We start from the raw sequence: 125,927 nt of genomic DNA, 5'->3' as shown, positions 1-125,927 counted from the left end.
TTAGAATAGATAAAGGAGAAGAGAAGAGCATAGGAGAAGAGAGGAAGATAGAAGAGTAGTGGGCTATAATTTTGAGATAGTGGGTTTACAACATTAAAAGGTAAAACATGGCAGATTAATGAGACTTAACATGCAATATAAATTTTGATTATAATGAATCATTAACGTTGGAAAATGGCCAGTCAATGACAGTAATCTTGTAAAATTTAAATATCAAATATAAAACCTAGGTCGAGATTTGTGTGTGTGCAGCGTAGTGCGGCAAGACAACATATATATGTGTGGTATAGATTAGCCCAAGGACCTCTCTCTATTCTACCACTGGAAGATACCTATTCTAGTTGGTAAAGGTATATATTAGTAAACTCTTCCTCTTCTTCCGATGATGTGGAGGATTCAATTCAAATGACAAGAACCAAAAAATCTCCACATTATTCAAATTTAAAGATAAGGATGAGTAGAAGGAGAAAAAAAAAATTTTGGGTTTCCAAAAGATGTTATAAAATTGATGATAAATATATTTTAGTTTGAGTTGTACTTAGAGAAAATGTAAAATAATAAACACTATTCACTAAACATCTCTTGAAACATTAAACTTCTATGGGTTGGTATGAATATTCATGCACCATATTTTGTTTTTCATGAGTGCTCTAGAAAGTTTCACCTCAAAAACTCTTGTAGGAAGCAACCCCACTTCCACATCTATATAGCTGAATTCCATCAAATGTGTATTTGTAACTATACACACTAATCTAAGAAAGGCTAGTAGGGATTATTAAGGTATACACTCGAACTCTCAAACATTGTAATCACATTATTTGGTATGCCAGAGGGATGCGAAAAAAATAAAAATAAAAATAAAAATACCGCTCAAACAAAGTGCTTTAATTATGGCCTAATATTCAAACCTAATTCATAGGATTTCCAATCATATAAGTTGGGTTAATATTATTAGTAGTCTATGACAAAGGCTTAATACTCATCCCTTTGATGTTCTTTTACTAGCTTTTTTGTTCGCCCCTTAGAAAATTTGATAAATTATCTCTAACCTCACAAAGATTAGAGTAATAAATCCATGTGAAATAAAAAATTTTACAATTTTTTATTTTAGGCTAATATGCCTTCCCTATAATAGATTCCTCAACCAATCGACCTCAGCAACCATTTTTGGAAGAGCTAGAACTCAACCTCCATGAGCAGGGTGATTTTGGTGTTTCTCCCTAGGTCCCAATCCAAGCGTTTTGTATTTAAAATCAACAACAAAATTGAAGTATGAAAATAGATTACTAGCAATACGAAAATGTAGTGGGAGAGAAGGATCTGTGACCATCATCTTAATCTCACTTTTTTTTTTTTTATCATTTGCCTCGTATCTTCCCTTTCTTTTTATAAAAAAAGTGCGATGCATCCCATCTTGTCACGTATCTCTTTTTTGTTCTCTCTTTTTTTTTTTAAAGAAAAATAATGGTTTCTCTTTTTCTGTTCTTTTCTTTCTTCAAAAAAGATATTATGTAGATGTCATTTACAAGTACCCCAATAGAGTCTAGTGCATCCTAGTGGTACCATGTGCTCAAGAATATACCCTCATTCATTGATTTCCTTTAAAAGTCTAACTCGTATGTAAACTATTTCATATTTCATTCATACTTATAAAATAGGACTGTTTGTATTATGGACCAAATTACAAACCAAACTCATTCCAATTGATTCAATTCCTCTTTCATTTCATGTATTTCCCTTATTGTCTCATACCTCAAGCAAGTCACCCCTAAATAGTTTTATTTTGAAGATTCCAAGAAGAACAATACCAGCTAAGGTAAAAAGATATCCACTAGAACTTGGTGGAACATCAATTGAGGATGGCCTTTGCAAAAAAAAGGTTGCAAGATCAACAAATGGAGAAGGAACATCAAAGGTAGGGTTTGTAGCAGTTGAAGAGGATGGATTAGCCTAAGGTCTATCAAGAACCGCCACAAATGGGACTAGAGAATAAACTTGAGGTCAAGGCTTATTAGCTCAAGGTCTTCTGGCTAGAGAGGGTTCCATAGTAGATTCCTGCTTAACTTTTTCTCCACTAGGTCTACAAATCAACAACAACCTAGAAGAGGAGGCTCAAAAGATATAGATAAGCAAGGAAGTTCGATAACAAAAATAGAAAAAGTAAAGATAAGTACTATCAGTTCAGAAAATAAAAGCAGTTCTAGTATTAAAGCACTAGGATACGCAGAAAGATCAAGGAAGAGAGGATAATGAACTTTAGCTATGACCAATGGCCTAAGAGTACTACGGGCTGAATAAACTTGAGTTTGGTGAGGAAGATGACAAAAGAAGGAATGCACTGCTTGCCTAAGAGTTCTATGGGCTGAATATTCATGATTGAGGTGCCGCTGGGAGACAGCGAGAAAAGCAGCAGCAGTGCTGCGTGAGCGTGTGCGTGAGGGAGAGGGAGGGTGACGGAGGAGCAGCAGCAGCGCTGCGTGAGGGAGAAACAGGGGTGGTGCGGCTGCTGTTCTTGGTGGCCGTGGATGCTAGAGGGGTGTAGTTGCGGCTGCGAGAAGAAGAGATGGAGAGGGAGTGGGTGACGGCCGGGAAGGTGCCAAGGGAAAGGGAGAGAGTAGAGATTGCGGCCGTGAAGATGATGATGGAGGCCCCCTTTTTTATAGAAGTTTTTTTTTCAAAAAAAAAAAAAACCCTAGTGAAAATATGGAGTAGCCGCCCTCCTTCGCGTGGCCATGGGCTTCCCCTTTTCCTTTTTCTTTTTCTTTTTCTTTTTCTTTTTCTTTATTCTTTTATATATAATAATAATAATAATAATAGTACTAATAATAATAATAATAGCTAATGTGTTATATTCGCACAAAATGGGGTGTCTACATAAACATACTTATCCCTCCACCAATTATGAATCAAGGAAATGACGTCAGGCATAAAATATAGCTTCTTAGATATAGATCTCAGTGAGCGGTGGAAAGAGCTCTCTAATGAGGCTCTGGAAGACAAATGAGAAAATTGGGAGAGCACTATGTTTTTTATCTTTTGAGCCTTTATGATAACTCCCTAACCTCAGGAGATAGATACCCTCTGGCTAGAAGGAATGTTAGAAGGAGGAGCCGCAACAAAATAATGGTGAGATGTCGAAGACTCCCCTTTTGCTTTTGTCATAAGGAAAGGAAGAGAGATGAAGGAAGCTCAAATAAAGAACGACAGACTAACAAGACACAAAGGAGAAGACTAAGAGAAAAAAAATGACTTATACAGGCACTTCGTCGAATAGTTTATCGACACAACCTGAAATAAAGAAAGGACTTGAAGAGTGGCCAAAGACTAAAATGAACAAGAAGAATTGGGAACCATGAATGAAGGCACAAGGTCACCAAAGATGGACTCGAAGTTGGAGGTGGTGTACTGGTACCACGAACCAAATATTTGAATTGAGAAATTGAGGGGAAAATCAAGAATAAACTAAGGGTTTATATACCTAAAGGAGAAAGACCAAACAATTGACGCAAGTTGCATGTGGCAAAGAGAATAAGCATGGGGAACCCAAACCTCGACGTACATTCCTCACATGTGTGCGTAGGCCTTGACATCCCAAAAGGCACGTGAACGACCATAAGAATTCTTGGGGTTTTCCCCATCAAAAGCCACTATTTGGATATAATCATGTGTAACTCATCAAGGAAATCTACCATGAACCAACAACATACACTTGATTGTGGCATCTCTCAGGAAATAAATGCATTAGGACAAAAACACTTATGAAGACACCATTCCCAACTTTCATTCAGCATAGATCAACAAGGCATGTAAAGACTACTGTGCCAAGCCCTTTAGCTTGGAGCATGTTTAAGGTTTGGAGCTTAAGGAGGCGCATCATAAAAGGGGAAGTGAAAGAAATAAGATATGTAATTAAAACTTATTTGTTTGGTATACAAGAATGGAGCTAAATGGAATGGAATTACACCTTATAATTTTATATTTTGGTCATGTAATTTTCCATTCCATTCCTCCATACGAGACATTAGGTTAGTGTCTCTATTCTTCTTGTGCCTCCTTCCTATAACCCTTTTTCGGCTTGAGCATAAAAGAGTTCTTTTGAAGCATGCTTTGGTCAGCACCCCATATTTTTGCCTCTGTAGGGAGCCTTAATTTAGGAGGCCTATGCCCAATCCAAAAACCACCATTACCAAAATTTTGTTGCAACACAAGCTTACAAGAATATTTTGCAACATATTTAAAGGAAAACATAATTAATTTTCTCTCCAAAACCTCTGGTTGAAACCCAAATACAAGTTTCCCAATATTTATTCTATTTTATAAAATACAAATTATAATCATTCCATATCTGCCCTATTTGTTGAAATAATATGATTTTCAATATTGTCATGTCTTAAAATGATATTAATTTTTTTGTCATCTATTACATGGGAGTATAACAACTATTCTATTCTTATCACATTCCATTTTACAAGTGAAATGCAGTGCTAGTAATTACAATTTGGTAGGGCCTTTTGCATAGTTTCCATGGCATTTAATAAAAAAAAATATACTTGCATCCATAGATTGTGTACTGTCTTCACCCTCAATTGTTTCATTTTCTTTCTATAGATTTAAAATATTGAAGGGCCAATGTCAATTTATAAATTCAACTAACCATTAAAATGGATTAATTATTTGGCTATAAGGAAACGAAATTGAGTTGATTCCTCGATAATGAATTCAAAATGCATCATACTAAACAAGAAAAATAAAAATAGAACATTTTCTATGATTTGGTTTAGGTAAACATCATATTTCAGTGAGGCAGGGCAACTTATAATTTTTTTCCCATAGTCAAACAGCATAAATAGAACAAGGATGAAAACAAAAAACAATTAAACGGACGAGCAAAGGGAAGAGAGAGATGGAGAGGATTGCTTATTAAAATATTAAGGATTTTGAAAATTTCTCAGTAATGTTAATAAATTTGCTTCATGCATTTCCAGAACCTAGCATACAACTCCGGTCAGCCTCATCTCATCTATATGAAAGGTTTTGAAGGCAACTCCTGTGAGGGCAAAATTTGTTTTAAAATTTTGATTATAGTACTTGTGCCTACAAAATAAGAACTTTGTTTTTAAGCTTTTAGTTTTTTTTTTTTTCCTTCCAGTCTTTGGTATCTGTTATGTTTTGAATCATTTGTTTGTGAAATAAGCGTTGGAATGAAATGTGGCAAGACTTATTCTAGCCCATCAACTGGCACTCCATTTTTACCAGTGATTCTTCATATTGTTTCAAACAATGATTTAATTCGTGAATCAGTTTCATTCCATTTATTAGCAGAACCAAAACTTCAACTAGAAAAACTCCAAATCTACCCAAAATCACAACGTGCACCCGCGAGCACATGCACGCAACAATTTTTTTTTTTTTTCCAATTAGATTAACTAGGCATAATTGCTTTATGTGAATAAACTTACAATCCAATTTATCCAACAGGACAAAGCACCTCCTTCAAAACCATGGGACAAGAATTTTCTGGATTTCAATACATTTCATAGCCATTGGAACACATTGAAGCTTTTTCCTCCCATTTTCAAATTGCTCATAACTGAAATTGTAAAGATCCGCAGAGAGCCAAATTCGGGTAGCTATCTGCCATGACAGAGAGTAAGTATAAACTGCAGATTTGGGAGCACTTTGGATCACCTTACCGACATGGAAAGAAGAGTGAGCTAGTTCAGTCATAGGGAATAGCCGGAGGAAGAACAAAAAGAATCAAGTTGAGCCTGTCGCCCCAGGGAAGAGTTCCGATATTTTATTGAAAACATCCATAACCTGACATGAAAAATAACCATGTAATGAATATACTACAAATTCTTTCAAAAATCATTTCCCCTTTAGTTCTAACTGATACAATGTCTAGGGGGGTGGGTGGGCGTGGGGGGCATGTATTCATAGAAATCTGCCTGCCCTGCCATACATTTGCATTACTCTAGAGATATAATGTGAACAATAAAATAGCATGTCTCAAACCACTTAGAATCTCCAAAAAAAAAAAAAAAAGGGTTATGGTTTCCAATCTTAAAAAAGCAACAGAGATTTTTTCATAGAAAATAATTAGAAACTTATTAATCAATTCAAGAAGGATAAGCAAATAAATACATAGAAGGGAACAGAAACTTTTAGCAAGGCATTCCACTAGTAAACCATAAGAAAGAAAATACAAAACAAATAAAGAGGAAAAAAGTTTTTTTCCGCAAGTGATGAAACTTAGCTGATACCAATCTAGACTGGGCATACCTCCTTGTCATTTTGATACTTTGCAATACTTAAGGGGTTCTGTGAACACTGCAAAAGTATAATGTCCCAAATTTCAAAGTGAATACAGTATCAATAACAACAATAATTATTTAAATAATTAAAACAGTGCATACATCCATGATCGCTGCCTGAACTCTAGGGTTTTGAAATGCAATGGCAACATCTGGATTTGCCATAATTTTTGAAATAACTTCTTCAGGTGTAAGCCCAATTTGATCTGCAAATAATAATAATAATAATAATAATTATACTGAAAACAAAATTGAAAAACTAAAAAATACACCATCTCTATGTTCAGCTTGGAGTTCAAACCATGAATTTGAATTTGAGTAGATATTGACAAAATTGAATACAAATTTGTTCTAAGCTTTGTGCAAATTCATACAAATCCATATAAGGCCTGCTCTGCTGTGGATTTGGATTAATTCGGGCTTTTTGTAATTTGATCCATATGGGTTCGTACAAAACTCAATACAATTTTGTATTAATATTTTGTTTAAATCCACATAAATCTAAGGTCCAAACCAGGATAATGAGATGACTCCAGTTAGGCTTAAAACTGACGACAAGACACTAGACTTTCCACTGTAGAAAACCAACAAAATAAGATAACTTCGAAGGATCCATTAAGTCTAATCTACCATAACTTTACAAATTCTAGATAAATAAAAATCTCAATTCAATGATGTGATGTAGCACAGTATACCCACCTTACGTCATTCCATAACTTTCAACAGCAGCACTAAAATAAAGCAGAGAACTATTATCAATTTGATTACAGAAAGAAATATGCAATATGGTCTCTAATTGTATATTTGGACCTAAAGTGGTGCACCTACAATATTAAGTGCTGGTCCTTGCAAAGACTAGAAGAGAAGTAATTTAGTAATTTCATGTAAAAGAAGAAATGCTGAGGGCTCCATACAAGATCAAAAAGCTCATCAAGAAAAAAAAGTGGCGGCCTAAACACACCAAAAACTTGATTTCAGCACCAGGAAAAGTAACCACAAAACACAGCCCACAACAGTTGCCCACAAGAATTTTTGAACATAGAAAGTGGCCTTAAAAGTTATGATGACGTTATACTGTATTTGGGCATGAAATATTACAAATCAAATGCTATTCAAAAAGTACTAAAAAAATGCTTAATTCATTACTTTGGAAGTAGGATCAATTATCAACTCAATGAGAGATTTTAAAGAGATTTGAACAACTGATCTCTTGATACTACTATATCTTGAGATTCAAGAGCTACAGCAGCATTTCACCTACTAAAAAAAGGCTTAATTCATTACTTAAGTAGGATCAATTATCAACTCAATGAGAGATTTTAAAGAGATTACTATATCTTGAGATTCTAAGAGCTACAGCAGCATTTCACCTACTTCTATGCCACCATATACTCAATAATTTTTAATTTCACAGATGGTGGACTACTTTGCTGCATCTATGGAAATGCATATTGGCCAAGTTACCAGGCCCCCTTGATTACTCATGTATCTAGGTAAATAGGCCATATTAAATACATTAACTGTAACAAATATCATGCATTCATAAAGCTCCATGTAAAGCCTATAAATCAATGCTTTAAAAGGCGAAGGCGTAAGGTGAGGTGTTTTACCCTCCTTGAGGTGAGGCGTAAGCAATTTGGGACTATATTTTTTTAAATTATTAATAAATAAAATCAATTTATATATAGTAAAAAAAATGAGAAAAAATTAGAATAATATCATATAAGCCAATTTTAGATAACAAACAAATAAAAAATAAGAATGAGCCAAATTACCAAACAAAATAGAAAAAGCCAAATTAAAGCATCATCCAAAAGAATAGACAAAAAAAATAAAATAAAATAAAAGCATCATCCACTAATTTCTAAGAAAATTGTTGACTGGTGTGACTCATGAAGCTGAATCAATTTTATTTGTTGCTATTCTTTAGGAGTTGAATAAGTTTTATTTGTTGCTATTCCTTAGGAGCTAAATAAGTTTTATTTGTTGCTATTCTTTAGTATTATAACCATTTCTTCATGCTGATTTTTAGGCTCTTAGCTGTTATGCTCAACATGTAGCAAATTTTTCTGCAATTCAGTCGTCAATATGCTGTATAAATAGATAGTTTGTTGCTCAATAAAAATCAGCATTCTGCAATCTCTAAATTAGCTTCTCTCATTATCCTTAGTCTTTGGTTTCTAAAATATCCAACAGATTGGTATCAAAGCCATAGTCTTGAGGGACCTGTGAGATTAAGAGAGCTCAAACACAACAACCTATTTAGAATGAATTCAGAAAGTTCATTCACTGCAATTGCACCTCCAGTGTATGATGGAACAAATTATTAGATGTGGGCTGTTAGAATGGAAGCCTATCTTGATGCTAATGATCTATGGGAAGCTGCTGAACAAGTATATGAAGTTCCAGCCCTGCCAAACAATCCAACTCTTGCACAAATCAAAAATCAAAAGGAGATGAAGCAAAGAAAATCAAAAGCAAGAACAACCTTGTTTGCAGCAGTCTCATCCACCATTTTTACCAGAATAATGACACTAAAAACAGCCAAGGAAATTTGGGATTTTTTGAAGCAAGAATACGAAGGAAATCAAAGGGTCAAAGGGATGCAAGTGCTGAATTTGATCAGAGAATTTGAGATGCAAAAGATGAAAGAATCAGAAACAGTCAAGGAATATTTTGACGGACTTCTTGGCATTGTCAACAAGGTAAGACTCCTTGGTACTGATTTTTCTGATTCTAGAATTGTTCAAAAGGTCCTAGTCACAATTCCTGAAAAGTTTGAGGTACAATTTCATCTTTGGAAAACTCAAAAGATCTGTCAAGCATTACCTTGGCAAAATTGTTGAATGCACTGCAAGCACAAGAACAAAGGAGACTTATGAGGCAAGAAGGATCTATGGAGGGTTCTTTTCAAGCAAAATCATCGAACAACAATGGTGGCAAAAACAAAAACAAAAAAAATACATAACAAAAACAAGCCTAGAGATTATGCAAGCAACAACAAAAATAGCCAAAGCAGCAACACTTGAGTCTTTCCACCTTGCTCCCACAGCAAAAAAAAAAACCAATCATCAACAAAATGAGTGTTGGTGGAGACCAGATGTAAGATGTCACAAGTGTGGTCGGTTAGGGCACATGAAAAGGATATGCAAGACTCAACAGCAACAAGGAGAAGCCAAAGCTGCTGAGGATCAACCATAAGAGGAGCAGTTGTATGTGGTATCATGCTTTGCCACCAACAAACTCCACAAAAAGTTGACTTATAGATAGTGCTTGTACAAACCACATGACTTATGATCGAGAGCTCTTCAGAGAGATTGACAAAACTGCTATTTCTAAAGTCAAAATTGAAAATGGAGCACACATTGCAGCAAAAGGAAAAGGAACAGTAGCGATTGAAGGCCACACAGGTCTGAAATTAATTTCTGATGTTTTTATATGTTCCTAAAATTAATCAAAATCTTTTGAGTGTTACTCAGTTGTTGGAAAAAGGCTATCAGGTGCGGTTTGAAGACATAAACTGTGTGATTAAAGATACAAAAGGCATAGAGGTGTTCAAAGTTCAAATGAAAGGCAAAAGCTTTGCCTTGGATTTGATGAAAGAGGAGCAGACTATTGTACACAAAGAAGATAGCAACACAATGCTTTGGCACAAGAGATTGGGGCATTTCCATCATGCCGCTCTACTTTTCATGAAGAAGAACAATCTGGTGAAAGGATTGCCTGGATTAGAGGAGGAGTCTCCTAAATGTGCTGCCTGTCAGTATGGGAAACAAACCAGGCTTCCTTTTCAACAAAACAAGGCTTGGAGGGCTACACAGAGGCTGCAATTGATACACACAGATGTTGGAGGACCAATGAAAACACCATCATTGAATGGCAGTAAGTATTATATTGCTTTCATTGATGATTACTCTAGAATGTACTGGAATAATTTTATGAAGCTTAAATCTGAGATTGCTGACATCTTCGGGAAGTTTAAAGCTTGGGTTGAAACTCAAAGCAGATGCAAAATGCAGGTGATCAAGTCTGATAATGGAACTGAATATACCGCTGAAAAATTTAACAAGCTTTCTGAAGATGCAAGCATCAAACATCAGTTGACAGCACCTTACACTCCTCAACCAAATGGTGTTGTGGAGAGGGAAAATCGAACAATTATGGAGATGACAAGGTTCTTGCTTCATGACAAAGGGGTGCCAAATAAATTTTGGGTCGAGGCTGTAAATACAGCAGTTTTTCTACTAAACAAATTGCCAACAAAATATTTATTGAAAAAACTCCATTTGAAGCATGGTATGGCTATAAATCAAAGTTGCTTAATGTGAAGACATTGGGTTGCCTATGTTTCTCTTACATCCCTCAAGTTAAGCGAGACAAATTGGACAAAAAACCAGAATCTGGGATTTTTGTAGGCTATAGCTCAATTTCAAAGGCCTACAGGATCTACATACCACAAAGCAACAAAGTAATTGTTAGCAGGGATGTACAAATCCTTGAGTTAGATAACTGGTGTTGGGAGAATGACAAGAAGCTTGAAGTTCAGGAGGAGAATAATGATATGGATGATGAACCTGTTAGAGGAACCAGATCACTCTCTGACATTTATCAAAGGTGTAATGTTGCTATAATAGAGCCTGCAGGGTATGAAGAAGCTGCAACTAATCAGAAGTGGATAGCTGCAATGAAGGAGGAACTAAAGATGATTGAAAAGAACCAGACATGGGAGTTGGTAGACAGACCTAAACACAAGAAAGCTATAGGAGTCAAGTGGGTTAATAGGACCAAGTTCAATCCTGATGGTTCTGAAAACAAGCACAAGGAAAGACTTGTTGTCAAGGAATATGCCCAGATGTTTGGGGTAGATTTTTCTGAAACTTTTGCCCTAGTTGCCAGGTTGGATACCAAAAGGACGTTGCTGGCTCTTGCTGCACAAAAAGGCTGGGTTATACACCAAATGGATGTCAAGTCAGCCTTTTTGAATGGATACATGGAGGAAGAAATTTTTGTAGAGCAACCTGAAGGGTTTGTTTTTCAAGGACACGAGGAGAAGGTATATCGACTGAAAAAAGCCCTATATGGTTTAAAACAGACACCAAGGTCTTGGTGTAGCAAAATTGATGCACACTTAGTGAACTTAGGCTTTGAAAAAAGTCAGAGCGAATCTACTTTATATATCAAGAAGACTAATGATGAAATACTTGTGGTATCTCTGTATGTTGATGATCTACTCATTACAAGAAGTAGCAAGGAGCTGATTGACAAGTTTAAAGAAGAAATGAAAGATGTCTTTGTAATGACAGACCTTGAGAGGATGACATTCTTCCTTGGTATGCAGGTACATCAAAAGCAAAATGAACTATTTCTATGCCAACATAAATATGCAAAGGAAGTCCTCAAGAAATTCAACATGGAAGAGTGCACCAACTGCAACTCCAATGAATCAAAAGGAGAAGTTTTGCAAAGAAGATGGAGCTGAAAAGGTGGATGAAAGGTTGTACATGAGCCTAATAGGCTGCCTAATGTATTTAACTGCAACCAGGCCAGATATCATGCACGTAGTAAGTTTGCTATCAAGGTATATGCACTGTGCTAGTGAAATTCATTTTCAAGCAGCAAAAAGAATTCTTAGATATGTTAAGGGCATAATTGATTATTGAATAAATAAGATTCAGTGAAGTTAAAAACTTCAGTATCCATGGTTATTCTGATAGTGTGTGGGCTGGATGTGATGATGATATGAGAAGCACCTCAGGTTACTGTTTTATCTTTGGTTCTGGAACTTTTTCATGGTGTTCTAAGAAGCAAGAAGTCATAGCTCAATCCACAGCCGAAGCAGAATATGTAGCTGCTGCTGCTGTGGTGAATCAAGCCCTTTAGATCAGGAAACTTATGACAGATTTGCATATGGAACAGCAAGAAGGCACACAATTATTTGTGGACAACCAAGCTGCAATTTCAATTGCTAATAATCCAGTGTTCCATGACAAAACAAAACACTTCAAAATAAAATTTTATCTTCTAAGAGAGGTACAAAGGGAAGGAGAAGTGCAGCTGATCTACTGCAAAAATAGAAAATCAAAGTACTGACATCCTAACAAAGGCACTTCCGAAGATTAGATATGAATTCTTGAGGCAGAAGCTTGGTGTATGCAGCTCCATAGTCAAGGAGGAGTGTTGACTGGTGTGACTCATGAAGCTGAATCAGTTTTATTTGTTGCTATTCTTTAGGAGCTGAATCAATTTTATTTGTTGCTATTCTTTAGGAGCTGAATAAGTTTTATTTGTTGCTATTCTTTAGGAATATAACCATTTCTTCATGCTGATTTTTAGGCTCTTAGATGTTATGCTCAACATGTAGTAGATTTTTCTACAATTCAGTTTTAACAGATTTTTCTGCAATTCAATTTTAGCAGATTTTTCTACAATTCAGTTGTCAATATGCTGTATAAATAGATAGTTTGTTGCTCAATAAAAATCAGCCTTCTGCAGTCTCTAAATCAGCTTCTCTCATTATCCTTAGTCTTTGGTTTCTAAAATATCCAACAAATATAAAACTAAATGAACAAAGTTCAGAGGCAGATCAAATTGGAGGGGTCCACGACTCGTCAGAGAGAGACAAGAAGCTTGGAGGAATCGTCAAAGAGGGAGAAGGAGCTGGAGGAAAGCTATGAAAGCTTCGTCGAGTGGTCGGAGAAAGAGAAGGAGCTAGAGGAAAACTATGGAAGCTTCGTCAACTCGTTGGAGAGGGAGAAGGAGCTGGAATAAAGCTACGGAAGCTTCGTCGGCTCATCAGAGAAGACTGGAGGTTTCATTGAGAGATCTGAAGCTTCGTCGAGAGGAATCGTCAACAGAGGAGAAGACTGGAGGCTTCGAAGAGAGAGCAGAGGCTATCGTCGAGGAGAAGACTCGCTAGAGGCTTCGTCGAGGCATCGTTCAAAGAGCGGAAGAGGCGACGCTTCGTGGGAGAGAGGGAGGAAAGGTTTTAAATGCATTCGAGGTTCTGTCCTTTTTAATTTATGTTTTACAGAAAGAAGCCCAAAAGGCGTACACCTTGACATTTGAGGTGTAAAAATGCGAGCCTTTACATTTGAGGCGTATGACTTCTCCCCTAAGGCATACGCCTTTTTAGAATTACGAATTTCCACTTGTGCCTTAGGGCATTTTAGGCCCAAATCACCCCAAGGTGCGCTCAATAATGCCTTTTAAAATACTGCTATAAATAGCTATATACCGAAGTCATTGTCTCCAAGTGGAACCAAAATTTCGAAAGTGTTCATATTTCTTCTCCACTTCTCTCCATCTATTTTGAATTCTTTGTTTTCAACAAAGTGGTATCAAAGCTAAAGTGTGTATATAGTGTTTGAGTCCCTATACTCACCAAAGATAATTTTGATAATTATTTTGAATGAAAGCCTTGCTTGGATCTCAACATGTTAGAGAGAATGTTGAAAAAGGATGTGTAGAACCATGACATGAGGGTGCCCTAATCAAGCACATATGGATGCCTTAAAAATTCAAGAAAGAAGATTGAAAGGCTCTCATCCTTATATATCAAGATATGGAGTCACATTGCAAAAGTTGGTCGTGCAACTTCTTCCAAAGAAGCATGGGAGAGGCTACAAAACTCACAAAAAGGGGTCAACAAAGTGGTGAAAATTTGTCTCCAAACACTTAGGGTGAGTTTGAAACAATATACATGAAAAAATTGAATTAGTTTAAAATTACTTTCAAGAGTTTTAGGTATTGTTAACTAATTGAAATGATAAAGTGAAGATATAAAAAATTCTTGGAAAACTAATTACTTTTGGGTATTGTTAACTAACTGAGAAGATACCGTGAAGATATAAGAAAATGTTCAAATGATGGAAAAAATCCTCTGGCCCTTCGACCCCCAAAAGAGAAAAAAGTCATGACAGAATAGGTTACAGACACGATCATGGTGAGTTTTTGGGTGAGGGACAATATTTTCCCCTTGCTACACCCATGTGTGTGTTTTTTTTTCTTTTTTCTTTTTTTAATATGTACTTACAAAGTTGTTGTAATGGACTTGTGCCATCTATTTTAAATTTATTTCATTATGATATGATAATTTGATGCTGCAATTGCTATGTGAGTGGATTGGTATTATTTGATCTTCTTTATAAGGTCACCACCATCACATTCAACACCCTAGACAAATCCCAACATTTGAATGCCAATGAACCTCAAATTGAGTGTCACTTTCTTCATTGATGTCACTTAAACGAAATATTTCCATATATAACTTGTTTCATCGTTCCTACAAAATATTTCCATATTAGCTTCTAAGTTTCATCGTACACCTTCAGCTTGATATACATTGTTGGCCTACAGCCTAACACATTCAGCTTCTAGTAAAGGCGTATTCTAACATGGTATTAGAGCCATGATCGTTAGGAGGTCGTGTGTTCTGTTTTGTTGCCCACATTTGATGTAAGTTTCTTAAACAATTATTGAGTTCCCAATATAGGTGTTATTCATTGTTCGTTTATCTCTCAAAATGTTATTGGGCTGCACATGCCGAGGAGGGTTAAGACTTGATATACATTGTTTGCCCATAACCTAAGAGCTTAAGCCTTTAAGTAAAGTGGTAGTTTAACAATATTCAACATAAAGTTTTTTTTTTTTTTTTTAAATACTATTCAACCTAATAATTCCTCTTTTTCTAGTTAGGCATGTGAATGACGAATGTTATTGAGGTCAAAACACAGAGATACCAGTGGAGAAATATATTTAAAAAATAAAAATAAAAACAAACTCCTTGTTTTTAGAAAATATATAGTATCATTGCAACATCATAGATCTTTGAATGCTGACTATAATTGCAGAGAGTAGTGACTCATTTTAGGTTGGAAAGATGGTGAGATGGGAAAACTTTGGGGCAAGGTACACTATTAAGAAAAAGAAAGTCTCTATCCACTAGCTGAACCCTCTTATATTTCTCGCGACACTGGTACTTTTTCCTTCCAATCTTTGACTACATTTCCTAACCAAGGCCTTTTAAGAATGAAAGAAACGATTACTTCATCGCTACATAAGACTGTATCAGAGAAAGGGGAATAGAAGCATGTCCAACTCATCACCCATCCCTCAAGTAATGACCAACACTAATTATCATTCCCAGGGGAAATAGAAGCATGTCCAACTCATCACCCATCCCTCAAGTAAAAACCAACACTAATTATCATTCCTAGGGACACATAGAGCTCCTAAATAATGTTGTCAAACAAATTACAAAATACTACAATCAAACTTCAAGAAAAAAAAACTAAAAGAAAGAAAAAATACTGCAAAAATTATTAATCACTCATGAAACTGGTTTGCTAACTAGGGTGGTTAGTTTCCATGCAAGTTAAACAGTATACTTCTGCCAAAAATGCTAAACTGCATCAACTGGATGAACTAAACTCATTATATCATTCTGATCCGTGTAACCACTCTACCAACTACACAATCGGGCACAAAATCAACACACAATGCCATTACTGCTACCAATCATCCTAATTCACCACAAAAGATCATATTAAAGCAATAGTACTACTTTCTAACATAAAACTTACATGTCAACACTGTTGAATTAATTTTTGTGTGAATCAATCTAGTATTGGACAAATACCAGATTTCTTTCAGGTTGACAGTGAAAGGAACTGTTTTGAGATAATATAACATATAAAAAAACAAAACAAAAATTTAAAGTAAACGATGAAAGGCAAAGGATAAGCTTCATTCACAGGAAATTTTTACAAATCATTTACACATGGCCAACAAGACAAGATATAGCTGGACCAGACAGAATATTCTGGTCCACTCCACCAGATAGCACTGATGCTGAGTGATCTATTACTTAATGACCAGGCTAACACAATATCAGTTTTAATGGGGAAAGAAGCAGCAAAGCAATAAACAATACAACTGTGTGTGTTTGTGTAATGCCTAGTTCAGAAGGCTCCCATGTTATCCGGAGTATGGGGAGGGAAAGATGTTCACAGTTGTACCTACATGATTGGAGAGACTATTTCCATGATTTGAACCTCGGACCTTCAGGTTTGGATGTAATATCCTTGCCATTGAGTCGAGGCTCACCCACGAATAAACAATACCACTATGTAACAAATAACTCAGTTTTTTAAGCATTTCAAAGCTGAAAGACTCGTGACATGAAAGAAAGGTATGAACGATGAACATATTTTACTGGTCCCCACTGTCAAAGATATCAATCAAAGATAAAGCAACAAGAAAACTGTCTTTTCAAACTTACCAAACTGCTGCTTGACCTCCGGACTGTTAAGATCAAAATTTTTCAAAGTATCCATCATACGGTTGTCCCAATCACCGTTTCCACTCATACTGGTTCTGAAAAAAAATTCATGAAGTAGGTAAAAAATAATTAATCTCACAATAGAATGCCCACTTGTGTAATCCATACTTAGATAAAAGGATAACCAATACAACAGCATCCTGCCAGACCTATAGTGTGATTGAAAAAAACTAGTAAGCAAGGAAATTCTAAAGCAAAAGTGAATTGGCTCAGAAACACAGATACCATTCTACATTTTTTATGTAGATACTGTAATTGGAAATTAGTATTACAATAACCTAGTGGGCACAAAATTGCTCGTCTGTCCTCATAATGGATCACTCCACACCATAAAAGCACACAGTTTTTGTTTTTCACTAAACAAAGAATTTTAAGAGAGAAGAAAGAGATACAACATTCAGAACAGGGCATCCAAAAAAAAAAACCCCACAAAATAACACCAACAAAGCAGTGCATTCCAGTCATGTTGTGTTGACTTTTTGAGTCTATCTCCTGTTTTGATTATGACAAACCACAGTATCTCATCTATGTGCTAAGTGTATGAGCAAGTTTACTTTTCTAAGCACAGATGACATATGAGAAATGGAAACCGCGAAGCACTTAAACAAGCACATCATTCAGCGCAATCGATGATATTACAAAGGAGTAGACCATGAAGTTCTTTTGTTTTTCTTTCAAGTTGTATTGTAATTGTAATAAATTTTTTTATGGTCTGTAATAATCTGCGTATCATGCATAATAGGTTTAAATGCTCAAAAGACCATAGACTAACCATAGGTAACCAAACCTGACTTCGGTCAACCAATGCCAGATTGTTTGCCTTAATTTAAAAGCCTAGGGCGTAAACTGACTCTTGGTCCCCAAGCACCTCATGATAAATCCCCTTTAACTCACAAATCATATCTATGCAAATAGGGGTAAAATCTAAGCAAAAACAGGACTCATCTTGAAGTTTGAAAGGGCTTCAGCTGACCGAACTCAACGTGTTCAAAAAGCCTCGATCGACCGAAATGATCAGAAGTCAACTTGTTGACTTCGCTCGGTCGACTGTTCAGTTTTTGAACGTATCTTCCACAATCGACCGAACTGGCAAGTGTTTGACCCCCAACAACTTAGTCGACCGAACTTCTAGTTTATTTGTGATTGAGTCGACTGAACCATATGAATAGCAGACTGAATTTAAGATATAGTTGACCGAACCTCGAACGTTTTCAAAATCACCTTGAATACGGTCGACCATATTCATAATTCAAAATCTTCACGATCAACTAAACTTGACAATTGGGCCAACCGAACCATAAATACGGTCGACCTAAACTCTCGGGTTGCCATATTTTTAACCACTGTACTAAGCACTAAACGGGGGTTAACTTTTAACTAAACTTTTTCAAAATCCCCAATAGGTCCCCAACGGTCAAAATTTGAGGGATATCTATATATATCCACTCATTTGCCTTGATTAGCAACGAGATTAGCAAAAGTAATTAGGAAAAATTCTCTCAAATCTTTTATACATCTTTTGCTATATACTCAATATTCCAAGCATATTTTTCATACTCTCTTACATGCTTATTAGAAAATATCATTTTGAAATAGAGAGTTCGTTTTTCTAGTTCTCCTCACTTGCAAATCAATTGCAAGGTGTAGGAAGATTTGATTGTTTTATTGTGTGCATATTTCAAATCATTTCCTTGGCATTACTCTCTTATATTCATACATATTTGAAAAACCTTTTGGGAGTTTTTGCTTAATTGTTTATTCCCATAAGATTTCGTATATAAATATTTGATTAGAAATAACTTGTTTTTAGCTTCCTAGTCTTTGCATTCAAATTGCAAAACTTGAGAGCATGCATATTTTATTTAATAAATCTTTTGCAAGCTTAAACCCTAAGTATCTGTTGTGATTATATTTGATAAAATATTTGGGTGATACTTGATTAGGGTTTTGAGGTAACCTTAAATATTCACTCGTTGAATATATATTATCTTGAATTAAATTTTCAAGATCTCACTTGAGCATAAATACTATTATCTGTGAGTGCATCGATTATTGTTTGTGCGTATTGGTACATATTTGCTTAGTTGAGAAGCAATTGAAATTGTACACAAAATTGTATTAATTATCTGTTGTATTCCAGGCGTGACCTGAGGGGGTGTTGATCTAGCTCGTAAAGATCGGTTGTAAAGGTTGAGGTCAGCCCTGGTAATTTGACTTGGTATTGTAAACGGTGTCGATCCACCCGATAAGCGAGCATTAGTGGAATCCTCAGGCTTACGAGCTAAGGCGGGGATATAGGCAGTATTGGCTGAACCCCGATAACATATCGTGTATCTACTATTAATTTCTAGAACTTTATATTTCTGCACATGTATGCTATATTCGATATAGTGTGAATGTTACGCTTGATTTAATTTCCGCATATTACTTTTATCTAAGCAATTGGTATATGCTTAGAAAGACCCTAGGTTGAGGATTACTGATATCTGGTTTAACCTAGGCAAAAGTTTTAAAATTCCAATTCACCTCCCCCCCTCTTGGGAATACACCAATTCCAACATGTTGTATGTCGATTAAAAAGATGCCTATAAAATAGCCATTTGCAAAGCACAAAAGCAACGCAAGAAAAACCACTCTGCTCGAAACAAAGCATGAAAAGTAGCAAAACTCTCGAAAAGTCTAGCAATTTGCTCCAACAAAATGCACCAAATAATTGCCAATACAACTCCAAAGAGATTTCCTCCCTTTCTACTTCCGAAAACCCTAAAATGAACACTAAAAAGGTCATTTAAAGGACAACAGAGCCAATTCTCAACAAAAACCCCAAACATATTCTTGCACGTACTCCATGAAAAAGAACAATGTAGGAATAAAATGGAAGTCTCCCCAATAATATAACAGAAAATATATAGGGGTGGAATTTAGCTTCCCTTTCTAGTTCGGTTTTAAAATTTGTTTCCAATTCTAACTCTGGACTTGGGAGAGGGAGGATTAGGCCTGATCTTAGTGGACCATCTAGAACAGTTGCAAAATGTGTCATCAAAGAAAAAGGGGGAATGGGCCCAGTCCAGCTCAAAAGGCTGATCCGCCTCCCCAAGGATTAAAGGAAATGGGCTCATTAAATCAGAGCCCAACGAGAACTAGAATAAAGGAAGGTGAGGGAAGTTAGGGCTGGAAATTGACCGAGTCCGAACTTGCTTTAACTGTAGCCAGTTCGAAAGAAGGCAGATGCTGTGTAAATTCTTAGAAGAACATACAAAGTAAGGATAATAATAGTCTTTTTGAACATTCTATATCAAAGTTGTGGGGGGAGGGGGTGAGGATGTTATAACCAAAGGGGCTGTGGAGCACATAGGCAAAGTTTACTTGAAGGGCAACAGAAAGAAGGAAAAAAAAAAAAAATTAGATCTTTACAACAGAAAGATGTCGGTATCCATCTGGAAGATGATTTGTCCAGCAGCAAGGGAGCAGAGAGTGGTTTTGATTATGCATCTTCATCTCCATGACTATTTGATATTTGAGAGAGCAAATGGAGAAGGGAATGGTGATGATGAGTGCTCAGATTCAAAAGAAGATCTAAGCAGTTTCAGTGATTCTTGAAAATGGCTTGTCAATTAATCAGTTGAGAGCTGATCTAGGTATGGAAGGAGAAGATAACTGGGAAGAACATTCAAAGGGACTTTTTGCAGATGAAAATGAGGAAATGTTACAACAGAACAAAAATTCCTCACATGAAATTCATCATATCAGGGAAGAGAGTTCTCTATTGTTCTCTAACACTAGGTAAGGGAGGTACCGTTAAAAAATACTCAGACCAGACAAATAGATTTGACTGAAGAGGGGTCTTTGTCCCTTGTTCCTGAGCCTACTAATGATAAGGTCAACATTGTTGCTATTCCTTCCGATGCTGGGAGGGGTAATGATGAAGAGGTAGCAGTTCCTTTGGGTAACCTGAATTCTTCATTACCTGAAAAAGGTATTCTTTCCCCCTCCTGTTCAGTCCTTTTCTTTTGATGCCTCATGTCCCAAGTAGGGATTTGCTGGGGGTAGTGCCTCTGTTTTTCGCTTAAGGGCTAGTGACAGAGTCTTTAGAAACTGAAATGAGCTCCTAAATGACATGGGTTTGAAATTGGTGAGTCCTGCTAGAGTTGAGGTAAGGTTGGGGATGAGTTCAAAAACTTACAAGAGGAAAAAGAAGGTGCAGAAAGAGTTAAAGAACACGGCTTCTTCCATAAAATTTGGGGGCAAAAAAGGGTAACGGGAAGGGACGTAACGTATAAGATTAAGAACACTGTGAATTGGAATCTTAGGGGATTTTAGGAAGAGGTGTTGGATTAGGGAGGTCTTTCTTAGGAATTCTCCCAATATTGTATTGATCCAAGAGACTAAGCTTGACTTAGTTGATGGGGAGGTTGTTAGAGGGATTTGGGATGGGCATTGTAAGGATTGGGTTTTCCCTCTCGGGGGTCAGCGGGTGGCATTCTTGTGTTGTGGATACTCATTCTATTAGCAAAGCAGATAGGCTAGTGGGTTTTTTTTTTTTCCTCTCTCTATCTTGTTAGAAGTGAGCGATCCAAGTCAATGATGGGTTTCCTTCATGTAAGGTCCTTCTAGGCCTACTCTCAGGGGCTCTATTCGGATGAACTTTGTTCTGGTTTTGGCTTTTGCTCCCTAGGTGGATCATGGGTGTTGATTTTAATGTAGTAAGGTTTCCTCGAGGGAAGAAAGAGGGAGGTAGGGCTACTACAACCATGGTCTTAAATTTCTACGAAATTATCAAAATTTTTCTTGAAATTTCCGCTTCCTTTGCCCTCGAAATCAAAATAGCAATGGATTTCTGCCTAACATAATTTTTGTCGAAATTTCAACGAATCATCTTAAATTTATCAAGATCTCAAAAATTTTAGCAAAGCTTCTCGAAATTTTAACTATAGAATGAAATTTCCTTAGAATTCAAATGTGAGACTTAGATGCAAAGTGAAATTTCTCTCTTAATCTTTTTTTTTTTTTTTTTAAATTGAATCAAAAGATTAGTAAAAGGGCATTCAAATTGAATAAAAGATTAAACCGTCACCATTAATGTCTACATTATCTTTGTTTGTATAATAAAAAATATTTAATTGATTTATAAATTTCATTCACATTAACCTAATATTTTTAATACATATATTATATTACAACTATAGCACCTCATACACAACATAGGTGTATTTAATTTATAATGCATTCGTCCTAAAACTTACATTATTACATCTATTAAGAATTTCTAAAATTTCCTAAAAGAATTTCATGCTTTACTACTAATTTCCACCGTTCTTCCCAAATCAAAATAGAAATTAACATCGAAATTGAAATTCCCATCGAATTCTATGTACTTTGGGAGCTTCAAATTTTAGTTGAAATCGAAATTTAAGACCTTGACTGAAACTATGCAAAAGTTCGATTTGTTTATAAGGGAGTGTGGTTTCAGGGATCTTACTTTGGGTAATGGTAATTTTTCATGGTCGACGGGTAAAGCTAGGGCAGTGGCTAGTAGAACTGACAGGTTCTTGTTTTCCTGGGAGTGGGAAGATGAGTTCCCTAATCTCTCACAAGATGTTTTACCTAGAGCCACCTTTAATCACTTTCCTATCTTATTGGAATCAAAGAAGGTTTCTTGGAATCCTACTCCCTTAAGGTTTGAAAACATGTGGTTGGATCATGGTTCTTTCCAGCCTCTAGTAAGGAATTCTTGGAGTGAGGAACGGGAAAGGGGTTGGGAAGGGCTTTTATTTATGAAGAAATTGAAGAGGTTGAAATAAAAATTGCAAGAGTGGAATAGGGCAGTGTTTGGAGATAGTAGGTTTACAAAGACTAGTATTTTAGGAAAGTTGGATGAGCTAGAATGCTAGATAGAAAGGGAGAAGTTTCCTTCGTCAAGGGAGGAGTCAAGAAGGGTTTCATAGAAGAATGAATTGGAAGAGGTGACTTTTAAGGAAATTAGAAGCTGGAAGCAGACGACGAAGTTTAAATGGATAAGAGATGTTGATTGTAATTCTAGATTTTTTTCATAGGACAGCTTGTGGGAAAATGAGGAAGAATTTGATTAGAGAGTTGGAGGTGGATAGGGGGTTTACTATCTCAGATACTAGCAGGATTACCTCTAAGATCACTGATTTTTAACTTGCTCATGAGGAGGATGAGAGCAGACCAATGGTGGAAGGTTTAGAGTGGGATCCTTTGTCTGATGTTAAGACAGCTTGGTTAGAGAGACCTTTCAAGGAAGAGGAAGTCAGGTATCTTGTCTTTGGGATGGAGAGGGGTAAAGCTCTTGGGCTGCATGGTTTCGATTGGACTTTTTTTCAAGATTGTTAGATGGTAGTTAACGATGACTTGCTGAAGGTTTTGAATTAATTTTACTGGAATGGGATTTTGAGTAATAGTATTAATTCTACCATTATAACTTTGGCGGCAAAGAAAAGTAGGTCAATTAAGATTTCTGATTATAAACCTATTAGTCTAGTATCCAGTGTTTATGAAATAATCACTAAACTACAAGCTAAAAGGTTCTTGATAAGATTATGATTATGGCCCAAAGTTTTTTTCCCCCGCCCGCGGGGGGGGGGGGGGGGGGGGGGGGGGGGGGGGGGGGGGGGGGGGGGGAAGGAGGAACAGATTGTGGATGCCATTTTTATTGCAAATGAAGTCATTGAGAACATTTGGAGGAGAAAGAAGGGGCTCACTTTTTAGCTGGATTTTGAAAAAAAAGCATATGATAGGGTGAGTTGGAACAATTTGGATAAGATTTTTATGAGGAAGGGGTTTGGAGAGAGATGGCATAATTGGATGAAAGGTCGCATGTCTAATTTGAATTATTCAGTGTTAGTGAACAACGAGCCTAAATCTTGGTTTAGGGCTATGAAGGGGACTAGAAAGGGGGATCCTCTTTCCCCGTTTTAGTAGCCGATGTTTTGAGTAGGATGGATAGGACTATGCATAGAGGTTTAGTGAAAGGATTGGGAGTGGGGAGGGAAGGGGTAATGGTTTCACACCTTTAGTTTGCTAATGATACTATCTTTTTCCTAGAAGGTCATAGGACTTCTTTTGAGAATATTTTGGGGCTTCTCCACATTTTTGAAAGGGTTTCAAGGCTTAAAATTAATATGAGGAAGAGTGATATCACAATACTTAATGTGCCCACTGAACATGCCACAGAATTATCCTTATAGGTAGGGTGCATTGTGTCAGAGTGGCTGTTACCCAATTTAAGGTTCCTTTTTTTTTGGGGGTGGGACGAGGGGTAACCCTAGATCTAATAGAATTTTGAATCCGGTGTCGAGAGAGTGTTTAAGCATTTAGATGGGTGGAAGGGAGCTTTTTTTTCTTTGGGAGTCAGGATTAACCTCATTCAGGCTTGTCTTTTTAATATCTCATTGTATTTTCTTTCTACTTTCAAAATTCTTGCGAGAGTTGCTAGCCACATTGAGAGAATTATGAGATATTATCTGCAAGTAGAGGGCTTTAGGTACCATTTGGTGAGATGGGAGATGGTTTGTAGGTCTAAATGGGAAAGTAATTTGTATCGTATAAATTTGATTTCCAAAACATGACTCACTTGGCCTAATGGCTTAGGTGGTTCTCGTTTGAGGATTCTTCCTTGTGCATAAAGTTGTTAAAAGCAAGTTTGGACTTGATGAGAATGGGTGGGTTACTAATTTAGGTTCTAGATGTTCTTCGAGCTTCATTGAAAGCTATTTCTCATATTTATCTCACTTTACTATTCATAGCAAAATTTTGCTAGATAGGGATTGTAATATTTGTTTTTGGAAAGATCGAATGTTGTTTTGACCAACTCTTTTCCTCGCCTCTTTCATCTGAGCTCAAAGTAGAATGATTCCATTTCTTCTTTTGTTACTAGGTGGTCCTTTACCTTCTTGGGATTTTCACTCTTGGAGATCCTTGAATGATAGGGAAGAAAAGAATTATCCTCCTTGTTAATATTATTGAATAATTGTCGGGTATCTTTGAGAGCTGATAGTCAATCCTTGTCTTTGGATTCCTCAGGATTTTATTCTTGCAAATCTTTTTGTAAGTTCCTGAGTGGCACCAATTTTTCCTTTCTCTAAAATTTTTTATACGCCCAACGCGCCCCCCCCCCCCCCCCTCCTTTTCCAAATGATCAAGGCTTTTCTCTGGTTGGTTGTGCTTAATAGGATCAACACTAATAACTTGATGCAGATTAGGAGGCCTTTAGAGGCTCTTCTTCCAGATATGTTTGTGCTTTGTTCTAACTGCCCAGAATGTGCTTTGCATCTTTTTTCTGCATTGTGATTTTGCTTGGGGGGTTTGGAACAATCCATTCAATTATTTTGGAGAAAGTTGGGTTTGTCCAGAGACAATGGAGTTATTTGCAATTTCTTTTTGTCAATTTTTGTAGGAAAAAGGAAGGAACAGTGACATGGAACTGTGCTTTATTCGCAGTATTTTGGGGTTTGTGGAGGGACTGTAATTTACATATATTCTCAGGGAAGAAATTATCATTTCTGTTGGTGCAGGATTAGATTCATTATTTGGCTTCTCTGGTGTGTGGGTTATGGAAACGTAAAGGGGATGTGCTTTTTGGATAGCACAATTGGCATTCCTTGTTGACTAATTAGGGCATGCTGATTTTCGGGTATTGTTTTTTGTGCATTTTAGTTTTTATTTTTTGTTTTCTCTGGGGTATCCCAGACTTTGTTAAGGAGATGTCTCCCCTTGTGTTTGTACTTAATCTATCAATGAATTTCTTTTGCTATTGAAAAAAAAAAATGCATATGGTTACAGAGATTTATTTGGCATTCTCTGATGCAAATCACTTGTATTGATTTTGTTTAGGGAACCTTAGCTTTCCAAATAAAGGTATGTAAAAGGATAGGATAGCATTAGGCGCATGAGTCAACAAGGAAAGACTTGAATGAAAAGTTCATAGTGGGATCCAAAACCCAATTTCTTCTATCCCTCCAAAATGATGTACAAAAAAATACATACATACATACATACATACATACATACAAACATGCATACATACACATACATACATACATACATACATATTGATTGGATAGAAAAATACACTCTAATAAAAGCAAAATGAGAAAAGGATATGAAAAAAAAGAAGAACAAGATGTCCTCTAACAAAAGAAAATAGAAAAAGAAAGCTACATCATCTTAACAAAGCACACCAATCTTTGGTGATATCTTGAAAACAAGACGCCTTATAACAGCAAGTGCTGTAAGCCCAAAGAGAAGCCAAGTAATGAATTCTCTTCCAAATGAAACCCACTAAAAAACTCTTTCCATAAAAAAATTCTAGCATTCTTTCCACCCAAATTCCCCACAACACAGTACAAAGAGCACATATCCACAAAGGAAGTAACTAACAGATCTTGGCATACTTCCCTTCTCCAAACCAGCCAAGGAAACGACCAAACAGATCATCCACTAATTTTGGGCATACCCACATTTCACCAAGCACCTTTAAAAGAAACTTGACAAACTACAAGCAAAAGAACACTGAATAAACAAGTCGTTGGTATTAATTTTCTCAATGATTGCAGTCCACTTGAAGGCTTTTATCTTTGAAGGAACTTTACATTTCCAAATCAAAGAGTAGAGGGCAAAAGGAATGGCAATGGAATGAGAAACGAAAGAGACGCAAGAAAATTTCCAGAAGTCTAAACCCCAAACCCATTTGTTACTCCCCAAGTAGAAATGAAAAACTAATCTACCACATCAATCAAAAGGGCAAGCTTGTTAGTCTTTCTCTCTCCCATCCAAAATGAAATCCCAAAAACATACGAGAGGAAGTAAGACCAGGATACCATGAAAAGGAGATAAGCCAAAAGGAGGAGGATAGATGAGAACCAAAGGAGCCCATCCAATCCAATAATCCTCCCAAAAAAAAAAAAAATTTCCAATAATCCTCCCAAAGCGATTTCTCACCCCATTACCAACCCTATTCCAAAAATTATGGGGGGAAAATGGATCATAAATCTGAAGCATGAATATCCAAGGGGACTCAAATAAATTTACTAAAAATTACTCTATGCCAAAGAGAACTAAGATTTAAAGGTAAGATGGCCACACCCTAAAAGATGGTCCCTATCTAGTTCACCATTTGGACCTACTACAGGCCAAATGACGGTCCCATCTCACTCACCTACTCCCGTCCACAAGAAATCCTACACCCATTTCTCTATCTTTAAGCAACTCTCACAAGAATTTTAAAAAGGGGCAAGTAACACGAGAATAGAAGAAAGACAAACATGAATTAAAGTAATACAGCACCTAAGCATGAAAAAAAACCCATTTGCATCCATCTAGCCTCCTAATAACTATCTCAAAAACTAGGTCAAAAAAGAATCAGCAAAAGGGTTACAGCCTAAGGGGACACTTAAATAAATAACACACCAACTCAGAACAGCACAATGTGCTAAACAAGCAAAAAGACTTGAGCTAATCCCCCACAATGCGACTCTTAGAGAAGTTAATCCTTAGCCTCAACATTTTTTCAAAACCTTGCAAAATGGTTAACATATTGGGAAAACTACCCATATCCTCCAAAAGGAAAAAATGGTGCCATCTGCAACCTGCAGATGCAATATGGGCAGGTTCTCATGGCTGACCTTAATCCCTTCCACCAAACCCCTATCAGTCCCTCTATCAACAATTTACTTAATGTATTTACCACAATCGTGAAAAGGAATTAGGATAGAAAATCGCCCAGTGTCAGGCCCCCTAGAAGCTCAAAACCAAGGTCTAGCCTCACAACTTGCTCCATCTTGCCCGAAAACCTTTTTCGTCCATCACACTATCCAAGAAACATCAACTGGCCCGATCATAAGCTTTTTCAAATCCAATTTCGAAACTAGATCCCTCTTATTTGTACTAACAGCATGTTCAACAACCTTCTTTGCTACCAGTGCTGCAACTAAAATCTACCTATCCCCCATGGACGTGCTTTGACGAGGATAATATCCAATATCCAACAAGACACTACCCAATCTTTTAGATAAAACTTTATTTAGGACCTTGTACACTACCAGACTAATAGGCCTGAAATCCTTGACTCTAGTAGCACAATCCTTTTTAGGAAACAAGGTGCACGGGTCAAATTATTGCTCCTCCCCACAACCCTGTTAAAAAAATCAGGAAAATAAAATCTAATATCTTCATTCAAAAAACCACAACCATCCTTAAAAAATGCTGTCATAAGCTCATGCTGCCCAGGGGCCTTATCTCTATCCATTTCAAAACACTCCACATATAATCTCCTCCTCAACTGTTCTTCCTAGCCACTCCACTTTCTTGTAACCCTCAATCATAACCCTAACCTCATCCTTCTTTGAGAAAAGGTTCCTATAAAAATCAGTAATCATACCTGCAATGCATTCACGGACCCTCGTAAACACAACTCTTATCATCCTGCTCCAAGTATTGCTCTAAATTTTCTCCTCCTCCTACCACTCACCACCTTGGTGAAAGAGTCACATTAGAAGCTCTCTTTTTAACACAATTCATTCAAGATTCAGTCCCCACCCCCTTCCCTCAAAAGAACCAGGTCAAACTCATTAGACAACCGAACCCTCCTACCAGCTAATTCTTCCAAAACAAGCCCCTCCTCAGCTAACCAAGAATACCTAGTTTGTGTCTTTTTTCCTTGATTGCACATCACCAAAAACCACCACATTCCGAATTTAAAAATTTTCTTTCATAAACTCCAATCACATCATAAAGTGAAAACCTTTCAAACTTTCCACAAGACACTCACCCACGACTCCCTAGCCAACCTCTGAAAGCCAAGATGCGTCAACCACATTTTTCCAAAACGAAATAGAGCTGCACCCACTTCATAGGGTTAGATTCAAGCACTAAGGAAGCACTTCTTGAGTTAGATTCTGAACCCTCTCAAATGTAGTGAATAGAACTACGTCAATCCTAGCATCTATTGACCTATCACCAGCCACAAACTAGGTGAACTGAACATTAGAAAGAGAAATATCCCTAAATCACAATCCCTAACGAAAGAATCAAAACCCTTCAAGCTGGGAGTGATCATAGAACCTCTCAATGTTTCATTAGTGGATCTAATAACATTGAAAACTCCCCCACAAACACCAATTTGGAAAACACAAATCATAAACCACTGCTAACTCATCCCTTAAAACCCCTCAACCGTGGACAATTGGGCCATAAACCAACGTAAACACCACTATCCTTACCCTCCTTATATCTAAAAATACAAATAAAAGGAGCCAAATGGAACATCTAGTCTACAAAAAAAAAAAAACCTAGTGTCTCAAATAATCAAAATACCCTCCCCCCTTAGATGCTAACACCTAGATGCTAACACCACCCAATCTGTAAACCAAGAGTCCCAAATACTCCTAAGCCCAAACAAGAAATCCATCTACCAGCTCTAACTTAGAATCCTGTAAGGAGAAATATTTCCTATATTCTCCTTAATCTTACAACATTTAATCAAGCTCCTGAAATCAACTTCTTCATCCTAATACCTTACTAATACTTCCTACCTTAATAGTTGATAATAAAAGCCAATTTTTGCAATTCCTTTACTAGTATTTTTTTTCCCTTTCATTAAATTCGAAGAGAAAAATCAACCTTCAAAGTCTAATATAGAGGATTGACTACCTTGCACCCCATATCCAACAACACCTATGGGTCCCGATTGTCCCTCTCATCCCCCAATAGATCTTAGGTCATTGTCCTCCCTTAAGAATATATTTCTCCTTGGCATAGCACAATCTTTTTCAATTGTGACATCAACACCTGTAGGAAAAATGCCTTGGGTCAAAATTAATAATCACATTCTGGCTTGCACAATAAAAAAAAGGTAAGCAAAAAAAAAAAAAATCTCTCTAGCTATCCTCCCTCTCTCACACACATGTTGTTCCTCCCTTTCTCTCTCATTAAGCTTTTTATAGTTCAGTTAGTATTAGATGAAGGGAAGACTTTCACTCTGAGATTGGACAAGGTGGAGGGATCTCCCTTTTTGTTTGTGTCAAGAAAAACTTCTCCTGCAGCAAGTGGATAAAACTCTCAAAAGAGGCAGGCCTGTGGTTTGCATATGGACTTCAAGATTTCGTTCAGTCAGAGAGAGAAGGTAAGCAAAAAAAAAAAATTTCTCTAGCTATCCTCCCTCTCTCACACACATGTTGTTCCTCCCTTTACCTCTCATTAAGCTTATTATGGTTCAGTTAGTATTAGATGATGCCAAGGTGTTCAATTTAGATTGAAGGGAAGACATTCAATCTGAGATTGGACAAGGTGGAGGGACCTCCCTTTCTGTTTGTGTTCAAGAAAAACTTCTCCTGCAGCAAGTGGATAAAACTCTCGAAAGAGGCAGGCCTGTGGTTTGCATATGGGCTTTAAGATTTCGTTCAGTCAGAGAGAGGCTCTCAAAGAGTCCTTTTGGGTAATCAATGGCACTGGATGAAGATTAGATGGACAAGGGTGGGGAAATACCTATAGTTAGGTCTGGTGTGGAAGGGTAAGTATTTTCAGTTTTTATTCCTATGGCGAAAAAAGGGCCGGCTAGCATAGTTTTGCAAACTTATTCTATGATGTAGTTAAGGAGTTTCATCGAGATTCAGGTGGCGCAGGTGATGCTAGGCCTCCAAATCCAAAATCATGGAGTTGGGTGGTGATGGAAGGGGAAACCAGTGATAGAGAAGGTTGCGCAAGTAGGCCCAAACCACAAGACAGGATTTGGAATATGGGAAAAATAATTTGTGCTATCGATGCAAAGGTGAGTTACAGAAGAATTTTGGGGCAGCTACAGTTCCGTAGGTTGAAGGGTTCCTCGTGCAAGCAGCTAGGGTTACACTTGGGAAAGAGGGGGCCAAGAAATCACGTTTGGGCCACTTCCACCTCACTTTCTTCTTAACCAAAATGGGCCATTTAATTGAAGAAGCCTATTTAGCTCTAGGCGTTATTTTTAGGCTTTTGCTTTCGCATCACAGTTGGGTCCTTTGTGAAAGGGCCAGGCCCCTAATCAAACCCTTTTTTAAGGATATAAGAGATAGGCCCAAGTTTCACATGGATCATGTTGTTAGCCAAACACATCATCCCAACCCAAACTCATTAAATCAGAATAGTAGTAACTTCCATCACTTTTTAAAAATCATCAAAATTTACATGGATATCGAAATTTTTTACGTCAAAATTATGATTTCCATCAAAATTTCTATATTTTGTAGCCAAGAAATTTAGTAGAAATCAAAATTTAATAGCTTGGGTAAAGTTTTGAAAATGGCTAGCCGGATCAACATGCCGGGGTAAGAGAAGATGAAAAGAGGTGAAAAGCTGGGTTCTGGGTTATGAGGCAACAGTTGTTGCGGCACAGCAGGTTGGGGTTGAGGCGACGGCAAGGATGGTGCAGGCCTCATCTCTCCTTAAGACTCCAGACAGGACCCACTCCTTCACTAAGCTTTTTATCTCTGTGGCTCTGTCTCTCAATTCTCTTACCCTCTCTTACTACAAAATTTTGGTTAAGGAATCATTTCCCTACATCAATATATTAAAATATGTTCCAATATTTTTATGCTAATCTATGTCTTGCTTGAAAAACCCTCCCCCTAATCTTCTTCCATCTTGTTAAATTTATTCAAATATTATTTCAGGGAATCTTATACTACATATTTAGCAGAACCTGAGTAGAGACTAGAACAAAATGATTCAGTACCAGTAAAAATGCATGACATGAACTTCACCACATGTTAGATGGGAAAACAATATGCACTTTAACTATTACATTTTCCCATAAAAAATGAAGATCATAAAATGAAAATAAAACAATACTTAAAATAAATATTTGGTGACAAAATGTTAACAATGTATGTGTACGCAAGGTCTTAAATTTCGATTTCGACTCAACTTTTGAAGCTCCAAAAGTACGGAAATTTCGATTTCGATGTCAATTTCAATTTCGATTTGAAAAAATAACGGAAACTAGTAGTAATGCATGGAATTCTTTGTGAAACTTTAGAAATGGTTAACAAACATAAAAATATAAGTTTTAAGACTAATATATTACAAATTAAATACATCTATGTTTTGTATGAGGTGGAACAGTTGTAAAATAGTATGTGTATCAAACACGTTTGTAAGATAATGTACATTACACATATTCAGTTAATGCAAATGAAATTCATAAATCATTTAAATATTATTTATTATACAAATATTGATAATTTAGACATGAATGGTTAAATAAAATATTACTATAAGTTTATTTTTTCATATAATTTCAAAAGCACTTGTTATAACCTTTTGTTTCAATAAAATAAATTAAAAGAGAAATTTCACTTCACTCTTGATGTTTCAATAAATTTCGACAAATTTTGCTAAAATTTCGGGGTTTCAATAAATTTCGGATGATTCGTTGAGATTTCGACGGAAATTATGCAAGACGGAAGTTGACTGCAATTTCGATTTCGAAGGTGACGGAAATCAGAAATTTCAACAGTTTCATGGAAATTTAAGACCATGTGTGTACGTGTGTGTGTAGCCACTTGTTGAAACAAATCAGGAAACAATTCTCTTTCTTTTTTTTTTTTCTTTTTTTCAACAAAAAAAAATTGACCAGGAAAGGGAACTCACAACAATTCTTCCAGCTGCTGACGATACTGCGGATTTTGTAGCATCCCTGTTACAATAATATGCATCATAGGTTCAGTTCTGTTGATAAATTCTAATAAAAACAACACATTGCATTATGCCAGGTAGACTCCATCTATTTTGTGGAAAGAACCAAAAAGATTGCTAAACCAATAAACCTTTATGCAAAGGAAACCAGAGACATGACAAAATAAAAACAAAGAATAAAAAGGCAGGAACTTGCAACAACAACAAAAAACAAAAACAAAAAAAAGATTAAAGGAAAGTCAAAATGAGTCATATTTCACTAGATAAGAATCCTGATAATATTGGCATTTCAAATGGCAAACATCCTAGAGCACACAATGTTTTTTCCAAAATATACAAAAAATGATTTCTACAATGATACCAACTCTTACTTTCAATTGTAAGTTTTCAAGTACAGAAAAATACAGTTTGCTCAGGAAAAGAAGTGCATGAGGATGATGGACTAACATTTAAAAGTGGCCGGATTCCTCATTTCCTCAGGTAAATAGCTGCAAGGATAAAGAACAAAAAGGACTAAGAAAGTTTATTTGAAATTTGAAAATCAATAACTATACTAACTTTAATGAGTATGAAACATTAAATTCATATTTTCATAGAGCAATATCGCAATTAAAAGTCAAATAAATAAAATGATTTCATAAATTTAACAATCACTACAAATCGATAAGATAATCAATAACATTAATTTCTAAATAGGCAGGCATGGAAGTCACAAGAACATTTACCCACCTTTAACATGCCTTGCTACAAATAAATGTGTCTTAAAACAGAAGTCCTAAAAAGATGACAGCAAGTGATAAAATTACACAATCATTAAGATTCCCGTGTTATAAAGAGATGATCACAGCAAAAACATGTGAGCACCCCCAGTCCAACTCTGGGAGACGGCAAAAAAATTGTCAAAAATTCTTAGTGATGTTTCATCCACATTTACTTCTAGAAGGATACTAGGATCAGGAATGCTCCTGTTTTTCGTTTCCTTGGTTTTATAGGGTTTTGTTTCTTCAAAATATCCTTATTTCTTCTCTTTTTTACTTTAGAAGAGGATTCTATGTCATGGGATTTTCATTTCTTTGGAAATATGAAAGATATACAAGTGGAGGAGCTACTTCATCTAGCGGTGGTCCTCAATCCCTTCACTCCATATCAATTTGATGTAGAGCAGTCAAGTGTTTGTGTGTGTGTGTGTGAGAGAGAGAGAGAGAGAGAGAGAGAGAGAGAGAGAGAGAGAGAGAAAGAGAGAATAAATAGAGAAATATAATAGATGAGAATAGAGAGAGGTAATTGTGTAGAAAGGAAGAGAAAATGTAGATGGAAATAAGAGGAAGAATGAGAAATAGGTATACCACAGTGGGCTCAAATTCTGCAGGTCAATCAAAACGATTGAAGCAAAGAAGACCAATATATTGAGTTAGTTGCTTAGAAAGAAAGGAAAATGATGCAAGAGGATATTGCTTCTGATCGAGCATTTCTTGGCAATTGTGCTACTGTTGATAAGGTTAAAGAAACTCCTGTTTGATGATTGATATTTGGCCAGTAATGGTGGCACAATGAAGCAGGCAAAAGAATCCTTATGGCCAAGAGAGTTGCGTCATCCAATAATGGTCATGTGCATAAGGAAAATGAAAGTCCTTTTTTGTTGCCAAAAGAGACTCTTGCTGCTGTTAATCAGGGAGCTGGAAAGGGTTTCAAAGCAATCAAATCCAAAGGTGCACTCAATTCAAAGCAGAGCAGAGGTGTCCCTTGGGAAAATTTTTGATAACTTCGGTTGAGCTTTGGGGGTATTTGGGGTGATGCTGGCATTCTTTTTCTTTTTGGTTTTTTTTTTTTTTTTGGTGGGGGGGGGGGGGGGGGGGGCGTGAAAAGAATGCAGTGACTGGGTGTGACATCAACCAAAACAGAGACTTGACAACTTCAGTTCAGAGGGCGAGTCTGAAGCCGGGGATTGTCTTCTATTGGATAAATTAAGAACACACGAGGATTTTTGTAAGTCGCCTTGTTCTCCTGTTTCTTACTGGCTGAAGTTTCTTTTTTATTAGAAGAGACTCAGTATGTGGACTACGATCAAAGCGTAAAGAGTTACATCCAGATGATTGATGCCACTGTAAAGCAGGTCAGAGTGATTTTCATTCCTTGACTGATACTAATCTATTGAAGGAAACAGAGGTGAAGTTGGACCTGTGTTAGACAGATGATGTTAATCCTAGGACTCCAATTTATGCTGACCATCAGAGCAGTTACTGTTTAATAAGCTGGCTCACCAAACATCAAATTTCCTGAGAAAGGTAACCTTGTTTTTAACGTTTTTTGTTGAATTTGATTACCAGTCTCCTTCCTTCTTCAGGCAATTTGAATCTGATTTTGAATCATCCAGGTAATGAGGGAAATAATTTTTCCCCGGGGGGGGGGTGGTTAGGGAGCATTATTAATGACCCTAGTAGTATTGCTTACAAGATCTCTATTTTTTTTTTAAATATTTATTCTGAGGAAGAAGCTTGTAGACCAATGGTTGAGGAGTTAAGAGTGGAATCCTATTTCTAGAGATCAAATGCTTTGGTCAAATAGACCTTTTGAAGAGAAGGGGGTGAGGGAGGTCGCTTTTGGGATGCAGAGGCATAAGGCTCTGGGTCCAAATGGTTTTAATTTGGCTTTTTTTTCAAGATTGTTGGGATATTTTTAAGGATGACATGCCTAAATTTTTCGCTGAATTTTATGGGAACGGGATTCTGAGAAAGAGCATTAATTCCACTTTTATTACCCCAGTGCCTAAGAAATCTAGATCCATTAAGGTAGAGGACTTCAAACCTATTATTCTAGCCTCTATTGTTTATAAGATTACCACCAAGGTTCTAGCTAATAGGCCGAGTATGATGCTTGACAGAACTATTTCTACAGCTCAGAGTTCTTTTGTGGGGGTAGACAAATAGTGCATGCTATTTTGGTGTCTAATGAAGTGGTGGAGGATATTTGTAGGAGGTGTTAAAGGTTGATATAGATTGTTGGCCCACAACCTAACAGCTTAAGCTTTTAGGTAAAGTGGTAATCCAACACAATATCAAAGTTGGTTACTAGGAGGTTCTAAGTTCTAGTCTTGTTGCCCGTGTTTATTATATGGTAGTTAAAAAATTATTGTATTCCCTATAATGGGTGATATTATCATGTGTTTATCTCTCCACGTTTTGTCGGGATGCACGTGCTGGGGAGTGTTAAAGCTTGATATGCGTTGTTGGCCCACAACCTAACAGCTTAAGCTTTTAGGTAAAGTGATAATCTAACAGAAGAAGAGGGGTTTAATTTTTAAATTGGATTTTGGGAAGGTCTAAAATAGAGTTTGATGGAATCTTTTGGATAAAATTTTTGTGAGAAAGGGTTTAGGCAAGTGTTAATGCAAGTGGTTAAAGGGTTGTTTGTCTAATGTGTGATTCTCGGTAGTAGTGAATGAGGTGAATGAGGAACCTAAGTCTTGGTTTAGGGCGTTGAGAGGCAATAGACAAGGGGATCCACTTCCCCCCTTTTTGTTTATCCTAGTAGCTGATGTGCTAAGTAGAATGGTGGATAGGGCTATGGCTAGGGTTAGAAGTGGGGAGAAAGAGTAGTGGTTTCTCATCATTAGCTTGTGGATGATACTATCTTCTTTCTAGAAGATCACAACCCTTCTTTTAATTGTATTTCAGGTATCTTAAAAATATTTTAGAGGGTATCTTGGGCTCAAAATAAATATGGGGAGAAGCGGTTTAGCAAATACTAATGCGCTTGTTGAATGAGCTAGGGAGTAATCTTCTGATGTGGAGGGTACCCTTTTGGATTGGCCTTTGACTTATTTAGGGTCCCTTTGGGGGTAATCCTAAATGTGCAGAATTTTGGAATCCAATAGTAAAGAGAGTGGCCAAGAGGCTTGATGGTTGGAAGGGAGCATTCTTTTTCGTTTGGGGACAGAATCACCCTTATCCAGGCCTGTTTATCAAGTATTCCATTACATTATTTGTCGGTTTTTAAGATTCAAATGGGGACTGCTAGTAAGATTGAGAAAATTATGAGAGACTTTTTGTGGTCTGGAGTTAGGAGCTTTAGGGATCATTTAGTTAGGTAGGAAGAGGTTTGCAAGTCTAATTAGATGGAGGGCTGGGTTTCGGAAAATGGGTGTCTAAAAACACAGCCCTCTTAGCTAAATGGTTATAGTGTTTTCCCATAGAAGATCATTCCCTTTGGCATAGTGTGATTAAAAGTAAGTGTGCATTGGGTGGGAATGGGCGGAATACCAATGTTAAATTGCGATGTTCATCGAAGAGCCCATGGAGATCTATTTCTCAGATTTATCCCTTATTTACTACTCACATTAATTTTTTTCTGGGGAGGGGTTCTCGGATTTGCTTTTGGAAAGAGCCATGGTTGGGGAATGATGCTTTAGCCATATCATTTCCTCGTCTCTTTCGTTTGAGCTCAGGGCAGAATAGTATGATTTCCTTCTTCATGGTTGGCCCGGATAGCCCTATGATCTTCTTGGAACTTCCATTTAAGAAAATCTCTAAATGATAGAGAGTTGATGGAACTTTCATCCTTGCAGCTGCTATTGAACAATTGTCATCTTTCTTCAGCTACAGATACTTGGTATTGGGCTTTGGATCATTCAGGGGTGTATTCTTGTAAATAATTTTTTTGAGTTGTTGACCCATTCCAATACTTGTTTTCCTCTTTTTTCATTTATTTGGAAGGTCAAAGCTACCCAAAAAATTAAGGCTCTCATGTGGCTGATTGTGCTTAATAAAATCAATACTAATAACCCATTGCAAATCAGGAAACCTTCGGAGGCCAAAATGTTTGTGTGCTTTATTATTTGAATTCTGAAACAGCACCTCCCATCACACCAATGTCAGGCAAACCCAAGTTTCTCCCATCACACCAAATAATTTACTCATCTGTTTCTACACTATGATTATGCTTGGAGAATTTGGCGTAAATTATTTGGTGTGATGGAAGAAACTTGGGTTTGCCCAACATTGGTGAAGGGGGATTTGGAAGAAGAAAGGATAGGGCTGAACTTTGGGATGTGGCATTTTTGCAGTGTTGTGGGAATTACAATTGAAGCGTAGTGCGCAGATTTTTTCAAGGAGAAAATTGAACTGGCAGCTGATGTGGTACAAGATTCATTACCTGGCCTCTTTATGGTGTGTTGGTTTCGGTTTCTTTAAGGGAGTTAGCTTTCAGAGGTTCAGCAAGAATGGAGGAATGTGTTGCTCTTATTTTTTCCAGTTTTTGTTTTATTAGTTTACTTTTGCTACATTATTCCAGAGTTTTGACAGAAGTTTTTTTTCTCCTTTTTGTAGATTCTCCTCTTATCAATCAAATCTTTTTTTGTTATCAAAAATAATAATAATTTTCTTGAAAGGCTGCCAAGTAGTTTACAAATTATATCTGATTTCTTTTAAATTACTTTTTTATTTTCTCAAAATTTTCTTTACTTTTTAAAACATATGAAATTTATTTACATATTTTATCTAAAAAATAAAATTCTCGAAAAGCTAAAGCCTTAATGCCTTAAAGCTTACGCCTTAGCCTTTTCAAACATTGCTCTCAACTAAGCATGAGTTCAAGGATATTCTTTTTTATTAGGAGGTATTTGGTAGACATGTTTTCGAAGGATTGGATTTGGTTGTGGTCTTTTAGCTTCTTTTTGAGATGAGCTTAGCGATTGTATAGCTTGTGTGAGGCTTTTGGTTATTTGGAGGGCACGAAGGAAGGAAAGTTCCCTACAACAGATGATATATATATATACACACACATACACATACAACAACAAACAACAAAACCAAGTCTTAACTCCCAATAGGTGGGGTCGGCTATATGAATCCTTTTCCGCCAATTTATGCAATCATAGACTATTTCTTTTGACAAATTCAGGGCTATTAAATTCTTACTCACTATCTCATTCCAAGTTATTTTAAATCTATCTCTACCCCTTCTACTACCCCCCACAGTAACTAACTCACTCTTCCTCACTAGCGCACCATGTGGCCTACTTTGCAAGTGCCCAAACTATCTGAGTCGTCCCTCTCTTATCTTATCTTCTATAGGAGCTACACCTTATTTACCGCGAATATGTTCATTCCTTAATTTATCTTTCAGTGTTATACCACTCGTCCATCTAAGCATTCTCATCTCGGCAACTTTTACTTTTTCGATATTCTATTTCTTCGTCACCCAACATTCTGATCCATATAGCATAGCTGGTCTATAGCCGTCCTATAAAACTTCCCTTTTAATTTTAAGGGTATTCTAAGATCACAAAGTACACTTGAAACACTTCTCCATTTCACCCAACCTGCTTTAACTCTACGCATTACATCATCTTCAATTTCTCCTTTAGCTTGCATAATAGATCCAAGGTATCAAAATCTACAAATGTTATTTATTTATTCATCATCAAGTTGAACTTTGTCCCCAATATTCCTCCTAACAACAAAGTACACTTGAAACACTTCTCCATTTTACCTAACCTGCTTTAACTCTATGCATTACATTATCTTCAATTTCTCGTTTAGCTTACATAATAGATCCAAGGTATTGAAATCTACAAATGTTGTTTATTTCTTCATCATCAAGTTTAACTTTGCCTCCAATATTTCTCCTATCATTACTGAAATTAAATTCATATATTATGTCTTATTTCTACTTATCCTAAAGCCTCTAGATTCCAAAGCTTCACTCCATATTTCTAACTTAGCCTCTACTCCACCCCTAGTTTCATCAATCAATACAATATCATCTACAAACAACATACACCATGGAACCTTATTTTGAATGCTCTTAGTCAGTTGGTCCACCACTAAAGCAAAAAGACAAGGGCTCAAAGTAGATCCTTGATGTACACCTATGGTGATTGGAAATTCTCTAGTTTCTCCATCTATAGTCCTTACACTAATCATTACTTCATCGTACATATCCTTAATGACATTAGTATACTTATTATATACACCTTTGTTTTCTAAAATTCACCATAGAACTTCCTTAGGTACCCTCATTGTAGTTAAAAGGCGCAAGGCGCAGTGAGGCGAAGAGGCTTGCGCCTCAAACCATTTGGGGCGAGGCCATCTGCAAGAGGCGAGACAAGGCGCAATGAGGCGAGAGGCGCAGTGAGTCGCGCCTTGTAAATTTTTAGTCTTTTAAACGAGAGAAATAGCCACAGCCAGAGTCGTAGCCCTTATTCGACTCAAACAAACAAGATCCCTAGCCCCCTTCGGCCCCGTGAAGCCTCATGACCCTTCGCGAGTTTGTCTTGCACAATCAAACCAGCAGGAGCCTTCGCAATCCTTCGAACCAGCAGCGTGAGTTCGTCTGTGAGCCTTCAAACCAGCCAGAAGCCTTCGTGACCTCATCTTTGAGCTTCGAATCAGGACCGTGAGTTCATCTTCAACATTTCGAAGAAGCACGACCCTTCACGACTTCAATTCGAACCTGCAGGAGCCCTCGTGAGTTTGTCTGCCAGCCTTCGAACCAGCCGTGAGTTCGTCACGACATCTTCGACATTTCGAACCAGCAGCGAGCTCGTCTTTGAGCCTTCGAACCTTCTTAAGTCTTCTTCTTCTTCTTGTTCTTCTTCTTCTTTCTGCTGCGTGCGTGCTGCGTCCTGCTGCCTGCTGCTTCTCTTCTTCTCCTTCTTCTTCTTCCTCCTCCTCCTCTTCTTCTTCTTTCCGCTGCCTGCTGCCTGCTGCCTTCTTGTTATAATATTATATGTAATTGCTAATTAAATATTTAGTTTAATGTAAGTTTATAAATTATAAGTATATAACTAATACATAAAATTCTTTTGACTGAAATTGAGCTACTATTTTTGCAGCCTGTTGCATGTAATTACTAAGTAAATATTTAGTTTAATGTAAGTTTATAAATTATAAGCTTATAACTAATATATAAAATTCTTTTGACTGAAATTGAGCTACTATTTTTTAATTTTTTTGGAAATGCATTTTATAAGTCTTAAATTTTAAATGAGTTATTGCTCGTATTAGGCTATTAGCTACTAATAGAAAATAAGTTATTGCCTAATTTGCCTGAAATATACGATACATTGTTTTTTCAGTTAGGATACAAAGTTTAAAATCTTAAATGGATTCTGGATGTGAAAACTCGGCCTCAGCAAAGAAAAATCCTACATGGAAGTATGCACATTGGATGATCGGAAAAAAAGAAATAATTTGACTTGCAATTTTTGTGGCAAAGTCACAAGAGGAGGAATATTTCTGGCAAAACAGCATATTGTCGGAGGATTTCGAAATGTAAAAGAATGCTCTAAGTGCCCTGCTCATGTACGTGAGGAGATTAAAGAGTATATGTTGAAGAAAGATATGGAAAAGGAGGAAAATGAGCTATTGCCTGACTTTGATGATATAGATCATTATGGTGAAGATGAAGAAGATGAAGTTCAAGAAATTGACACTCGTGGCAAGAGAGTGCTTATTGATGGTGATAGAAGTAAAAGATCATACCAATCCAACTTGAAGAAACCAAAACAAAAGGGGCCTATAGACTTCTTTTTACTCCTAATCCAAAGAAAGCGGTTCAAGCTATGAAAGAAAAGAAGATGAAGCAAACATCAATAAATGAGGCATGCAAGAAAGAACTAAGAAAAAAGGCAATGGGAGATTTTTCTAGATGGATTTATGATGCTGGAATACCATTTAATGTTGTACGTCTAAGCAGCTTTGCAGTGGCACTTGAATCAATTGGACAATATGGACCTGGAATAAAGTCACTTAGCTATCATGAAGTGAGAGTTCCTTTTCTAAAGCAGGAAGTTAGTCGAATGAAAGAGTTGTTGAAGGTCCATAAGGAGGAATGGGCAAAATATGGCTGCTCAATTATGTCTGATGGTTGGAGAGATTTGATTGCTAATAAGGGCATAATAAACTTCTTAGTGAACTCCCCAAGGGGATCAGTATTCATCAAGTCTATTGACGCTTCTAATCTTATCAAGAATGTAGATAGAATGTATAAATTACTTGATGAGATCGTGGAGGAAATTGGAGAATCAAATGTGTGATTCAAGTAACTGACAATGCTTCAAACTATGTTGCAGCAGGCAAGAACTTATTTCTAGAACTACATTCTATAGTGTATATATTGTTTATTTTAATATTTTAATGGCTTCACTCCTTGACTTTTGAAAAGGGAGATTGTTGGAAGCAAAGAGGCCACATTTATATTGGACACTGTGTGCGGCGCATTGCCTCGATTTAATTTTGGAGGATATTGGGAAGATGTCTTCAATTCATGCAACTTTGAAAAGAGCAATTTTTTTGAATGGTTATATCTATAACCGTGTTGGTGTGGTGAACTTAATGAGACAATTCACTAGAGCAAAGGAGTTGCTAAGGCTTGCAGTTACAAGATTTGCAACTGCCTTCATCACCCTTCGTTCAATCCGCCTTCAAAAGAACAACTTCAAGAAAATGTTTACATCTGAAGATTGGAATACTACTAAATGGGCAAAGAAAGCAGCTGGCAAAAGAGCAGCCAGTATTGTTTTGATGCCTACCTTTTGGAGTACTATTGTCAATGCTCTTAAGTTGACAGGCCCACTTGTCCGTGTACTCCGTTTGGTTGATGGAAAAAAAAAACCTGCAATGGGATACATTTATGAAGCAATGGATAGGGCTAAGGAAGCCATAGCAAAGGCTTTCGGTGAGAGAGGATAAATTCAAGAAGCATTTGAAATTATTGATACGAGGTGGGGAAGCCAACTTCATCAACCATTGCATGCAGCTGCACACTACTTGAACCCGGATTTTTTCTATTCAAACCCTGTCATTTTGCAAGATGAAGAAATTACGGTGGGTTTGTACAAATGTATTGCAAGGTTAATGCCAACCCTTGAAATATAAGATAAAGTTGTACAGGAGTTGTCAAAATACAATAGCATTGGTGGCATCTTTGGAATTACTTTGGCAGTGAGACAAAGGAAGCTACAAGCACCAGGTAAAGTGACATTTTTACGACCTCTTTCTTTTTAAAATTATTTTTGCTATTTACCTAGTTGGTTTTCATTTAAAATTTATTTTATAACAGCGCAATGGTGGATGTCATTTGGATCATCAGCTCCAAACTAGCAAAAGTCTGCTGTGAGAATTCTTAGCCTCACATGTAGTGCTACCGGCTACGAAAGAAATTGGAGCATATTCCAACATGTAAGTCATTAGTATATCGTGAATTAATTATTAAAGAACAAGAACTACTAGTCTATTGCTTTTTAGAATCATTATTTATCATATTACTTTAAACTTTTTGCAGCTCCATAACAAAAGGAGAAATAGGCTAGCCCAGCAACGCTTGAATGATTTGGTGTTCGTGAAATATAATCGAACTCTAAGGCGTTGATACGAAAAGCGTGACACCATTGATCCCATCCTCCTAAAGGACATTGATGATAGTAATGAGTGGTTGATTGGTACGATGGATGGCGATTCTGATGAGGATGATGAACTTGTGTTTGAAGATGATATTTTGACTTGGGATTCCGTTGCTAGAACTGCTGGACTAAATAACCCCCCGCATCACACTAGATCAAGAATAAGTGCAAATATTTCATCATCGTCTAGAGGAAGAGCTTCATCTAGCAGTGCAGCCAATGCTAGGGGCAGGACCACAATGTTGGAACTTGTAGATGAGGATGAAATCCAAGTGGAAAGTGCAGAAGAAGCAAAAGAGAAAAAAGATGTTGGAGAAAACAATTCTGATGATGAAGAAGAAGATGATGATATCTTGGCAGACTTAGTTGATCATGAGTGATGGCTGATGATTGAGGAGGATTTTTAGATTTTAGACTTTGAAATCTTTTATCGTACTCTTTTATTTTGATGTTGAACTATGTTGAATTGTTGATGCTTTTGGCCTTGGCAATTTCATTAAATTTCCAATTTTGCTATATTGAATGTTTTGGCATTTTAAATTTTCAATTTTTCTATCAATTACCCCAAATAGGAATTTTACAGCATGCGCCTTCGCCTCGCACCTTTGACTACTATGGGTACCCTATCATATGCTTTCTCTAAGTTAATAAATACCATATGCAAGTCGCTCATCTTTTCTCTAAACTTTTCCATTAATCTTATTAAAATATATAGCCTATGGTAGATCCCCTAAGCATAAAACCAAATTGATTTTCTGAGACCTTCGTTTCTAGCCTTAACCTTTGCTCAACAACCCTTTCCCATAGTTTCATCGTATGACTCGTAAGTTTAATTCCACGATAGTTATTACAATTTTGAATATCTCCTTTATTTTTGTATATAGGCATTAAAGTGTTTTTCCTCCATTCATCTGACACTTTCTTAGTTTTTATAAATGTATTAAATAAATTAGTTAACCATACAACTCTCCGTCATCACCTACGTATTTCCAAACTTCAATTGGGATGTTATTCGGTCCTATTCCTTTTCTATTTTTCATCTTTTTTAGCCCAAATTTAATTTCGTTAACTCAAATTTTGCGAATAAATTTCATATTTTTAGCCTTTTCCCCATTTTTCAATTCTAAGTTTAAGTCTTCAATTTGGTTTTCATTAAACAACTTACTAAAGTAACTTCGCCATCTATTTTTACGTCTTCGCCCTTAACCAAGACAATATCATCCTCACTTTTTATACATTTTACATTTCCTGAGTCCTTACTACTCCTTTCTCTAGCTTTAGCAAGTTTAAATATATCTCTTTCCTCTTCTTTTGTACCTAATCTATCATACAAACTATTAAATGATCTGTGTTTAGCTTCACTAACAGCCTTTTTTTGCATCTTTACTTGCCTCTTTATACTTTCCAAAGTTATCCATGTTTCTACATTTTTGCCACGTTTTATACCAAATTATTTTTTTCTTTCCAGATTTTTGGACATCTTTATCCCACCACCAACTTTGTTTGCTATTCAAGAAATATTTCCTTTGATTCATCAATCCATCTATCATTATGCTTCTAAGCTGCTAGTTAAGCTCATAATTGACCTATGCCTTAATCTTCCTCTGCAAGGTAGAGGTTAGATGGGGCCAAGGGTGGATGCAGGATTATTGATTTGCAAGGGCGGAGTACGTATCAAAATTTTGCACAAACATAAAATAAAAAATTAATTTTCTTCTTAGTTTCCTTACCTCATCCAAACAAAATTTTTGATCCAAACATACTCTTACGGAAAGAAAAAGAAAATACGAAGGAGTCCACTTATTCAAGTTAGGAAATCAAATAAATATAGAAAATTAATGAAAACAAAAATAATTTTACACATCATTCATATTTGATCTTTCTTGTTTTTTTGTCATATTAGAACAAATTTTTATAATCAATAGTATTTGATCTAAGGAAAAAATATGAAAAATGACTTTCCTTCTTAATTTCATGATGCTCTTATTACAAATTTCTACAGTCAAGATGACACTAATATTCCTTGGAACCATCAGTTTTTTCATAATCTTAATGTTTGGGAGGTAGCTGAATTTAGTTCATTGAGTTCTATTCTTGATTCATTCCTTGGACAGTAAACACTGCTATTTTTTATAGTTCTAGTATTCTTTTTCCCTGTAAATATTTTAATTCACTGTTTCTCATCAGCAAACAGAATTCATTAAAGAGAACCAAGGGGATGCCTCCCAGGTACAGAAGAGACCAATAGAAACAATATGGTCATACTAGTTGTCTGACATATCTAAAAAATCAAGAGTTGTGTGTCCAACATAAACAATCCATTGAACCAGCTAGTAATAGTGGTAAACCACCTATTTCTTTGAGGGTTATAAGTGATGTAGCTGTTCCCTCGAAGGCTCTTCTCCATCTCTCCCTTCACATAACCTTAAAAATGGTGAAAGGGATCAATGTCAAGGCTTTTTTACTTTCATTATTTGACTGAATGCCTCTTCAGGCTCATATCTCTCTCTCCAGTCTCAGCTGTAACCCAATACTAGCCAAACAGAACAGTAGCCCAAAACCAGAGATTTCTAGTCTGAGAACACGGAATCAGGATGCAGACATTAGGGCTTCAATTAACCAGATCTCAACAGGGAGAATTTACCCCAAAACTGCCTCCCAAGCCACAAAAAAAAAGCAAAGAAACTTTTGTTGGGCTAGAGATTTACAGATAGCCTTCCAAGCGAGGTTGATCTCGGCCTCAACATGGTTATCCATAGAAGATACCAATAGTGAAGTAGGCATTTTTGCCCAGCTCCTGCCCAGGTTCATATAGATTAGTTCGATGAGAAACGGTACTGCATAAGCAGAAAAGAAATCAGCAGAAGGGCTGAGATCCCAGTCACCGGCATTTCTAACAAAGGGAATGTCCTAAGCTGTTCCATTTTCAGACTGTACAAAATGAGTACTCTCCATTGCATCCATATTACAAGCCAAATAGAAAATGTCAGGGGAAAACTAAGGGGAGAATCAGTGCAGGGCCACAGCAGGAGAAGAAAGAAGGTCCGGGTCCAATTTATAATTAAGCAAAGGTCTCCCTTACTCCCTATTCTCTCTTAAAGTAATCCCACACCAAGTGCCAAGAAAAAAGAAAATATTGTTACCATTTCCAATGAAAGCAAACAAATCTTCCCAACCTTTCCCAATCCGTTTCTAGATACCTACACCATGGGACTCCCTAATTTCATTCGCGGTCTCTCAATTGTGATCAAGACCTCATTTTGAAGCAATAAACTTTCTCTGAAAAAGCTCCTTATTCATGAATCTCAAGAGCCAACAAAGGTTTTCTAGAATAGAGTTTGAGATTTGAGACCCAAGTCAATTTTTTGAATAGGTTGCCCAACAATCCCCCGTTTAATCAAACAGTATTTGAAATTCTTTCCCATATTTCCCCATAGGAATATTTTCTGAATCTCTCCAAACTTTTTGGCTGCTGAGCAAGGAATATGGAATGACATGGTATAGAATAGTATAGCAGGAAGTTTGTGAGTACTTTAAATGAGGGTGAGTGTTCCACCTTTAGAGGGAGAATTTCATTTCCAACCAAACAATTTTTTTTAAACCTCAAGACTCCCTTCAATCCTAGAACCCGGCTCCAAGGGCAAGCCCTAAGTTGTTCAAAGGAAAGGCCACATCCTGCAGCTAATGTTAGTAATAATACCAGCCCGGAAAGTCCTGTTAAACTCATCCCTCACAGGAATAAGGTTCCTCTTTCCCAAATTAACTTTCAACCCAGAAATCGCTTTGAAACAAAGAACAATGCTGTTCAGAATAAGGATTTGGTCAGCCTCCACTGCGCAAAAGATTATGGTGTCATACGCAAAGAGGTCAGAAATTTCCATATCCCTTCAGCTTCTTCCCTCACAAATCCTCATTAAAAGCCTTGCTCCTATGGCTTTTTTGCAGCAGGAGGTTCCTTGAACTGTTTGCTTTCACTGTCAGACACTTAAGTTCGTTAAGGCTTCGTGATTGCATGCCTGCTAAGTTGTGGATATTTCAGTAGAAATTTTGACAGCTCCATAGAAATTTAAGACCACGCATAGGACTGACCTGGGTTAATGGTGGATTTTATCAAGCTATCCTGGTCATTGCTCTACGTTCCTAGACCCCTCACCGAGTTATCAAAATCAATCTGGCAGATTGAAGTCCCATCTTCGGTCTAGAGGTGCAGCCTGTATTTCAATCAGGATCTTGGCGTGGGGGAATGCTTATCCTCAGTTGAAATGGCAGGAGGTAGGTTGGGTTGAAGATGACAAGTTGTGCCTTTTGGACTTCTGGGCCTTCACCTTGACAGGAGTAAAAAGGTTTCAATCTTTGGGCTAATCAACTAGGAGAGGGAGTTTAGCTGGTGAGCCCACCTTGAGTTCGATTCGAAGAAGATCTTAGAAGTCAACCTCCACCAATCATGCAAATAAACATGTTGGTTCAACAGTCTTTCTCCATGCATTTGTTCTGCGACAGATTCACCTTGGATGAGATGTTGATCCAGTGGCAGCAGTAAGGATGGGAGCCAACTGCATCCATGGATTTCAGCAACTAGACATTTTCAAAGAACGAGCCCCCTTTGTTGTTGATAGATGCAAGCTGTTCAAATGCAGGTGCTGAAGCTCACCTCTGGTGGCATTTCATTTGGAGTCCAGCAGGATTTTTTGACCAAGTTCCTCGGTAGCAATTGAGATATTGTGCCCACCCTTTGAACCATAGCCTTCAGGGAAAGCAATGAATCTCCATCCGCCTGTATTGATTTCCATGGGTGCAATGACACAACTAACTTGTTCCATTTTTTCCTGGAGCACTACAATTTTTTCCTCCCTTTCTCATCCTTTTAGGCCAGAGGTTAGGCTTATTGCTGGCCCATAAATCACGCTCAAATCAAGAAACCAGCCAACTCCATCCACCTCTAGGAAGATAGAATGCTTCATCCTCTTATATATTCCATGACTTTGAGGAGGTCATCATTCCCTCCATTGAGCACAAGGTCAAAGGATATCCTCTCCACCACAGATGGTGAGTGATGACCGTCGCCCTGCATGAGAGAGATAGAGAGAGGGAAAGAGAGGGGAAGAATGAGAGAGAGCAAGTTTGAAAACAATAAATTTCGATTCAAATCATGCACTGGACAAAAGCCTTTACTTTAAAAGGAACCTTGGCCTTCCAAACAAACTTATCCAAAATGAAACTACAAATTTTTAGAACTTATCATTTTAATCAATGTCTAGTTCCAAACCCAACCGGTAGTCCTTTTTATTTTCAGATAAGTTTATTTGGAAGGCCAAAGTTCCTTTTAAAGTAAAGGCTTTTGGCCGGCGCATGATTTGAATCGGATAAATGCCAATGAAAGTTTGTAGAAAATGCGGTCTAATAAGGCATTGTCACAAGATTTGCAAGGTCTGCATAAGCAGAGTTGTGAGATTACTCAGCTTTTTCAGAATTTTTTTTATGTATGGCAGGTGTAAAATCTTCTTTTTAACATTGGTGAGGAGTGCTAGGTGTGGCCCAATACTCTGGAGGAGTTCTTTCTCTTTAAGATTCCAAGATTTCAGGAGAAGGAAAGATTTTAGGATTTTATAGGACTTTTCTTTACTGGCTATGGTGCAGTGCATTTCATTAAAAAGGAATTGAAACCTTTAGGGATGCTATGATAACTCTTCTTTTTCTTTGAGATAGGTATGCCTCACTACAGGCTTCAGAGCAATTGAAGAAATTTGAAAATACTGACTTATAACTTGGTTTTTGTTAGATTATTGATATACCAAAAGGCTTAAGCTGTTAGATTGTGGGCCAACAACGTATATCAAGCCTCAATACCCCCACACATGCACCCCAGAGGCATGTGGAGAGAGAAACAAACAATAAACAACACCCATTAAAGGGGATAAGAAAATTTTTAACAGACAAACAATAAACATTGGCAACAAGACTAGAACCCAGGACCTCCTAGCAACCACAGCTCTGATATCATGCTATGTTACCACTTTATCTAAAAGCTTAAGCTGTTGGGTTGTGGGCCAACAATATATATCCAGCTTTAACAGTTTTATTTGGTTGATTGTATCTTATTTTGCCTACAGTTTCAAATTTTGATTTTTTTAGTACTTGGTTGATTGTATCTTGTTTTTTTCTATATTTTCAAATTTTTATTTGTTTGGTACTCGGCTTCTCTTTGGGGAGCTTACAGCACAGGCTGTTTTAATGGCTGCTATTTCCAGGATGTCAACCGAGACTAAGCAGCTTTATTAAGTTGATCCTGGGTTTTCTTTTCTCTTTTTTTTTTTCTCTTTTGATAGCAAAATGAGATGAATTTATTAGAAAAAGAAGAATGTACAAGAAGGAGAACAAGAAATCCTCTCCAACAGATGAAAGAAAAAAGAGAAAATAAAAAAATAAGATAAAAACAATAAAAAAAATAAAAAAACCAGCACTCGAACAATCAGACTAACAATGCCAACCAATCCCATCCGACATTAGAAACCCTCACTCCTTTAAAACAACAGCAGAAGCACACCAATGTGAGGCCAAATATGAATCTTCTCCCATAAAAAATATATGTTCATCTTTTCTCTCATAAACCCCACGGAACTGCAAAAGCAGTACACATCCACAAAGCATAAGCATCCTTCCTTCTACCAAAAGCAGCAAAATAAGTGGCCAACAAATCCTCCACCAACTCTGGACAAACCCAATTTTCTCCCAATTGACCAAAAAGCTTATTCCATATATTCCAAGCAAGCGAACAGCTGCAGAAACAAATGAGATGCTGCTTTGGAACTATCAATACAAAGAAAACATATATTAGAAGAAAGTACCGCTGAAAGTCTCCTACTCTGCAACACACTGTCCATCTTACCTCTATTACGAACAATAAAATAAAAGCCTCGATTTTTTTTTAGGTAACTTTGGCCTTCCAAATAATTGCATGGAGTAGAAAGGAAATATTAGAATTAATCAAGAAGTCAAAAAAACAATTGCTAGAATAAGGCCCCAAAGAGTCTAAAGACCAATGTTTTAAAAGGCGAAGGCGTAAGGTGAGACGTTTTAACCCCTTAGAGGCAAGGCGTAAGGCTTAAGGCGTTGGAGCGTAGGCCCTTTGAGAATTTTTTTTATAAAATAAAAATACATTAAATAAATTATATATATTTAAAATAAAGTAAAAATTAAGAAAATGACAAATATAATGTAAAACAGAAAAACTAGAGATACTTTGCAAACTACTTGTTGGCCATTCAGAAATTGCTACTTGAATGCATGACATAAATCATGACAAGAGATAGCTTTACCATTACAAAGTTCAAACTATTTTCATGATGTAAGATACAACCCTTAATTATTTTGGAAAGGCTGAGGTTCAAGATTTATAGAAATAAACCCATATTATGGCATTCCTTCTATACAAAAATTTTAACCAATTCTACCTTGAGAATCACACACCCATAATGCGAAAGCCTCAACTAAAAAGGCACAAAAGGTGTGCTTTTTGTAAAAATGCGTAAGCCTCAGCATATAATGCATTAGCCTTTTTGGAATTTGGTATTTTAGATTGAGCCTCAAGGCGTTTTAGGCATGCCTTGCCTTGAGGCAAGCCTCAATTGAGCCTTTTAAAACATTTCTACAGACCAAGAATGTCTATCCACCCCAAAGGAAGGACAAGAAAATACCCAGTAACTTCAACAAGGAAGACAACTCTTCCACCTCTCCATCATGAGGAGTTCTACAAAAATGGAAATCCCAAGAAAACAAATACCTTTAGTAATCAAAAAGAAGGAAATAACCTCATTATAACCTAAATTTAAATGATAAAGCTGAGGAAAAGAATACAATAAAGCAACATTACCCATCTAGAAGTCTTCCCAAAAACGAATATGAGAACCGTTTCCCAAGACAAACCTAGTGTGGAGAACAAAGACGGGGCAGACCTGAGAAATACAGTTCCACAGGCTTTCTGAAGAACATCTAGTTCCTAAAGCATCCCAACCATTCACATGCTTACTAAATTTAATTTTAATGACTCTATGACAGATAGAGGACTCCTCTAAGGGAAACCACCATAACCTTTTGCCAAAAGAACAGTGTTTTTAGACACCAACTTACCAAGACCCAAACCCCCCCTCCAACCTCTAACAAGATGATCTCTCTTATCCCCAGCCTCCAACCAAAGGAAATCTCACATGATTTTCCGTATCTTACTGGCTATTCTCACCAGAATCCTATAAATGGATAAATAATAAAGAGGGACACTAGCAAGACAACTCTGAATAAGAGTAATGTGACCCCCTAAAGAAAATAATGCACCTTTCCACCCATCCAAATGCTTAGAAACTCTCCACCATCAAATCCCAAAAAACCACAGGCCTAGTATTACCTCCCAGTGGGAGATCTAGACAAGACGAGCCAATTCAAAAGACCACAACCCACTAACAAAGCCAACTCCTTAGACCTACCAGATGTCATTATTGATAGCTGCTAAACAACTCTTTCCCAAATTAATTTTAAGCCCAGAAATCCTCTAAAATAGTTAAGGAAGAGTAAAAAAATTCAAAAAAAGAATCTCAATGATCATGAATGAAAAAAATAGTATCATTGGCAAATTGAAGATGGAACACACAAACCTCCTCCCTACTCACTTAAGCCCTTTACTAAACTCTTATCAACTGCCCTCTCCACCCTTCTACACAAAACATCAGCAACCAAGATAAACTAAAAAAAAGAGATATTGTCTAACACCTCTCAATGCTCTAAACCATAGTTTAGGTACTCCGTTCACAATAATTGAAAATAAGCATTAGAAAAGAAACCCCTCATCCAAGTCTTTCATCTTTCCCCAAGCCCTTTTCTAGCAAACACCTTATCCAAAATTTTCCAACAAACCCTATCATCAGCTTTTTCAAAATCCACTTTAACAATAATTCACTTCTCCCCTACAATCTCATTAGCAACCAAAATAGCATCCACATTCTGTCTATCCCCCACAAATGCACTTGCAGCCTTTGAAATAGTTTAATCTAACACCACATTCAACCAATTAGCTAGTACTTTAGCTATGATCTTATACACACTACTCACTAAACTAATAGGCCTAAAATCAGCAAGCTTAATAGAAAGTGGAATCAATGCTCTTGCTAAGAATCCCATTAAAATAAAACTCATTACAGACATTTACCAAATCCACCCTAACAACATCCCAACACTTTAAAAAAACAGAAAAGAAAATGAAAAAATCAAAACGTAACCCACTTGGACTTGGAGCTTTATCCCTCTACATCTTAAACACAGTTGCCTTCACTTGCTCCTCCTCAAAAGGTCTTTCCAAACATCTCACATGACCCCTAGAAATGCAATTCCAATCTAAACCCTCAATCATAGGCCTACAAAAATCATCCTAAAAATACACATGGGAAATAATTAATAATCTCATTTGCAATTGAACGAGAATCAGAAATAACCTCATCACATCCCAAATCCAATTCCCTAATCATGCTTTGCCTCATCTTCTCATTAGCCAACATATGAAAAAATTTGTACTACAATCACCTTCTTTTGCCGACTTAAATTCTTTTGCCTACAACTCCTAAATCAAACCCTCCAAATCATTCTTCAATGAAGCCCATTTAGCCTCCTCATCCTCCTATAGACTAACAACTTCCTCTTTCTATCTAAAAAATCCAACGTACCCAAATGACATCCTTCTTCATACTAATATTCCCAAATACATCCCTATTCCAATCTTGAAAGACTCCTTAAGACGCTCAAGCTTCCAACAACAACAACAACAGAAAAAATAACAAGCCTTAAGTCCCACTAAGTGGGGTCGGCTACATGAATCCTTTTCCGCCAATTTACCCAATCAAGAGCGCTTTCCTCTATTAAATTAAGGGCTATTAAATCCTTCCACACTACCATGTTCCAAGTTATTTTAGGCCTACCCCTACCACTTTTCATGCCAGAAACAATAACTAACTCACTCCTCCTCTCAAGTGCTCTACTAAGTCTGCATTTTAAATGCCGAAACCATCTAAGCCCCTCTATCTTGTCTTCGACCAGTGCTATGCCTAAATTATTGTGTATATTCTCTATTCTTATTTTATATTTTAATGTTAAACCACTCATTCACCTTAACATTCACATTTCAGAAACTTTTAGTTTTTGTGCATGTTGTTTCTTAGTTGCCCAACATTCTAAACCATAAAGCATAGCCAGCTTTATAGCCGTCTAAGAAAACTTTCTTTTTTAATTTTAAGGGTATTCTACGATCACACAACATGCCTAACGCACTCCTCCATTTTACACAATCTGTTTTAATTCTATGTATTCCATCATCGTCAATTTCCACTCTTGCTTGCGTAATTTATCCAAGATATATAAATCTATTAGTGCAATTAATTTCTTGATTACCAAGTTTAATCTTCTCTCCACTACTATTCCTTGCATTACTGAAATTACATTTCATATAATCTATCGTATTCCTACTTATCCTAAAACCTTTCGACTCTAGTGCGGTTCTCTAAAGTTCTAGTTTAGATTTCACTATGCTCCTACTATCATCAACCAACACAATATCATTTGCAAACAACATACACCAAGGGATCTCATTTTAGATATTCCTAGTAAGTTCATTAATCACTAAAGTAAAAAGATAAGAACTCAAAGTAGAACCTTGATGTACATCAAGGTTCTCCTCCTACTGTCCTACAATCCTAACGCTAGTCACTACTATATCATACATATCCTTAATGACATCAGTTTAACTATTACATAAACCCTTCTTTTCTAAGACCCACCAAAGAACTTCCCTAGGTACCCTATCATAAGCTTTCTCTAGGTCAATAAACACCATATGCAAGTCCCTCTTTTTTCCCCTAAACTTTTCTATTAAATTTCTTAAAAGGTAAATAGCTTTTGTTGTTGATCTCCTATGCATAAAACCAAATTGATTTTCTAAAATCCTCGTTTCTAGCATTATTCTTTGTTCAATTACCCTTTCCCATAATTTCATCGTATGATTCATAATCATAATTCCAAAATAGTTACTAGAGTTTCGAAAACCGCCTTTGTTTTCGTATAAAGTTATTGACGTAATCTTCCTCCATTCCTCTAGCATTTTCTTGGTTTTCATAATAACATTGAATAGATCAGTTAACCAAATATTTCCACTATCCCCTAAACATTTCCAAACTTCAATTGGTATTTTATTTGATCCTATAGATTTCCCACTTTTCACCATTTTTAATGTCATCTTAACTTCAAGAACTCTAATTTTGCAAATAAATCTCCTATTCCTATTCTTCTCCTTATTCATCACTTCCAAATTCAATCTTTCATTTTGGTTTTCATTAAACAACTTATCAAAGTATCTTCTCCGCCTCTCTTTTATGTATCCTTCTCTAGTTAAGACATTATCATTCTCATCCTTTATACATTTTACATCACCTAAATCTTTGCATTTTCTTTCTCTAGCTCTAGTAAGGTTATAAATGTCTTTTTTCTTTTCTCCTTCTTTCGTATCTAGTCTAGTATATAAAGTATCACAAGTTCTATGTTTAGCTCCACTAATAGTCTTTTTTTGCATTTTTATCACCTCTTTACATTTTTCAATATTTCTATTTTTTTACAATTTTGCCATATTTTATACCAATTTCTTTGTCTAAACAGATTTTTAGACTTCATGATCCCATCAAGTTTCTTTACTACCCAAGTATCTACCTTTAGATTCACCTAAATTCTCTTTTGCAATCCTTACAATAGAGTTAGTCATTTTATTCCAAATAGTATTTGCATCTACCTAACCCCATACTATCCAATCACACTCTTTGGTCATTTTATCTTTGAATCTTACTATATTATCTACCTTCAAGCTTCACCACCTAGTCCCCTTTTGTCGATTTATGTTACTCTTTCTCTTCCATTTTTTTAGTATGTACATCTAATACGAGGATTCTATCTTGTGTAGTCAAACTTTCACTTGGGATAACTTTACAATCCTTAGAAGATAGACAATCCCCCTTCCAAGTTAAGAAGAAATCTATTTGGCTTTTAATAAGCTGACTCTTGAAAGTTATTACGTGTTCTTATCTTTTTATAAAGCACGTATTCAATATAAGTTATATAACCAAATCGTAAGACATGGCAAAATCTAAGATTGTACCACTACCCTCATTTTTATCTCCATATCCATGACCTTCATGCATCCTCTCATAGCTTATACTTTCCTTTTCAATGTGTCCATTTAAGTCGACTCCTATGAATGTCTTTTCAGCCATTAGTATCCCTTGTAAAATACTATTCATATCTTCCCAAAATTGTCTTTTAAGATTTTCTACTAAGCCTATTTGGAGAGCATATGCAATAATGGCATTTTTTATCTCCACGCCTAAAGATGTCCTGATTTAATGATCCTATCCCCTATTCTTTTAACATCTTCTACATTATTTTTTAGATCTTCGTCTATAATAATTCCCACCCCATCTTTATGTTTCTCTTTTCCAGTGTACCAAAGTTTAATTTCTCTAGCTTTATCACCTACCCATTTTGTCTCTTGAAGGCGGATTAAGTTAATTTTTCTTCTAAACATTATTTCCACTATTTCCATACTTTTTCCGGCAAGTGTCCTATATGCCAAGCTGCTAATATAATCCAAGTTTCTTGTGATAACTTCTTAGACCTCTCCCTTCTACACTAACCTGGTATATTTCCTTCACCTAGGTGAATTTGGTAAGAAATCATGATAATAAGGTCTGACAAAGCTTTACACTAACCTAAAACCCTTCCCAACCCCTCTTTAAATCCTCACACCAAGAATCTCCCATCACAAAAGGAAAAGAATCATGATCAAGCCACATGTTCTCAAACTGAAAGGAAGAGGGCTCCCACTTCATCTCAAGAGGATTCTAGCAAAACAAGAAAACAGTTAGACACAGTTCTAGACAAAACAATTTAGGAAAGATAAGCAAACTCATCCTCCCAATCTCTACCGGGCTCCCACTTCATCTCAAGAGGATTCTAGCAAAACAAGAAAACAGTCAGACACAGTTCTAGACAAAACAATTTAGGAAAGATAAGCAAACTCATCCTCCCAATCTCTACCAAATAAAAACCTTATTTTCTCATTTTTCATGTGTGGACTTTTTTTCTTCTTTGTTATATCCGTTTCTCTTTGCTAATTTCAATAAAGATTATTTTTCTAACAAAAAATATATACAATATTAGTTTTCTGAGAGAGAGAGAGAGATAAACAAGAGAAGGTAATAATTATGAGGGAAAGAAAGAGAGAGCCTAGGGGAGCAGAGATTCAACTAATCATCCAATTACCTATTCCTTACACCAATAAGCCTACTTCGTTAGGCAAATAAGAAACCTTAAAGATTTCAAACAAAAAATAAAAATAAAAATAAAAAAGAAACCCTAAAGATGAAATAATCAAAAATTAAAATATAACACCATTGTAACTAAAATATTAAAATAAACACAAAATACCTAAATTCTTAAAATACTCAGATTTCTAAAAATCAAAACATAATCCATAACTTATATAAATCTCCAAACAAGACACGATCACCAAGAATTAGTCACAAGCATGGGCATTCCTCCGTCAATCACACTACGGCAAGCATTAGCAATGACTTTATTAACATTACAGTATGTGTGCTTGAGACACTGTTGGTTTGTTTTGCTTCCATTACTGTGTGTAGTTTTTGGTCTGTTGCAGTTTCAAAAGAGGATGAAACATGTTTTCAAAATATTTCAGAAATTAAATGCAATGTTTTTTAAGAGGCTGTAGTAACCAAAAACCAAAAATAAATTCCAACAGAATTTAATATTTAGAGGGAAAACCAACATGGAAAGACAAAAAAATATTAAAAAAAAAATCACAGCAAAATTGAAGGGCAATACAGGACTGCAGGTTAATTAGAGTCGCTTAAACTTTAGACACTACTTATGGCAACATGGTAGAACAAAACAAAAACAATAATTAATACAATATAATATAAGGATTCTAAGCCATCTTACGGATAAACCATCTTTTGCACTGTTGGATCTTCCATCATTTTCTCTAAAGCCTCCACTGACAAGGCAGAACCTGCTTTTCCTGATCATGATTCAGAACTCAGTAAAATGTTTGGCAAAGTCATAAAACAGATTTGCACATTGAAAAGAAACCACTGACAAGCTATTGAGATGCTAATACAAATAATAATGAACAAGTCTTTTCTTCTTTCCTCCGCACTTCAACCCCATGGGAATGGGTAAAGTGAATAAGTACAAGCATACAAAGCTCTAAGCATCCATGAGTTACAACTTATGGATGTAAACAAATTTTCAAAATGATATGCTCACCAAGGGGGGGGACAACAAAGCCTAGAGAGAGAGAAAATCGAGAAAATATAGTTTAAACTTTTTTACAAATGGAATTTTTAAAAAATTCTTCTGCTCCTCTCTTCCCAAACATATTAGAAAAGGCATAGACGTGCCCATCTTTTCTTTAAGATAATAAAAGAATATATATTAAGAGAGAAAGAAAGTACAAGCAGTAGAGAATAAGGAATCCTCAAAGAAAATAAAAGTAAAAAATTAAGACCACCCCAAACCGAAACTGCCACAATCCATACCACTATTACCCTCCACCCAAGACCCTACCTATGCTTAAACAAAACACTACCTAAGAAAACCTCTTTTCAGACCTTTCCCATCGAAATTGATGGAACATTGCAAATTAGCTAATTCCTGTAGCCCCTTCCTAGCCTTGATTATGCCTTCATCCAAGCAAACTTCCTTTCCTTCTGAGCCTGCTAGCCGCATACCTTTCTTATCCAGCATATATTGAATACAAGACACAAAATCAATATTTATCTCATTCTTCTCAATCTTATCTTCTACCTCTTCTAATTCATCATTCCTCAATCCAAGATATTCCTCTAGATCATTCATTGGAGATAAAGAATGAGCCCCCATAAATCAGAATCATCTAATCTATAACCAAGTTATTCACAAATCTTATCAAAGAAATACATGTGCCCTCTTTAACATACAATAATTCTCTATATTGCCTCCATTTATTCTACCAGCTTCTTATAATCTCTAGCAAAGTGTTGGGCATCATCCAATAAATGCTTACTCACATGAAATGGAAATCCCAAAGGTCAGAAGTTATCTTATATGTGTGTACATCTCTGTGTGTGTATGCGAGCGAGCGAGAGAGAGAGAGAGAGAGAGAGAGAGAGAGAGAGAGATAAACACATCAACTTCAATTGGTAGAATGAAGAGCATAGAAGCCAACTAATCAAGGGAACCACTTCAAATAAATTAAATATTAGAACTCCAATTGTTACAGAAATAAATTGCTTCTGCATCTTATATAAACTGTATAAGCTGATCAGGTTCCTTTTCCACCACCTTAAAAAACATGTAACTCAATGAGTTGACACAATGGTACACCAGACACTTAGGAGTCTTGGCAGGTTGATGTATGAAGAAAATGTATGGGAGACAAGTTTAAGGGTTGAAGGTAGGTAGGTAGATGAAATAGCAAATGTGCAGCTGGAACTTTTGGACAGCAACCAGTACATGATTGAGGGTTGTAGTAATGGACAAACAGTTTGGTTGATGACGTGACGTATAGAATGGAAGGAATAAGATTTTAGGATAGAATTAGGACTGTGTGAATAGAAAAAAGACTTAAAGGGAGCCTTTGGCTTGTGGAATATAAAAACATTCCTATGGAATAACTTATCTAGGAATCTCATTTTTGAAGGAATGCCGACCTTGTGGGAAAATTTTTATTTGGCTCACATGGCTTAGGGATTAGCTACACAAGAGCTTCCACCATTTCTCCCTTTTTTTCATGCATCCAAGAATCTCACCTCTCTATGGAAGATGAATGTTCTCAATGTAGTGAAAGATGCACATTTTTGGCAAAATTTCTCGCAATCGCCCACTTCCATAGATGTAAGAATATAAGCATTGGCTACGGAGCAAGGAAAACCACAAGAATATTTGTTGATTACCATCCGAACTCAAGTGCCAACAAAATAGGAGAAATCCAATAGTGTGGCGTCCTTATGGCATAGGATATTCACAATCATCTTAGTTCCCACAAAATAAACCTTTATCCCAATACCCAGCGTATAGGATATTCACAACCGTTAAAGCTTGATATACATTGATGGCCCACAACCTAATAGCTTAAGCTTTTAGGTAAAGTGGTAATTTAACATGGTATTAGAGCTAAATCAAGAGGTCGTAGGTTCAAGTCTGGTTGCCCTCATTTATTTTGTGATGTTTAAAAAATTATTGCATTCCCTTGAATGGATTTTATAATATGTTATGCGTTTATCTCTCCACGTGTTGTTGGGCTACACGAGGGAGTTTTAAAGCTTGATATACATTGTTGATCCGCAACCTAATAGCTTAAGATTTTAGGTAAAGTCATAATAAAACAACCATCTTAGTTCCAACAAAATAAACTCTTATCCCCATACCCAGCATAGAGGATAAACTCAAGCATCCTAATTTCACAAGATAGTATGCTGAAGGCCAACCTCAGGCAAACCACACAACATATAATGCGATACAAGGAGAGAGAGAGAGTTACCAATACACATCCAACGGTATATCAATCATTCCCCATTCAATGCCAAATATCAAGATTCAATGAGAGGGTTGATGCCATCAATATTAATCTGACTTCACCCCCACAAAGGAGGACCTCCTTGTCATATTTCCAACAAAATCTAATACCAAAAGAATTACTTTCTGAATGTACCAAATATGTGATTAAATCGCACTCATGCAGTGACAAGACCACCCCAGATCATGTCTCGTCGTACTCACCCAAATACACAGAAACATTCGTCCAGTATCGTGTCATGACAATTGTCGACATAACTGCAATGGTTGCTAAGGATAGCTCTCATCCCTGCAGCATGATCCTCGCATCCAAAATGGTAAGGGGGTTGTACACATCTTGCAAAGGTAACTACCATCCCTTCAGCATAGTCCTCATGTAAATGAACCTCCCACTAAACACCCATAAGCCAAAGTATGGAGGAGTGATATCGAACACTACTTGAGATAGACATACAAAGTTTCACCATCAATTGATAGTCCAATCGGTATAGGATGGTATTGCCCGAGGATACACCCAAGGGCTATATCATTGATGCCCATCCCAAACTCCAAGTGGAGAGTGACGCATGACATCTTTCTCCAAAGCCATCCATAGGGCTCCCAATCCCATACGAAAGCCCAAGAAACCCATCGGGGATGTCAAGAGCCCACCCCAAAGCACTCCTTAGGGGGCTCAACTAATGCCTGAAAGGAAACCATCGTGATAAGACACTTCCTCTAAAGTAATTAGCTTTCTGTACCATTCTCGTTCTTGCATGAGGAACCATCCATGGATTTAAAGAATCATACTTTAAATGACCAAGAATGAAACTTAGGTAACTGTCTAAACACACCACAAGGTCATAGCGACACTCAAAGTTCATCTATGACTTCTCTATACTCAAATTCATGTTTATGCATGCCCATCATGTCTTCCAAGGCAAGCATAAGACTCTTTTGCACTTGTCACAGACAAAAGAACATAAGACATGATACTATGCAAATGGAGAAGGGGAAAGATTATGATTTAGCAAAGTCTTGTTCAAACGTAGTAGGTCTTTCACCAAAAGCTTCTTTTCAAAATCAAAATGTTCAAACATTAAAAGCAAGGCACAAGCAACCTATCAAGGGTCTAGATCAAATACAAATACTGATATTAATGCTCTTGGTGGGGAGTTGTCCAACAACATTTGCAATGAAGAGGTTAAGAATCCTCATGTGGAGCAAGAGATGCAATCAAATGTAGGCCAAAATAATGAAAGTTTTGGCAATGGGTTGCACTTAAGAGGTGGTAGGTATTTCTAGGGAAAGAAAAAAATGTAAAAAGAAGATGAGAACTTGTATAAGCATAGAACTGAGGAAGGAAGGGAAAGATATGAAAAGTTTGCTTCTTAACAGTTGTATAAACTCAAATATGCATGGAAGAAAAGTTCTTAAAATAGATGATGTTGAAAGTTTTAAGGAATCTTAGAATAGCCCCAAGTCTTAGATAAAGGAGGAAATAATTTTGTAGAAGGTAAAAAAAAACAAAAGAAACGGGGGAAATTTTGATAGTGATTTTGCATATGATAAATAGCGTCTTGTTGTTGGATGAGATTTGCGGAAAATTTGGATTACATTTTTAATTCTTCTAACTCTCTTGAGGATATTTCTTATCTGCCCCCTTCTCGACAATGTTTCTTTCTTTTCAAGAGGGCAGAATGAGTGTAGACTTGGCTGGGAGTCTGGGACTAATCAATATATGAATGCACTATTACCTACTCTGATGAAGAAGATACTGCCTAGGATATTGGTGCTCAAGAAGTTTTGCAAATGTTGTTGGTTGATCCAAAAGGAATGAAGTTTGATTGGACGGGGACTAAAAGAAAAGCAAAAAAAGATCAGCAAGAACTACCAAGATTACAAAGCTCTATCAATTACAAAGGGAAGAGCTTCAAGGGGGGTTTTCTAAATTAGGGTTTTTTTTTGTTTTGTTTTTGTTTCCTTTTTCATTTTTCCCTCGTTTTATTTTGTTCTTTTTGCAACGAAGATCTCTAGTAATTCTCTCGTTTCTTATTCTTAATATATTTCTTTTGTGATTAAAAAAAGAAAATTTACATGAGCCCTTGGGGCTGCAACATCACTCTTGGGTGTTCCAAAAGGGAAAAAAAATCAATTTCATTAATATTATGAGCCTAAAAATGTTATGAGGCCATAATTATTCTATCATTTTTATTTCACTCAAATCAACAAAATAATGTTGTTTATTAATTGCTTGTAACTTCATTTAAAAATTCAGGGTACAACAATATTTTGTTTGATCCATTAATATCATTAATTAAAATTAATTCAAACTAGTTTTTTTAGGGCAAAAGACACTAACCTCCCTTGAGGTTTGGCAAAAAGACAATGACCTCCCCTAAGGTTTCAAAAATTCTAGAGACCTCCCTTGAGGTTTTAAGAATTCCGAGGACATCCCTTGAGGTTTGCCAAAAAGACACAAACCTCCCCTTATATCTTGCAAAAAGACAAAGTTTTCTAAGGCGAGGTTTGTGTCTTTTTGGCAATCCTCCGAGGAGCTTTGTGGCATTTTTGAAACCTCATGGGAGGTATCGGTCTTTTTGCCAAACCTAAAGGGAGGTGAGTGTCTTTTGCCCTAATTTTTAAAATGTAAATCCAATCCCAAACAATTCATGTGTAATCATGGTATTAAATTCCCTCCCACCCTCCCTCTCTCTTTGATCTATCTACCTTAAGACAAGGTTGGGGGCGACCTCCACTCTGCTTGTGGTTGAGAACAATGTCATTTGTAACAAGTGGGTCGGGTTTCCAAAAGAGGTTGCATCTTGGTTTGCTGATGGGTTTTCGGTCTTCAGACGGATGGAAAGGGGTTTTCAGAGTATCTTTTCATAAGAGTATCCTACAATATTGTCTGTCGATCAAATGGATGAAGTCGAGAAAGTTCTTGGAGTGAGGATTGGGTGGAAAGGTAAGAAATTTTCAATGTTCATTCTTGGTGGTGCAGAGGGCAACATATGGCAAAGCCTCGCAAAAGATTTGTGCGAGTTAGCTAAGCAATTCTGGAAGGATGGTGGTGGTGTAGTTTCAAATGGCCATGTACCAAATCATGGAGTCGAGTTGTGTTGGAAGGCAATAAAGGCGAAGGAGAAGGTCGCAGTAGACAAGATCCTTCTGGAAATTAGGGTATGCTGGTTAGAAGAGAAGAGAGATATTGTAGGTGTGGAGGTACACTTCAAAAGAAGGAATCGAAGATACGTTTCAAATGAAAGAACCTGGGCTTTTGAAGACAGAGTTCGTCACAAACCAACTGGAATCAATTGAGAAGGAAGCTAGGGTTTGGGCGGGGCTGCATTTCTCTCAGAGGGAACTAGGGTTGCGATTAGAGAGGAGATTGCGAAGCAAAGTGGACCAGGTGGAATGCTTCTCGTTTTGGACCTGAGCCGATTAATTGAAAAAGGGTGTACATCCTTTTTATCTAAATTGAGCCACTTTTTTTTTTTTTGCAAGCCCAAGGTTTAGGTAAGTCTAAGCTGGGCTCTAATGAGGAGTCTAAGGGAGGATTCATATTTTGGCCCATGATAAAGAAACATAGTGGCAGTCAGGTTGATGGTTGAGAAAATGGGGATCCAAGAACATCGTTGCCATATCCCTGTACTAGGAAAACCCAAAATTCAGTCCCTAGAATTCAGGAGATGAGTAGTGGGAAGGAGGACTCAATACCCCTTGATAGATTGGATTTTCAGTCTCCAGCAATCCAAGTTATGAATCAAGCTTAACAAGCTTCGGATCAAATCCAAAATATTAGCAGTTCAAAATCAAAACTAGATTGTGGTGTTAAAAACGCAACTAGTCTCAAAGAGGGCTTAAAAGTGGGATGGAAAGGAGTAAAAACCTAGAAATAGCTTTCAGGGGAGATTGCTGATGTTTTTTTCCCATAATTCAGACAGATTAGAGCGAAGTAAGTTGTATGCTCACCGAAAAGCAGCTTGCATAAGTGCTGAGGTGACGAAGCTATTTGAAGAGGAGAGAAAATCTCATGAGACAATGGCAAAGCTTTTAAGGAGAGATTCTAAAGGAGAACTTAGTATAGTGGAGGCATCTCTTGCAAAAGAGGAGGTCGGGTGTAGCAATGGGGCAAGAAAATAAAAGGAGACGAAGAAATGCGGGGATTTTATAGATTCAAGAAGTGATGATATTAGTGAGTTTGACTACGGTGGGGGATTGTTGTTGGATGAGATTCGAAAATAATATGGCTACATTTCAAATTCTTGCGATGATATAGGGGATTTATCTTATGTTCATCCTCTTGCAAGGAGTGTCTACTTTTGATAGTGATGGGTTGGTTAACAAATTACAGCATAGGGATGGAATTTGCCTACTTCCATGGAGAAGATTCCTGAAAACGAGTTAGAAGCTCAAGATCTTCAAGATAATATGTATTTAAAGTTGACTGATATTGGAGGAAATGAAGTGCACCTGGATGATGGCAAAACTCCTAAGACGAAGGGTCTAAGGGAGGTAAATTATGATGGCAAGTGTTTGAAAACGGGTTTCCTTGGTTAATATTGCGAATATTGTATATTTTTATTTTGTGAATTTGTGTCGTCTTTCTTTCTTTCCTTAAATTTTTTCTTTCTTCTAATGTTATTTGGTTGACTCCTTGTCCCTACACGTTGTACCTTCCCTTTTCCACATCTAGTAAAGCTTCTTTTATTATCAGAAAAAATAAATTCACAAAATTTTCAAAATTTCCGCTTCCCCCACATGAAATCGATTCTATGAATCACTCGAAATTTATTGACCTTAAAATTTAATGAAAGTTGATAAAATTTTAACTATAAAGTAAATTTTCGTTACACTTAAGATTTGAGACACAAAACCGAATTGAAACTTCTCTAAACTATTTTTCCTTTATATTGAGACTAAAGAGAGCGGTATGGATGATATCTTTCAGACTTCTAAAAATATGATAATAGCTACAACAGTTTCTTTGTCTGTATTTGCAAAATAAATAATATTCAACTAATTTTGATTTTTATTTATTTTAACTCAATATGTTTAATATGATTATTATATTCTAGTATTGTAACTTATTCACCATATATGTATCATTGATGTATTTTATTTAGAAATTTTAGTTCTAAATTCTGCATGATTATGTTTATTAACAATTTCTTAAGTATGAGAGAAGAATTCCATGCTTTACTACTAATTCTCATTATTTTACAAAATTGAAATTTGACATCAAAATTTCTGTAATTTGTAGCCTAAAAATTTTAAATTGAAATCAAAATTTAGGACCATGAGTGTAATTTTATAAAATTTTATTCAACAAACTCCTAAAACTTTTGTTCATCAAACAATAACCATATTTCCATCCAAGGGGTCTTAATTAAGGACTATTTGAAGCTTTTTACACGAGCCAAAACCTTCTGAGAACATGTCTAAGAAAATATAATGGGAGTGAGGTCTCAATTTCTTTACAGCTCCATTTGGATGGATGAAAAATGTTTTCAACAAATTTCTTCTAAGATAAAAATGCAATTTTTCTTTAATTTTCATTATTTGTCTGGATAAAAAAATATTTTCACTCTTCAGGTTATTTTATGCTATTCAATATAACGCAGCTAAAACATCTTTTTCCAACTAGTGGAAAATAGAAAAATTAATTTCCACGAAAAAACTATTTTCACAAACAAAAGGGACCTAAATAAAAGTTTTCTATTTTTCAACAAATTTCTTTTGAGATAAAAATGCAATTTTTCTTTAATTTTCATTAGTAGTTTGGATAAAAAAAATATTTTTCATTCTTCAGGTTATTTTATGCTATTCAATAGAACTCAACTAATTTTTCCAACCAGTGGAAAATAGAAAAACTCATTTCCAAGAAAAAACTATCTTCACAAAAAAAGAGACACGAATAAAAATTTAAACTTTTAATAGATTCACTTGCAACAAACTTCCAATTGAATTTAAACTTCTAAAGTAAGCTAAACAAAATCAAAACTTCAAGAAAATCGAAATATCTTAAAAAATAAATAAATAAAAATAGAAACTTCTTAAAATTAGAATTTTTCAATGAAGACATCAGCTAAATTCAGCACAATCAACAACAACAACAACAACAAGCCTTAAGTACCACTAGGTGGGGTCAACTACATGAATGCTTTTCCACCAATTCACCCAATTCAGAACATTTCCTCTATTAGATTAAGGGATATTAAATACCTCCTCACTACCTCATTCAAAGTTATTTTAGTCCTACCCTTACCCCTTTTCATGCCAAAAACAATAACTAACTCACTCCTCCTCACAGGTGCTCTACTAGGCATGCATTCCAAATACCAAAACTAGCTGCCCCTCCCTTATCTTGTCTTCAATCGGCGCTATGCTTAAATTACTGCATATATGCTAATTTCTTATTTAATCTTTTAATGGTATACCATTCATCCATTTTAACATTCGCATTTCAACCATTTTTACTTTTTGTATGTGTTTTTTCTTAGTTGTCCAACATTCTAAACCATAAACCATGGTCAGCTTTATAATCGTCTTATAAAACTTTCCTTTTAATTTTAAGAGTATTCTACAATAACACAACATGCCTAACTCACTCCATTTTACCCAACCTATTTTAATTCTATGCACTACATCTTCTGAAACTTCCCCTTCCGCTGGCAGAATAGATCTAAGATATCGAAATCTATTAGTGCTATTAATTTCTTGATTATCAAGTTTAATCTTCTCTCCACTACTCCTTGCATTACTGAAATTACATTTCATATATTCTGTCTTATTCCTACTTATCCTAAAACATCTAGACTCTAATGTGGTTCTCTAAAAATTCTAACTTAGATTCAACACCGCTCTTACTATCATCAATCAACAGGATATCATCTCCCAAAAAACATACACCATGGGATCTCATTTTGAATACTCCTAGTAAGTTCATCAATCACTAAAGTTAAAAGATATGGACTCAAAGTAAAACCTTGATATGCACCTATTGTGATTGGAAAATCTCTAGATTCTCCTCCTACAATCCTAATGCTAGTCACTACTCTATCATACATATCCTTAGTGATCTCAGTATATCTACTGCATACCCCTTTCTTTTCTAAGACTCATCAAAGAACTTCCCCACATGCTCTATCATAAGGTTTCTCTAGGTCAATAAACTTTTCCATTAAAATTCTAAAAAGATAAATAGATTATATTGTTGATCTCCCAAGCACAAAACCAAATTAATTTTCTCAAATCCTCGTTCCTAATCATATTCTTCGTCCAATTACCCTTTCCATTAATTTCATTGTATGGCTTATGTTCTTAATGCCATGATGGTTATTACAGTTATGAATATTGCTTTTGTTTTTGCATAAAGGTATAAAGTGCTTTTCCTCCATTCCTCCAACATTTTCCTAATTTTTATAATAATATTAAATAGATTAGTTAACTATATATTTCCTTTATCCCCTAAATATTTTCAAACTTCGATTGGTATTTAATTTGTACCTATGGATTTCCCACTTTTCTTCTTTTTTAAAGCTATCTTAACTTCAAGGACTCTAATTTTGCAAATAAATCTTCTATTTTTAGTCTTCTCCTCATTTGTCACATTCAAGTTCAATCTTTCCTTTAGGTTTTCACTAAATTAATCAAAGTATCTCCGCCACCTCTCTTTTATGTCTTCTTCTCTAGTTAAGAAATTATCATTCTTGTCCTTAATACATTTTACATCACCTAAATCTTTGCATTTTCTTTCTCTAGCACTAGCAAGTTTATAAATGTTTCTTTCTCTTTCTTTTGTATCTACTCTAGCATAAAATGTATCATAAGTTCTATGTTTAGTTTCACTAACAGTTTTTTTAGCATTTTTTCTCGCCTCTTTATATTTTTTCAAGATTTTCTATATTTCTACAAATTTGGCATATTTTATATCAATTTCTTTTGCCTTAACGGATTTTTGGACTTTTGGATCCCACCACCAACTTTCTTTACTATCCGAGTATCTTCCCTCGGATTCACTTAATCTCTTTTGTTACCCTTATGATAGAGTTAAGCCATTTGATTCCAAACAATATTTGCATCTATGTTACCCCCAATTGTCCAATCACACTTTGACCATTTATCTTTGAATTTTACTCTATTATCTCCCTTCAAGCTCCACCACCTAGTCCTCTCGTGTTGATTTATGTTACTCTTTCTCTTCCATTTTTTAGTATGTATATCAAATACAAGGATTCTATGTTGTGTAGTCAAACTTTCACTTAGGATAACTTTACAATCCTTACAAGATAGATGCTCCCCTTTCCAAGTTAAAAATAAATCTATTTGGCTTTTATTAAGCACACTCTTGAAAGTTATTAAGTGTTCTTCTCTTTTTATAAAGCAAGTATTCAATAAAACCAAATCGCAAGACATGGCAAAATCTAAGCTTTTATCACGAGCCTCATTTTTATCACCATATCCATGACCTCCATGCATCCTCTCACAGCCTATATTATCTTTTCCAATGTATCCATTTAAGTCGGCTCCTATGAATGTCTTTCAGATGTTGGCATCCCTTGTAAAATACTATACATATCTTTCCAAAATTATCATTTAAGATTTTTTGCTAAGCGTGTTTGGGGAGCATATGCACTAGTGACATTTACTATCTCCAAGCCTAGAACTATCCTGATTTTAATGATCCTAACCGCTATTCTTTTAACATCTACTACATTACATCTACTACATTATCTTTTAGGTCTTTGCCTACAATTATCCCCTTATGTTTCTCTTTTCTAGTGTATCAAAGTTTAAATCCTGATTTTTCAATTTCTCTAACTTTCTCCCCTACCCCTTTCGCCTCTTTAAGGCAAATTAAGTTAATTTTCCTTCTAAACATTATTTCCACTATTTTCATACTTTTGCCCAATAAGTGTCCCTATATTCCAAGTTTCTAATCTAATCCAAGTTTCTTGTAGTAACTTCTTAAGCCTCTCCCTTCTACTGACTTGGTCTATTCCTTTGACCTAGATGAATTTGGTAAGAATTCATGGTATAAAGATCTAACAAAGTTTTACGCTGGCTGTGAGCTACCTAACACAACCTTACTCCTTTATCCGGACTTAGGACCAACTATCTGTACAAAGATAATTTGTGTTACACAAGCGAAGTACAAGTTTAAGTTTTTTTCTTTTTTTGGATGCGAACTTGTTTCACATAGACTATTTTCTTAATCGCACCCTACAACCAGTAAAAACCATAAAAACAACAATTTATTGAAAAATCTAAAACATAAAATTTTGGGTGTGAATCCAAGCTAGACTAAAATAATTTTTAAAAAAAATTGTGCAATAATACTTATTGAAAAATTTTGTATACTCCAAGATTTGCAAAATGGAAAACACAAAAATGCATATATTAAGCCTACAAATCATAAACTAAAAATCTACTCCACTAACCAACTATTGAAAAAAAAAAAATAAGTACTAATAATAAAAGAAATAAGAAGCGAGCAGAAGATCTCACTAGTGGCTAAAACTAAAAGGCAATGACAACCAACTGAAGTACTAAAGTAAGTACCCTTTGGTGCCAAAAATTTTATGCTGCTAACAAAAATTCAATTAAAGAATATTGAAGCAACGAGGCATTGCAAGAATTCTTCACTCTAAATTCAAGATTCAATTCAAGCATGGTCTTAAATTTCCACGAAACTGTCGAAATTTCCGATTTCCGTCACCTTCGAAATCGAAATTGCAGTCAATTTCCGTCTTGCATAATTTCCGTCGAAATCTCAACGAATCATCAGAAATTTATTGAAATTAGCGAAATTTGTCGAAATTTATCAAAACCTTGAGAGTGAAGTGAAATTTCTCTTTTAATTTATTTTATTTATTTTATTGAAACAAAAGGTTATAACAAGTGCTTTTGAAATTATATGAAAAAATAAACTTATAGTAATATTTTATTTAACCATTCATGTCTAAATTATCAATATTTGTATAATAAATAATGTTTAAATGATTTATGAATTTCATTTGCATTAATTGAATATGTTTAATGTACATTATCTTACAAACATGTTTGATACACATTCTATTTTACAACTTCTCCACCTCATACAAAACATAGATGTATTTAATTTGTAATATATTAGTCTTAAAACTTATATTTTTATGTTTGTTAACCATTTCTTAAGTTTCACAAAGAATTCCATGCATTACTACTAGTTTCCGTTATTTTTTCAAATCAAAATCAAAATTAAAATTGACATCGAAATCGAAATCGAAATTTCCGTACTTTTGGAGCTTCGAAATTTGAGTCGAAATCGAAATTTAAGACCTTGATGTCAAGATCGGCGATAGAGTTGAAAAGTCAATGATTCCGACATAACCTCACACTGGACTCATGCCCCCCTCACACATAACCTTGATCAAACCTAGAGTCTAGACGTTCTTTTCCGACATGATCTTGAGCTAAAATGTGCAATCTTCGTATTTTCAGTTGAAATTCTATTGGCTCAATCCTTTGGAAGAACTCTGAATTTGGTGTTTCTCGAGAGACGAAACTACAAAAGCACAAACAATTTTAAGGATTTGATTTCTTCACTTCTAATAAAATAAAATTCAAGAAGTTGAAGGGTGTATGTAACTCAGGATTTCATATTAGACGACATGGATGACAAAGAAAAGAAAAGAAGAGAGAGAGAGAGAAGCTCCACAAGATGATGAAGAAACTTGTACAAGAAAGCACCGTGAAGAACACCAGAACAATGGAGAGAGGAAAGAAGGGTGGTGGGTGGAGGCCAAGCTGTCAAATTTCTTTGCTATTACGGCGAGCGACAGCAGAATCAAAACAAAAACCCATACAAGAACATTGGATGAAGCATCAAGAGAAATCAAGAAACTGGAATCGCTGCCGAAAATAGTCAGCAAGACAGGTTTGATCTGCCTCTTTTACCACCACAATTGCTTCTGTTCGCAGGCATCCTCATTGCTGTTGCACCATCACAATTATACAAATATGGATTTCCATAATGTTTTCCAATTTATACCCTATTTGACCCTGAACTGAAAATATTTCTTTGAGAGTTGGGAAAAATCCTATTCCATCTTTCTGTTCAGCTGAAGATATACTATTGATGCAGAACAGATGTGCAGATTTTCTTGGCAGTCTTGATTTCATCTTTGAGTTCGTGAAATCTGTTGTTCAATCTTCCGAACTTGTTAATGTTCTGCTGGTCCTCCCAAGCCACCTCAGTATAAGAATCTCCACCCTCTTGACTTCAACCGAAGAGATGTCTAGAAGATCTGCATTGATGCACAATATCTGCAGAGGCAGCAATGATGTGAACAAAAAAAGGGGGCAGCCCGGTGCACAAAGCTCCCATGCATGTGAGGTCCGGGGAAGGCAGCAATGATGTCCCAGGTATAAACGCAATCATTCAACTAAAATAAATCGAGACAACTTGCGTGACCAAAATAGATACTCAATGCGCACACCATTAAATTCACATTAAATCTAAATTTCATAGTCATTTGCATTTCCTATTATTTTCAATGAACTTATGCATATGAATGCATTTTTTAAAGTAGAAATGAGTGTTTACTCTTTAAGTTAATAAACATAAGGTTGTTATCAAATGTAACTGTGGTCAGAGGGGCCTGGATTAGACCAAAGTAAGAGGATACAGGTCAAATTTTGAGTATTAGAGAAATTTGGGGTCAAATTACAAAATTAAAACTATCTGGGAACAAGAGAAACCAGAAAAGAGACATCTGTCAGTATGCTTACAGCACCTCCTGTCTTGTTCGACTTCTACTACTCCCAGCAAACACTCTAGTTATTGCTAGCTATTATTGCCGTAAATACTAGCTAAGAGAGAGCAAGCGAGCAAGAGAGAGAGAGAGAGAGAACAGAAAATTCAGAGAAAGCATCAACACTAATTGGAGAAGCTAATAATCAGTGTAGGTATATTTTTGGGTAGGTTTATTTTTTCTTTTGATAAACAAGGAATTGTAAAAGAAGAGGGGGGGAAATGACACAACAAAAGGAAAATAAACAAGAAGAACAAGAAGTCCTCCCTTAACAAAAAGGAAACCAGCAACGGGATCACAGGGAAAAACAAAAACAACTCAATGAAGCAGAACAACAAATCCCACTGTAAGTCTTCTAGGGAAGTATTACAAAAGAAACCACTTCCTGACACCCACAGCAATGCAAGATAAAACCACTCTACTCCAAAGCAAATTGCTAGTAGTAGCATATCTTTGAACAATCTAGCATTTCTCTCCAACCAAACACACCAGACAATAGCCATAACAGTGCACCACCACAAAGCTTTCCAATCCTTTCCCTCACAAAATCCCCTAAACATAATGGTACAAAAGGCCTTCAACATAAAGGGCAAACCTAGTTTCCACCGAAAATACCAAATAACTTATTTTAAACAGCCAAAATGAAGGGATGGTGAAGAAACAAATGCGAGCAAGCCTCCCCACTCCTCAAACAAAGGACACAAACTTTAGGACCTACTTAGTTGTTGAAAACAGTTTTCAATTTCCAATTTAAGTTTTGTAAAGAATTATGAAAATGCCAGCTTATTTTTCAGTTTTCCAAGATTTGTTTGGTTGTGGAAAAGAGTTTTCATTTTTATTTTTAAATTTCTTAATTATTACAAAAAAAGACATTGCGTTTTTCAATTTTTCATAATTTATACAAGAAATCAGAAATAACTTGCACTTCAATTTTTGAAGATCTTTTTTTCTTCTTTACAAACCAACTCCAAGAGCATGTTATTCCTAGTTTGACCTCTTTGCATCAACCCAAGAAGCAAACAGTTTTCTCGAAAGAATTAGCAAAACAATTTTGATCTTTGTAATTAAGGATTTTGTTTTTTTTGATAAAAAAAGAAATTTTAATAGAGAGGGCAGAATGCAAAGAAAAAAAAAGGGGGGAGAATAAAATCCTCCCTTTACATCAAAGATTCAAAAGTAAATAATTACAAATCTCAAAGTCTTGAGCCCAAAACCAAACTCAATGCCACAGAACCAACCAGTCCCACTGCATGTCTTCCAAGGTATGTGGCAAAAGAACCTTATTTGCTGACATTGCTGACACCCACAACAATGAAAGATAAATCACTCTATTCCAAAGAAAGTTAACAGACATAGCCACTCCTTTGAATATTCTAGCATTTCCAGCCAAACACACCAAATAATAGCCATAACAGAGCATCATCATAAAGCATTCCTATTCAGAAACTTTACCAAAACCTCTAAACATGGTGGTACAAAACGCCTTCAATGTAAATGGGAAAACCTAGTTCTCGCCAGATATACCAAATAATTTATTCCAAATAGCCAGAGTGTACGGACAATGAAGAAACAAATGTGCACAAATCTCTCCACTGCTCAAACAAAGGACACAAATATCGATGACAAGACTTTATTGGGTCTTCTCTTCTAAAGCAAGTCATTGGTATTAATTCTTTGAAGTATAGCAGTCCAAATGAAATTTTTATTTTCGAAGGGGATTTCGCTTTCCAAATCAATGGATACAAAGCAAAATTATGCACAAGAGGGTCACAAGTCAAATGAGAAAAAGAGGATTTACAAGAGAATCCCCAAAAGTGTCTAAGCTTCAAACCCTTCTGTCACTCTCCAGATGAATATGAAAAGAATTGAGCAGCTTAGTCAAATGGGCCAACTCATTAATCATTCTATAATTAAGATTTCTACCAAAATGGAGTCCAAGAATGGCTTTCTAATTGCAGAAGAAAAGCAGAAATAGGGGTATCATGGAGATTAGCTAATCGAAAAAAGACAAGGGAATTTAATAGGCAGGCATTTCCCCAACCCAATGATCTTCCCGAAAACGAATTCACTCCCCATTACCCACTGAATACTGAACTTTAGGAAGGAAATAATCATAAATCTGAGATGCAAACTTCCAAGGACGCCAATAAGTAATATTATTTCCCACTCTAGCATCCTATCCATTTTGTAGCATTCCAAATTACTTTGAATTACAATTACTTTGAATTACCTTACGCCAAAGAGAATTAGGTTCTAAAGGAAAGCGCCATAACCATTTCCCCACCAAAGAGATGTTTTTGGACACCAAATTACCCAGACCCAAGCCTCCCACCCTATTAGGCTACACACAGTGTTCCACCCTACGAGATGATCTCTACTACCCTCTCCCCCACTCGACCAAAAGAAATCCCTCATTAGCTTCTCTAATCTCCGCATCAATCTCACAGAGATTCTAAAAAAAGAAACGTAGTAGAAAGGTATAAAAGATAAACAAGTGTGAACGAGGGTAATACGGTCCCCTAGAGTAAAGAACACTGCTTTCCAACCCTCCAATATCCTAGCTACACTCTCCAAAATGGGGTCCCCAAAGGAGTCAAAATTTGAATTACCACCTAAGGGGACCCCTAGATTCGTAATGGGCCAAGTCAAAACGGCACATCCTACTAGCCCAACAAAAGGATCCACATTAATACCAAGACCCACCATACCACTCTAAGAAAAATTCATTTTCAGCCCAGACGCTTTGTCAAAGATCTGTAAGATAGTCAACAAGTTAGAGAAGCATCCCTCATTGTCTAATAGAAAGAGAATAGTATCATCTACAAATTGAAGATGTGAAATGGTGCAATCCTCATTACCAACCTTTATCCTTTCCACCAACCCTCTACCTACACCTCTCTCAATCATTCTACTCAAAACCATCCACCACAATAGTAAAAAGAAGGGGGGGCGAGGGGATCACCCTGTCTAAGACCCTACCTATTGCGGGGGGGCTTGTGCTGAAATTGGACTTTGAGAAAGCTTATGATAGGGTGATCCTCTCCACCAAGCCTCTATCTACACCACTCAATCATTCTCCCAAAGTAAAATTGGAAGGCCCCTCACTCTGCAACAGATTGATGGTGTTAACTATTTTTTAAGGGCCAGCAGCCATACAAACGCCTTTATCTGCCTCCCACATACCCCAATAGTGAGGGAAAACCACATCAGCCATAATAAGGTGAGAAAAGTAAAATTTACATGAATAATCCCCTAGAATCCAAAAACAAACTCTACCATCATTCCTATAATCCCACAGGAGATATGGCAACCCTCCAAAGTACAATGAGCAAAGAAGACAGCTCATCCACCTATCCATGATTTAAATCTCTTATAAAAAGTTCCAAGAAAAGGAATCCTTGTCAAGAACAAGAAAAGAGGAAATCAAATCATTTTGATTATACAAATGAGCAAAGGAAGTGGATAATCAATCCCTCCCCACAACACCCTTATAAGGATAAACCTGCAAGATGATACCTCCGAGGACTCTCTAAAGAACCTAAGCACAAATTAGCATCCCACCCAATATCTTGTCTTGTATGCCATATTTACTTTTTATTATTTTGGGCTAAAGGAAACTCACCTCCAAGGGAAACATTTCAACAATTTAGCCAAAAAGGCAGTGTTTTTAGACACCAAACAACCACAACTCAATACTTCTCCTGACTTCAACCTACACAGCACCTCCCACTTAAAAAAATTATCTGTCCTCTCCATTATACATTTTTTTAATTCATAAAAAGAACCATTATTAGCTGGGCATCAAGGGGATACCAACCCAGGGTACAAGCAGTCAACCACCCTGCAGGGTGGCATTCCTTGTTGACTTGTTAGGGAGTGCTGATTATTCTGGGTCATTTTCTTGTGCTTTTTGCTTTTTTACTTTTTGCTTTTTCTGGGGTAACTTAAGAGTGTGGAAAGGAGATGTCTTATTCTCCTATTTGCACATTCTTAATCTATTAATGAATTTCTTTTGTTATCCCAAAAAAAGAAAAAGAATCAAGAATTACATTATGATCATTCACAATTTGCCCTCTGTGCCAGCTGGAAATATCAGCAACCCACTGCTCTTTGTAAATCTGAAGCGGAGTAATTGAATCTTTGAAGGCTTTCCTGTTCCTTTCTTCCCAAGTACACCAAAAGCAAGAGGAATGATATTCAAATCCTTTCTCTTCTCCTTGGCAACTTTAGTGCCTTTCCAAGCCCAAAGCTGCCCTCCCACAAAATTTTCAGTAACCCACTGATGTCGGGTCAAGGACATAGCAATGTTCCACAAATTTCTTGACCAGGGACAGTGAAGAAGAATGTGGTTGACTGATTCGGCATCGGCCATACAAAAAAAACACCTATTGGTAATGGTCAGCCCCCTTTTCTGCAAGTTGTCCAGGGTTAAATTTTTTCCATGCTCTCTCCTACACCTGACCAAACAAAATCCCCCATAACCTTCTCAAGCTTATGGGCTACCCCTTCTGGAATGCTAAAAAGCTTTTTCATCAACAACATACATGTAATTTGTTTATTACATATGAACATCACACTGAACACCTGATGTCACGTTCAATCATGGTGAGACCTTAGGCCAGAACTCAAAACCAGGATCCGCTAGCTTTCCCATCTCACCCAATGTTCCTGTTTTAAAAACATTAGGCATGATGCCTTCCACAACTAGCATGAGGAAGAGCAACTAGATACTAAAAATTAACAATAACGAGGGTTTGAGTAATCACAAGAAAAGTAATGCATTGTAATACTAAGTGCACAAGGCTCCCATGCCATATGAAGGGACTAGGAAGGGCATGATGTACATGGCCTTGCCTCCACATTAGCAGATGTTTATGTGAACTGTACCTGTGACATTCAGGTTTGGGTGCAAGCCCCTTCACTTCGAGCAAGGCTTGCCCTCAAGTGATCACAATAAAAGTTTAACTGGAAAAATACTGCCTTCTCTTTTATGTGTACTTCCATAGCCCTCTTAACCTTTTCCCTTTTTTCCATATCAAACTGTTATATATTTGACCAATATCCCATCTAAACCATATTGAAGAAGTCACAAATATAGCTGTTTTCATTATGTAGAAAAACTAATTGTGGTATAAAGTTAATTGAAAGAGGACCTTTCTGCCAACTTTCATAGCCTTAACACTTTTTCATTCTTTCCCTACCAAACAATCAAAAAATGGACCAAATATCCAATTTAAATCGTATTAGAGAAGTCAAAAATATAAGGATTATCTTCATAACGATGTAAAAGTTACTTATGATCCAAAATTAATTGGGAAAAATAAAAAATAAAAAATAAAAAGCTTGCATATTGATTGCTCAGGCTCACAATCACTTGTAATTTACTCTCACTTACCAGTAGGTTGGGAACCCTCAGAAGCACCCACAACCTGCTTGGAAACAGCTCCATTTTGAGATGCCTTCACAAAAAGTATAAATAACTCAAGCTGAAAAAAACAGAAAACAAAACAGGAAATACGATTGTCATTGTAAAAGTTCAACATGAACTCACTTCCTTGACAAACTGGGAATCCTTGGAAGAGCCTGTCTCCTGATCTTTAAAGCTTCCAGGACTCTTCAATGAGGTTTCTTCCAGAGATACATCTACAAAAGCTGCAAATAGAAGTTGCAATAAAATTTATAAGTGGAAGCACTTCCAAGTTCCCAAAGTCAAATGAGCAAATGCCAACACTTTTCTCCTTTTTCTGTTGGTACAAGAAGAGCAGAAGAATATATAAAGAGGATAACAAACCATCCTGAAAAAAAAAAAAAAGAGAGAGAGAGAGAGAGAGAATGCATGCAAGGAAAAAAAAAGAAAGAAAAAATGAAGATAACAAAGCCTTCCAATAAAACTAAGACAAAGAAACGAACACTGCCACGACAGCCTCAAGAAAAACTCACAGTGGAGTAACAAAAACCCAAATCAAATCGACAGAAAAAGCATGACCACAAAAAGACAAGCATTTCTCTCTAGCCAAACAACTCAAAAAATAACACAAACTGCACATCACCATAATTTCCTCACATCCTTGTGCCACCCAAAACCTTTAAAAGCAGCCATCAAAAAAGCTTCCAAAGAACTGGGACCCACTCAAATTAATATAATCAGATCATACATAACATTTTAAACTCACTAGAAAATGCATAGCTCTACAGAAAATGGAGGCAGCTCCAGTGAGACATAGAAAGCTACGGTAATTCTCAGGAAGATCCATTATCATTCTTTTAAAGCTGAGAGGATGATATTTAACTTGGATTTTCTGGAAAATGCTTCAGTTCGCATTTCTGAGTTCAAGGCACAATCCCTTTGTGGCGTTCAATTATGAGGAAATGCAGCGGATTCTGAAACAGATGATTTCATTCTGGTCAGGACCATGTGGATTACGTAGGAGTTCAGGGGGCTCGTTATTGAGGGTTGGAGAAACATTCATTAGTTTGAGATTGCGCGTTAACAAAGGGAGGCACTTTTTATGCCTTGAAAGAGTTAGAGAAAATGGTTGAGGTTGTTCAATTTGAGTCCTAGAAGATGCAGTAATAAGGATGGCATAAGTTATTAGTGGCCTACAAGAAGGTATCCATCCGAAGGAAGACGAACAGAAGAAGGGAGACGGGGAAGGACTACTGTTGTGGCTATGAGCCATCTAATATCTGCAGCAGTGAAATTTAAGGAGATCTCAGCATGATTCAGGGAACTTCAAAAGGTTTGTATGCTGATGTCCTTTGTTAATCTTCGGCGAACGGCTTGATGCACACCAGCAAGGAACTTTTACAAAATAGTTGGGATCCTCTCCCAAAAGGAACAGGGAAGAGCCCCTTTCTTGATTTTATAGAGTCTCAGTGGCTACTTTAAATTTTTAAAATTCTGGGTCTTACAGGTATATGCCTACTTTTGACAGACTCCAGAGACGTGGGCCTAAGTTCTGGCAGTGCCTGTATTCAAGTGTGCCATTAAAAATGTAACTAGCAGAATTGCTAGACCTGCTCACCTGCTTCAATGGTTGTGAGCTTGAATGGGGGTCAGGCTCTCTTGCATGAAAGGGTAAGTAAAGAATGGTATTGGGTCGAGTTCACTCTTGGAATTAAGTCAGTTTAAGTTTGTGGACAACTCGACCATAGACTAGTTAAGACAAAGGGAATGATAAAGCATTGGAAGCAGTCCAGAATGATTTGCAGGATTCACAGGGGTTGCATCAGGTGGAGGGAATATCCTAGACAATATTTTGATCCAAAGTGATGAAATGGTTTCAAAGGAGGTTACGGCAGGAACTGTTCCAGGAGGTCGAACGATTCAAAAGTTACAGTCTATTGTTCTTATGCAGCAAGCTCTTTCTTCTATACTCTGTTATGAGAGGGATGAAGCAGCCTCCCAACCATCCTGAGCATGCAGAGAATTAGCGATCAGAAAAGACCAGGTAAGGCTGCGTACTATAGACCCATCATGGTCTGCCCCTTTCCCAGACCCTGCATATGTGGAAGCTTTGCGCACCAGGCTGCCTTTTTTTCTCTTCAATACTTAAGACTCCGATGATGAGATGGGAGTCTGTGAATCAAACAAGGGATTCTTATTGGACCAATTGATGGCAGAAATGAGGAACAGAAATGAAGTACTCTTTGACTGAATTCCCATGCTGCCTCAAGTTTTGAACCCTTTGGTACAAGGTTTGCTCATAATCCCAGGGAATATTTTGAGCCTTCAGCTTCTCTTTCATTCCATCCTCTGACTTTCCTTTTCCCCATGTTCTCACAATGATTTTGATAATGTTTCCGCCAAGTATAAGCAGGTCCCCTGAGCTTTGCTCCCACAAGCTTCATTTTCCTCTCTTCCGACACATCTTTCCATTCAAAATAACTCTCAATAATCAATGCTATCAATCCAGTCCAAGAATTCTTTGGCTTCCATATCACCATCAAAATCTGAAATATTTATTTGTACACCATACTGCCTTGAATTTTAAAGAGCACCTGCAATGCAATCTTCCCATCTTGGAGGCCTCTCATTATGTTGTGCAGGCCTTTCATTTTCAGAACTCCTATCATCACTAGAGCTGTCAATTTCAGCCTCAGATTGCTCATTTATTTCGTTTTTGCTCCTCTAACAAAATTATATTCATTATCACTGTCATTTCAATGGCCTCAATTACCCACAGATTGTGTAACAAGCTGATTAAGTAGTCTAATTTGTTCCTGCAGCTCTTCAAACATCTCAACAGTCATGTATCTACCTCTATGGCCCCTATTTCCTCTTCCACCCCCTGCAGCAACGTACCCACAAGACAAACTTGCTCTAATACCAATTTGATGCAAATAGGTGTAGAAAAGGAATGAGAAATTCAGAAATAAAGACTGATATTTCAGGATAGTGTTTCAGCAACCTTTCTTGATTCAAATAACAACTAAATCCATAAAATAATAAAGACATGACTTCTGTGAATTTAAGTTCAGCAAATAAGACAGTTTCTAGTCACAAAAAAACAACTTAATCCTTAAATCAGTACCTGTTTTGGCACTGTTTCAGAACAGTAACAGTGGCTTTCTGTTAGCCTCTTGTGCATTTAGCTGTGATGGAGGGATTGGTAGGCACCGCAGGGTCTTCCTCAAAACCCTAGCCTCCAAATCTTCACAACCCTACCTGGTCTGGGGCTGAGCTCTGGAGAAAATATTCTCAAAGATAAAATGACAAAAAACCTCCTGAAAAAGTGACTGAAGACTCCTATTTATACTAGCCCTAAAGCTTCCAAGAGTAGCCAATTCCTATTTTGCACATAACCCCTTCTAGAAACAGCTTATCTTCCAAAGCCCCACTGGAAATAACTCCCCTTACAAAAATACCTCGAATATTACAAAATCATACCCCCAAAGCCAATTTGACCAAAATAATCCCCAAAATTTTGAAATTACAAAAATACCCCTAGCACCCATAAATAAACCACTTGACACAAACAGAAAATTAAATTGAAACTGCAGAATTGCATCAACCTTCAACAGAGCACAATAGATCATATTGTATTTTACTGCCACACCACATTTGGTAAGGCTCTACTTTATTACGTACATGGATATATTGTGATTAATGGTGATGATTATTGAGATTTAGGACCATTGAAATATTTTTTGTGTACAGAAGTACCCAAGTCTCACGGGAGAACTGTTTTGTCGCAATGGAAGTATATTCCTAACCTCTTGGATGAGACTGGACTATTGAGATCCAAAACAGTGGAGACACTCATGGGTTCTAGAAGTAATTACCAAATAAGGGTGATTTGTTAACCAACCTAGGACGGTATCGAAGACTTGTTGCGAAATTGGACTATCTCACGGTTACTCGACCAAATGCAACTTTTGCAATAGGAGTTGTGAGCTAGTATCTTGATTCTCAGAACAAGTTATTGGAATGCTATCATTCACATCTTGAGATGCCTCAAAGGTGCACCAGGGATAAGTCTCTTATATCAGGATTAGGTCACACTTATATTTAGGGATATAACTATGAAGATTGGGCAAGATCACCTTCCAACAATTGATACAACCAGATATTGTATTTTTGTTGGTGATACCTTGGTATCCTAGAAGAGTTAGAAACAAACCATGGTGGCCAGGTCATCCACTGAGTCAGAGTATCTTGCTATGGCTCACACCACATATGAACCTGTTTAGTTAAAGAACATGTTGGAAGAACTTGGTTAACGACATTTTCAATTTATGAAGTTGATGTGTGATAATTAAGCTGCTATTCATATCGCCTCCAGCCCAATCTTTCATGAGCACATAAAAAATATTGATGTTGGTTGTTACTTTGTTTGAGAAAAACAAGCACACAAGCACATTACAACCATTCATGTTAAGTCTGAATTGTAACTTGCAGATTTAGGGTGAGTTCCCCCCCCCCCCCCCCTTTTTTTTTGCCCCAACTTCTCCTTTCAAAAGAAAAAGCTGAGTCTAAAGGGTTTGGTATATAGATTTCCCAGCTTTTGAAAGCCATTTTTAGCTTTATTAGGGAGCTTTCAGAAGTTACAGATTTAAAGCTTTTAAAAGCTAAAAACTAGCTTTTTCTCCAACAAATTATTCTATTCCATTGTTGTACTAAATTTCTTTCAAATATTACAAAACTGACAATGCAATAATTATATTTCCTAAAAATACATATCCATTTTAGTCATTCTAAATACATTTAGGCACCCTACAACTTTTTTTACCTAAGACTCAAAGCAAGCTTTTTCTTTTTAACAGCTCCTTCTTCACAGGAGGGAGGGGGGTAAACATTTTTAAAACAATATCCATAAACTCTTTTTCATCAATTTCTTTTTAAAAGGTCCTCTTGAAAAGCCACCTTGGGGGGGTATGGGTGGGTTCATTTTCATGTTAAATTCATTTGTAGCAAGCTAGGAGCATATGATATCTAGCTCCAGCTTGAAGAAGAGAGTGACTGGTCATTTTAGCTGTTACATTGGGCATTGAGCATATTTACTGCTATGCTAGTAGGCAAGAGTAGTGAGGGTATTGTGGTTGTTATGCAATTGACATAATAAATATACATATATATATATATATATATATATTATAAATTGAGGGTAAGACCTATCATTGTGTGTAGATCTTCCAATTCCCCAAATGCTTCAACATACACAAACTCTAGATTTGACAAAAATAAAAAAGAAAAGGAAAATTGCAACAGTAAAAGAGATTCTTTGGTACCACATTTTTTGTGTTCCTTTATTGTTTCTGTGTCATCTTTGTCAATGGCTGGTGCTGCTTCCACTTCAGTTGCAGGTACATCTACAGTAACCACAGGTTCAGAAGCAACCGGAGAAGTTGAGCTAGCCGGCCCAGATGCTAATGGTGCTGAAAATGGAAATGGAGATCCCGGAGAAAAGGCAGCATTATTGAATTGGTTATTTTGTGTGTTCATCTGGCCCATCATAGTTTTGAAAGCTTGCTGCATTGCATACTTCTGGAAAAATAAATTCAAAAACAATGTGCAAACATAAATAAACAAATGGAAACAGTTTAAAATTATATTAGTTATGAATTTTACCACCATATAAGAGAATTATTTACCCAAGTGTCGAGTTAAATTCCAGCGAATCAAAGATCAACCAATCATCAGCACAAAAGCATCAAAAAAGGACAAAATGAAGACTTAAAATGTGCAATCCCAGTTCCATAACAATCAAGAAATAAATAAGAATTTGGGTTCTCCCAAGTTCCAATAATGCAAATGGACAAGTCTAGTTTTATGCACAATCTCAGTAAGAAATTTTTCTCCCTATTTTCACAGAAAAATAAGACCATTAAGAAAGAAAAAGCAAAGGCAGAACAAGATGTTCCCAACAAAAAGGCAAAATTACAAGAGGCCCACACATCCTCCAACCCCTATCGAAATCATTAAAATTAATACAACTAAAAACGCACAAAGACTAAACAGAGGATGATGTAAGTTGTTCAAGTTTATGATTCCTTTCCTTTCCCAAAACTCAAAGGTCAGAAGACCAAACATACTGCCAAAAACCTTCTGTTCATTTCTTACCTAAACCTCAAAACTTCACCCACATTATTACTATTTTTTTTTTACAAAAAAAGAAAAGTTATTAAGAGATATTGAGAGAGAGAGAGAGAGAGAGATAGAAGAAGATACAATGATAGGATGACATTCTCCAAAAAGAGCAAAAAAAAAAGGGGGGGAAAAGAATACAAAAATCAAAAAAGACAAATACGTAAAAACAATCGATAGTCAAGCTTTCCCTTCATACTGAAACTCTTATGCATATTCCTTAGTAACAAGTAACAACAACCACAGGAGTACACCCATAAGAATCCAAGCAAAAGAACACTATTCCAAAGAAAAGATCCAAGGGTTCCTCCCCAATTAAATGCACCATGGTCACAAAGACTGCACATCTCCATAACCTTCTAACCATCCTCATCTCTCCTAAAACCTATAAAAGAAGCAAAGCAGGAAGCAAAAACCGTCCAAGGAATCCAAGCAAAGCCACCATGTCAATTCCATCCCCCCCCCCCCCCACCCCACAAACCCAAAAAGGGAAAAAAAAAAAATAGAAGACAAATATGAAAAGAAAGGACATTGGAATGACTTCTAATCTACAACAGATTGTTGGTGCTAACTCTATAAAAGACTGCCAACCAAACAAAAGCCTCAACCTTAGAATTTCAGCTTTCCAAATGACATTGGCTAGGGAAAAAAGAAAAAAAAACAGAGTCAAAAGAGAATAAAAGGATTTAAAAGAAGCCAGAAGCATCCAGTGCCCACAACCTACAACCCCTCCTGATGAAGACTTAAAAGAATTTAACAAAATGAGCCGACAAAGTATGTTTCTCAACCTCCCAATAGTAAAGACTTCTACCAAGAAAGAAAGTTCCAAGAAACAGAACCCTAATCAACAAAGTAAGTTTCTCAACCTCCCAATAGTTAAGGCTTCTACAAAGAATGAAAGTTCTAAGAAACAGAATCCGTAACAGAAATAAAATAAAATAAACCAAAAATAGGGGCATTATGCAAACAAAAAGTGGTAAAAATGAAGTAAATCAATAGAGAAAGTCAAATCACCTTTCCAAAATCCTTCCTAAAATAAACACAAGAATCATAACCAACTTTATACTAAAGAAAAGGAAAGAATAAAAGACTGTGATAAATGAACCTCCAAGGACTCTCATGAAGTAATACTTCTACAATTATTAACATTCCAACCCAACATTCTCTAGAAGAGAAATCTTGTTTTTAATCACCTTGTGCCAAAGAGAGTTTCCAAGAGCAATACACAACTATTTCTCTACATGAGCAATGTCTATGGACACCAAATTACCAAGTCCCAAACCTCCTCAGATTTAGATCTGATGCACATAACCTCCTGACTAACCAAATGATACCTATTCTCATGCATGCCAAAACAAAGATATTCCCTCATCACTCTGCAACCTTTTTTCAAAGGATATCACTAGAAGGGATAGCATTCATAAAAATGTAAATACAGAAGGATAATAAATCCTCAAATAATGAAATAGAAACTAAAAAAATAAAAAATACAAACAAATCAAGCTAATAAAGCCACCTACCAATCCTACTGGAAATCCAATAACCACGTTCCCTGAAAGCACCCTGCTGCAAAAGCTCAAAGAGAATCAAGGACTTAAATTTCAGTCGAAATGTTGAAATTTGGGTCAAAATTTTGGATATCAGGGGTCTCAGCGAAATTGAGATACAGATTTGTTTTTGCAGAAATTCAACCGAAATTTTGAGATTTCAGTAAATTTCTCTTGGAAATTCTAAATTTTTGGAAACTTCGGTTGCTCTCCCAAAATTTTCTGGAAATTATGGGGGAAAAAAGAAAGAAAATTGGAGGGTGAAATTTCAGTGCTGCTCTCTGCCTTCGTTTTGTTTTTCCCACGGTTCTTTTTGTGCAACCCATGAGTATACAGTGGACAGATTTGAGAGGGCGGAGAAGAGACATTTGGAGACTGGAGTATTGGATTGTTGGACTTGGTTATTAGTCGAATCTCAGTTCAGTTCTCACTTCTCAGATGAGTTGTGACAAGGAAAAAAAAAATCTTGCAGAGATGCTCTGAAGGGGAGCTTAGGCGCAATGGTAAGGTTGTCACCATGTGACTTGGAGGTCACGGGTTCGAGGCATGGAAACAACCTCTTGCAAAAATGCAAAGTAAGGCTGCGTACTATAGACCCATTGTGGTCTGCCCCTTCCCCGAACCACGCATACGTGGGAGCTTTGTGCACCGGGCTGCCCTTTTTTTTAGAGATGCTCTGCAATCTGCATGCAAACCATTTTTCCAGCTATTCCACAAATTCATCAAGAGGCTGAAGACTACCAATGAGAAAATCAACACAATAATGCAAAAACAAAGGCAAAGTTTTTCTGCAAATTAGCTGTGTAGCATGCATAAGCATACATACCTCGAGGTCCTCACGAAGACTTCTTCTTCTTCCATCTTCCACCTTCAAACTCAAAAAAAAAAAAAAAAACGAAACCTAACCTTCAGCTCTACCCCTTCGGTCCTTCGTCTCCTTCCCTCTAGCCTTCGGCTCCACCCTCCACATCCACCTCCAAGTCCCAGCCAGCAGCACCTCCCTCCCATCTCTGCAATCTCCCACTCGCAGAGTCGCAGACTCCATACTCCACAAGCATGAGCAACAACCAGCAAAAGTGGAGATAAGCTGGTTAAGTAACTTGTATTTAAATTCTCCCTCCCACCCACCCCCCATCTATTTACAAGATTGCCCCTCCTTAAATCACAAATCCCTATTAACCTCTCCCATTTCCCCTCTTAATCCTAGACTCCAAGTAAATAGTGATACTAAATAGTAAGTTTAGTAACTAAAATAAAATTAAAGTAATTTACTACTTATTAGCTTACTATAGTATAAATTAGTAATTTTGTAAATTATCATTAATTTCGTAAATTTAATTTAATATTTTAATGATTGCCTTATTTGATAATTTTATCTTGATTTAGCATCAAAATAATTCTCTTTTAAAATTGTTCACTAATTTAAAACCTAATCATTGTAACCTTGTAGGAAAGTAAAATTATTTATAAAAAAGCCCAAAGGAAGAAAAGAAGGTCCAACATGGGAACATGGGCATCCAATGCCTAGCGTAAAGAACAGATTTATTTGCAAATATTGCAGGATACAAATGTAGGGTGGTGGAGCAACATGATTAAATATACACTTCGCAAATTATGATCCACAGCATGATATAAAATTCTATGGTAAAGTACCTCGAGAAGTAAAACAAGAAATGAGAATTGTTTTAGAAAGAAAAACTAAAGCAAAGAAAGTAGATAGAATGGAAGATATAAAAAATGAATTGTGTGGGAATTTGATGCAACCACAAGAAATTGATGAAGAGGACCATGCTAATGATATTGTATACCCGTCTAACATTTCTCCCTATAAGAGGTCTGCACACCATTGAGCATTCTATGCTTCAAAACAGATGGAATGGGAACGAGACCAATCTTGTCAGTTTGCAGGCAGCCAACAAGGGGGCAGTTCTAGGACTGGTAGCAGTGGAGGGCAACCTCCCATGAGGTGATCTCAAAGTGTGAGAGAGCCAGAAGCAAAGTCATATATTTCAAAGCCTCAGTATTGCAAGTCAGCTGCAGAAAACGAAAAAGCTTGAAAAATTTATTCGAAGGAGGTAAAGTAAAAGAAGAAATGAATAGGTTGGTTCAAAGTTTTTTGTATATGACAATGTTCCACCTTAGAAGGCAAAATCACTTCACTTTAAAAACATGGTGTGAGATTGCCAAGTAGTAAGAACGGGAGTCGATCCACCGACACCCTATAAAATTAGAGCAAAATACCTTGATTTAGAGGTAAAAAAAATGGAAGGCCACGTAAAAGAAGTGAAGAAAAAGTGAGGCCACATATGGTTGCACTGTAATGTGTGATTGATGGACAGGCCCTACAAAATTATCCAACAAAATAAAAGACCATGAATATATATATGGCCTATAAAACATGTAGTGAAAGAAGTAGGAAAGCAACACGTTGCCTAGGTGGTGACAAATAATGGTGGTGCATACAAGAAAACATGTCTAAAATTAATGAAAAAATTCAACTTGTACTAGACTCCTTGCGCTGCCCATTGCATTGATCTCATTTTTTAGGAGATTGAAAAAAGAGAGGCAGTAAACACAATGATCTTGCAAGGGAGACAAATCACTAATTTTATATATAACCATGGATGGTTGCTTGCTCAAATGAGAGAGCATTGTCAAGGGGATATTGTCTGTCCAGGCTACATGATTTGCTACAAACTACATTGCCCTTGACAGCATACAAATAAAAAAAAATAGTAGGCTTAAAATCTCTATTCATATATGATGAATAGGCTGAACATTCTCTTAGTCGAACAAAATTGGGTAGAGAACTTGAAAACACAGTTCTTAACCATCAATTTTGGGATAGAATGGCAAAAGTTTGTAACAGTTATGAGCCCATATATCAAGTGTGCATGGTTGACAATGAAGTGTGGCCAACATTAGGGATTGTGTTTGAAGCAATGAGGGTGATGAAAGAGACAATTGAAGTAGGGGCAAGAAGTGCAAGATGGGTTCTCAAAGTAATCAATGACCGGTGGGAGAGAACCTTTGAACATCCTCTTCATGCAATAGGTAAAAAATTTAAAATATTTATAAATTTCAATAAATTCATATATCAAATTACTTACGACATTTTACTTTAATTAATTAATAACTTATTTTCTAAATGATAATACAAAGAAGATGTTGGGGAAGATCCTTATTTGTTAGATGCAGTTCATAAAGTTTTCAGCACCCTTGAGCCATATTCCTATAGGTCGGATCAAATTGGAAATGAGGAATATTTTTAAAATAAAAATTGAATAAAATAGGTATTAATCCATGTTTAATTATTTAATAACAAATTTTTTTTTTTAATTGAGATTTGGATACTTCTATGCATAAGAAGCATTTCAATCACCCTAAAAGGCTTAAATGTGTCTAAAATTTAGTCTGTACAAAATTCTTCAAGCATTGGATACATTGATCGTTGTCACCAATAGTTACATATCATCCATATACACAATGGGCAAAATGCTACAAGAACAAAGCAATCTACCGCAAACCACTGAAGACCAAACTCAAGCACTACATCACTGAATTGACCAAACCATGCTCTAGGAGACTACGTGAGACCATACACAAATTGACAAACTAATTGCGACCTTTTGAGCAACAAACCCAAATGGTTTTCCATATAGACCTCCTCTTGAAGATCATCTAGGAACATATTCTTCACATCTAACTAATGCACATGCCAATGACACATGGTGGCTAAGGAGATGAACAATTAGACAAGCATGGTGACGGGGAGAAAATGTCAAAATAATCCAATCCGTACGCCTAAGTGTATCCCCTAGCAACAAGACAAGGCCTCAAACGAGCCATAGAGCCATCTAGATTGACTTTTATGGTATAAAACCAGCAGCAACAAACCACTAACTAATCAAAAGGAAGAGGTATCAATTCCCAAGTATCATTATCATATAACACATGCATCTTGTCAATCATTACAATCCTCCACCCACAATGGGTTAAGGGCATCAAAAACATATTTTGGGAGAACAACAAAAGACAAGGTACTAACAAAAAAAATAGTATGAAGGTGACAAGAATCATAGCAAACAAAATTAGAGATTGGATGTTGGGTACAACTGTGTTTACCTTTCCAAACAGCAATAAAAAGATCAAAATCTTGGGAAATCAACAAACAAAAGAACTAGAGGTGTAGGGTAGAAGCTTGAGGAGGTTCTCCTCCCTTGAGTCTTCATCATGTGTACACCTATAAATTAGGATGATCCAAGTGATAAGAAGGATTCAAACTTGATGAGGAGTAAGATGAGATAATAGGCTAGGTTTTGTAAGGCTAGGAAGAGGAAGGGACTCATCAAGGTCAATATGACTTAATGAATCAAAACTTTATGTTATAGAATTGAAGAAAGTAGCATTAGCACAAACAAAGAATCAGCGTAAAATAGGGCTATAACATCAAAATCCCTTTTGAGTACAAGGGTAGCCCCAAAAATATATTTATATATATATATATATATATATATATATGTATGTATACATTTGATAGAACAGTAACCCAATTTATCCAATCTTGGACTTAAATGAAGGACAAAGGACACAATCAAATATATGAGAAGGAAGTGTGAATAAAAAAGCCTTTAGGACAATAACAAAATATAGTATTTACCACCAAAGATAAGAGGATGACATTTTATTGAGGGAGCAAGTAGTGAACACAGTATCACTTCCAAAAAATACTTTGGGACATTAATCTGATACAATAGGACACGAGTGCCTTTGAGAATACGTTTATTTTTTACACCACGACTTCATTTTTCGGTGGACTATGGGCATAACATGACTGATGGATCATACTAAAGTTAGAGTTAGTCATATAGGTAGTGAATTGGGTACTCAAGTACTCCTTGGCATTATCACTATGTGTGTAGATAAAACTGAGATCAAAAAGAGCCCTCATTCGAGAACAGGAGTCACAAAAGACATTAAACAACTCACAACAATCTTTCATGAAATACAACCAAGTCATCTTGTAGTAGTAATTGACAAATTAAACCAAGTATCAAAATCCCAACTTTGGCATGACACAACTAGGACCCAAACATCAAAAATGAACAAACATGAAAGGGCTAACCACTTATTTATTGACTCGGGAAGCAAAGGACAAGCGATGGTGTTTTCCCAAGTGACAAGACTAACATTCAATATTAGACTAGCTATTTTAACTTGTCCAGAGAAGGATGACCAAGGGGAAATGGATTTGAAGTGGTATCGCAACAACAAAAGTCGAGAGTGACTCCAAGTAATAAATATCACTAGCCTCACGTCCTACGCAAATCGTCTTCCTCATCTTCAAATCATGAATAACTAAAAATTCAGAAAAGAAGGTTACATAACAATTTAGTGACTTAATATTACTAACAAACATGATATTGAAAGGGGATTAAGGAATGTACAAAACAAAAGAAAGAGAGATTAAGAGAGTAGGATTTACTGTTCTTATTCCTTACTATAGCAGTAGGCCCGTCAGTGAAGGCAACTCAAGGTAAACTTTTAAAATACTAAGGGCAGAAAAGAAGTTGGTTACACTTGTCATATAGTCAGTAGTAGCAAAATCAATAACCCAAGGACTAGTGTTAGTGGGAGAGATACCAAATGACATGCAAGCTATAGGATTTCCTATCTAAGCAAAAGATGCAATGTGATGAGATGCCAGTTGGGATGCCTAATAGTGCAAGAACCTTGAATGCTCCTCCTCCATGACAAGTATAGTACTCAATACACCAATAGTTGAACAAATGATTGATGAGGAGAACATAATTCTGAAATTTGGGGACTCCATCCCAACACACACAACCTTGACTATGGGAGAAAAATCAAAAATACACAACAAATGATATACTTTCGGGATTCATGGACTCCATCCCAACACACGACTTTCAAAAATCGAAGCATACCACAAACACACGACAAACAAGATAAAAGTGCATCAAAAACACAGCAAATACCACTATTTCAAGCCATAATGAACACAATAAACATCAACAAACATCATTCAAGTAGTACCAAACCATAGTTATCTAGAATGTGGTGCATTTTAGGTTGTGATAAGGGTACAAGAACAAGATATGCTGCTCAAGATATTAGCAGTTCTTTTGTGAGTAAGGGGTGGGGGGATTAGTCAATACACCATTCAAGTCATCGTATGCTTGAACTTTATGTTATAAATCATGCGGTACATTATAACCATTAACTTAGGATGGATACACTTGAACCCCTATTTTGGATTTCATGCAGTATCTAATAGAAATAATATTTACAAATTATGGGAGAAAGCTTTCGATCACATCAACTGGAACTTCCTTTTCTTAATTCTCAGGAAAATGGGTTTTGGGGAGTGTTGGTGTAGTTGGATCACTCATTGAATAAACACATCAAGCTTCTCAGTGTTAATCAATAGGCACCCCATTGATTTCTTCTGCTCCTCCAAGGGTCTAAGACAAGGGGACCCTCTATCCCTCTTTTTGTTCATTGTGGTGATGGAGGTGTTGAGCCTCATGTTGATAAAATCTACAAGAGAAGGGCTGCTCAAAGGCCTTAGAGTTGGCAAGCACGATAGGTCTATGGAGGTCACACATCTCCTGTTCGCTGATGACACTATCTTGGCATAGTTTGAGGCGGTTTCTGGTTTGAAAGTTAACCTTGGAAAAAGTGAAATAATTTCGATTGGAGAACATGTAATGAGCCTCTCCTTGCTGGTCTTCTAGACTGCAAAATGTGGACTTTCCTTATTAACTACCTTGGGCTACCTCTTGGTGCCTAATTCAAAGATAAAGGAGTATGGGATACCACCAATGAAAATTTCGAAAAAAAAGTCAATAGGATGGAAGAAGAATTTCTTATCAAAAGGTAGCAAACTCACTCTTGTCAAAAGCACCTTGACAGAACTCCTTGTTTACTTCATGTCTCTCCTTCCCCTACCAACTTCAGTTGCCAAAAGACTATAAGGAATTCAAAGGAGGTTTCTTTAGGGGAGCTTTAGGGCGGAATTCAAATTTCACCTTTTCAAATGAGCAAGGTGAAACAACCCTTTCATTTAGGAGGCTTGGGTTTTAAGTCCTTTTCAATAAAGCCATATTGAGGAAATAGTTATGGAGAATCATGATTGAGAAAGACCATCTTTGGCGAGGAATCATTGCTGTAAAATATGGGCTTGAACATAACGATTGAATTTCCCAAGTTAACAGAGGAGTGAGGACCACATGGTGTAGGGGTGTGGAATTTCATCAAGAAAGGATACAATGATTTTGCTTCTTGTATTAGGTTTCCAGTGGGGAGGAAGGACAACATTTATTTTTGGCATGATTCATAGTGCGATCAAGAAGCTTTTAGTGTCTTATTTCCAGCCATCTATAACTCGGCATTATAAATATGCCTGCATCAATCAACACCCTCAATCCTCAAATCAGGGGCTCTTTTGGAACATCCCCTCCTTAGAAATGTGGAAGATTGGGAACTCAACCAGCTCACAGACTTCTACAACTTTCTTTTTAGCTCCCAACACCATAATAGCACTGATCTTCCTATTTGGGCCTTAGATGAGAATGGGGCCTTCACTGTTAGGTCCTTCTCCAGGAAGTTCTTCCCTTTGGAGTCAAACAACTTTAATTTCCCTTCGACTCAGATTTGGAAGACAGCAGCACCAACAATAGTTTCCTCCCTTGCATGGGAGGCAACCCATGGTAAGATTTTGACTATGGATAATTTGCAAAGAAGTGGTCTGTTAGTAGCCAACAGATGTCCCCTAGGGAACCCATGGTAAGATTTTGACTATGATAATTTGCAAAGAAGGGGTCTGTTAGTAGCCAATAAATGCCCCCTTTGTATGATTAACGCAGAATCTATTGAGCACATCCTCCTTCACTGCACTTAGACCAGGAATCTCTGGAATATGGCGCTGACTCTGGTCAGACAAAGGTGGGTTGTCGCTAACCTTGTGGGAGGAGAACTCTAGGCCTAGAAAGGTATTCAGGCAATAAAGGAAAAAAGAAAGGCTATGCTCCTCATTCCCCTTGCAATTTTCTATTTCGTTTGGAAACAGAGGAATAGGCGAGTGTTCAAAAATTCAACCTCAACAATCCAAAACAGCAAAGAACACTGGTTTACTACAGTCAATAGCTGGCATAGTAGGACTGTTATTAATGATTATGATGTAACCTTTGATTTGTGTAACACCCTTTGGGGAGCTTGATTTATTATACCATGGGCTGGCATCCCCTTGATGCGTCTTCAATAAAGTTTCCTTTACTTATCAAAAATATATATATATATATATATATATATTTACAAATTATGGGTATATATGTAATTTAATAAATTTAAGGGGAGCCTAGAGCAACAAGAAAGTCGTCAATGTGTGACCTAGCGATCACAAGTTTGAGGCGTGGAAACAGCCTCTGGCAAAAACGCAAGGTAAGGCTGCATACTATAGACCCATCGTGGTCCGCCCCTTCTCCGACCCGGCATATATGGGAGCTTTGTGCACCGGGCTGCTCTTTTATGTAATTTAATAAATCAGTTTTTATTTTAAAATTTAAAAAAAAAATCTTTACAACTTATTATCTTCTTAACTCATCATCTCCCAAAAAATAAAAATATGAGACGCACCTAGTTATACTATTAAATAAAGTAATTGAACTCTTTAAATATAATTTATTAAAATTTAATATAAAAATAAAATTCATAATTGTAGCTGTTCAATTTTCAAACCAATTGAGTGAACATTTCCTTCCGACTATGGTAAACAATTGGTCGAGGGCAGGGGTTAAATTTTGGAATCACTCCAAAACCTCTCTCGGTCTCAAGTGGAGCATGGTAAATTCCTCCAAAATCACTCTTGGATGGGGTGGGGTACTAAATTTCTCACTGAAACTTCTTACAATCCAAACCACTATTACCCTCTACCTAAGACCCTACCTAAGCTTAAGCAAAACACAACCTAAGAAAACCTCTTTTTAGACCTTTCCAATCGTAATTGAGGGAACATTGCAAAATTAGCCAATTCATGTTGCCCCTTCCTAGCCTTGATTGTGCCTTCATCCGAGTGAACTTCCTTTCCGTCTGAGTCCACTAGCCACATGCCTTTTTTATCCAACATATGTTGGATATGAGACAAAATCAGTATTTATCTCATTCTTCTCAATCTTATCTTCTACATCTTCTAATTCATCATTCCTCAATCCAAGAACTTGCTCTAGATCATCCATGGGAGATGAAGAATGAGCCCCCATAAAATCAAATCATCTAATTCTAGATGTTTTTCATAGGATAGGTACTGGGAAATTGAGGAAGAATTTGATTAGGGAGTTGGAAGTGGATAGAGCGGTCGTTACCTCCAATCAAAGTCAAATTGCTTCTAAAATCACTGAGTTTTATTCTAATTTGTACTCTAAGGAGGCTGACAATAGACCAATGGTTGAGGAATTAGTATGGTACCCTACGTATGGTGAGGAGGTGGTTTGAGGGGCAAAGCTCCAAAACCTGACAGTTTTAATATGGCTTTCTTCCAAGATTGTTGGGAGGTGGTTAAGGCTGATTTGCTTTAGGCTTTTAATAAATTCTATGGGAATGGGACTTTAAGCAAGAGTGTCAATTCCACTTTCATAACACTTGTGTCAAAGAAGAACAAATCACCAAGATATCGGACTATAGATCTATTTGCTTATTTTACAGTGTCTAAAAAATCATCACCAAAGTTTTAGCTAATAGGTTTAATGCGGTGCTCGATAAGACTATCTCTAAGACTCAATGTGTGTTTGTGGGGGTAGGCAAATAGTGGATGCCATTTTGGTTGCCAGTGAGTTTGTTAAGAATATTGGAGAAGGACAAAGAAGAATCATCTTTAAGTTGGATTTTAAGAAAGCATATGATAGAGTGAAGTGGAAGTTCCTGAATAAGATTTTTGGGAGGAAATGATGTGGTGAGAGATGGCTGCGTTGGATTAGAGGTTGTTTGTATAATATGAGCTACTTGGCTTTAGTGAATGATGAGTATAAATCTTGGTTTAAGCTACAAGAGGAATTAGGCAAGGTGACCCTCTTTCCCCGTTTTTGTTTGTTTTAGTGGCTGATACTTTTAGGATGGTGGATAGGGCAGTGGTTAGAGGTTTAGTGAAAGGTTTAGAGGTGGGAATAGAGGGGGTCAGGGTGTCGCACCTTCAAATTGCCGATGATACCATCTTCTTTTTAGAGGATCATAGACCCTCTTTTATGAATATTTTTTCCCCTTCGCATCTCAATAAAGTTTCTAGTCTACGATTGATGTGGAGAAAAGCAGTATTATGGCTATCAATTTGCCAGTCGAGAGTGTAAAGGAGCTATCTGTGGAGGTGGATTGTAGTGTTTTGAATTGGCTGCTATCCTATCTTGGGGTTACTTTGGGGGGGTACCCTAGATCTGCTAGATTTTTGGATCCTATTGTGGAAAGGGTTTCTAGGAGACAGGATGGGTGGAAAGGTGCTCTTTTTCTCTTGGTGGTAGAATAACACTTATCCAGACTTGTCTTTCTAGTATCCCTTTATATTTTCTCAATTTTCAAGATTCTAGTGGGAGTTGCTAGCAAGATTGAGAAGATAATAAGGGACTTCTTGTGGTCGGGGGTAGGGCATTTTAGGGATCATTTGGTTGTGGGGAATGGTGGGTAGGTCAAAACAGAAGGGTGGTTTGGGTATTAGAAATTTGGTGTCTAGAAAACACAGCTCTTTTGGCTAGATGGGTTTTGCGGTTTCCACTAGAGAATTCTTCCTTGTGGCATTCATTTGCTAAAAGTGTGGATTAAACGAGAATGAGTGGGATACTAATTTGAGATTTGATGTTCTTTGAAAAGTCCTTGGAAAGCTATCTCTTAGAGTTATCCCCTCTTATTTCCCCATATCAAAATCCTACTGAGAACTATCCATTTTGGAAAGATCCTTGGTCAGGGAATGCAGTTTTATCCACCTCTTTTTCACGTCTTTTTCGCATGAGCTCAGGACAGGATGATTCTATCTTTTATTTCGTTGTTGATTCAAGTGGTCCTTTGCCTTCTAGGGAATTCCCCTTTTGCAGATTGTTAAACAACAAAGAGATGGTAGAGCTATCCTCTTTGCTAGTCTTGTTGAGTAACTTTAATTTTTCTTTAGAGGAGGATAGTCGGTCTTAGCCTTTTTGGATCCTTCAAAGGTTTACTCTTGCAAATCTTTTTGTGATTTTCTAAATAGATCTAATTTACCTTTTCCTCTCTATAGATCCATTTGGAAGCCCAAAGTCCCCTTCAAAATCAAGGCTTTTATGTGGTTGGTTGCACTTGATATAATTAATAACAATAACTTGCTGCAGGTTAGGAGACCTTCGAAGGCCATATCTCCAGACATACGTGTTCTTTGTATTAATTGTTCAGAATCTGCATCGCATTTGTTTATTCATTGTGATTATGCTTGGAGGGTATGAAGTAAGCTATTTGGTATTTTAGGCGAATATTGGGTGACTTCTGGGGGAGTGGAGAACTTTCTGGCTGTTTCATTTGCTGGTTTTGGCAGGAAAAAAGAAAGGGCGGCACTCTGGAAATGCACTTTTCTTTTTAAAGTCCTTTGGGGGCTGTGGATGGAGCATAATGCGTGTATTTTTCTAGGAAAGAAATCATCTCATTTGCAGGTTTGGGAAAAGATGCAATATTTGGCTTCTCTTTGGGGTGTGGAGCTGGGGAATTTTAAGGGGGTGAGCTTTTCTGATATTCAGCGTGATTGGAGTTCTGTGTTGGAGTGCTAGATTTGCGTTGGTTCTATTGTTTTTTCAGTTTTCAGGTTGTTTCTTTGAGTTTTTTTATCTGGACTTCCCAGACCATGTTAAGGAGATGTCTTATTCTCCTCACTGTATGTTCTTATTCTATTAATGAAACCCTTCTTTTACTATCAAAACAAAAAAATCAGAATCATCTAAACCAAAATCAAGTTGTTCACGAACCTTAACTAAGAAAAGCCCTTCATCATATTCAAAATCACTATCCATATCACCCACCTCATCTGATACGTCCCCCCCCCCCCCCAAAAAAGGTCTTAAATTTCCACAAAATTGTTGAAATTTCCGTCAAATTTCCGATTTCCGTCACCCTCGAAATCGAAATGGCAGTCAATTTCCGTCTTGCATAATTTCCGTCGAAATCTCAATGAATCATCCGAAATTTATCGAAACCTCGAAATTTTAACTATGCAATGAAATTTTATCGAAATTCAAACGAGAGATTCAAGAGTGAAGTGAAATTTCTCTTTTAATTTATTTTATTGAAACAAAAGGTTATCACAAGTGCTTTTAAAATTATATGAAAAAATAAACTTATAGTAATATTTTATTTAACCATTCATGTCTAAATTATCAATATTTGTATAATAAATAATTTTTAAATGATTTATGAATTTCATTTGCATTAACTGAATATGTTTAACGTACATTATCTTACAAGCATGTTTGATACACATACTATTTTACGACTTTTCCACTTCATACAAAACATAGATGTATTTAATTTGTAATATATTAGTCTTAAAACTAATATTATTATGTTTGTTAACCATTTCTAAAGTTTCACAAATAATTTCATGCTTTAATACTAGTTTCCGTTATTTTTTCAAATCGAAATTGACATCGAAATCGAAATTTCCGTCGAAATTTCCATACTTTTGGAGCTTCGAAATTTGAGTCGAAATCGAAATTTAAGACCATCCCCCCCCCCCCCCCCCAGTTCTTCTTCTCCAACAAAGTTTCCCCACTAACTTTTCTGTTTCATTCCATCTGAGCCTTCAATATAAAAACTACCATCAAAGTGTTTTTTGAGGAACTTAACTCGCCTCCCATCTGGCCTGAGATAGTTCCCAATTGAGCCATCCCCAATATCCTTCTCTTCTGCCTCCCACAAGTATAAACCTTTAATGTTACTTCCTTATCAGCTACCTGAGACTCCTTTACCTCATCCATCCTTATCATTACTAAAGCTTGCATCATCCTGATTCCTATTTCGAATGGTCAAACCATAATCCTCCATAAAAGCATCCTTACTCATCCCCCATAGCAACACCACAGGTAAGGCCATCTATCTTCAATAAATCGCTTCCTCCATCCTTCTGCCCACCGCTTAACTTCTCATGTTGCTCATCCACAGAGTCTACCCTCGTCATAGATTAAGTAACACAATGATGTTTCCTCCATTATCTCGCACTGCCCAAAACCAATTTTACGGTGCCCAACTATGTCATCACCCATCTCCGCAGCCACCTCTTCCACACTTTGAGCCTGTTTGGAAAGTGATTTACCTGAAACTAAATGCTGCTCATGGAATTCTCCAATGGACTTTGGGCCTAATATCTAACAAAAGGACTTTGCAAAACCAAAGATTTGTCTTGGGCCTGCTCCAGAGAAAACAAGTTATTGGAGCATGCTGCCCTTTAAATACATGTGGGTCAAGCCCAATAGCACCCAACAGCTGACCCAAGTTCGAAGTAATATGTATAATCCTTGACCCACCCAACTCTAAGCACTCTTTCAGTCTTGAGCTCCTGACCCTCAGCCCTCTCCACATTGCAAACACTAGCTGAAGTGATGTCCACTGACCATCTGCCGCCACCATGCTTATAGGAGGTCACGTTGTACCTCCACACCTGCTGCAATGCCACTCACCCTGCTGGAATTTTAGCGATGATTCTCCTACCAAGGCATCCTTCCAAATCCAATGACTTTTTGGTTGTGCATGCTCCTTCCCTAACTCTCCCTTGGGATTAGGGATCTTTTGCTTGCCTCCCACCAACTCCAAGACTTCAACAAAGTGCGGCAATTTTCCCCTTTCAACCCTATAGAGTTTCTCTTGTTGTTCGACTGCACTTCCACTTCCAATTCCTCTTTTCGATTCGATCTGCTCATGGTTTTATATCGCGGTAGCAGGTAGCATAACATAATAGTAACAAGTGCAGCAGGAAGCGGAAGTAGCAGATGCCACATAACAGGAAGTGGGTGTAATGGCAGTGAATTTTTTTCAAGCACACACAGCCTTATGCATATTAGCGTATTTGCATGTTTTAAGTTTTTAACCCTTAGAAATATTTTTAGTGCATTTTGGATCCTTTGTTCAACTAATTTGCTTGGTAAGGGCAAACAAATTTACATTTTCTAAATCACCACTGACTAAAAATTGTGTGTGTGTGTGTGTGTGTGTGTGTGTATTTATACTCTCTCAATAGTTTATGTATGATGAATTAATTAATAAAAACAAAATACATTATACACTATTAATCTATTAAATACATAAGACATATGAATAAGACAAATATACAATAACTAGAAAAGAAAAGAAGGTTGAAATTGAAAATTATAGAACATAAATATCAAATTACTAATATTATCAAAATAAAATATTTTCTTAACAAATAAGCATTATCAAATTGTTAATTGATGCATCTCTTTTGAGTATTTAAAGAAAAGTATTAAATTTTGTATCATCATCATCCTTATTATAATCTTTTTTCCCCATCTCTCCCCATTGTATATTGAGAATGATTTACAAAAGGGTGGAAAAAACAAAAGTGAGAAGAAAAAGTAAAAAATTTAAAATAATTTTTTTGGCAGCCGTAACAGTCCTGTAGCAGTTACGTAATGGTCGTAGCGGCCTTTACGTAACGGCTGCGGTCCATAACGGCCGCTACTGGCATGATTTTTCTTCCCACCAATTTTGCAGTATGTAACGGTATTGGGAACCCAAAAAAAGGTTATGAAACGGCGTTACATAATGGTTGTGACTGTTATTTAAAACCATGGATCTACTCGCCACCCATAAAAGCAATCTACCAAATGTTATGTAGCAAGGGAAATGCTCCAAGCTGTAAATTAGGGGGAGATAAATCACAAACCCACCTTGCAGCCAAAAGGGTGATTATGATTCATTGATTTCTAACATAGGATCTCTCTTCCAAATGAAAAAAAAACCCACTTCCCCAAACTTTCCCAATCGCAAATCTAAAGCAAGAGAGAAAGACCATTGCGAATAAAAGAGTGTCAGAGAGAGAGAGATTCTTGAAGACCTGACAGAGCACAAGAGTGTGATTCATAGAGACCCATCAAAGCGAAGCAAAAGAGAGACAACGCCTTTATCTAAGAAGTCCCATCTAACACAATCATAGGCCTTTTCAAAATCCAACTTAAAACCAACACCTTCTTTTTCCTATGATGGACATCCCCCACCACCACATTCGCTACAAGATAGCATCCACATTCTATCTACCCACTACAAAAGCACTTTGTGCATGCAATGTTGCTAAGCACCAAGCTCAACCTATTTACAAGAACCTTAGCAAGCTAATAAGCCAAAAAATCTAACACCTTAGAGGGTCTCCTCTTCTTAAGCACCAAGGTGATAAAAGTAGAATTGAAACATTTCTCGAGACCCAATTCCCATGTAACTCACGAAAATCTTTAACAAGACTTCCCTCACCACACCCCATTACTCTTGAAAAAAAAACGGGGAAAAAAAAAAACAAATGTGGACCTCGAGCCTTAGCCTTCTCTAAACCAAACACCACCACCCTCACCCCCTCTTCCTCAAAAAGCCTATCCAACCAAGACATTCAGATATTAGAAATGCGATTCCAATTCAAACCATCAATCACATGTAGAATAATCCTCTTCAATTTAGAGATTTCTCAAAAACCAATATTGTCATCAACAATCAGCATCCCTTACCATCTCCCCTTCCCTTAGCTCCAATTCTCTAATATAATTCATCTTACTTTCCTATTATCCATTCTATGCAAGAACTTTGAATTACAATAACCCTCCCTAGCTATTTAATTTTGCTCCAACTCCTAACCTCCTTCATAATCACATCCTCAAAATATTTCTTCAAAAAAACACACTTAGCAACCTCCCCTCTCAAACACTCATAAATTCCACTTCTTTAAAAGCCCTATCACTCTCTTAAGTTTTTTTCATAAACTCCCCCCAACCCACCACAAGACACTTGTCCAAAGTCTACCCAACTAACAAATGAAAAGAATGATGGTCAAGTCCATGTTTTCTCAAAACAAAACAAGGTAGGACTACACTTAACCTTCGTAAACTCCAACAACATAAGGAAATAATCAAAGATTGGCCCATATATAACACTCCCTTCTTGTGTACGATCAAAAAATTCATTCTCACCCTCCACATTAAAGAGAAAATTATCCAAACGAGCCACCCTCTCCCCTCCTATGAAAAATGAAAACAAAGATTCTCCAAAGGAACATCTCTCAAAGTACATGCCCTACTAAAATTGTCAAAACTTGGCATACCTAAAGAGTACCTAACATCCCCTTACACCACACACACACACACACAAAAATCAGAGTCATACCTAAAGCTAATGATAGAAGATCAATGTAGATTATCTTATTTCAAAATTCTACCATCTTCAGAATTTCAAAATTACGGAAACTTGGCTTTGTGTCACGAGCTAAGCTTGTTCAAGGCATTATGCTTGCCTGTGACCGCTTGTCTCGTGTACTTGGGATGGGTTTCCATCATGTAAATACTAGTGTAGGGCTATTTTCTGCTAGTAGAGTCTTTGTATGCCAAATAAGGCAGTATGACTCCTCGGTCACTTTGATATTTCCTAGTGTCAGGATGATAATTACATAAAAACCTCTTTAGGGGAGGGTGAGTGTTCATCAGTCATTGTAAAACTCACTAGCTATAGTCAACATGTTTAGCCTACTTGCCTCCCTCGCTAAACACACCATGTCAACGGAGGTGTTGTTAATGAATTATGTTTGCTTCAATGTTTACTGCTTGCTTACCACGACTTTCATGAATTGATTACTGTTTCCGCTGCTATTTGAATGAATGTTAGTGAAAGTGCTTCGTGGATGAATGTTGGAAAACGATAGGCTGGCTAGTTAAGCAAGAGTGCTTTAGCTAGCGCCGCACGGCCCTTCACAAGGGTGTGAAAATAGTCGGACCGTGACATTTGGTATCAGAGCTAAGTTGGTGACACTTGGTAAGAGCCCAAGGTTGAGTTACTACGTGAATTTGATTGCCTTCGTTGTGGGATTTGGAAAGCTTTGGTAAGTGACCATGGCACCAAGCAATGCTGAGAGGATCAGCGTGCTAGAAGCACAGGTTGAGGCAACAACCAATACTATGGCCGCAGAGAAGGCCCAAATAAGAGAACTTGTTGATGAAGTGATGGGATCACAAAAACATCAAGCAGGTTTGATAGGCGACATGTCAAAGGACTTTCGCCACACTGTTGAAACTTTGCAGTCACGGATGGCTGATCTAGATGCAAAGGTGAATCTGATGGTTCTTACTATGGGGAACTCCAACACTCCAAGAGTTAGCAAGACCAAGGTGCCAAAACCTAGGACGTATGGGAGTGCCCAGGATGCTAAGGAGTTAAAGAACTTCTTGTTTGATGTGGAGCAGTACTTTCGCGTTGTGAGGATAGCCTCAGAGCAGGCAAAGGTGAATACTGCAAGCATGTACTTGGTTGGTGATGCCAAACTGTGGTGGCGTACCAAGTACAGAGAAATTGAAAATGGAAGTTGTGTAATCGATAGTTGGGCAAACTTGAAGAGAGAGCTCAAGGCCCAATTCTTTCCTGAAAATGTTGAGTATAATGCAAGGAGAAAATTGAGAGATCTCAAGCATACGGGGTCGATCAGGGAATATGTGAAACAATTTTCTGCTTTAATGTTGGATATTCAGGATATGTCGGAGAAGGACAAGTTATTCTATTTTCTAGAGGGGATGAAACTGTGGGCAAGAACTGAAATTCATAGGCAAAGGGTTCAAGACTTGTCAACTGCACAAGCGGTTGCAGAATGCTTGACTGATTACGCTGGTGATGATACCACTTCATCCAAATGGTTTGGTGGAGAGGGAAACGGTGGAAAGTCTTTCAAGAAAGGCAAACCCAAGAGTGGAGGAGCCGACACTAAATCATCAACCTCAAAGGAAGCTTCGTCGTCTCAAGAGTTCAACACACCCAATGGAAACGGAAAGAGTAAAATTTCGTGCTACTTGTGTGGTGGATCTCACAGAGTGAGTGAGTGTCGACACAAGGGAGTACTCAATGCCTTACAAGCTTCTACTTCAGGAAAAGGGGTGGAAAGCGAGGAGGAAGAGGATGATGCCCCGAGGGTGGGTTCAGTGAGGCTGGTGAGCGCATTGGAAAAGCAAGCAAAAACACTAAAAGTTACACGAGCAAAAGGGTTAATATTTGTGGACTTGAGGATAAATGGGAAGAGTACTTGTGCTATGGTGGATACGGGGGCTACTCATAATTGTGTTTCGCAGTTAGAAGCATGGAGACTCAACTTATCCTTAGAGAAAGATACAGGATGCATGAAAGCAGTTAACTCTATAGCCCAGCCTACTCTGGGAGTAGCCAAGCAAGTGGCTGTAAAGCTTGGACAGTGGGAAGGTCATGCAAATTTCACAGTTGTGCCATTGGATGACTTTCCATTCATTATAGGAATGGAATTCCTAAGGGGGACGAGGGCAGTGCTGATGCCTTCGGCTGGTTCCCTGTGTTTGATGGGAGATCACTCGTGCATGGTGCAAGTCGTTGCAACGAAAGGAGACGACGGGAAGTCCCTTTCAGCCATACAACTCAATGAAGGATTGGGTCAGGGTGAGCAGACACGTCTAGCCACGATGGTGGTAGACAAAAAAGTAGGTCAAGAGCTAGAGCCTACGACCATCCAAGCGGTATTGGATGAGGATAAGGAGGTGTTGCCGGATAAGCTGCCTCACAATTTGCCTTCACGACAACTGTGGAACATGAGATCGAGTTGTTATCAGGAGTGAAACCACCTGCTAAAGGGCCATGTCAAATTGCGCCTCAAGAGATAGTAGAGTTGGGGAAACAACTTGATGAATTGGAAGCGGAATGTGTTCGCCCTTCCAAAACACCGTTGGGAGCATCGGTGTTGTTTCAGAGGAAACATGAAGAGCATCTACGAAAGGTGTTCGACAGGCTGAGGGGAAACAATCTGTATAGGAAGAAAGGGAAGTTCTCTTTCGCTCAGCGGAGCAACAAATTCCTAGGTCATGTGGTTGAACAAGGTCGTATCCGGAAGGGTATGGAGAAGATAAGGATGAGTCAAGAACGGAAGATCCCCATGATAGTGGAGGAGTTGCATTTCTTTCTTGGCCTTACTAAATACTACAGGAAGTTCGTTGAGGGGTATTCGCGGAGAATAACTCCAATGATAGGACTACTGGGGAGGTATTATTGGCCGCACACACAGGATGATGTGGTTGATTATGCCAAAACTTGTCTCACTTGCCAACAAGACAAGGGGGAGCGGAACAAGTATGATACTTTCAGGGCCGCACCAAAGTACTGTTCGGCAAAGAAGACGACACAATTGTTCCTTGTGACTATTGTGAAACATTGGGGTGTTCCCCAAGTTATTACTTGTGACCAAGACTTAATGTTCACTAACAACTTCTTGACAGAATTTTTCAGGATATTCAGGTCACATCTTGACATCTCTTCGAGTTATCACCGACAGACAAACGGACAGATGAAGAGATTCAAAGAGCTACTAGATGAGTACTTGTGCCATTGTGTCAACGACAACCAGAAGAATGGCGTGCAACTACTTGATGTGGCTCCGTTCTGTGGTAACGCCCAAAGGCGCTCAACAACCAACAAGAGCCCTTTTGAGCTTATTACAAGCCAGCTGCCGCTGTTACCTAACACAGTGGGCGAGCCGTACAAACAAAAGAGTCTTAGGGCATACATCTTCACCAGAGAATGGAGACAGAATGCAAAGTTTGCCCAAGCCAATCTGGAGAAAACTTCTAAGCAGATGAAGAAGTGGGCAGATCAGGGGAGAAGACCGCAGTTTCATGTCAGCTGCCTTAAGCCATTCAACGCCGACACCAATGACCTGAGCAGAAGTCAGTCCAACAAAGCCGAGTTGAAGTCAGTGCAACCTGACCGACGTGAAGTTAAAGAGATCCTTGCAAAGAAAAAGTTCATATCCTCAAGGAAGAAGCGGCAGAAGTCCCTAGTGAAGTGGAAATGCCTTGGTGACAAAGAAATCAGCTGGATTTCTGTGAAAGATATTCAACCGTTCGTGGACAAACTTAAAGTGTACCTACTGCCAAAGTCTACAAGGACGTCGAACGCATAAGTAGGGGAAAATATCACGAGCTAAGCTTGTTCAGGGCATTATGCTTACTTGTGACCGCTTGTCTCGCGTGCTTGGGATGGGTTTCCATCATGTAAATACTAGTGTAAGGTTATTTTCTGCTAGTAGAGTCTTTGTATGCCAAATAAGGCAGTATGACTCCTCGGTCACTTTGATGTTTCCTAGTGTCAAGATGATAATTACATAAAAACCTCTTTAGGGGAGGGTGAGTGTTCATCAGTCATTGTAAAACTCATTAGCTATTGTCAACGTGTTTAGCCTACTTGCCTCCCTCGCTAAACACACCATGTCAACGGAGGTGTTGTTAATGAATTACGCTTGCTTCAATGTTTACTGCTTGCTTACCACGACTTTCATGAATTGATTACTGTTTCCGCTGCTATTTGAATGAATGTTAGTGAAAGTGCTTCGTGAATGAATGTTGGAAAACGATAGGCTGGCTAGTTAAGCAAGAGTGCTTTAGCTAGCGCCGCACGGCCCTTCACAAGGGTGTGAAAATAGTTAGACCGTGACACTTTGTCATGCTACATAAAAATAAAGTTGATCAATTTTCGTAAGTTGCCAAGAAGCATTCTAGGCTATTACAGCATTATTTTTTGCCAACTCATTGTTCCACAAATTGGATCATGGAAATTACAATAGGTAGCAACAGTGTATATGCATACCTTGCAGGAGATCAACACTCACCTTTAAGTTTGTAGCCACCTGTCAGATCATGCAAAAATATAGAAAAATCACATAAGAAAGTCATTTTTATAGGCATGGCCTGTATTGAGATGGGAGTGTGCAAGTGATCACATTCTTACAAATGAAAATAAAGCTGATAAACCAACGCCAACTCCAATCCAAAAGAGAGGTGAACCACTACAGACATAACCAAAGGATTATTAGTACTGCAAACATGATCAAACAGTTATTACAGTTATTACGAAATGTCTAAGCCAACAAACGAAATTTGACAGAATATCGAACTTATGTCCAGTTGTTTATATTTAATGAATAGGATTTTAGCTGCTTCTAACAGCAACAAAAATAAAGAGAAACAGAATTTTAAGTAAATGACGCTAATATGAAGAACAAAAAGAATTACAAATGCGACGTTGGAGGGGGCACGGAGGGTAATGGGTTAACAGCAACTGAAGAGGTTTCCTGACTACTCGAAGAAGAAATGCTTGCAAACCGCCCCACTCCTGGTTTCTCTAGCATTATATCACAGAACGGGTCAGAAGAATAGATTAGCAGAAACTATCACAATAAAGTAAATTAAAGAACAAAGATATGGATCATGATGTCATCAACTGGGAAAAATAAAACATCAAAAGTCATGTTCTAAAACATTCATCACTTTCCCGAACCAAAATAATTATTAAAAAAAAAATGATGGAACGCTCGAAAAAAAAAGATAGAAACAGTGAAAACTTACAAGAGCAGTACAGTCAATGGTGAAAAGAGAGATGCAACATGACGAGGAAATATTCTCAATTCAGTATATAAAATGCAACTGCAACTTTTAGCTCTTAAAAGCAAGAAATGGCAGCAAAACTTGCTTAAGAAAAGAAAGAGCGAATCAGGAGCAAACTAATCATAGTCTATCGTACCTTGATGCTTAACATTAACCTCAACATCATCTAATAGATCAGACAGTAACTCGGAATCCAATCCAGCGAGAATAACATAAAAACTAAAACAAATCAAAGTAGAGAGAGTATAGGTAGACAGCTATAGATGGATATAGATAGAAGGAAATGAGAATTCACCGAATTTTGGTGTTCTCCTAGGGGATTTAGCGTCGGCAGTAGCTGCAACAGTATATCTCGGTTTGGGTAGGCCGCTTCTTGTCTTTCTAAACAAAAGGGGAAGGACAAAGGGTGGGCGCTTGTATAGTACAGCTCGGGGGTTCTGAGATGAACAAGCACTCAGTACTAATCTGGGTGAAGAAGCTAGGCCTTCCATATTCAGCTCAGCGATCCAAAACAAGAAGAAAATGACGATGACGATGAAGTTTCAGTTCGAAATTTTACGTTCTAACGAGTAGTAGTAGATAGCGAGGAGGAGCTGAGGAAGCAAAGAGACGGCCCGGTTGAACCCCTTGTGCTTCCAGCAGAGTGGAAAAACTTACCCCAAAGTTCCCACGAAACATTTGGAGTTTTTTCCTATTTTAATATTTTTTAATATAAATTATTTTAAAATGGTGAACTTTTTTTTTTCAAATTAATGCGTCACAAATATTGTTGGACTATCCAACATTTCTAGCATTTTTAACTTTAATAAAAAAAGGCTAAATGAACCAACATTTTTTGGTTGATGTAAACTTATCTTCTTCCTTCCTCAGCATACTCATGAACCCGTGAGGAAAGGAGGATGTACTAAAGATGACCATTGAGTAGCAGTGTCGGACAATTGCTTTACAAGTGACCGTTTTGTAGCCACACATACAATTTGAACATTGAGGCTTGTGAACATTGGGAGACCATTATTTTAGTAATAAAAATGAGGTATATCTTCCCGCATCCAAACTTGTTTGAAACCCTAGATCTCTTACTATTTGAAATTTTAGTTGAGATTTTTAATAGTTGAAAGTAAAAATTGTTGCATTCATGTTGAATTTGCTTGTATTGAAGTCAATTTGTTGATTTGAAAGATTATCTGTGGAACCCCCAAATAGACGTTAGGGTTTTTGCATATCATGTTTATTTTCGATACATAAAGGATAAATGTGTAAATTTTATGATCATTTTGCATGATTATTAAATTTAGTTTTAATTTTGGTGTCATAAGGTTTGAATTGGAAATTTTTTATGTTAGGATTTTTTATTAAATTTGATGATTATTTGAATGTTTAATTAGTCAATGTATAATTTTTTTATGTTAGAGCTTTATTTAATTTTAAGTTTATTTGAATATATAAATGATGAATGCAAAATTGTTATTATCAATTTGCATGATTATTAAAATTAGTTTCAATTTTGAAGTCATATGCTCCATATTGGAAATTTTTTATATTAGGGGTTTTATATAATTTTATAAGTATTTGGACTTCTTGAAGAACATGATGATAAAATTTCCAAAACTGTCTTCTTGTCTTTAGATCTTGATGAAGTACCGTCTTGAAAAACAGGCAAACTTTGACTAGAACTTTGGGCAAGCCAAGCTCGAACTTTTCCTTTAGGGATGGTGAACTTGTCCCACCAGTAAACTCTAAAAATTCTTCGAATTGCTCTTGAATTACTTAAGGAGCTAACTTCAGGGGGCAACTATGCAATAGTCCCAGCAAAAAAAAGTAATAATTTTGAAGATTAATCCGAGAACGCTTGAGGAGCATGAAAATTCTTTTGAAAAAATTCAAAATCATTTCAAATGGTCTCATGAAAAATACTTTCCTCTGGGTTGAAAAATTGGAACCAGGAAAGAAACCATTTTGGAAAGTTTCTTAGGATCTTTTGATCAAAATGAATAAGCCAAGAATGACTTAAATTTCTTATGAACAAGGCATTTGACTAGGCTTGAATATAATCTTTATAATCATAGGTTTGAGGAGTAAAAATTCTTCGGAATCTTTTGGGAGTCCTAGGATGTTGCCCCCATTCTGAAGGAGTAAGAACCTTTAAAATTTTGATTTTAGAAAAATTGATCCTTGAAATATCTCTTGTATCATAATTATGATCAATGAAGACCGAATTAGTTTCAATTAAAATAAGCTCATAAAACTTTTGAGTTTTTAAGGGATCAGTAGTATCAAAATGACATCCTCTGTGAAAATACTTTTGAATAATTTCAAAGGGAGTGACGGAATCCCACTCTGGTTTGATAGCGAACAGATTGCTAAAAACAGGCTTGTCAATATAACCTAAAGACTTCTTTAGAGTAGAAGCTTGTTCTTGCATGATTTCCTTAAATGAAGGTTGTACCTAAGGAGGCTCTATTTGAGGTCTTATGAGCGGTTGAAACCTATTTTGAATAATGATTCCCTCAGGAGGACCTTCTTTTGAATAACCCTCTTTTGAATAATAGTCACTAGATTTTTTCTGTGACATTTTTGCCCTAAAGAAAATCTCTTGTAAGAAAGTCACGTAAAGAGTTTGAAGAAGCTTTGATAAATTCAATTTGAAAATCAAAAACAGAAAGAATGACTTGCCATCTAGTAAAAATCTGTCTTGAAACCAAAATTTTGACATCTTTTTCTAAAACTTTTTTTATGCTTTTATAATCAATGTGAAGTAAAAATTCTTTATTGAACAAATCATCTTGAAATTTTTGGATGCACAAAACAATTGATAAAATCTCTTTTCTAGATGGTAGAGTATTTGACTTGTTGACCTGACCAGGCTCTTGAATGAAACCTAATAAGGACTTCTTTTGAATCTAACTTCTGTTTGAGGATACCACCATAGTCTATGTCAGAGGCATCTGTTTCAACTATCATAAAAGCTTTTGGATGAGGTAAACTAAGGCATAGGAGAGTCTTGACAACAGATTTAACTTTTTTAACTGCTAGAGTGTGTTCTTCAGACCAAGCGGGTGGATTTTTCTTAAGTCTTCTAAAAAGAGGTTTGAGTATTATTCTTAGGTTAGGAATAAAATCTACAACATAATTAAGAGATCCTAAAAATCTTTGCAATTGATTTTTGTCCTTAATTTTATCAGGAAATTTATCTGCAAAGTCTAAAGCTCTTTGAATAGTAGTTATAGTATTTTGATAAATATTATGGCCTAGGAAACGAACATTTACTTGAAAGAGCTTGATTTCTAACGTAAAAAGTAGAACAACTCCATGGAGATTTGCTTTTTCTAATTAATTTTTTATCTAGTAATTCTTTAATTTCCTTTTTACAATATTCTAATAGTCCTTGATTCATTTGAATAGGTCTTGCTTTCATAGGGATTTTTTCTTCAAAAAATTCTTTGGTGTTAGGTAATTTTACTATATGCTTCTTTCGTGACCAAAATGCATTAGGTAACTTTGAACAAACCTCCTTTTCTATTTTTTCTTTAAATTGTTCTATTTTAATTTTGATTTTTGGAGATTGTAATCTTTCTTGAATATTTTTATGATGAATTTCTTTTTATAACTGCTTTATGTGTTTTGTAGGGACTCGAATCCAGAAAATAAATAAAGAAAAGAGAAGGGAAATTAAAAAGGATAAAACCATAGAGCTCGTCGACGAGGCTCCTTTTCTCGTCGATGAAGTCTCTTATGTTGCTCGGCGATGAGATGCATAGGCTCGTTAATGAGAAGATATGGAGGGATTTTCGAAAATTCTGAAATCTTAGGCTCATCGACGAGGTAATTCTCTCGGCGACGAATGCCCTTCTTCGGCTCGTCGACGAGAACTTCAACTCATCGACGAGTCTGGCCGAGTCAACCTTGTTTGTAAATATCATTTAGTTTTCTTAATGAGGAAGAAACTCAAATCCTCTCTCTCTCTCTCTCTCTCTCTCTCTCTCTCTCTCTCTCTCTCTCTAGAACTTGAACCAGTCCTCTCTCTCTTTAAAATTTGTGCCATCTATTGCCAGAATCAATGATCCGACGTCGCTACGAGGATTAGAAAGAGAATCTCTACAGTTGTAGCGAATCAGATTTTTATTCTAAGGATTTTCGGGTTTTTCCCTAAAATCAAGGTAAGGATTTGATTTCATTTTTGGTTCGGTAGATATGTAGTAGTCGAGATTATAGTGAAGTATTGTTCTTCAGTTTTTAGGTTTTGGGAATCCCGAGTCATTGTTTTGGATCAATTCATTCGTGTTTTGGTTTTCGGGATTAAGGTAAGGGGATTTTAGTTTGCTTATGTCTTTATGCACATTTTGACTACTTATTTGCAAAGTTTTACCGGGTATAAATGATGTTTCTTATGATTTTACTGTTTTTAGCAAAAATGAGGTTTTGGCATATGAACTCCAAACTTTCCAAAACTATTTTATTTGTTTTAAACCTAAAGTAGGAGCTGCTTGATACCCATGTTGGTGTTCCAAATGGTAGTTTTCAAGTTATACACTATATATAGCGGATTTTGACGAAACAAGCGTGACATATGATATGAAGTGGAATATACTGAACTGTTATACTTGTAAATGAACTATGAGAACTGAAGTTCCATTTTGTTATCTGAAAATGTGGAAAACAGGTGTCGGTTAATTATCGACCTTTATATGTAAAAAGGGTTGAACCAAGAGCTTTTGTGCCGGTTAACACCACAGTTTGAAAGAAATAAAGAATGCATGAAAGATTGCATGATTACAATTTTGAAATTACTAGAATTGCAAAGATTGTTATGTTTTCATTGTAAATTATATATATGATAAATTGGGACCACAACTTGTTACTAAAGGAGTTGAAAGACACTCCAAGTTATATGAAGCTTTAAATAGCTTGAGGTTCTATTTCGTTGCTAACTGGAGGTACAGTGCAACCACACATGTGAATCAGTGTGGGTATCGAGATAGTCATCTTGTAGGAGTGTGGGGTGACTGGTGAAATAATGAACCAGGTGGGGCAGTCGGAATATATCTGTGATGCTTGAGAGTGCTTGCACGAATAGGGCCCTATCAAAGTTTATCTATGCACAACCCGTGCCATGGGGTAATTAGGCATATTTATGAAGTTCCAAAGCTGGTCATTGTCCTAAATTTTCATATACATGATTTAAAAACTAAAATGGGCAAAGTCATAGGGTTGAGTATCGTGTGAAGGGATCGTATAGTGTATGGGCCTGTACCTTACCCTAACCTCGAGAACTCTTGCTTGTAATGATGCTGAATTATGTTTATATATCTCCTATAGTACAATATTATGAATGTGATATTGTATAACTGTTTCTAATTAGAATAAACTCATGTAGTCACATGCTGATGTAATATCTTCCACCTTATTGAGAAGTGTCTCACCCCAATCTTACAACCTTTGTTTCAGGTCCTATAGGACGTTGGTCCTAGTTTTCTAGAGGGACTTTGGCGCGTAGAGTCTTGTTAGTAGACCTAAGTTTTTGTATCAATACTGGGTTGTTAGCCTGGCTGAATGTAAGGGGATGTTATACAGTTTATGTTTTAAGTATGGATCTTATGTACTGAAGAATACAGATAGAACTCTGGTATATGTCTAATAGAATCTCGTAAGAATGTTTATGTTTTCCGCTGTGCATGAATACAGATATGTATGAGATACACCCGTTTGTTCCTATTTAGGGTGGGTTGTTTATGTATATATGTTTGTCTGATACAGGTATAACGTATGTGTAGTAGCACTCTGGGCTCCTATAAAGGGTCGGGGCGTTACAGTTGGTATCAGAGCCGTTAGCTAGTCGGAAGTGTGATGCAATTCATACTGCCTAGTTAGGGGTATACTTAGAGCTTAGGTTACTAGGTTTTGTAGTTTAGAATTTACCAGAGTATAGGAAGAGGATAAGACCTTGAGTTTTGCTTATTATACATGGAGACATAAATACATTGACAAACTTCTGTGTTTTTCTAGATCAATCGAAAGGTTCAGAAAACCACGATAATCTATTGACGATTTTGTTTCCAAGTAGAGGGGGCAGAATTTGAGTTAGAATGGGAATGTAGAATTGGGAACTTGAGTTTTATAGTATTGTGATAGTAATCGATATATAAAGTGTTAAAAATTCTAAAATGGGTTCCTCATTTGCTTTTCAGGATGGAGTCCAGGGATAATACTGCCAATGTTGGAGGCAGTATCAGTGAGAGAGCTGGCCCTGAGGCTGGCAGTGACTCCACGAATGTTCAGTAGGACTTCGCTCAGCAACTGATGGCTAAGGTGGTTCGGACGCGACTGAGTTGGGTTGTTCTATCAATCAGTTCACCCTACTGAAGCCTCTTGTTTTCATGGGAAGTACAAACCCGATTCAAGTTAAGAATTGGATCGGGGAGATTGAGAAGATTCTGGACGTCCTAAATTGCACTGAGAAGCAAAAAGTAGCCTTCGCAACATTAAGTTGTCAGGCAAAGCGGAGAGATAGTGGAAGTCTGTGAAGATGGTTGAGGAGCATCAACCCATTCCAATGGCGTTATCGTGGGCACATTTCAGAGAGTTATTCTTTGAACGGTACTTTCCGGCCGCGGTTAGGAATGCAAAGATGGAGGATTTTATGAGTCTGGAGCAGGGGTAGCTGACAGTTCAGCAATGCGCTGCCATTTTTCAAGAGCTATTCCGTTTTGCTCCATTCATGATTTCTGATGAGGCAATGAAGGCCTAGAAATTTCAGAGGGGCATGAGGAACGAGATTCGCAGGTAGACGACTATCTAGCAGATGCAGGACTTTGCTATCTTGGTAGATAAAGCCACTGTAGCATAGGAGAGTCTACAGGAGGATGTCGGGGTCCAGATCTCGAAGAAGAGGCCAGCACCTCCCTGTTCCTTCTCTGGTTTGAGGTAGGGCAACAAGAAGAAGAAGAACAGTAGTGGTGCTTCTCAAAGTACCACGTCCACTTCTGTTTGTTCTACATGTGGGAAACCTCACGCAGGGTAGTGTGGGAGGGCTATGGGGGCTTGTTTATGATTTGGTAAGATGGGACATCAGGTGAGGGATTGTAACCTGCCAAGGTACTGCGGAGCTCCACGACAACCTTTCAAAGGTGGTGCATAGGTGTCACAAAGTGGACAGCAAGGGGGTACTGCCTAGGCTAGGGTGTACTCCTTGACTCCAAGTGATGCATAAAATGCTGGAGATGTGGTAACAAGTAATATTTACATGAGTTCCAATAAAGTTGTTATATTATTTGACTCGGAAGCAACGCATTCCTTTATCTCCCAGGGATTTGTTAAATTGTATGGATTAGAGATGTAATAGTTGGGTTATGAACTGATAGTGGCTATGCCATTAGGGTCGAAAATTGTATGTAGTAAAGTAGTTCGTGATTTTCTAGTAGTGATCCAAGGAAGGATACTACTAGTTAGCCTTATAGTATTTGACATGTATGGCTTCGATATCATCCTAGGGATGGACTGGCTGTCTGTCTTCCAGTTATGTCAGTATCGACTGCCACAGGAAAGAAGTGATGTTTAGACCTCTAGAGGAGCAGGGATCCAAGTTTATAAGGTCATGTGTGCGTCCTGCATCACGGATCCTTTCAGCTTTGCAGGCTGGTAGATTGCTCCGGGAGGGATGCCAAGGGTATCTAGCATTTGTGGAAGACATACTAGCAGAAGAACGTAAACCGGAGGCGATTCCTATAGTGTGCAAGTTCCTTGACGTGTTTCTAAAGGACTTGCCAGGATTACCTCTAGACCATGAAGTGGAATTCGTTATAGAGTTAGCTCCAGGTATGGCGCTGATATCGAAAGCTCTGTGTCGTATGACTCCAGCTAAATTGAGAGAGTTGAAAGAACAACTTTAGGAGCTACTAGATAAGGGGTACATTTAACCGAGTGTTTCTCCTTGGGGAGCACTTGTGCTATTTGTGAAGAAGAAGGATGGGTCGATGAGGATGTGCATCGACTACAAAGAACTTAATAAGGTAACGATAAAGAACAAATACCCGTTACCCATGATCGATGATCTATTTGACCAGCTATAGGGCATACAGATTTTATCTAAGATCAATCTATGATCTAGGTATCACCAGTTGAAGGTGAAAATGGAGGATGTTCCTAAAACAACTTTTCGAACTCGGTACGGCCATTACAAATTTATGGTTATGCCATTTGGCTTTACTAATACACCTACAGCATTTATGGATCTGATGAACAGGGTATTTCATGAATACTTAGACCAGTTCGCCGTGGTATTTATTGATGACATCCTAGAATATTCTAGGAGTGCTATAGAACATGAAGTTCATCTGAGACTGGTAACACAAATGCTTAGCGAGAAGAAGTTATTTGCTAAACTAAAGAAGTGCGAGTTCTGGCTGGAATAGATTGCATTTCTAGGGCATGTAGTGTCCAAAAAAGGAGTATCAGTGGATTCGAGTAAGATAGAGGCAGTAGTGGACTAGGTGAGGTCGAAGAATGTTCAAGAGGTTAGAGGTTTTCTAGGTCTTGCAGGTTACTATCGACGGTTTATAAAGGGTTCTCCAGTTTAGTAGGTCCTTTGACGTGACTCACAAGGAAGAACTTGAGGTATGATTTGACTGATGAGTGTGAGCTAAGTTTCATAGAGCTGAAACGACGACTGGTTACTACTCCAATTCTAACCATTCCATCTGGGGATGGTGGATTTGTTATTTACAATGATGCCTCCAAGAAAGATCTTGGGTGTGTTCTGATGTAGTAGGGAAGGGTGGTTGCTTATGCTTCTCCTCAACTTAAAGAGTATGATAAGAACTAACCAACACATGATATGGAATTGGCGGCTGCAATGTTTGCATTGAAAATCTGGAGGCACTACCTGTATGGTGAAAGGTGTAAGATTTTTACTGATCACAAAAGTCTTAAGTACATTTTCACCCAGAAAGAACTGAATATGAGGCAGCGTAGATGGCTTGAGTTAATAAAGGACTACGACTGTATCATTAGCTATCACCTAGGAAAAGCAAATGTGGTAACTGATACTTTAAGTCAAAAGTCAATTGATGCGTCAGTCTCAATAGTGGGAGTTCAGCATCAGATCTGTAAGGACCTGGAAAGGTTGGGCTTGGAGGTAGTGAAAGGAAATCATTAGGTTGTTCTTGCTAATTTAGTGGTACAGCCGACCTTACAGGAGAGGATCCGAGCAACGCAGAAGGAGGATCCAGAGCTTGTTGAGGTTTTGGAAGGAGTCCATACTAGTTTAAAGTCGGATTTCAGTATCTTTGGTGATGGGATTTTGAGATTCCATAATAGGGTATGCGTACTAGATGATGCTGGGATTAAACGAGTCATTTGGAGGAGGCACACCGTTCACTCTACACCGTACATCTAGGAAGTACGAAAATGTAGCGGAATCTGAGGGAATCTTTTTGGTGGTCGAACATGAAAAGAGAGATCGTCTGACTCGTAGAGCAGTGCCTGACATGTCAGCAGGTTAAGGCAAAACATGTGTACTGGATTTTGGTGACAGCTGGATACGACATCTACCACTTGTTAAGTTCGCGTATAACAATAGTTACCAGGCCAGCATTGAGATGACACCTTATGAGGCATTGTATGGTCGTCGGTGTCGATCTCCATTATACTGGGATCAGGTAGGCGAGCGGCAGATACTAGGTCCAAAACTGATTCAACAGGCCTCTGCAAAGGTTGAGTTGATTAGGGAGAGACTCGGGACACCTCAGAGTCGGTAGAAGAGTTGTGCTGATACTCGTCGATGAGAGCTGGAGTTTGAGGTAGGAGATATGGTGTTTCTTAAGATCGCTTCGATGAAGGGGGTGATGAAGTTCAGAAATAAGGGGAAGCTAAGTCCTCAGTATATTGGGCCTTTCGAGATCCTAGAAAGGATAGGTTTGGTATCTTATCGAGTGGCTTTACCCCCAGCACTATCCAGAGTCCATGGTGTGTTCCACATGTCGGTGCTGAGGAAGTACGTGTCGGATCCTTCCCACGTGCTGAGTTACGAACCTCTAGAGATCAGTGATGCCTTATCATATGAGGAGGTCCCAGTGTAGATATTAGGTCAGAAGGTACAACAACTGCGAACCAAGGAGATACCATTTGTGAAGGTATTGTGGAGGAACCATGCAGTAGAAGAAGCTTCATGGGAGTTAGAAATTGAGATACGTCATAAGTCTCCTCAGTTGTTTAGAGACGGTTAAGTTAGTTAGGTAAGTAAATGTATGTATGTTAGTATATTTAGTAAGTAGATATGATCTTCGAGAGAGTTTTGTATGTATATTGTAAGCTCCTGAAGCTTTACGTTATAACCATAGTATTCCTCCGCCATAAGTGAGGATAGGTAATAAATTCAGGCTGGAGCTATTTCGTGGGTAGCTGCTGACTCTTCTATAGGTCTCCGACGTAAGGTAGAGTATGCTTGGTATCGGTTGGTGAATTACAAGGATGAAATTCTTGTAAGGAGGGGAGATTGTAGGGACCAGAATCGGAAAAAATAAATAAAGAAAAGAGAAGGGAAATTAGAAATGGTAAAACCACAGAGCTCATCGACAAGGCTCCTTTTTTCATTAACAAAGTCTCTTCTATTGCTCGGCGATGAGACGTAAAGGCCCGTTAACAAGAAGATACCGAGGGATTTTTGAAAATTCTGAAATCTCAAGCTCGTTGACAAGGTAATTCTCTCGACAACGAACGCCCTTCTTCAGCTCATTGACAAGAACTCCAACTCGTCAACTAGTCTGGTCGAGTCAACCTTGTTTATAAATATCATTTAGTTTGCTTAATGAGGAAGAAACTCAATCTTTTCTCTCTCTCTCTCTAGAAATCGAACCAGCCCTCTCTCTTTCTAAGATTTCATGCCGTCTGTTGCCAAAATCAATGATCCAACGTTGCTACGTGGATTAGGAGGAGAATCTCTACAATTACAGCATATCAGATTTTCGTTTTGAGGATTTTTGAGTTTTTCCCTAAAATTGAGGTAAGGATCTGATTTCGTTTTTGGTTCGGTAGATATGTAGTAGTCAAGATTATAGTGAAGTATTGTTCTTCAGTTTCTAGGTTTTGAGAATCCCGAGTCGTTGTTTTGGATAAATTCATTCGTGTTTTGGTTTTCAGAATTAAGGTAAAAGGATTTGTTTACATCAGTATTTTTAGAAAACTAAACTGATAGAAAGTTAGCTTATGTCTTTATGCACATTTAGATTGCTTATTTGCAAAATTTTACCGGGTATAAATGATGTTTCACACGATTTTACGATTTTTGGCAAAAATGAGGTTTTGGCGTATGAACTCCAAACTTTCCAAAACTACTTTATTTGTTTTAAACCTAAAGTAGGAGCTACTTGATACGCATGTTTGTGGTCCAAATGGTATTTTTCGAGTTATACACTATATATAGTGGATTTTGACGAAACAAGCGTGACATATGATATGAAGTGGAATATACTGAACTGTTATACTTGTAAATGAACTATGAGAAATGAAGTTCCATTTTTTTATTGATAATGTGGAAAATAGGTGTCGGTTAATCACCGAGCTTTATATGTAAAAAATGTTGAACCGAGAGCGTTTGTGCCGGTTAACACCACAATTTGAAAGAAATAAAGAATGCATGAAAAATTGCATGATTACGATTGTGAAATTACTGGAATTGCACAAGTTGTTATGTTTTCATTATAAATTATATATATGATAAATTGGGACCACAACTTATTACTAAAGGAGTTGAAAGACACTCTAAAGGAGTTCAAAGACACTCCAGGTTATATGAAGCTTTAAATAGCTTGAGGCGCGGTTCCGTTGCTAATTGAAAGTACAGTGCAACCACACATGTGAATCAATATGGGTATCGAGATAGTCGGCTTGCAGGAGTGTGGGGCCATTGGTGAAATAATGGACTAGGTGGGGTAATAGGACTATATCTGCGATGCTTGATAGTGCTAGCAGGAATAGGGCCTTGTCAGAGTTTATATGTGCACAACCCGTGTCGCGGGGGTAATTAGGCATATTTATGAAGTTTCAAAGCTGGTCATTATCTTAAATTTTCATATACTTGATTTAAAAACTAAAATGGGCAAAATCATAGGGTTGAGTACCTTATGGAGGGATCGTACAGTGTATGGGCCTATACCCTACCCTAACCTCGGGAACTCTCGCTTGTAATGATGTTGAATTATGTTTATATATCTCCTATATTACATTATTGTAAATGTGATATTGTGCAACTGTTTCTAATTGGAATAAACTTATGTAGTCGCGTGCTGATGTAATATCTTTCATCTTACTAAGAAGTGTCTCACCCCATTCTTACAACCTTTGTTTTAGGTCCTACAGAACATCGGTCCTAGTCTTCTAAAGGGACTTTGGTGCATAGAGTCTTGTTAGTATATGTAATTTTTTGTATTAGTATTGGGTTGTTAGCCTGGTTGAATGTAAGGGGATGTGATACAGCTTATGTTTTAAGTATGGATCTTATGTACCGAAGAATACAGATAGAACTCTGGTATATGTCTAATAGAATCCCGTAAGAATGTTTTTGTTTTCCGCTGTGCATGAATACAAATATGTATGAGATATACCTGTTTGTCCCTGTTTAGGGCGGGTTGTTTATGTATGTTTATCAGATAGAGATATAAAGTATGTGTAGTAGCACTCTGGCTCATATAAAGGGTCGGGGCATTACATGTTTTCTATTATGTCTTATTAAATTTATTCTTTTTATAGCTAAGTCTTTCAAAGTATTGACTTCTTTTTCTTTCCTTTTATCAATAAATTCAAATAAAACTTCTTGTCCGGCAATTTGTGTGTGAATTCCATTTTCATCAACTTGAAAGGGGTAGATGAGTGTGAAAAATGGCGTCCCTAGAATAATTTCCTATTGCGTATCCTTGACTAATATAAATGTAGTTTTAAGGCAAATATCTTGATTACAGATATGCACATCAAATATTTTAAATTATATTTGAAGCTTTGCCCTGTTTGCACCATACAATTTTGTGGTTGTATTTTCATAGCACTAAGTTGGAATTAAACCTTCTTGGACACAATTCGTATCAGCACCTGTGTCTAGAAGGGCACGGGTCTCTAGAACAAAATTTTTATTAATTACTAATTTTACATTTGTATACCATTTATGAATATTTACTTTTGATAAAAAATCCTAGGAATGCTTCTTTTTTTCGTCATCTTCTTTGTGTTTTTCACTTTGAGAGTGAATTTCTTCTTTGTCCTAAAGTAAATCTACTTTAATTTGCAAACTATACATTTGTCTTTTGATATCATTTATTTCTTCTTTTGTATTATTGATTTCATATTGTAGATCTTGAATCATTAGTTGATTAAATTGATTGGATGAAATTTCCTTTCCTTTATATCTATCTATTATTTCTCTAATATTATAATCTTCTTTTGAAAATATAGGTTTTTCTTCTTGCATTAATTGCTCCTTTAATTTAGTCAAGTATTTACTTTTGACTTCTGGGTTATCTACATGTTCTAACATTTCTAACATGATTTTACTTTCTTTTGAAATTACATTTAAAGATTTTGAACATTTATCACAAAAACAAAATCCCGCTTCTTTAGTACAAGATTTGTTATTGTCCTCAGAAGACTCTGATGAATATTCTGATAAGCTTTCTTGAACTTCATTAATTATTTCTTTAGAGTCTGATGTCATTACTTCTTTAGAATCACTACTAACAATTAAAGCAATCATTTGTTTTTTGAGTTTCTCACTACAATCTAATTCTGGATTTTCTTCTTTTATTTTACTGTCTCTACTGTAATGTCCTTTTTTACCACACTTGAAACATGTTACTTCTTTCTTATCTCTATATTTAGGCTTTCTAGTTTTCTTCTTACTACTCAAAGGTTTATAGTAATCTTTATTTTTATTATTGTAATAGTTTTTATCATATGTCTTATAATGTTTCTTTGTTGATTTTTGTTTATGATATCTTTTAATTTTTCTTGAAGGGGCTTGAATCTCTTCATAACCATATTGAGTGTAGAAATCACCTAATTCTCCTTTATTTTGCTGAAATTCACTTCTCATTTGAGTTTGAATTTTAAGTTCATTACATAATTTAAGGCCCTCATGATTGATTACATTTATTATTTGACCATATGTTATATTGTATAATTTGTTCCTAAATTATCCTTAATTCTTTAACTCTTTAAGCAAATAATTTTGGCAATCCTCCTATAAATTTTTCTTTCCAAAATCCACTTCTTCCGTCTGTTCTCCAAAAGACTTTTGCGAAGAACACATCTTTTACCATGTAAAATCTGATAATTTTGGAGAAGTCAAGTTTACTAATATTACACTATTTTTTTCTAATGTATTATCAGGTTCTCCGTTAAAGGCTCTAAGGATTGCCCAAATAAGAGAAGAAATAGCATCACTAACTTGAGTTTCTCAACCATCTTCTATTTTAACTTTGATAGTAGAGAAAATTTCATCTCTTTCATATTGAGTAAGATAATTATTCCGCCAAACTTTGAGGGATCCATTAAATCCTTATGTAAGAAAATGAGTTACTGCTAATTCTTGATTACCCTTTAATTTGTAGGTTGTAGCGGCCATAGCCATTTGCTGGATTAAAGTAACAATTTGATATTCTGTAAAACCATCTAAATTCCATTCATAGAGAGCAGTTTTTTCAAAGTTTCTATTAGACTTTGGAGTTTCTTCTACAAATAATAAAGTTGGAGGACATGACCTTTTATAATAAGTTTGCTTACTTCTATTTTTCCAAGAATTTCTTAATTTGTTAATCTCAAATTCATTGTCGCTTTGATTATTAAAGTTTTTCTCAAGATTATAAATAGCTTCTTCTTTTGATAGGGTATTTACATTTTTCCCTTTATCTTGAAAATCATTTTTAAGTATTTCTAAATTTTTTTTTCATATCTTGTTCAATTTTGGATTCTTGATTAAATTTAAAATCAATTAATAAAACATCAAAATTGTATCAAAATATACAAAATTAAGGTTGAATGCTCAATACTCCAATAGAATTTCTAGGAATTAATATCAAATCCTAATTATTTAAATATAATTATAAAATCTAAAAATTAGACTAGCACATACTTGTAAAATATTTAAATCATAAAATCACAAGATAACTTATAAAATTTTATTACAAAATGCTGCAAAAATAGGAAAAATCCTAAAAATAATAAATTAAAGATTGCCCAAAAATCATAAAATACCAAACATTTCCATCATAGGACCAATTAGTCCAAGAGAAGAATGCAGGAAATTATAAGAAAATAATAGGAAACTAAAAGAGAGAGCAAAAATGTAGACCAAGCTCAATTAGGGCCAAATGTTCGAAATTCCAATATATCTCTTATGGTTACACAACAAGCATTTATATAGCCATCAATAGCAGACCTAAAATTTGAGCATCTCACCAAACAATTTGCACAAGCCTTGAAGTTGTTCAATAAACGCCATGTAGTAGATGGCCTAGATCAATCAGTTAGGCACATAATAAGTCTCTACATTCAGTAGGGTCAACCTAGGGCATTCTTCCCTCTCTAGTTCATAGAGCCTAGGTGTAACAACTTGCCTATTTTACTGTAATTTTTTTTTTCATAATAACATTTAATACAATAATCCTGACAAATCATAGTCAACCTGAACCCATGGGTACTAGGGATATACCTGAAATACAACTCTAATACCTAGACAACGGGAAACATAAATTACACACATACCATCCAACAGTTACAATACCAGAGTACTACAAATCCGTCAAGTATTTATATATATTTACAACCCAAAGAACCAAAAAAACAAGTCTAGGATCCATAATACAAAAATCATCTGACCCTAGCTCAATAACTCACCCTCCCACCGGGGTGGTATAAAATGTGTCTACTGACACGGAGCTCAGTCCGCCTGTCTAGCTGGATTCCCTGAAATGTTTTGTAAGCTGGGGTGAGACACCTCTCAGTAAGGGAAATAAACCAATATCAGTGTGTGGCAACATGAGTATTTTCGTGTTATACATATAACGATACATAAATTATATTTGATAAAACTGTCTTTATCATATCTAAGGAAAACATAATTTATCATAATATGGTATAACATACTGAATTTCTATACATAAAAATGATCTCATATAACTGTACATGAAATAACACCCTAGATGGATAGTTGGCTGGTGCCATATCTTACCCCCACATGACTAGGTTGTGCAGCCTGAAGATGGGACCTAGCAATGGTTGACCAATCACACTAGATCAACATAAGTCTGTAAATACGATGGGTCTGCCCCTCCTAGACCGGATGCTAGAGGGACACCTGCACTACCATAAACCACATTGACTGCCGATCTTCCACTGTCCCTAACGATATGTGGTAGCACTAACATATACATGATTGTGATCATATAGTTATGGTACCGTGCTTCGTGAAAGCCTAAACCAAGCCATCTGGGTTTTGATAACATATAATATATTTCCAAAAAATGATATATGACTATTTCATAATAATATATGTCATGTTAATACTTTTTATAAAATTTTGCATGGCGTATCATATAGAATTCACGGCTCTTAGGTTGGCATTTTGTATCTCGTAAATCACGGCCCTTACACCGGAATAGTAAAACATGAAAACCACGGCCCATACGCCGGCATAGCATGTCATTTAAAACCACTGCCCTTACACCGACATATCATATAAACCACGGCCTTTACGCCAGCATATCAAATAAAATTCATAATTTGAAATCCCTATACCATTTTTAATATCTTCCTAAAAATCAGTAATAACATGTTTATTCTGAAAACGTACTATTCTGATATTTCATAAAATCATATAATTTCACACTCATGCCACACAAAATGAATATTGTTCTATCCGTAAAAATCCACACGAAATCATATTCCCTGCTGAACTATATTAAAAACATTTTCCAGTTAATAACAGTATTTCCAAACTCAGTTCTGTAACAAACATAATTTCCTTCAAAATAAAAGTTAAATATTAATAAATAATTCATGAAAATACTGATTTAGTTTATCCCCTTACCTGGCTTACTGGGAAGCCCACAAAACACCCAACTTACACCCGTGTGTTCCCCAGCTCAACATCCTGAAATTGATATTTGCCTAACAAAACTTCAGTATTATCTTCCCTAACATATTCTCCTCAGTCCAGAAACACCAAAAACCTAATAAAACTGAAATTAACTAACTTACCCAAATTTTGGGATGGTTCCCAAGTTGGCCTGACCTACAAATCATTCCAGCAGATGTGAAGAGAATCTTCCTAGGAGTGATGTGATAGTTTCAGATCGTCGAACCAGCAAAGAACCGGCCCAAAAGCTTAAAAGAAAGGGTGGAGGACGGAATGTAAAGAGAGAAAGAGGAGGGTTGCGTGCAGAATTTCTCACTGAAAACCCGAGTTTGAGCTATTTATACACTTGTCTTCGTCGATGAGGCCAAGTAGAGAGTTTGTCGATGAACACTTATTCATCGTTGATGAATTTCAAGCCCTGAAATAGCCCTCTAGGTAATTCCTCATCGACGAGACACGTGTCCCCGTTGATGATTCTAGTAAGCCGCTTCGTCGATGAGATCCTGCTGTGACCCCCTTTAAAATTTCTTTTTCTCCCTCTTTTATGATTTGAATACTATAATTGTTTGGGTCTTTACATTCTTCCCCCCCCCCCTTATAAAATTTCGTCCTCGAAATTTACTATCTGTATTGACACCATCCTTAAAGAAAATGGGCTACTTATTTTATTACTTGCCCTCACTTATGGTGGAGGAATATCGTGATTACATTCAAGGCTCTGGGAGATTACATATACACATAAAATAAAAATCTATCACAACCAAAATACTATCTACTACTAGAAAATTATTACATCTAACTAACCTGCACAAAAGAAATTTTATATACTTACCAGTCATTTTTCCTAATTACTACTGATTCTCGTTGAAGCGATACAGGTACTTTTGTCATATTTGCTCCTTAAGTTCCCATGAAGCTTCCTCTATCGCATGATTTCTCCATAACACTTTTACTAAAGGAATCTTCTTATTGCGCATTTCCTGTTCTTTCCTGTTCAAAATCTACACTAGTATCTCCTCATACGCCAGAGTATCCCTGAGTTCTATCTCACCATAACTGATCACATGGGAGGGGTCTATGACGTATTTCCTCAATATGGAAACATGGAACATGTCGTGCTGTTTGGACAAAACAAGTGGTAAAGCTAGCCGATAAGCTACTGACCCCACTCTTTCAAGTATTTCGAAGGGGCCAATGAACCTAGGGCTCAACTTACCCTTCCTCCCAAACCTCATAACTCCCTTCAATGGCACTATCTTCAGAAACACGTGATCTCCCATATCAAATTCCAGTTTCTTGCGGCAAGTATTAGCGTAACTCTTCTACTGGCTCTGAGCTGCACTGATTCTGTCTATGATGAGCCGAACTTTATTATATGCCTACTACACTAGCTCTGGTCCCACAACTCGCCGCTCACCTAACTCATCCCAGTATATAGGAGAACGACATTTCCTACCATAGAGCGCCTCATAAGGTGCCATGCCAATGCTGGCCTGATAGTTGTTGTTGTATGCAAACTCCACCAGTGGCATACACTGGGTCCAACTACCCCCAAAATCCAACACGCACGCCCGCAACATATCTTCTAATATCTGAATCACCCTCTTAGTCTAGCTGTCCATCTGAGGATGAAACGTTGTGCTGAAAGATAATTGAGACACCAGAGCCTCCTGAAAGCTCCTCCAAAATCATGACGTAAAATGTGGGTCTCGGTCTGACACTATAGACACTGACACACCATAAGAATGGACTATCTCTTGAACATAAATCTCTGCCAATCTGTCCACGGAGTAGTTGACTTTAATAGGAATAAAGTGAGTGGTCTTCGTCAATCTATCAATGACCACTCAAATAGCATTATGACAATGCAGTGTCGATGGCAAATCCGTTACAAAATCCATAGATACATGATCCCACTTCCACTTTGGTAAGTAAAGCGGTTGCAACTAGCCTGCCGGCCTCTGGTGCTCAGCCTTTAGCTACTGGCACATCAAACACTGCTGTACGAACTTGACAGTTTCCCTTTTCATGCCGCTCCATCAGTAAGACTCTCGTAGATCCTTATATATTTTAGTACTACCTGGATGAACTGTGTACAAAGACTTGTGAGCCTTCTCCAAGATCGTCCTCCTGATGTCCATATCTGCAAGCACACACAACCTAGAACGGAACCTCTAGGCCCCATCATAAGAAATACTGAATTCATCTCCCTGTTCGTCGTACACCTTAGCTATCAATTCTGCTAATTTTGCATCATCTTTCTGAACTGTCTTAATCCTTTCTTGTAGAGTAGGTTGCAATACTAGGCTGGCGATAAATGCCTAAGGATCACTCTCTACCAACTCTACATCGAGTCTCTCCAGATCCATCTGGATCGGATGCCGAACCTCTATAGCTGCCAGTGTTGGTCCTACTGATTTCTAACTCAGAGCATCAGCTACAACGTTTGCTTTCCCTAGGGGGTAACTAGTGGTGCAATCATAATCTTTAATAAGTTCCAACCACCTTCTCTATCTCATGTTCAGATCCTTTTGAGTGAAGAGGTACTTCAAACTTTTGTGATCAAAGAATATCTTACATCTCTCACCGTACAAGTAATGCCTCCAAATCTTTAATGCGTGCACCACTACGGCTAATTCTAGATCGTGGGTAGGGTAGTTATTTTTATACTCTTTCAATTGTCGAAAGGCATAAGTTACAACCCTACCATGCTGCATCAATACACAGCCGAGCCTTTTCAAAAACGCGTCACTGTAAATGACATAACCATCACCCCCTGATGGAATGATCAGTACTAGTGCAGTGACAAGCCTTTGTTTCAGTTCCTG

At 36.8% G+C, this 125,927-nt stretch overlaps 1 protein-coding gene across 2 annotated transcripts; it reads right to left on the bottom strand.

Moving 5' to 3' along the window:
- Positions 1-5,354: 5,354 nt before the first annotated feature.
- LOC131161930 (protein TIC 40, chloroplastic) lies at positions 5,355-106,663 on the bottom strand. 2 transcript variants are annotated; one of them, XM_058117966.1, is made up of 14 exons: positions 106,279-106,663; positions 105,612-105,720; positions 105,328-105,385; positions 105,209-105,226; positions 81,907-82,162; positions 76,727-76,827; positions 76,571-76,634; positions 56,780-56,858; positions 32,785-32,825; positions 32,293-32,338; positions 16,594-16,688; positions 6,417-6,520; positions 6,283-6,330; positions 5,355-5,817 (listed from the first exon to the last, which is right to left on the bottom strand). In XM_058117966.1, exons 1-14 carry the CDS (start codon positions 106,472-106,474, stop codon positions 5,758-5,760), a joined length of 1,275 nt encoding a protein of 424 aa, XP_057973949.1. In that variant the 5' UTR covers positions 106,475-106,663; the 3' UTR covers positions 5,355-5,757. The 2 variants fall into 2 exon arrangements, with proteins under 2 accessions (XP_057973949.1, XP_057973951.1); XM_058117968.1 differs by having other exon boundaries at positions 105,612-105,711; positions 106,279-106,653.
- Positions 106,664-125,927: the final 19,264 nt, after the last annotated feature.

The sequence above is a fragment of the Malania oleifera genome, chromosome 8, assembly GCF_029873635.1.
Source record: "Malania oleifera isolate guangnan ecotype guangnan chromosome 8, ASM2987363v1, whole genome shotgun sequence".
Taxonomy (NCBI): domain Eukaryota; kingdom Viridiplantae; phylum Streptophyta; class Magnoliopsida; order Santalales; family Ximeniaceae; genus Malania; species Malania oleifera.
This window is presented reverse-complemented; position numbering and strand designations above follow the sequence as displayed.

Excerpts from the sequence above, each read along its gene's own strand:
- LOC131161930 (XM_058117966.1), bottom strand. The coding sequence starts at position 106,474 with ATGGAAGGCCTAGCTTCTTCACCCAGATTAGTACTGAGTGCTTGTTCA. Across the intron at positions 32,339-32,784 it reads GAATCCGGCCACTTTTAAAT|GGATGCTACAAAATCCGCAG; the intron begins GTTAGTCCATCA and ends TTATTGTAACAG. Across the intron at positions 5,818-6,282 it reads AGTATCAAAATGACAAGGAG|GTTATGGATGTTTTCAATAA; the intron begins GTATGCCCAGTC and ends TTTTCATGTCAG.